The following is a 144,179-nucleotide window of genomic DNA, read 5'->3' as shown; positions in this document are numbered from 1 at the left end:
GGAGTGTAGCTAGGGGGGCAGGCGGGGCATGTGCCCCGAGCGCAACTTAGAAGGGTTGACAGCGCCACCCCCTCCTGCACTATAATTGTACCCACGTCTATAGGACACAGGTACAATTAGAGGCAATGACGGCCAGGTACGTTTCGTGCCCGGCCATTCAGCGCCTTTCTACGAGTGAAGCGGCCTGAAACTTTGCGCCGCTTGCGTCGTTGAAAGGCGCTGATTGACTGGGAAAGTCATTCTGCCCTGCCAATTAGCGCCTTTTATAGACGCTTCGTTCAACCCCAGGAGACCTGCGCAGAAGAGAGCAGGTCTCCATTGCTGCCTGACGGTGCGGGAACGGGATTAAGGTGAGTTTGAATAGTTTGTATTTTATCGTAATAAAACGTGTGAGGCATTATCTACGGGGGGTGGCTTTATCTACAGGGGTGGCTTTATCTACAGGGGCTAGCTTTATCTACAGGTGGGGCTTTATCTAAAGGGGGGTCTTTATCTTCAGGAGGGCTCTATCTACAGGGCGGGCTATATACTGGGGTGGGCTATATGTGGAGAACTATATACAGGGGTGGGCTATATATACATGGGGGCTATATACAGGGGTGGGCTATCTGTGGCGCAACAATGAGCTTGGTTCTGGTGTTGTGTATAGAACTATATTGCTTGTAAAATGTACAAATGTTTTTATGCTCAAGTTACATAAAAAGAAATGTGGAAAATAAATGATACGTCATTGATTGGAAGAGAAAACAAACATGGCGAGGGGGAAGGAAATGGCAGGAAAGAGGTTGGGGGGGGGCGCCAAACTGAATCTTTGCCCCGGGTGCTGGAGAACCTAGCTACGTCTCTGCTCAAAGCTAAATTTTAGTTAGCCCCAGCACCATCTTCTCATGGTCACTCATTAGGACTGCCATTTCGATGTTGGCCGAGTACAGTTAAATTGTGAGGGCCCCATGGACTTACTCACTCTTCTCCTATTTTCCATCTTGTACCCCACCGTAAACGTTTGATGGGCATGTGGAATAGGGTAGGGGCCTGGTTTATGTAATATATGGGCCCATGTGTGTATGTGCAATGATAACAACAAAGATTACAATACAATTAAAAGTGGACGTATACTTAACCCCTTAATGACCAAGCTTGTTTGGACCTTAATGACCAAGCCAGATTTGTCAATACTGGTATGTCTGACTTTATCAGAGAATAACTCTGTAACAGTTTTGCATATACAAGTAATTCTGACATTGTTTTGTTTCGTCACACGTTGTACTTTATTTTAGTGGTAAAAGTAGACCCATACGATTTGCGTAAATTAATTAAAAAATACAAAAATGTATGACATTTTTTCAAAATTAACATTTTTCCCTACTTTGAACTGCAATATGTCACATATGTACTTACATACTAAACCATTTTTTTTATTAAATGTATATTTCCATCTCTTATTTTGGCAACACTTTTGAAAAAAATAAAATACATTTTGAGCAATTTAGAAGACTTACAAATGTAATAATAATTTTATACATTTTGAAGTACATTTTGTTTTCCTGCACCAAGCCAGGTTTTCAGGGCCTCATAGGTGTCAGAATGATGGAAGCCCCCACAAATGACCCCATTTTGAAAACTACACCTCTTACGGTATTTATCTAGTGGTGTAGTGAGTATTGTGACCCCACACGTTTTTTGTAAGAATTCATGCAATGCAGGTAAAAAAAAAAAGATTCCACCTTTTCCACAAATGTGTCATTGTAAAGACAGACTTCTTTGTAAAGTGAACATGAGAATTAAAAAACACACCCCAAAATCTATCACCCTGTTTCTCCAGTTTTCAAAAATACCCCCCTATTTGGCAATAATGCGCTGCCTGGACACACGGCAGGGCCCAAAAGGAAGAGAGCCCCTGGAGACTTTGAGGACACATATATTGCTTGAAAATGTTTTAGGTCCAACGGCACATTTGGAGAGGCACTGAGCTGCCAGAACGATAGAAACTCCCCATAAATTACCCCATTTAGAAAACTAGACCCCTTAAGGTATTTATCTAAGGGTGTAGTGAGTATTTTGACCCCACAGTATTTTGCAAAATGTAATGCAAATCAGGTGGAAAAAAATAAAATTCCATTTTTTCCACAAATGTGTCATTGTAAAGACAGACTTCTTTGTAAAGCGAACATGAGAATGAAGAAACACACCCCAAAATCTATCGTCCTGTTTCTCCTGTGTTAAAAAATACCCCCATTGTGGCCTCGATCTGCTTACTAGACGTGTGGCTGGGCCAAAAAGAGAGGGAGCACCCATTGGCTTTCAGGGTAGAATTGAATAAATTCTAGGCACCATATCATGTATTTAGAGGCATTGAGCTGCCTGAACAAAAAAAAACACCCATACATTATGCCATTTTAAAAACTAGACTCCTAAAAGGTATTCATCTAGTGGTGTAGTGAGCATGCTGACCCCAAAAATTTTTAAAAGAGGAAATAATGGGTATTGTTTCAGACACTATGGATATATAATGTTTTCTTCACATTTTTCTTACGTTTCCACATGAAATAGGGGAGACATGCGGTAAAAGGTTATTTTGTAAGAAATATGCCACATTAATAAATTTGTGCGGCATACAAAAGAGAGGTTTGTGCGGGGGAATTGGAGATAAATAGGAGACGCTCAATAACCTCCTCCTGGAAATGAAGGAAGGTGAGCGTTCCTTGTTTTTTTTTATACAGTACAAACCTATTATAGGTAGCAATCTGAGTTATGTAGATTGCTACCTTTTTGTACGATGTCCTGGTCTTACGCTTCACCAAATAAGGTTGAAGCGCCTGGTCCGGAAGATCTACACCCCCCATGAATTTATTGTAGTCACACAGACAGGCTAACGCTTTTCCACGGTGGCCCCCTCACTCTAACTGCCACCGTGGTGTCTGGATGCAGAGTGGACAACATATAGACGTCCTTCTTGTCATTCCACTTTACTGCAAGGAACTGCTCGCTTGCCAGTGTGAATGACGCCCCCCTTTCCACACGTCTGGACACCAATTGCTTTGGGAATCCCACCCTGTTTTTACGGACTGTCCCGAAGGCCCCTGTATTTGCAGCATGGAGGGATTTAAAAAAGGGACACTGCTATAAAAAATATCTGTGTACACATGAGACACTTGGTGCAGGAATGGCACCATTAGGTCCCACACAATTTTGCCGGATGTGCCAATTGTGTCTGGGCAGCTTGGGGGATTCATTTGGCGGTCTTTCCCTTCATAGATCAATAAATCACAGGTGTACCCTGTGGTGCTCTCGCACACCTTATATAGTTTAACACCATATTTGGCACATTTGGAGGGGATGAATTGCCGGAATGAAAGACGGCCTTTGTAGCTCATCAGGGATTTATCCACCGATAAATTTTGACCTGGGGTGTAGGATTTGAGGAAAGATTCTTGTAAAAGGGAAATTAAAGGTCTTAATTTATTAAGGCGATTGTAGCCTGGGTCATTTCTTTTGGGGACTTGGGAGTTATCTGTAAAATGCATGAAGCGCATTATGGATTCATATCGGTGTCGGGACATAACTACTGCAAATACAGGGCCCTGCACCACTAGGCCCTGCACCTGGGGATTCGACAGCGACGACTGATTCCACCACCATAGGGCTATGGGGTCCAGAGGTAGAAGTAGAACTTGAGTCGTCTCTGTCTGAAAAAAGTTCTACCTCTGAAGCAGAGTTAGTGTCACTACCTGAACTGCCGGAGCATAACAAGGTGTACGCTTCATCTGCAGTAAACCTTCTCCCAGCCATTATTTAGGTAGAACTGTAACCATTAGGCTACTAACTTTTATTTAAGGTTTTTTGTTTTTTTTATCTTTTTTGTATTTTTTTGTTGTTTTTTTTTTTCAAACTTAGAAAAAACAAAAGGATACCCTGCCTATCACTAGGTAGATAAATAGATTCCTAAAACCAGCGCAAAAAAAATTACCTAAAACTGGCTGACAACAATAACCTGACGCTGCCAGAATACTTACTGATCACTTGTGCTCACACAGGGGATGACGGGGCACAAATGGCGTGATCAGGGGACACAAGTGGGGTGATCAGGGGGCGCGGACTTGAAAAGTTTGTTTTTTTCACTTTACTTCACTTCTACATTTCAGGATTTGGTTATAGTGTCTCTCTCTCTCTCCTCACAGATCAACCACAGTAAGGGGAGAGGAAGACACAGCCCATGTCCTGGCTGTATTTTCTAAACAGACTGACATAGAACACTGTGATAGGCAGAGGCGTAGCTAGGGGGGGCAGGCGGGGCATGTGCCCCGGGCGCAAGGGAGGGGGGGGGCGAAGAGCAGCTGATCGCTGCTGATAGGCGCCCCGTATGTTTACACAGTAGCGTTCTGACTGGGTTCTGTGACGGCCAGGGAGTGGACCAGTCCAGTCACCTGACCTGTCACCTGACCTCACGTCAGTGACATGAGGTCAGATGACTCAGGTCAGGGGACAGGTCCACTCCCGTGCTGCAGCCTCCCAGCGACTGCCTCTACTCTGCTCTCCTGTTACACACAGCCGACGAGCAGAAGAGGAAGCACCGCCCACAGCCCGTCCTGACCTGTCAGCAAGGAGACATGGTGAGTGTCTGTGTGTGTAGTGTGTATACAGTGTGTCTCTGTATTAGTATGTGTGTATGTTACAGCGTGTGTGTGTGTGTGTGTGTGTGTGTGTGTGTGTGTGTGTGTGTGTGTGTGTGTCTGTGTCTCTGCATGTGTTTGTCTCTTATATCTAATACATTATCTGTACTCAGAGAATTATCACTGTGTTATCTGTGGTGTTACATAGGACTGCAGGTAACACTACTACATTATCTGTACTCAGAGTGATCACTGTGTTATCTATGGTGTTACATAGGACTGCAGGCAACATCTACTACATTATCTGTACTCAGAGAGTTATCACTGTGTTATCTGTGGTGTTACATAGGACTGCAGGTAACATCTACTACATTATCTGTACTCAGAGAGTTATCACTGTGTTATCTGTGGTGTTACATAGGACTGCAGGTAACATCTACTACATCATCTGTAATCAGCGTTATCACTGTGTTATCTGTGGTGTTACATAAGACTGCAGGTAACGCCACTACATTATCTGTACTCAGAGAGTTATCACTGTGTGTTATATGTGGTGTTACATAGGACTGCAGGTATCACTACTACATTACCTGTACTCAGAGAGTTATCACTGTGTTATCTGTGGTGTTACATAGGACTGCAGGTAACATCTACTACATTATCTGTACTCAGAGAGTTATCACTGTGTTATCTGTGGTGTTACATAGGACTGCAGGAAACATCTACTAAATTATCTGTACTCAGAGAGTTATCACTGTTATCTGTGGTATTACATAGGACTGCAGGTAACATCTACTACATTATCTGTGCTGTGTATATATGTGCCTGTGTGGGTATATATGGGTCTGTTTGTGAATGTGTCTTTGTGCTTGTATATTTGTGCCTTTTATGTATTTGTATATGTCCCTGTCTGTGTATTTATCTGCCGGTGTGGGTGTGTATATATGTGTCTGTACATCTATATATTTACCTGTATATATGTATTCCAGATATGTGCATGTATATTTGCCTGTATGTCTAAATATCTATCTTTATGTATGTACAGTACATATGTTCCAGCGTGTCCATATATGTGGTTAATTTTTGGTTTGTTTTGGGGGCGGCAATAGAGAGTCCCGCGCAGGGCGCCATCCAAGCTAAGACCGGCCCTGGCTGTCACCAACCCTAGTCAGAAGGAACTCCGCCGCTGCCTGCGCCGCATGACCTCCTCGGCTCCTCCGGTAAGTCCCACCAGGCAAAGCGGAGAGTGGTAGCGGTATGCTACCGCTCACCGGTCTGTTCACAGTGTGGCGCTAAGTACAAGGGGGGAGTGTGGTGCTATTTAAAACGGGGGAATGTGGCACTATTTACAAGGGGGGGGAGTGTGGCGCTATTTAAAAGGGGGGAATGTGGCACTATTTACAAGGGGGGAGTGTGGCGCTATTTAAAAGGGGGGAATGTGGCACTATTTACAAGAGGGGGGAAATGTGGCGCTATTTACAAAGGGGCAATGGGCTGTGTGTGGCACTATCTACAAGGGGGGCTGTGTGTGGCCTCTTTAATTTATTTTCTTTTAATTTATTTTTATGTTAATAACATTATAGAACTATATCGCTTGTAAAATGTAGAAATGCTTTTATACTCGAGTTACATTAAAAAAATTGTGAAAAACAATTATACCTCATAGATTGGTAGAGAAAGCAAACATGGCGAGGGGGAAGGAGATGTCGGGAAATAAGTTGGGGGGGGGGGCGCCAATCTGAATCTTTGCCCCGGGTGCAGGAGAACCTAGCTACGCCTCTGGTGATAGGTATATCACAATGACTATGTCAGCAGGGACCACTCAGATTGGTCTCTGGCTGTTACTATTTGCCATATGCTGCCACAGGCAGCATTGGCAATATGCAAACGGCGCATGCGTGTGGCATTTTGATTATCAGGGACGATCAGGGGTCTAATAGGGTGTGCTGGCCCTTATTTTTACTATTTCTCTCATCTCTGACAGAATATATTCTGTCAGAGAAGAAAGAGCACTAACCGGCTCTGTTTTTACGGGGATCGCCGTTATTCGGTGAATAACGGTGTTCACATGACCGGGGAGCGGACAAAACGGTCCTCGGTCTGTGTTCCGAGGCCTCAGCTACCTCCGTAGCTGAGTACATGGAGTTTAAGCTCCACCCGGGGGCGCTATCTTATGCCAAAGTGCTGCCATGAAAAGGCGGCACTCTGGCATAAGTACCCTTAATGGCCGCCATGAAAACACGTATAGGTGGTCATTAAGGGGTTTATAGATGAAGAATAAGTCCTCAGAATTATTTATTCTGATGGACCCAAAGAACCCCAGTGCAACACTGGAAGGACCCATCCCACTATCCCAACCAAAGCTATCCTCTGACGTGTCTCTATGAAGATGAAATTCACTTTTGTCCACTTCAGGTGCTTTTACATTTTGCAAATAACCAACACAGACAGACACAAAACTATTTGTTAGAATTTCATACTATAATGCAGAAGAGAGGCTCACTACAGTCAAGTCAAGGGGCCTCATTTATCAAAACTGTGTAACAGAAAAGCTGACCTTTGTTGCCCTAAGCAACCAATAAAGCGTGCGCTGTACCACTGCAGCACTACAGCCGGCTCCTGTACATGGCTTCATTAGTGACGTCACGTACGCGTTCATAGATCATGTGTGGAATGAATGTGATCTACATCATAACAGGAAGACAAGAGACAAAGTCACGTGACGGGCAACAGAATCACTGGATCAGTCGGAAATTTGTAAAGGGAATCCCGAAAAACGCATTAATGTGAATTAAAGGGGTTGTCTCCTTTAGATAATCCCTTTTTGTTAGAAGGGTCCCATAACAATAAACGGATCACAGGATATCCTGCTGCTGGGACCCTTTGCAATCAGCTGTATTCTGTGGTGGAATGAATCTGACAGCAAGTTTTTTATTTCCATGCAGCACCACCATGGGGGAAATCAAGTATTAAACAGTTCCGTTATCAAAAGGGTGTTTATGTAATGCATAAATGTGCTGGCTCCTCCAGACAAAGAGATGCTTTGTGTAGCCACTTCACTGTCATGAATGTAGGAGCTTCCTTAACTAAGTCAGAAATCAGTAATAAGATATTTGGTGAAGTGGAAATGCAGAGTCCAGAATCCAAATCCTCACCAGACACACAACTGGTGTCATAAATATTAGGCTGGGTTCACACGAGCGTGTTCGGTCTGTAAAGGACGGAACGTATTTCGGCCGCAAGTCCCGGATCGAACACACTGCAGGGAGCCGGGCTCCTAGCTTCATAGTTATGTACGACGCTAGGAGTCCCTGCCTAGCTGCGTGGCAACTGTCCCGTACTGTAATCATGTTTTCATTACGGGCCAGTAGTTCCATGGAGTGGCAGGGACTCCTAGCGTCGTACATAACTATGATGCTAGGAGCCCGGCTACCTGCAGTGTGTTCGATCCGGGACTTGCGGCCGAAATACGTTCCATCCTTTACGGACCGAACATACTCGTGTGAATCTAGCCCCAGCAAAAAATTGAGGATCTGTTTATTCCCCAAACATAGCATTTCAGGACTTGTCACTTCCTTCCCCACTTTAGTACAGGCGTTACCTCTAGCTCAAGTGAAGCAACTGGGCTCATTACTGAGCCATGAAAGCTCTGCAGTTAGAGCAGAAAGGGTCAGAGCCTGGGAATCCACACAAGGATAGTGTAAAAAGCCTGATCCAAGGAACATTGTACTCATGGTTTATTATAGGTGAGGAAACCTGCTGTTTAGTTAGTGCCCAGACGGGCCAGGTGTTTGTCTATATGCTGCAAGTCCTGTATGCCGGGTAAGCACTTTATTTTCGGTCTGCAATGAAGCCAAGTGCGGACTCTAAACTTAACCTTTACCTACATCTTTATTGCCAACCCCAACAATCCATACGCACAGATTTTGACAATATATATATTCATGTTTTTCTCTTTTGGCTTTTTATCTAGTAATATCTTCCATAATAGGGTTTTTGAAGTTAAAGGGTAAATGAGACAGATGTATTTCTATACTTTCTACAGTCAAATGTCAAACCATTTAAAGTATTGGTTGTGAACATATATTTGAAGAATATCAATATTGATGTTTTTACCGCAATATCTGACTTTGCTGATTGCTTTCTTTGTTTGTACAGTGGATGTCAGATAGAAAAGTCGTAAAACCTTCCATATTGATACCCCAGTGCCTAATTCTACACATTCTCATCACAGTAATTCCCCTTGCAACCATCCCTGCTGTCAGCCATTAGTTGAGCACATCTGCCAAAGTCTAATGACCATTGTAGTGTACATGTACCTGTCTACTATGTGCTACAGACATCACCCTCAGGACCCCAGTCCTGTCCCCTCCAGGGCCTGCTAAATCCTAAATTATTGACTATTTGCAGTTTGCTCTGCAGTGTATGGAGGGGAAGTCATTACAAGCGGGGTTATCATAAGGTGAGATGCTTCTACTTATATTATTTTTGTACAAGAATAATAACCAGGCCAGAGATTATGTTATCGCTGCAGCTTCTGGTTATAGCAACAAAAATCCTGAATATATTTTATGTTGTGTGTTAAGGTCCATATAGTATGAATACTATTAAATAGTGTTTGTGTATTTAAGTATGTGGCATTTATCTAGTGGACCACTTTCTCACTTAAAAGAATATTACGTGCAAAAAGATTTTATTATTATTATTAATAATAATAATAATAATAATGACATTTTCTAATCTTCAGCTTTTTTTGTTCATCTCTTTTCCACTTGGGAAAGCACTCTTGAGATATATATATATATATATATATATATATATATATATATATATATATATACTGCATCATAGGCTTTTATTAGTCTCAGTGTAGCCTATGTGATGCGGCTTCACACTGCATTCCCTGCCTGCTGTTAGTGATGGATCAATGACATAGAACTGCTGTCCACACACTAGAGTCTCAGTGTAGCCTGTGTGATGCAGCTTCACACTGCTTTCCCTTCTTCCTGCTGGTGATAGATTTCTACCAGCTCTTAGAAGTAGGAGACAGGGGAGAGCAACGTGAAGCTGCATCTCATAGAAATACACTGGAATTTCTGCACACACCACTCACAGATAGTATAGACAGTCAAAGTGAGTCAGGGAAGTTTTATAACTCTACAGCTAATCATTGTATGGATATCTGTAATATAACTAAACTCCTCGTGCATGGGGGGGACATACAGAAAAACAAAGAGGGTAGTAGTCTCAGTGCTGCCAGGAGGGATTTGATAGGTAATGATGCAATCCCATAGTTGACAGGAAGTCAGACACACAGGAGAAAATTACCTCCTATCTACACATGAGACCATGGTCTATTTTGGTGGTCAGACTGAGATCACATGACACAACTGCCCATAATAAAAGGATTCAAAATGTATAGATGCAACTGAGCTGGTAAAAAAACAAATGACACTGCTAGAATAATGCTGGTAAGTTAGCATGACATGTGCAAAAAAAATTAAAAATTGCCGGAGTACATCTTTAAGACTGGCGTATGCCAGCCTTAATCTCAAGTGCATTGGAGTAAAATGTGACTAATTTATTTAGCGGCACACACACATGGATGAATCTCTGGCCGTCCATGCACCAAAAAGTAAAATCCTTGCTAGCTATGAGCTGGGGTAGATTTGTGCAATAATTTACACCAGTTTCTGGTGTAAATTACAGCTAATTTGTTGGGCCACAGTTAGCCCCACTTCTTTTGCAAAGCCACGCCCCTAAAAAATGCTGGATACAGTGTAAGAATGGAAAACAAGATTTGAGGCCTTTTTTATGCATTAAAGTGTTGTAAACCTGATAATAAGTACCGCCAGGAGATTTGTGGCAACTGAACGTTCGCAGGCCAGTGCTAATGGCACAGCAGCCACAGCAGGAAAAACAACACTTCTCAATATGAGAGGCATAGTCATTTACATATGGCAGTTCAGGCAAACGGTTGATGGCTGGCTCACACTTTGTCGAGGACAGGGGTGGTAAGGGCATTTCAGGCCTACTAGGGAGGCCTGCACCCACCACTGCCCACATAACTCTGCGCACACATGATAGCTCCTGCCCAACGTCAGTGCCTGTCACTTGCACAGCTGCTCCACAACACTCTCTACAGGACTTCTCACAGCAACTTTTGCTCTAGCAGGTTTCTCCTCTTCCACCTGAACATTGAACCGTATAGGAATACTGCTGTTTTGTAGAATAGGCACTGCCTCCAGAATCACGACATGACGTAGCCTCGCTGTGTCATCCTGGCTCTGTTATGATGCAGCAGAAATTTAGCAAAGACGGCATCTGGGCCATACATGCCGGTGCCAAACAATTTAGAATACAAGCGAGCCAACCAACATTCGCCAAACCTGCCAATCAAAAGTAACGTTTCAACCTACCTTTATTTATTTCAGACAGTTCCCATCATGTTCCCTTCGACTTTCTTCTCTAAATTTATATCAGCGATTATTCATTTTGTCTGGGTTAGGTCCCGTCCACGAGTGGGTATACGAAATCTTATTCGTCCTAAATCATTCGCCCACTCATACAATCTCACTCCTTTATGGCCTCTTATTAAATGACCCAAGTAGAGACGTTTCTGGCTACATTCAGGCATGGGAAAGTATTTAGGCACTACATTATCAGGACTGGCATAAAGCTTTTCTCTTTTCACATAAACTCTCAGTTCAGCAGAGGAAAAAAACGACAAAATACTTACAAGATGGTATAGATTCCCAACCTGACTGCATACCATGTACCCATCTGTTTCAGAGTTGTGTTGGTGCTGTGTAACTGGGTAGGGGCACAATGTCTCATATATTGGTGGGGATGAAGTAAGTTAAAGCCCTTTTGGGACAAAGTATTTGGGACATGCTTATTGATTGATTAGTGGCAAAACACTTGGTGGCACTTCCCAGATTCCTCTGCTTTCAATCCTACCTCCATAGGCTTCTGGAAAAAAAATATCCTATGGTTTTGCATATCGGGGGCACGCTCAGGTATTTCCCGCCTCTGGTGATCCATTGTAGTGCCTTCCATGGCCTAATGGCAAACAGAAATGACATACTTACATTGTATGTAGGAATTGTCAGCACGCTCTAAGAATGACTTAGAAGAGGAGTGTGCCCCTAAGGGGCACCCGGAATTGTTGGACTGCGACAATGCTGCTGTACAGATTTTAAGTTTGGTTTGTGTTGTGAGTGTATTGTAGCTGCTAGTACCACAGTGTTTATATAAGTTGTGCATCAGGTTTACCAGTCCTGCCAATCAGACTTCAATTTAACCGGTGAAGAGATAATCTGCATGTCTGTGGAGATGATTGGATTGTTTCAGTCTGAAACAAATTTGTTCCATCAGTCCAAAAATTATTCTTGGTAACGTGTCTTGATGCGATAATAATAGTATTTAAGGCTGTTCTAACCTTTTTTGTTTATCGTAAATAGGGTTCATGTATCTGAGCACTGGACATGTTCTAAATATGTAATTGACACGCACAAATTTTGTCCCTGAAAGTTGTACTATAGCTGAAGGATGTTTTTTTTTGTAATTTACTGAGCTCGTTACCACCACAGCCAGTTTTGGCCTTTCTGGCAGAGACTCTATTTTAAAATCTGACGTGTCACTTTATGTGGGAATAACTTCTTAACCCCTTAAGGACGCAGCCTAGTTTGGGCCTTAAGGCTCAGAGCCCATTTTTCAAATCTGACATATTTCACTTTATGTGGTAATAACGTCGGAATGCTTAAACCTATCCAAGCGATTCTGAGATTGTTTTCTCGTGACACTTTGGGCTTCATGTTCGTGGTAAAATTTGGTCGATATATTCAGTCTTTATTTGTGAAAAATTGCAAAATTTAGAGAAAATTTACAAAAAATAGCATTTTTCAGAATTTAAATGCATCTGCTTGAAAAACAGACGGTTATACCACCCAAAATAGTTACTAGTTCACATTTCCCATATGTCTACTTTAGATTGGCATCGTTTTTTGAACATTATTTTATTTTTCTTGGACGTTACAAGGTTTAGAACATAAACAGCAATTTCTCATATTCTTAAGAAAATTTCAAAAGCCTTTTTTTGAAGGTGCCAGTTCAGTTCTGAAGTGGATTTGAGGGGCCTATGTATTAGAAACCCCCATAAAACACCCCATTTTAAAAACTAGACCCCTCAAAGTATTCAAAACAGCATATAGAAAGTTTTTTAACCCTTCAGGCATTTCACAGGAATTAAAGCAAAGTGGAAATGAAATTTGCAAATTTCATTTTTTCTGCTGAATTTCAATTTTATTCAATTTTTTTTTAGTAACAGAGAAGGTTTTACCAGAGAAACACTACTAAATATGTATTGTCCAGATTCTGCAGTTTTTAGAAATGTCCCACATGTGGCCCTACTGCGCTCGTGGACTAAAACACAAGCCCTAGAAGCAAAGAAGCACCTAGTGCATTTTGAGGCCTCTTTTTTTATTAGAATATATTTTAGGCAGCATGCCAGGTTTGAAGAGGCGTTGAGGTATCAAAACAATGGAAACCCACCAGAAGTGACCCCATTTTGGAAATTACACCCCTCAAGGAATTCATTTATGGTTTTTGTTATCATTTTGACCGCACAGTTTTTTCACAGCACCTATTTGAATTGGGCTGTGAAATGAAAAAAATGATATTTTTTCCAATAAAATGTCATTTTTGATCAAATTTTCTTATTTTCACAGGGAACAACATACCCCATTTTGTTGCCCAATTTGTCCTTAGTGCGGCAATACCCCATTTGTGGTGATAAACTGCCGTTTGGGCCCATGGGAGGGCTCAGAAGGAAAGGAGCGCTATGTGTTTGTTGGAGTCCAGATTTTGCTGGATTGGTTTTCAGGTGCCATGTCGCATTTGCAGAGCCCCAGAGGTATCAAAGCAATGGAAACCCACCCGAAGTGACCCCATTTTGGAAACTACACCCCTCAAGGAATTCATTTATGGTTTTTGTTATCATTTTGACCGCACAGGTTTTTCACAGCACCTATTTGAATTGGGCTGTGAAATGAAAAAAATTATATTTTTTCCAATAAGATGTCATTTTTTATCAAAATGTCTTATTTTCACAGGGAACAACATACCCCATTTTGTTGCCCAATTTGTCCTTAGTGCGGCAATACCCCATTTGTGGTGATAAACTGCCGTTTGGGCCCATGGGAGGGCTCAGACGGAAAGGAGCGCTATGTGTTTGTTGGAGTCCAGATTTTGCTGGATTGGTTTTCGGGTGCCATGTTGCATTTGCAGAGCCCCAGAGGTATCAAAGCAATGGAAACCCACCAGAAGTGACCCCATTTTGGAAACTACACCCCTCAAGGAATTCATTTATGGTTTTTGTTATCATTTTGACCGCACAGTTTTTTCACAGCACCTATTTGAATTGGGCTGTGAAATGAAAAAAATGATATTTTTTCCAATAAGATGTCATTTTTGATCAAAATTTCTTATTTTCACAAGGAACAACATACCCCATTTTGTTGCCCAATTTGTCCTTAGTGCGGCAATACCCCATTTGTGGTGATAAACTGCCCTTTTAGGCCCATGGGAGGGCTCAGAAGGAAAGGACCACCATTTGGCCTACTGGAGCTTTTCTGGTGCTAAGTCATGTGTGCAGAAGCCCCTGAGGTACCAGTACAGTTGAAACCCCCGAGAAGTGACCCCATTTTAAAAACTACACCCCTTAAGACATTCATCTAGAGGTGTAGTGAGCATTTTGACCCCACAGGTACTGTGTAAAAGATAATGCGCAGCAGATGGTGCAGTGTGAGATTTGCAATTTTATATATGTATATGCCATTTCAGTGTCCAATATAGTGTGCCCAGCATGCGCCACCGGAGATATACACCCCTTAAATTGTAATGTGGGTTCTCCTGGGTACGACAATACCCTACATGTGGCTGTTATCAGCTGCCTGGGCATACGGCAGGGCTCAGAAGGGAAAGATGAGGGGGGTAAGCTGTGCGGAGTGCATCAGGGTAAATTAAAAATCAAGGGATGTATGATACATTTTAAAACAATCTTTTATACAGAGCCCTGGTTTTTCGGGACACGTGTCACATTGGTATATTGTGTTCTTCCTTATCCCCCTCTTATAGCAGACTCTGCACCTCTTTTGACTCTTTCCCTTTCCACCGGTTTGGGGACCTTCTCCTGGAAAGTGTTGCCCTGGTACGATGCGTGTGGCCTCGCTTCCAGAAGTACTGGGTGCCCCCCCTTCCTGGTCCCTAAAGATTAGATCTTGAAATTCCAGGAAAGTTCCCCTCTGGCCTGCACATCGACGTAGCACATACGCATTGTACAAAGCCATCTGTATGATGTGCCCGGCCAGCTTCTTATACCACACCGCATGGCGCTGTAGGGCTTCAGGACTTGATTTGACAAGTCCATCCCTCCCATGTACCTATTGTAGTCCAGGATGCAGTCTGGTTTGGGGGTGGCCTTTCCTTCATATATCCTAAACCTGTAGGTATACCCTGATGCACTCTCGCACAGCTTATACATCTTCACGCCATACCTTGCCCTCTTACCTGGCAGGTACTGGCGGAATTGAACCCTCCCTTTAAAATGTACCAGGGACTCATCAATAGAAAAACACTTCTCGGGGGTGTATGCTTGGGAAAACCGGGCACTGGAACGGTCTAATAGGGGTCTCCGTTTATACAAACGGTCAAAACTGGGGTCATCTCGGAGTGGGCACGGCTCATTATCAGTATAATGTAAGAAGCGAAGTATTGCCTCATTTATTTATTTTTTTAGGTTCCAGTTCATTTCTGAAGTTGCTTTGAGGGGCCCATATATTAGAAACCCCTATCAAACACCCCATTTTAGAAACTAGACCCCTCAAAGTATTCACAACAGCATTTAGAAAGTTTATGAACCCTTTAGGTGTTTCACAGAAATTTAGAGCAAAGTAGAGGTGAAATTTACTCTTTTTATACCATTTTTTTTATAACACAAAAGGATTTATCAGAGAAACGCAACTCAATACTTATTGCCCAGATTCTGCAGTTTAGAGAAATATCCCACATGTGGCCCTCGGGCGGTAATGGACTGAAGCACCGGCCTCCGAAGCAAAGGAGCACCTAGCGGATTTTGAGCCCTCTTTTTTATTAGGCACCATGTCCGGTTTGAAGAGGTCTTGTGGTGCCAAAACATTGGAAACCCCCCAAAAGTGACCCCAATTTGGAAACTAGACCCCTTGAGGAATCCATTGTAGTTTTCTTGGGGTGCATGCGGCTTTTTGATCAGTTTTTATTCCATTTTTAGGTGGCGTGGTGACTAATAAACAGCAATTCTACTATTGTTTTTGTATACTTTTTTTTTTACAGCGTTCACCGTGCGCTATAAATGACATATTCACTTTATTCTGCGGGGCGATACGATCACGGCGATACCAGATGTTTATAGTTTTTTTTTATGTCTTATGGCGTTTGCACAATAAAATACGTTTTGTAAACAACCATTCACTTTTTGTGTTAGCATATTCTAAGAGCCAGAACGTTTTTATTTTTCAATCAATAAAGGCGTGCGAGGACTTATTTTTTGCGTAACGAACTGTATTTTCCATCAGTACCATTTTTAGGTACATGCGACTTTTTGATCTCTTTTTATTCCATTTTTTGGGAGGTGAAGTGACCAAACAATTGTGATTGTGGTACGGTTTATTAATATTTTTTTTTACGGCGTTCACCGTGCGGGATAAATAACAAAATAATTTTGTAGCTCAGGCCGTTACGGACGCGGCGATACCAATTATGTATAGTTTATTTGTTTGTTTATATATTTTTATTAATAATAAAGGACTGATAAGGGAAAAAGTGGGACTTTTACTTTTATTACTTTTAAAACTTTTATTTTCTTATTTTTACACATCTTTTGTTAACTTTTTTTTTACTTTATTACTTTGTCCCACTAGGGGACATGAGGGCAGGAGGCTCTGATCGCTATTCTAATACACTGCACTACATGCGTAGTGCAGTGTATTAGAACTGTCAGCTACTCACTGACAGCAAGCATAGTGGGTCCTGACGTTGTCAGGACCCACTAGGCTTCCGTCTATGGCATAGCCGGACGCCATTGTTTGGTGTCCGGTTGCCATAGTCACCATCGCCGGCCGCTATCGCGTAGCAGGCCGGCGATGGCAGCTTAACCCCTAAAGGGGTTAATCAGCGGGGACACAGCGATCGGTCCCCGCTGTAGGAGCTGTGACAGCTGCTGAACAAGACAGCAGTGTCACAGCTCCTGTATGTGTCGGGAGGACGGCCGAAACGGCCGTTACTCCCGAGACGTACTATTACGGCATGGAGCGCGAACGATACAGCTGCCATGACGTAATAGTACGTCAAGGAGCGGGAAGGGGTTAATGATTTTACTTATACAAGCAATTCTGAGATTATTTTGTTTTGACACATTGTACTTTATGTCAGTGGTAAATTATGGTGGATGCATTCCGTGTTTATTTGTGAAAAACACCAAAATGTATTAAAAATTTAGAAAAAGTAGCATTTTTCTAAATTTTAATTCCTTTATGTCGGCATAATTTTTTAAACGTTCTTTATTTTTTTAGGACGTTAGAAGGCTTACAAGTTTAGCAGTAAATTTTTCATATTTTCAGGATAATTTCCAAAACAGAATTTTTTAGGGACCAATTCAGTTCTGAAGTGGCTTTCAGGGGCCTATATATTATAAATCCCTATCAATCACCCCATTTTAAAAACTGCACCCTCAAAGTATTCAAAGCAGCATTTTATAAGTTAGGTAACCTTTGTGGTATTTCACTTCACTTAGGCATTTCACTTTTTTTTCCAGATATTTCGTTTTAATCCATTGTTTTTTCTGTAACACAGAAGGTGCCATATGTGGCCCTAGTGTGCTACTGCACTCAAACACAGATCTCAGAAATGAAGCAGAACCTTGTGAATTTTGGGGCCTCCTTTTTGTTAGGTTGTTTCCAGGCACCATTCTAGTTTTTCAGAGGCCTTGAGGTTTCAAAACATAAGAAAAACCCTAAAAAATACTGAATTTTAGAAACTACACCCCTCAAAAAATGAATCTAGGGGTTAAGTAAGCATTTAGACCTTACAGGTGTTTTATAGATTTTATTAGAATTGGACCGTGAAAATAAAATTTACATTCTTTCAAGAAGATAAAGTTTTATCTCAACATTTTTAATTTTCACAAGGAACAAAGAACAAGAAAAAGCACCACAAAATGTGTTACGCCATTTCTCCCCAGTGCAGTAAAATCCCATAAATGGTCGTAAACTGTTGTTTGGGCACATGGCAAGGCTCCGAAGGGAAGGAGTGCAATTTGGATTTTGGAGTGGAGATTTTGCCAAATTGGTTTTTGGGCGCCATGTCAAATTTGCAGAGCATTCAAACCCTTCAAGACATTTATCTAGGGCTATAGTAAGCATTTTAACCCCACAGGTGTATTCCAGAAATTAATGTGCAGCGGATGGTGCAGAGTGAAAATTGCAATTTTTCCACAGATTGTGGTACAGTTTTTAGAATGGAATTTCCTCAGCGGAAAGCAGCGCTGTAGGGAAAAAAAGCAATTCATACTTACCCCCTTCCTCTTCTCTGAGTGTAGTCCGGCCTCCCTGGATGACAAAATCAAAATGTAGAAACGCATTATAAAAACTCACTATCAGGTGCGGATTTTACCTGCACAATTGCGCTGACTTGTGGTTTTGATGCAGATTTTCTGCACCAATTTTCTCAACTTGTGCATGTAGCCTTGGAGTGCAGATTTTGCTTGGTATTAGTTTTGTTTGGGGTTTTACTGGTATTTCAATGTATAATGTGGGGGATTATGTATGTAATCTAGGCATAATATGATGGTATAATAAAAGGGTAAAGAAATAATTAAATGAATGAATAATAATTTTGATCACTTTTTATTCCATATTTTGGGAGGCGAAATAATCAAAATACAGCAATTCAGTCAATATTTTTTATTTATATTTAATATGACATTCACCGTGCTGAATAAATGACATGTTTATTCTGTGGGTCACTACAACACGTCAACACGTTTTTTGGACGTGGAAACCAAAAAACGTCCGGAAAAAATTGCTCGCAGGAAAAAGAAGCGACATGCCCTATCTTCGGGCGTTTACGTCTCTGACCTCCCATTGATATCAATGGGAGGCAGAGAAAGCATATTTCGCAGCATTTTTGTCTGTGGCGCCCAATGGGCGAATTTTATTCCGCTGCATGTCAATTGTATTTGCATAAACGCTGCTTAATTGTTACGGGTTTTCCCCATTAAATTCAATGAGGCGGTAAATCCCGCAATAAATAGCAGTTATTGCATTTTTTTGTGGCGGATTCGCCTCGCTTCAACAGCAACAAACACAACTAAGAAAAAAAATCTAATACTTTCCTCCAGCGCGGGCTCCTGGGATGACGCTTCATCCCATGTGACTGCTGGAGCCAATCACAGCCTGTAGCGGTGGTCACATGAGATGAAACGTCAGCGCAGGAGGTCGCGCTGGAGGGAGGAACACAGACTCCTGGGTAAGTATGAGATTTTCCCCCGCGTGAACACGATACCACACTTACAGCGATACCAAATTTAGCTTTTTTCTTATGTTTTACAACTTGTTCACAATCAAAATGCATTTTTAGAAAAAGCATTTTTTGGTTTTGCAATATTCTAAGAGTCATATCTTTTTTATTTTTAAGTCAACTAAGCTGTGTGAGGGCTTGTTTTTTTTGTGGGACAGACTGTAGTTTCTACTGGTATAATTTTTGGGTAGCTGTTGATCACTTTTCATTCCATGTTTGGGGAGACAATCTGACTAAATATCAGCAGTTCTATCATCTTTTTTTTTTCTTACAGTGGTCACCGCATAAGATATATAACATAATATTTTTATAGTTCAGGTCGTTACAGATGAGGCAATACAAATTTTGCATACTTTATTTCAGTTTATCATTTTCCAATGATAAAGGACTTGATAAGGGAAAAGGACAATTTTTTATTTTATTATTTTAAACTTTTTTGTTTATTTTTTTTTTTCCGTTAGTCCCACTAGGGAACTTGAGCGGGAACAGTGCCACTCTTTGAATGGGCTGTATCTAGTATTGCAACACAGCCCCATTCTCTTAAATATAGCCAAGCTATATTACTACACACAGCCCATGGAAAAGAGTGGCGCTGATTCTGTAAAATAAGAAAGTAGTCCCTTTTTCATATCTATAAGGCAGTGAATATGGACAGTATATGTATTGATCCCCATGTCTACATTCTGTCCATAGTGTATGATAAAGATGGCAGTAAATTACTAAAGGCTCCCTGCAGGCATGATCCATCAGAAAGTCCATTGTTCCATAATGCATACTACTTATTAGCATATTTAGTGCAAATGTTATAATTTATTCTTTGAGCTGCGGGAATTTTCATGGTATGCAAGGTGTTATTGGAGAAAGGTCTCGGTATTGAATAGATAATGGAACATTTGTCTAATCCAAGAGAAATTGTTATGTCTATAGCTGAGATATAAAAGCCTGTTACATAACAACATGTATTAATACACCAATCTGTTGCGATTGTAGATAGGCTTTTATAAAAGAAGAATACTGTAGACAGCATTGAGCTGGTTATATTATGGACGGACAAGTAACGCAGATTCTTACATAAATATTCACATCACATTTGACTAGAAGTAAACATATTACGATTTTGATTGATGCAAATGCTATTGCACTTTTCTCCTTTATTAGCAGAATGACTCAATCTTTTACCCAGGAGAGACAGAATCGTTATGTCAGCATATTTTATTTTAGAGGTCTAAAAAATATGTCCAAGGTTTTTATGTACCATAAGGAAATAAAAAGAAGACATTGTGATTACCATAAAAGACATATTCATTAATGTATGAATATGCAATTTTATTAGGAAACAGATGTTGCCTAATCGTGTTACCCTTAGTCTGCAACTATTCAAATACACAGCTACAAAAACAAGTATATTTAAGCATGTTTGGATAAAAAAATAAAGTAGTTGATCAGTGTCAGTCCTAAAACTTTTTCAGTCCTAAAACTCGGATACTGGTTCTTCCATTTGGCACCCAGTGCAAACCAGGAAAACCATGATCTATGTCTGGGTACAGATGGTACCGTGTATATACACATGAGATTCATTCAAGGACCAAACCCATCGGTTATGAAGCAGGGCTTACAGAAAATAGGCTCTGTTCACACTTGCTTTGATGTTTTCTGTCAGGTTTCTGTTGCTTGTTGAAGAGCAGAATAGTTATTATGCTACAATATTCTATCCAGTGTGGGAGAAAACCACAACTCCGAAAGGGGATTTGGTGCATATACTGTATATTTGTATGTATGCCAGAACAGGGTCTGTTTATTTTGTGCCCTGTGCCGTTAACTCCTTTCCTCGGTAGCTATTTTTCCATTTTTCAGTTCCGCTTCCCCCCCCCCCTACCATCCAAAAGCCATCTTTTTTTTATTTTTGCGTATGAGGGCTTATTTTTTGTGAGACGAGTTGTAGTTTTCACGGCACCATTTATTGTACCATACAACGTGCTGGGAAACTGGAAAAAAATTATTTGTGGGGCGGAATGGGAAAAAAAAGTGATTCCTCCATTGTTTTTTGTGTTTCATTTTTACAGCGTTTACCGTGCATGTTAACTTTTTTTTGCGGGTCGATACAATTGTGACAATACAAATTATTTAGTCTACTTTTACAATGAAAAAAGTTATTGTTATGAATAAAAGTTTTTTGCGTCGCCACATTCTGAGAGCCATAAAAAAAAATGTCATCGATTGAACGGTGTGAGGGCTTATTGTTAATGGGGGGATGTCGCCCGTGTATCGGGTGGACGATAAATTTTTGTCAAATACGGGGCTCGAGCAAGGTGGCTGAGCTGTTTTTGTTATGATAATATTGTTATTTTATTATAGTTATTAATAATGTGATTATTACACATATTATATACCCATTTATATGCCAAAGATGTTGTGGTTGGTTCTTAATTTGTATGTTTTACTTATTTGTTGAGAATACGTGCGGCCTACGATCCCATGAGACTATTAATAAGTGACAACATTAATACTGGTACATTTATAATGTACCATAGTGGGCACATTAAAAGCATTCCCAGTTAAAATTGGGGACACTATCTATCTATCTATCTATCTATCTATCTATCTATCTATCTATCTATCTATCTATCTATCTATCTATCATCTATCTATCTATCTATCTATCTATCTATCTATCTATCTATCTATCTATCTATCTATCTGTCTATCTCTAATAAAAAAACACGCCCTTAAAAAATGTACAAGCTCCAATGTAAGGTCCTGACCCATCATGCAATTCAGCAAATCTCTAAATATAATCATCTCCTCTCCGGTGCAGATCATCTCAACATTCCAGGTTTACAATATATTACAGATAGTGCATTCCATTAAACCGTCTTTTTATGAAGATATAACATATACTTATAATGTGACTTCAATACCACATAGTAATCATCTATGAAAATCTACGTATCAGAGCTCCAAGGCTGAGAACCATCAAGTCAGGCTCCTTACATAAAGCAACCCGTTGTTAAGCTGCTGCTTTATGTATGTGTGCATCTCATGTTCCAGACTCAATATCAATCATCTTATTTGATTGCTTGTATCCTATTCCTATAAGTGTGCTCCATACATGAAATTCTCAGGTGTCCTCACACTCATGTTGTTTCCATAGTGCTGCAGATTGAGAATTTACAATGTAGAGCTCTACTAAATGTATTCAGTCTTCCAATATATGCAGAGTTTGTGGAGAATGTAGACCAGATTGATTGTGAATAGGCACCTGATGTATTTGTGCTATCTTAGGCAATACACAATGGTACATGAACAGCAGACTAGTACCGTATTGTTTCATATGAAGTCTGCAGATCTTGATTAAAAAAAAAAAAAGGGATTTCAATTGTACAAGGACAAGTTATCAAAAGCCAACAGAACCTTTTTTCTGAATAAAATGGCGCAGCTGTTTCTCTGTTCTGAACGCCATTTACATGTTTATTTTATTCTTAGGAATTTATACAATGCAAATATCTCTTTCAGTGACAAACACTCTTGTCTTGTTGGTAAATCATGACTGGGTATGGTGTGAGATGATCGTCAGTAAATGAAAATCTCAAGTAAGGATCCAATGCGTTGCATATTTTTTTTAGGATTCTGTAGGTGCCAACTAAACATGATATCACTATGGGTAACATTGCCTATAACAATCGAAATCTGAATGCTAAAAAAACCTTAAAAGAGTTGTTTCATGAAGAGAACCCCTGTCTATAAAAAAAAACATGCTCGAGACCCCTCTCTATGAGCCAGAATGGTGTGCCGCTCTGTATAAGTGGTTTCCACTCTGGTGAATCTGGCTTTTCTATGCATTACCTGGATGGTCTTTCATGTGACCACTGCAGGAGAAATGTATAGCGAGACGCAATGATAACTGTTCGCAGGGCGGATACGCTGCATAACAGTACACAGCGTATCCACAATTTGGTGCAGATTTTCAGTCGGAATGTCCACTGCGGAAAAATGTGGTTGAAAAAAAAGTTTATACTTACCCTGTTCTCCGTAGTCCGGCCTCCTGGGATGACACTGCAGCCCATGTGACCACTATAACCTGTGACTGGCTGCAGAAGTCACATGGGATGAAACATCATCCCAGTAGGATGGAGAACAGAAGAACCCATTGCTATGACAACGCCCCAGTGTTAAGTATATACCTTTCTATTCATTTTAACACCTTACCCACATCCGCCTATTATATGGCGCAGGCAAGGTGGGGGAGTATACAAAGGATAGTTGAGAACAAAGAGCAAATAGGCGCTACATAGGGTGAGTACGTCAGGTAAGGCCCAATGCATACAAACTTATTTTTTCCCGTCCGTAAATACGGGTCCTTTGTCACCCATATTCCACCCATATTTACGGACCCGTTTACTTGCACTGCACTAATCGGCAGCCCCTTCTCTCTATCAGTGCTGGATAGAGAGAAGGGGCAACCCTTTCGGCCAGAGTTTCCGCAGCGGAAAAAAGTGATTTTAAGTAAAAGAAGTTCATATGTACCCTGGCCATTGTCTTGGTGACGAGTCTCTCTTTTGACATCCAGTCCGACCTCCCTGGATGACGCAGCAGTCCATTTGACCGCTGCAGCCTGTGATTGGCTGCCACGGTCACATGGGCTGAAACGTCATTCCAGGAGGCCGTACTGGAGGAAGAAGCAGGGAGTTCTGGGTAAGTATTAACTTTTTGCGGGTTTTTGTGAGCGCCGCGCATGGTACTCACTGTCCTTGGTGCTGAAAGAGTTACTGACGATCAGTGCAGCCACTTCGCTCTATCCCGAACTGATTGTTTAACTCTTTCAGCACCCTGGACAGTGACTATCCCCTGACATCGCCGAGCAATGCTCCCGTAATTACGAGTGCACACACGTAGCCACCCGTAATTACGGGAGCCCCATAGACTTCTATGGGCCTGCCCGTGCCATAATTACGGCCTGAAATAGGACATGATGTATATTTTTCAACGGCCAGGGCATCTTCCCGTAAGCAAACGGGAAGGTACCCGTGACCAATAGAAGTCTATGGGCCCGTAATAAACGGCCCGTAATTACTGGCGTTTTTACGTTCGTGGGCATGGGGCCTAAGGAATGGCTTTCTCTGTTGAGTGTAGTAAATGGAGGCTCAACTTTTATGATTGTGCATGAATAGTCACAACACTATTGCGGAGCCAGATGGTTAGGAAAGATGCTACCGATGCCGTAATCCCTAGAGCGTCAGGTGCCAACCTCGCCGAGGAGTAGATGCAGGTAGATAGAAACAATGGGAACAAGGTAGGATCCACTGTAAAAAATCAACACCATCCAGGCGCAATTCTTCCACGGGTCAGTCAAGTTTTTGGTAAAAGCTAATTAATTGTATATAAACAATAAAATGTACAAATAAAAGAAAAAAAAAAAGTCTCTTAACCCCTTAGTGACCACTAATACGCCTTTTCACGTGAGTCACTAATGGGCTTTAGGCTAGGCTGACGCCTTTTCACGTCAGCCTAGTCTAAGTCCTGCACGGGTCTCCCGTGCAGGCAGGAGCCGGGGCTCTGCTGTCTGATGACAGCTGAGCTCCTGCTCCAACGCCCGCGATCGAAGTTTACTTCGATCGCGGCCGTTTAACCCGTTAAATGCCGCCGTCAATAGCGACCGCGGCATTTAACTTTGTTTACAGAGGGAGTGCGCTCCCTCTGTCACCCATCGGCGGCCCGCGAATGAAATCGCGGGTCTCCGATGGGGTGTCATGGCAGCCGGGGGCCTGATAAAAGCCCCCAGGTCTGCCCTGGACATATTCCTGTTAGGACGCGCCGGAGGCACGTCCTAACAGATTGCCTGTCAGATTTACACTGACAGGCAATAATGCTCTGGTATACGAAGTATACCAGAGCATTATAGCAGCGATCGGAATATCGCACAGTAAAGTCCCCTAGTGGGACTAATAAAATCAGTCATCAAAGTGAAATAAAGATTATTGATAAAAAGTACAGTAAAAAAATAAATAAAACCATTTTTTTCCATAAAAAGTGGTTTTATTTAGTAAAAGTGTAAAAAAAAAAAAAAAGTACACATATGTGGTATCGCCGCGACCGTAATGACTCCATTAATAAAGTTAATATGTAATTTAAACCGCAAAGTGAACACCGTAAAAAAAAAACACAAAAAAACATGGCGAAATTGCAATTTTTTTCCATTGCCCCCCAAAAAAGTCATAATAAAAATGAATCAATAAGTCCCATGTACCCCAAAACAGTACCAATCAAAACTATGTCTCGTCCCGCAGAAAACAAGCCCAAAAAATCACTACATTGATGGAAAAATAAAAAAATTACGGCTCTTGGAAAGCGACGATGCAAAAGCAAATAATTTTAGTTCAAAAGTGTTTTTATTGTGCAAAAGTCGTAAAACATAAAAAAACCTCTACACATGTGGTATCGCCGTAATCGTACCGACCCATAGAATAAAGGTAACATGTTAATTACGTCGCACAGTGAACGGCGTCAATTTAAAAACGCATAGAACAATGGCGGAATTTCAGTTTTTTTTTATAATCCCCCCCCAAAAAGGTTAATAAAAGTTAATATAAAAATTATATGTACCCAAAAATGGTGCCATTAAAAAGCACAACTAATCCCGCAAAAAACAAGTCCTCATACAGCTATGTAGACGAAAAAATAAGAACGTTATAGCTCTTTGAATGCGACTATAGAAAAACGAATAAAATAGCTTGGTCATTAGGGCCTAAAATAGGCTGGTCACTAAGGGGTTAAAATACATTGCATTTCGGGGAAACAGAACCCCTTTATCAAGTATGCATGAGACAATGCAATGTTTGGTGTAACTCACCTGTGTGTTTAAATAAGCACTTGAAATTCACGCCAGGGCCTCCCTGGGTGCGTGGTTTAGTTGTGTAACTTTAAATTTGGGTGAGGAATGGGAGAGATAAGGGAGGGTGGGGGGAGAGAGATATGTGAGCACAATAGCGGCTCTTGTGTATAAGCCTCAGATCAGTGGCGGACACAGACTGCAAAAGGCCCCTGTGCAGATAATGTGCCAGGGCCCCCCCCCCCCCCCACCCCGCAAACTTCTCATGGCCGACGGTCCGCTTTCAGCTGCATCGCTGGGTCTCCTAAGTGACCCAACAATGCAGCACTAGCAGCCGGGGCGTCACTAAGGCTGGGTTCACACACACACTATTTACGGACGTAATTTGGGCGTTTTAGCATTGAATTACATCCGAAAATGCGGCTCAAAAGCGTCGGAAAACATCTGCCCATTCATTTGAATGGGTCTTACGATGTTCTGTGCCGATGGTCATTTTTTTTTACGCGCCGCTGTCGAAAGGCGGCGCGTAAAAAACTGCCTGTCACTTCTTCAGATGTAAATGGAGCCGTTTTCCATGGACTCCATGGAAAACCAGCTTCAATTACTTCCGTAGTGGACGCAGCAAAAGACGCCTGCACATGCCATTACGGCTGAAATTACGGTGCTGTTTTCTCCTGAAAACAGCACAGTAATTTCAGCCGTAACAGACGCTGCCGTGTGAACATACCCTCAGGGCTTAAAATGTCCGGGAAATAGCCCCAATACATATGTGTCCGCCCCAAAAAAAAGTGTGTGTATAGGAGACAGCATAGCATATCTATAGCACTACGACCCTATAAACTATGGATAGGATTAGATACAGTGGCTGAGCAGACAGTATCACACATGATAGGATTAGATACAGTGGCTCAGAAGGCAGTATCACACATGATAGGATTAGATACACAGCTCAGCAGACAGTATCACACATGATAGGATTAGATACAGTGGCCCAGCAGACAGTATCACACATGATAGGATTAGATACAGTGGCTCAGCAGACAGTACCACACATGATAGGATTAGATACAGTGGCTCAGCAGACAGTACCACACATGATAGGATTAGATACAGTGGCTCAGCAGACAGTATCACACATGATAGGATTAGATACAGTGGCTCAGCAGACAGTACCACACATTATAGGATTAGATACAGTGGCTCAGCAGACAGTATCACACATGATAGGATTAGATACAGTGGCTCAGCAGACAGTATCACACATGATCGGATTAGATATAGGGCCCAGCACAGTATCATACATGATTGGATTAGATACACAGCTCAGCAGACTGTATCACACATGATAGGATTAGATACAGGGCCCAGCTCGCTGACATTGCGGCTCCAGCGCTGGACCCAGGAAAGGTAAGAATAATAATTTTGCTTCTTTATGTGTTACTGATTATTTTTGTGTGTTTGTGTTTTTTTTACAGGTTCGGTTGTTGGACTTCGGATACGAGGACTTCAATGACGGCGTTTTTTTTATTCTCAATAAAATGGTTAATGAGGGTTGTGTTTTTATTTCAATAAAAAAAATTTCTATGTGCTTGTATCTTTTTAAACTTTATTATCACCGCCTTAGTAATGGCCGCTGGCTGATTGACAACCTCCATTACTAAGGCGAGGCTTAATGTTAGCCGGTGCAGAGTCTACACTAACCCCCATTATTACCCCGGTACCCACCGCCACCAGGGGTACTGGGAAGAGCCGGGTACAAACCAGTACCCGACCAGCTGTAGTGACGGGCAGGCACCGGGGTGGCCGCAGGCTGGTAGTATTAGGCTGGGGAAGGCCAAAAACAGTGGCCCTTCCCACCCTTGTAATGCTGCCTGCTGCTGCTGTGTTGTATCTGGCTGGTTATGAAAATTGGGGGGGACCCGACATCGTTCTTTCCAATTATTTTTTAAATGACGTGGCGTCCCCCCCATTTTCATAACCAGCCAGATACAATAAAGCAGCAGCAGCCTAGCATCACCAGGGTAGGAAGGGCCACTGTATCTGGCCTTTCCCCTCCTGATAATACCAGCCTGCGGCCACCCCAGTGGCCGACCATCACTACAGATGGTCAGGTACTGGATCGTACCCGGCTCTTCCCAGCACCCCTGGTGGCGGTGGGTACCGGGGTAATAAAGGGGGTTAGTGTTAGCCTCTGCACCGGCTAACACTAAGCCCTGCCTTAGCAATGGATGCTGTCAATCAGCCGGCGGCCATTACTAAGGCGGTAGTAATATAGTTTAAAAAAAACCACAAAGACATAGAAAAAATATTTTATTGAAATAAAAAAAAAAAACACAACCCTCATTAACCATTTTATTAATAAAAAAAAAAGCTGTCATCGAAGTAGTCCTGGAATCCGCCGTAGTCCAACGACCGAACCTGTAAGAAAACACACAAAAAATGATTAGTAACACATGTGTTAGGGTATGTGCACACACACTAATTACGTCCGGAATTGACGGACGTATTTCGGCCGCAAGTACCGGACCGAACACACTGCAGGGAGCCGGGCTCCTAGCATCATAGTTATGTACGACGCTAGGAGTCCCTGCCTCGCTGCCGGACAACTGTCCGGTACTGAAAACATGATTACAGTACAGGACAGTTGTCCCACAGCGAGGCAGGGACTCCTAGCGTCGTACATAAGTACGACGCTAGGAGCCCGGCTCCCTGCAGTGTGTTCGGTCCGGTACTTGCGGCCGAAATACATCCGTCACTTACGGACGTAATTAGTGTCTGTGCACATACCCTAAGGCTTAGATACAGGGCCCATGTGTGATACTGTCTGTGGGACCCTGTATCTAAGCCTACCACAAGGTAGGCTTAGATACAGGGTCCAGCAGACAGTAATCTTATACAGTATAAGATTACTGTGTGCTGGGGCCCTGTATCTAAACCTACAGTGTGGTAGGCTTAGATACAGGGCCCAGCAGACAGGATCACGCATGGGCCATGTATCTAAGCCTACCATGTGATTGGCTTAGATACAGGGCCCAGCAGACAGCATCACACAATCTGTGATCCTGTCTCATGGGCCCCCTAAGCCTGCTACATCGTAGGCTTAGGGGTTGTGCAGTCCCTAAACATTGATGGCCTATCCTCAGGATAGGCCATCAATAGCTGATGTGTCGCCCGGGACCCGCAAATCAGCTGTTTTGAAGGGGCCGCAGCACTCGTACGAGAGCTGCTTCCCCTTCATTTCACTACTCGCCCACACTGTGAATCGCCGAAACCGATTCACAGTGTGACCGGAATGAAGTGACAGGAATGAAGGGGAGCAGCTCTCGTACGAGTGCTGCGGCCCCTTCAAAACAGCTGATTGGCGGGTCCCAGGAGTCGGACCCCGCCAGTCAGGGCTATCTTACCTTCCTCTTCGGCCGCGGCGGGAGTTCTGTAGTCTCGATGCTGTGCGCGGCGGCATAGCGCTGTGACGTCATGCGCTGCGCACAGCGCCTGACGTCAGGACCTCCGCTGCGATCCGGAACCAGGAAGGTAAGTAAAGTATGTTACTATAGTAACAGGGGCCCGCGGCCCGAGTTACTATAGTAACTTTTTATTGATGTGGTGCGGGGGGCCGTGGGCCCCCCTGGCTTCGGGGCCCGGTCGCAATTGCGACCGCTGCGACCCCTATAGCTACGCCAGTGGTCCACGGGCCTCTGTCTCAGTCCTCAGCATCGCGCAGCTGAGAACTGAGTCGGCCAGCAGAGGAACGGGCCCCCTTCCCACGCGGGGCCCTTGTGCAGCTGCACCGGCTGCACATGCGGTATGTCCGCCCCTGCCTCAGATGTAATCTCGGCGATATTGTGGGTGGGAAGGAGAGGGTTCAGGGTTCCCGTTCTGATTGATAGTGGGAACATAATAGGGGAACGGGTTGGGAGGTCAGCTACTTGGTGCTGAACCTCTGGCTGGTAAATCAGCGCTGATGCCTAGTTGTTAGGCAAAAGACTGACGCTTAGCGGCCACGTCACAGGGTTGCTAGGTAATCGGCTAACACCCGATTGAAGGAGGCCAGGGCGCATGCGCTAGGTGGCCACATCTAAAGCAGGATTACCTGGTGTGTGAGCGAGAAGAAGAGGAAATTGTGGGGAGAGGGAAATAAGTTAGGGAGTGGGGGGATAGCAAAGGTGGGATGTCAGGATGGGGAAATAGAGGGAGTAAGGAGCTAGGAATAGTAGGAATGGCTGTCAGGGTAAACACATTGGGAGGGGGTATTTCAAATATAACAAAGTCGGGTAGAAGGTCTGAAATTAGAATTAAAGAAATTGAAATGTACATACAGTTAGGTCCAGAATTATTTGGACGGTGACACAGTCTTCATGATTTGGGCTCTGCATGCCACCACATATTACCAGTGTAGCATTCCATTATATACAGAAATAAGAAATATAAAGAAATAGATGAAGACACAGTAGCTATAATTACATATACAATAGAGCTTGGAGAATCTGCAGATGTCATCACATTTTAGCACATTAATACCTCATTAAAATAGTTGCTGTTAATATAGGTAATAATGAAATGTTACTACATTGTTATTATTGATACACCATAGGCTGATATTGCAATGTATCAAACGTAAATACATCAAAAATTGCATGTTGGGAATCTATGGGACCCATACTGGTACTAGCCATTTAATGCTTACAGGGGTTGTGTAATCTAGACAGCAACTTGCCTAAAGAAAGAGACCGCTGGCGATTAGCTGATGGCCGCACGTCTGGCGGCTGAAACGTTTCTCAACCAGCTGTTATCGCTGGGGAAGCAGCAGGCAGCCAAACATTTCTCATGTGGGAAAAATCTGCTATTACATGGTGCCAATTCAATGAATGGGTGGCCATGTAATACATAATCACGCTGAGTCCTCTGCTCAGAGTCCTCCGGCTAATAAAGGGGGATCCCAAGCAGGGGATGCCCCACTATGATATTCTTATGCCCTAAGAGGACATGTAGACAGGTCTTGTCCTAATGGTACAACCCCTTTAGTGATAATCCGGGTAATGTAAGATATTTTCAGCACTATATCCTCCTCTAAAGAATCCTGTTTGACTAACAATCACCTCACATAGTGGTGGTGTTGTTGCTTTTATCATAGCACAATGGGAGGGGGGGGGGGAACTTATTAACTTTTCTACACCAGTTTTATGGCATAGAAAAGTTGCAAAGGGCTCAAAAGTCGCAAGATTTTCAACTTTTGGGCCACTTCCTTTGCTCTCACCACTTTTGTAAAAGTGGGTGGAGCTTTACTGTAGTTTATGCCAGAAACTGGCATAAATTATAGGGGAAATCTATGCCAGCTCTTGGCTACCAAGGATTTCCCTCAGTGACACAAACAACCGAAAATGCGACCAATTTATTAAGAGACGTTCACCTCTTAATAAATTAGTTGCATCTTACTCCACCTTGTTTCCTATTAAGACTGGCGTCTTTCACGCCAGTCTAAATAAATTTCCCCCAATATGTGTGTATTTATTTTGCATTGAGACTCGGTGGATTATTTAAAGCTTGGATGATTTTATTCATCTGAAACCTGGCGCTTTCCAGCCATGTCTATGATCACACTATTTCAAATAAATGATCATTTTTATTACATTTCTACAGTCAACTTTGCTAATTTTATATATTTTCTAGAAATATACATATTTGATGCAGATTTTATATGTAAGCATGCTTTACTCACATTTGAATATTTCGTTTTCCTTCTCTTTATGAAAGGTGATTTCACTTGTTACTTTATGTCTCCCAAAAGCCTTCCTCTATAGGAACATCTATATACCGATAGAACATTATATATTTCTTGTTCCTGTATGCTTTGCCCTTGTCTTGTATGAAGCACCATAGAGATCTTCATGCTGCCAGACTTTGGGGGGTCTTATAACAGGTCATGGAGAGGCAGACTAACAGTTGTGCAGCACAATGCGGGATATTTATCAAAACTGGTGCAAAGGAAAAGTGGAGGAGTTGCCCATAGCAACCAATTGGCTCTAAAAAAAAAAATGAGAGCGGGAATCTGATTGCTTTAGGCATCCAAATCCACATTCCTCTGCACCAGTTTTAATAAATCCACCCCAGAGATTCTCAATATTATTAAACCAAGTACCTCCAGCAGGGGACAGAGGGAAAACTAAGGCTTCGTTCACATCTGCTTTGGGGCTCCGTTCATGGGTTCCGTCTGAGATTTCCGTCAGGGGAACCCGTGAACGGAATCCAAACTGAAACAAACGGAGACCATAGGTTTCCGTTTGCATCACCATTGATTTCAATGGTGAATGATCCGGTGCAAATGGTTTCTGTTTGTCACCATTGTTTAAGCGTTCCGTCGTTTTGACGGAATGAATTGCGCAGTATTTTTAGGAGATCTAAAAGGAGAAATGTTAATTGCTTTATGTAAAGGGGTTTATCGTTTTCACAACCCAGTTTCACCCTGCGAACACTAATGCCACCTAAGCCGCTAAATATAAATAAATATGCATTACTACTAAATCTACTTACAATAGCGAGGTTCCGCTCTGCCCCTGTGTCTCCCCGCTCTGCCCCTGTGTCTCCCCGCTCTGCCCCTGTGTCTCCCCGCTCTGCCCGTGTCTCCCCGCTCTGCCCGTCTCCCCGCTCTGCCCGTCTCTCCGCTCTGCCCGTCTCTCCGCTCTGCCCCTGTGTCTCTCCACTCTGCCCGTGTCTCTACGCTCTGCCCCTGTGTCTCCCCGCTCTGGCCCTGTGTCTCCCCGGTCCCCCCGCTTTCCCCCTATGTCTCCCCGCTCTCCCCGTGTCTCCCCGCTCCCCCCTCCATCTCCCTGCTCTCCCCCTGTGTTTCCCGCTCTCCCCCTGTGACTCCCCGCTGTCCCCCTCTGTCTCCTGGCTCCCCCCTGTTTCCCCGCTCTCCCCGTTTCTCCGCTCTGCCCGTGTATCCCCGCTCACCCCTCTGTCTCCCCGCTCCACCCTGTCCCCTGCTCTCCCCTGTCTCCCGCTCTCCCCGTGTTTCTCCGCTCTGCCCATGTGTCCCTCCCTGTATTCAGCGCCGCAGCATACAACGGCGCTGGACACGAGTGTGTCATATATCAAGGCCCCGCTTGCCAGCTGTGGCACGGGTGCCGGAGCTTGCCGACCCTTGCACTAGTGTCTATTCAGAGGATTTGAAACTCTGTATGAGAAAAAACAAAGCTCTGACCCTTATAGGGATTTATTATCAAATTAATTAGGCAGAGAATATTTAACCTAACAATGACATGGTGTTAAGAGGTCCGCATTCACTTTAAGGGTATGTCCACACAGGGTGAATACACTATGTAAAAGCACACAGCGTTTCTGCACGGTGGCCGCAGGGAATTCCGGCAAAAAAAACGCACCAAATTGTGGTGCAGTTTTCCGGCCGGAATGTCTGCTGGGTAAAACTGTCCAGAAAAAAAAAATGGATACTTATCATGGCGACACGGCCCTCCAACATCCTGACGTCATGGCGCTCTGTAGACTTCTGGGTAAGTATAAGATTTTTTCTGAGTTGCGTTTTTTGCGGTGAAATCGCTGCGTTTCTGCCGCAAAAAAACACGACATCTGACATTTCTTGCGGGATTTACCCAATGGGGAAATCCTGCGACAAATAACTGCAACAAAATTTGTTCTATCTCCACTTTGCTGCTACTTTATTACGCTGCGGATTTTCCGCAACAAAATCCGTTGCGGAAAATCTGCAGTATTTACGCTACATGTGAACTGACCCTAAAGGTGCATCCGAAGCGGCTGTTGGTTTTGCACAATAGAGGGTGCTGTTAAAAAAAAGAGCTGTACAATCCTTTAATTTATTTCATAATTACATATACAAATACAGGAATATGTACAACTGTAATCAATCTGTCCTTAGGTATTCTATGATATATTTTCTATATTGGTATTCTATGTGTTGTCTGTAGTTTTACATAGGACTGCAGGTAAACAGGTCAAAATCTTATCACAATTCATTAGCAATCTAAGGTGATAAAACCTTGTGGAGTTAAAGCAACGAAGCTGCCACATCTGTATGTTTCTATATTGTGGGGATTATTATTTTTTTACTTCCCCTTTAAAATTCAGGCTAATTTTTTTTTCTGCATGGGGAAATGTCACACACTTCAGTAAGCAGATCAAATGCATCTACTGCACGTCAGGCTGCTTTTGCTATAATCAGATGCATAATTTGCTATGTAAATGAGTTTATTATCTTCATACATCTTATAACAAATTCCTCCGTTTTAAAATATGTTGCACAAATAAATATTAAATAAAAACAACTTTATATTTATATAAATGGCAAAAAAAATGAAGAATAATTTGAAATCAATTAAATTTGTAGTTTAAAAAAAGAAAACTGTGTCATTTAAATTCACATCATCTATTATAGATTGGAATTATTCTGTTTTCAGACAAAAAGTGCATCGGTTAATAATGCCAAATACTCAGAAATGGAATTAGCAAATATATTATACTATAAACGGGAATCATATGGAAAGAAAACAATTTATTATGAATTATACAGACATATAAAATTTTTATTTAATATAATGGACATCAAATTATATTACAGTGAGCAATGTCTTTCATGTACAACCAAAGCCTTATCTTTTGCTGCCCTCTAGTGGTCTTCAAATTAAATTTAACATGCATATCTGTATGAAAGGGGTATTCTGGTTTCAGCAATTAAATGTTAATATTTGTATAATGAAAAGTTATAACATTTTCCAGTATATTTTCTATATCAGTTCTTCACGATTTTCGACATATCTGTTCTTGCAAGTCATTCAATAGGAAGCTTTATTGTTTAAAGGGGATAGAAATCTTTCCTTTTCATGTGATGGACCCACATGCACGGCTCATAACAAGACACAGCTCTGTAATAACTGTACTGTAACGAGCCATGCCCCTGCGTGATTATCATATCACTAGGACAGACTTATCCACTGGAAGTAAACAATGCAGGTTCCCTTTAAATGACAGCAAGCAGATATATTGAAAACTGTGAGGAATTGATACAGAAAGCATATATGAAAATTATATCATTTTCATTGCACAAATAATAACATTTATTTGCCTAATCCAGGATACCCCTTTAACATAAAGTAAAGTCCACTACCTGGTCAAAAGTTTGCGGACACCCAAATATCACATTCATAAGGGCTTGTTGGAAATCCAATTACAAAACTGTGGCATTCTTGCTATTAAAGGCCTCAATATTTTGGGAAGGTTCTCCACTACATTTTGAAACATGACCATGGGATTTCTTGTTAAATGGGTTGTCTGATTTTTTTCCTAGAAACAGTGCCACTCAGCTGCATCTGGTATTGCGACTCACTAGAATGAAGTGCTGCACAGTGGCAGAGCTACAGGTGGAGCAGAGTTTGATTTTGCACATATGACCAGGTGCCCGAGGAAGGTCAAAAGGCCCTCTGACACATAAGTGGACAGCAAGGGCATGTGATGGCTAAGGTATCCCCAGAGCCCAGGAGCTGCTATGCCTCTAGTGTTGCATGGCGTAGGGTTCATGGCTATCCGCAGGCCTGTCAAGTTGTACCACACCAAACTCAAACTTATTATACCCCTTTTATACATAGTGTCATTGTCAGGGTACATTCGCACACAACATATGTTTGCGGCAGAAAAATATGAGGTGGATTTCAAGACAAAACATTCTCTTAATCCAGGCGTTTTTTGGAGCAGATTTTGAGGAGTATTTTCAGCTTGTAAAACTCTCATGTAAGACATGTCAGTTCTATTTTACGGGACATATATTTACGAGCCGTTTTTTAATTCAACAGCAAAAAATTATGCCTCATATCCATTTTACAGTGTATTTCCCATTGAAACCAATGAGAAACTGTTTGCAGGCGTATTACAAGTATATTTCGGATGGTAACTGGAGTGTTTTAAGCTCCGAAATACGCCTAAAAACAGTCGTGTAAACATCACCTCAGACTGAAACAGAAAAGGACCTTCCCCAAACTGTTGTCACATTAGCGAGCACACAAATCTATTGAATGTCATTGTATCAGATTGTATCACTGTATAGTAAGATTTCCCTTCGCTAGATTCATCCATCCGACTGTATTATATCTTTGTGATGCTTTTGTCCAGGACTAAAGGGGTTTCCCAAGATTTAGGAATATTTTTGTAAAATTAAGATGCTTACCAAATAAAACGTATTAAAGTTCGGTGGTTGAATTGTTCTAAAACACATATAAAAAGAAATAAAATAAAACATTAATTATATATCGCCTTTCCCATTCTACCCTCCAGAAAACCTATGGCTGTATGTAAAAATTGCTGCCATGCGTCATGTCTCACCTACTGTGACACATCTAATAGATCTAGCACCATGTATAGCGCCATTGTGGTCTCTGCAGTTCGTGACGCCATAGAGGATGGCACCTTCTTTCAAAACTGAATGAGCCTGAGTAGCTGAAAGGATCCTTCACATGGCTCACGTGCCCGCATCTCTATAACGTCCAGGTATTCTGTCACGCTGCGTAGTTGGTCCAGTTCCACACACTTCATCTTTATTTTAGCAGTTCATCTTATATATGTCCTAAAAAACAAAATCCTTTCTGGTGACAGATGCTTTTTAACTCACCATAGTACTGACAGACGTAGTTCAGAAATCCTTTTAGTGGCCTGTCATGGCATAATAATATACAGGTGGATCCATGCAGCAGTCAGGAACAATAAACCACAAGTATCATATAAAGAAATAGAGAATCGGTGGGCTCAGTTGCCAAGCACCTACAGATCCCACAAGCTGCCTATAAAGAATCATTTCCTAAATTTCAAAATGTAAAAGCTTGAGCATCCACGTGGCCTGAACATTGCTCATTACCATAAAATGCATAATACAATTGCCTAATAGAAGGGGGTCCCAAGCGGGGGACTCTCCTCTATGACCTGTATATGCCCTAACAGGGTATATGGAAAGGGGTCGTCAGCCTACCTTTAACCCATTTCTTGACATTTGTCGTATACTCACGTCATAGCCGGGTAGGGGAAGTATGGAGCAGGCTCACGGGCAGAGCCCGCTCCATACAATGCAGGTGTCGGCTGTATGTTACAGCTGACACTTCACTGTAATGAGCGGGATTGCACTCTTGCACGATCCTACTAGTTTAACCCCTTAGATGCCATGGTCAATAGCGACTGTAGCATCTAAAGCGTTAGGGTATGTTCACACGCTCAACAAAAAACGTCTCAAAATACGGAGCTGTTTTCAAGGGAAAACAGCTCCTGATTTTCAGACGTTTTTTGAGCAACTCGCGTTTTTCGCAGCATTTTCGCTGCGTTTTTTACAGCTGTTTTTGGAGCTGTTTTCAATAGAGTCTATGAGAAAACGGCTCCAAAAACATCCCAAGAAGTGTCCTGCACTTCTTTTGATGAGCCGTCATTTTACGCGCCGTATTTTGACAGCGAAGCGTAAAATGACAGCTCGTCTGCACAGAACATCGTAAGACCCATTGCAAGCAATGGGCAGATGTTTGCCGACGTATTGGAGCCGTCTTTTCAGGCGTAATTCAAGGCGTAAAACGCCTCCATTGCGTCTGAAAACAGCTTGTGTGCACATACCCTAAGAAAGAGGAGACTCCCTCTGACAGCCCATTGGCCCCCTCACGACGCAATCGCAGGGTGCCGATGGTTGGCATGGAAGCCTAGGGGCCTAGTGAAGGCTCCAGGTCTGCCATCTTTGTACCCCTATTAAGCCCCGCCTCTGGAGCCTGTCAGAAACTTGATATACTGAAATATATTAGTATTGCAGTATATAGTGCAATCGATCCAACGATCGCTGGTTTATGTCCCCTAGGGGTATTTGTAAAAAAAAAGTATTAAAAGTTCAAAACAATCCCTTTGCCCATTTTCTCCTAAAGCATTATAAAAAAATATATATATATAACATATATGTCATAAAAAATGTCTGAACTAAAACACTATAACATTATTTAACCCGAACGGTGAATGGCGTAAAAAAAATAAATTAAACTGCCAGAATCAATGTTTTTGGGTCACCTCATCTTCCTCATCTCCCACAAAAAATGCAAAAAACAGTGATCAAAAACTTGCATGTATCTAAAAATGATAACATTAAAAACTACAGCTTGTCCCGCAGAAAATATGCCTTCATTCCGCTCAATCGCTGGAAAAATAAAAAAGTTATGGCTCTCAGAATTTGGCGACACAAAATACATTTAATTTTTTAGTTTGTATTTTCCTTGTAAAAGTAGTAAACTATATTAAAAAAAACGATATAAATTTGGTATCGCCATAATCGTACTGACCGGCCGAATGAAGATAACATGTCATTTTAATTGCACTGTGAACATTGTAAAAACTAAGCGCAAAAAACAATGGAGGCATCACTGTTTGTTTGTTTTTTTCATTTTCCACCCACAAATAATTTTTTCCTGTTTCCTAGTCCATTATATGATCCCGCAAAAATCAAACCCTCATACTGCCGTATTGATGGAAAAAATCTAAAAGTTATGGCTTTTGAAAGGTGGGGCGGAAAAAACGAAAATAAAAATCTGAAAATGGCCGCGGTCGGGAGGGGGTTAATTGGTATTTATTATGGAATTGCTGTTAGGCAATTCACTAACATATATGTAGGTGTTCATGTCTCTTCTTTACTAAAGAAAAATGCAAAAAGAACCAGTACTGCTGCCGGAGATCTAGAAAATACTGCGCAAAACAGACGGGCGGAATTAAATGAAGACAACGGAAAATGAGAATCCGCTGCTATAAAAGCCTTTTACATTCTATTCTACATAGTACAAAAGACTCAATGTTGCTAATAACACAAGCCATCACTGTAAAGAAGTGGTAGTAGCGCGCCGAATACAGCGGCAAAAAAGAAGCAATTTGTCCGTTGAGACTGACTACATTTATATCCATTTATTTAATCCCTAAATTCCTATGCATTTCCCCATAGCTTTAAAGCATTCACCCTAATGTATCATAAGTGAGGTTTTCGAAACCCATTTTCAGAGTATGTAAAAATACACCGTAGATTGGTTGCCACCGGCTTCATTAAAAACTGATCACCCGACCAGTTCAAAGGCAATTCAACCCACTTGAAAGACAAGCACATAAAGTCTCTTTTATGTGTAAAGCTATAAAGTATAGGAAAATCACACCATTTCTAAGCCTTATTTTAATAATGGAGGGCTATTCAGCAGACGTTTAAACCACTTAACCGCATTCAGTGAAAGGAATGGTGGCAAGCATGTTATTTAGCTATTTCACGTGATGATGGATTGGAAAATGTCAATATACGTTTATTTATCTGGACGCATTGGGATTCATTGTAATCTTGGCACGGCAATACAATAATGAATAGCTGACATTAATAAATAAACCTTCTCTGGATGTATGTTGGGGCCTTATTACTTATATTGTGTGGGCAAACCATTATATTATAATGAGACCTATTACTTTATAACTTATTATGGCGTCAGTTAATGATGGGCGCACAAAGCACGCACGGGGCTCCACTTTGTCACAACAAGTATGTTACAATTTGTTCTAGTACATTAGATGCATTAGTGTTTACTTCATGTAAGGTGAGAATCACAGTGATGTCACTTGTCAGGGGATTGATACAGGTTTAGGCCGGATTCTCACGTAGTGTCAACGCTGTGGAATTTCCGCAACGGAATTCTGTGCGGAAATTCTGCAGCATTTACAGTAGCAGCAAAGTGGATGACATTTTGAAAACCTCATGCCCATGCTGCGGAAAAACGAAAACGTTCATGAATTGACCGGCAGTGCGGAATTTAAATCTGCTGCATGTCCGTTTATGCTGCGTTTTCGTTGCATTTCTGTTGCGGATCGCCAAGTGTTGCGACTTTTGCGGCGGAATCGCAGCAATTCCGCAGCAAAAATCGCAACTTAGAAAAAAGAATTCATACTTACCCAGAACTTCTTGCTTCTTCCTCCAATCCAGCCTCCTGGGATGACGTTTCAGCCCGAGTGATCGCTGCAGCCAATCACAGGCTGCAGCGGTCACATGGGCTGTAGCATCATCCAGTGAGGCCGGACCGGACATCAAAGGAGGGCTGGGTCACCATGATAGCCTAGGTAAGTATGGGCGTTTTTTTTTTTCAATTTCTATGCTGCTTATTGCAATGGAAATTCCAGCCGAAAAACGACACCAATGTGGTGTGGTTTTTTTGGACAGAATGTGCTGCGGGTTCCAGGTCGGATACGCTGCGTTTTTACGCAGTGTATCCGAGCCGTGGGAAACCGGCCTTAGTGTGTGTGGGCTGACATGGGTAACTGGAGAAGAAAAATAATGTGAATGGGAATGTATAATTACCCAGTTACACTGGAGTTTTGAGGTCTATTTTGACGCACTGCTCTACTGTCTACGGGGCCCTATCAGGGCATTACAGGTGGTATGGCCATCAGGGGCCCTTCCTGGAGGAGCTTCCACCTAGCAAGAATAAAAGTTTTGTCTGCTGGCCAACATTCTCAGAAGATTATATCGGTGGGGGTCCAAACGCTGACAGCTCCAATAGCTAGAACAAAGGGGCAAAAGTGTTCGGCTAAGCGATGTGCCCTTTCAGTTGCTGTTGCCATTCTTTCGGACATCATGGGAAAGCCACAGCAGTTGTAGGTGGACCCAGAGACTGCCTAGCGGTCATCGAGGAAAAAGCTGACAGCGGAAGGGGCACATCACTCAGCTGAGACACATAGAAGGATCCGACTATGGGGCCTCGAAATTTATTATAGCAGCCCGGTGGTGGAAAATAGTCTGCAGAAATCCCAAATCATCACCAGAGGACAGATAGGGTTTATTTTTATGCTGCACAGAAAGAAATGTTTTGGTTTGTTTCCCGTGAATTTTTGGCCAGATAAGGATAACTAGTAATTATTAGAAGCTTACTAAAGGTGGCCATACATGAGGTTAATGTCTTCTGAACCTGCCGATTTCTGCAGGATTGGCCGACCATCTAAAGTGTTTGGGGGCCTCTTTACTTTCCCACCATGGCAAATGTTGGAGGGGGGGGACAAGCAGAGAAAAACTGGATAAGGTGCCCGAGGTACACCATTCCCCATTGAGAATACATGCACAGTCGGCCGAGTGGGTATGGGGGATCGGGAGGAACAGCTGTCGGCCAAACACTCGTTCAGGGTTAAGGCCTTCTTGGTAGTTGGAATCATCCTTGATTAGAAAGTTCCAGGATCTGCACCAGCATAGAGAAGCCATCTCAAAGAAGATCACATCACCGAGCACCAGTTAACTGCCTTGTTGTAGGGCGTCTAGAAAAATCTGTGTAAACAATAGAAAGAAAATTGAAGTCTTGGAGAAATGCCGACGTGATAAATCAGTAAACATGTAGATGACTCCTCACCTCAGGAGCCATGTATCTAAGAGTCCCGGCATATTCCGAGATCTTCTTATCCCCAAATATGTTCATCACAGAAAGACCAAAATCTGTGGTTTTCACATGACCAGCGCTGTCCAATAAGATCTTTTCTGGCTTTATGTCACTGCTAAAAGAAAGAGGATGAGCTAACTCTATTACAGAAGGCAGCCCAAATAATTTTGGGCCCCTTTAAAAGCTTATTCATATATTTGCCCTATGGGTCGCAAGTGGCAGGTGGAGGAAAGCACACGTGTAGTGCTTGCCACATTTTATCCTGGTTGACATAGGCTAATGAAGGGGTTAACGCTAGGACAGGTTTTCGAAAATAGTTAAGGGGTTAATTCCAGCATCCCTGGCAAGTTGTTAGGCTATGTTCACACGGGGTATTTTGCCGAGTTTTTTGACGCGGAAACCGCGTCGCAAAACTCGGCAGAAACGGCCCGAGAACGCCTCCTATTGATTTCAATGGGAGGCGTCGCCGTCTTTTTCCCGCAAGCAGTAAAACTGCCTCGCTGGAAAAAGAAGCGACATGCCCTATCTTCGGGCGCTTCCGCCTCCGACCTCCCATTGACTTCAATGGGAGGCAGGAGAAAGCGTATTTCTCGCTGTTTTATGCCCGCGGCGCCCAATGGCCGCGGGCAAAAAACGGCGCGATAATTGCCGCGAAAATCGGCGTGCAGGGAGAGGAATATCTGCCTCAAAGTTCCAAACGGAATTTTGAGGCAGATATTCCTCCCCCAAAATACTCCGTGTGAACATAGCCTTAAATTGGTTTCTATTTAAACATTTTTTTACTTTTTGAGATCCAGCTTCCTGTTTACATAGAAGCTGTATCTTGCCATCATAGCCGAATCCGTCAGGTCTGCAGGATGGGTTTGGCGGTTTTTTTCTCCCATATATCTACATATGTTGTTTTTTCTCTACAAAAAAATTCAAAGTCAGTGTGTTGCATTTCTATATGGCGTTTTTTGTGACATTTTTTCCAGAATAAATCACATAATGCAAAGAGGAATATTTGCATCAGATGAAATTTGAATCACATTATTTGCAATGGAAAAACACCACCTAAAAAACCTGATAGTAAAACACACTATTCAAAAAAAACAAAACAAAAAAAACGCATGTATCCTTTTACCTAAAAACTTGCGTTTTTTAGCCCAAAAGGACAATCATGTTTGAGTACCCGCTAAGAGCGATTCCCTCTTGCCGCAACTATATATTATACTAGGTCGGCCATTGGCTTTATTAGACACCATGTAATACTGCATTTCAGTGCTGGGTAAATGTGGAGCATTTCTAGAGACGGCAGCGGATCACAGGAGCTCAACATCCGCATCCCCCACAATCAGCACACGGTCACAAGAGGTCGCTGTCGGTGGACAGCCCATAGCATTCAGGGACCACCCGCTAAAGATCCCCGATATCAGCGCGGCAAGGAGCTGCAGCTGCGTATATCAGTTACAGCGCTCAGCAAACCCCGCCTCCTCCACCAGAGCGCAGACCCCGCCTCCTCCACCTGAGAACAAACTCCAGGACCTCCCCGCCCTGATCACATGACCATGAACAGCGGGACGCGTCATGCAGGAACCATGCCAACGGCACCCCCTGGTGACTGAGACGATCAGGGAGGAGCTGGAGCTGCGATCTGGGAGGACGCGCCGTCGTCATTCTCATCATGAGCCAGACACCAGAGACCAGGGCTAGGTGAGGAGTGGAGCCGGGGGCGCGTAGATTGCTGCTTGCCGGGTGAAGGGTCTTATTAGGAAGGGGAAGAAGCAATGATTCACGTCCCGGTCCTCTCCCCGTAACACTATTCACGTCCCGTCTACAGACCGTCAGCAACAATGTTCCTCCAGCCAAGGTGTGTATGATGAGAGGGGTGATCCATATGTATGTCATCCGGTGCAGGGGTATTCCCATCACGTCACTGATGATATATCCACTGGACAACACACCATAAATGTATGCTGGGACCTGCACCCACCTGGAGCACAGGGGTCCCCCGACCTCAAGTCCAGGCGTCCTGCGGATATGCCAGATCCCTATGAGGGCTTGTTTTACGAGACGAGTTGTATGTTTTAATGGCGGTTCTGCCATTCCTTTTTGGGTTTTGATTTTATGGTGTTCACCGTGCGGTAAAAAACGACATGTTCTCTTTATTCCACGGGTCAATACGATTGCGGCAATGGCAAATTTATATAGGTCTTGTTTTTTCACCACTTTTACTAACTAAAAACAAAAATAATTTTGAGTCGCCACATTCTGAGACCCATAACCGCTTTATTTTTCTGTCAGAGCGGTGTGAAGGCTCAGGGGTTTTTGGCTCTATTTTGGGGTACATACGACTTCTTGATCAATATTTTTTTTTTTGAGGGGGAGGAGAGGTGACCCAAAAAATTCTGGCTTTTTTTTTATTTTTTATGGTCAACTTGTGGCAATTATAGCATCGCTATGGATACCAATTATCGTCATTTTTTTAATTGTTTACATTATTTTATGTAAAAAAATGGGAAAAGGGTTTGTTTAACATTGAATAGTTTTGTTTTTTTCCCAATATATATATATATATATATATATATATTCTTTAAAACTGTTCAAATAGTTTTTTTGTTTTGTTTGTCCCACTTGGAGACTTGAACATGTGGTTTGTTTGATCGCTTGTACAATACATTGCATTGTTTCTGTATTGCAGTGTATTGTCCTTTTATCGCTATGCTTTCCTCTGGCAAGGCTTAATAGGAGTACTAAGATGGCAGACCTTGGAGCCTGCGTTAGGCACCTGGCTGCCATGATGACACATTGGCACTGTACAATCGTGTTGGGGGGGGGGGGGTGTGGTATCAGAGGCGCCTCCCATCTGTCTATCCGCTAAGATGCCACGATTGTTATTGACCGTGGCATCTAAGTGGTTAAGCAGCTGGGTTTTGTTATCTCCCATACTAGCCATCAGAGCAGGGCGTCAGTTTTTTAATATACTGCCGACACCTTCTGCTCATGGAGCTGGCTCCGCTCCTGAGCTTCCCTCATACAGCCTCCTCCGACATCCGCCATACATATGCAGTGTATGTCCCCAAAGGGTTAAAGTCTAGTGCCACATTTGCGAATACGCCAAGAAGTGATGTGAACGCAGCCTTACTTTACTATATGTGGGGCTAATGCACAACGTTTCCCACAATAAGGCTAGGGCTACACAGCAACGTTGACCTCGCGTAATTAAAGTTAATGTGTCTGCGTTGTGTCCCGTGGGTTACCATGACCGCGACTCGACAGTCGCAAGAAATCCAAGCATGCTGAATTTTTTGCAACTGACTGGCCGCGGTCGTGGCAACCCGCAAGTTTCAACGCGGCCACATTGACTTTAATTGCATGCGATGGAAGCCGCGGCACACAGCGATCTTCGCAGACAAAGTCGCCGTGTAGCCCTAGCCTGAGTGACGTTCCATGGGAAAAATCCTTCATATCGTGGAAAATAATCCGTTATTATATCCCTTTCAAGTGTGGGAGTGGAGCTTTCCGATTGGGGGGAAATCTTTACATCTATGGCTGGCTATAGGGCTACTGGTTCTGTATGCAAATCTGGTTTTGCAGCTCAACTTGCAGGTCAATGGACGATGGGTATCTTAACACATTCCCGCGCCGTACAATTACAGCAGGGATGGGATTTTGGCTTCCGAATATGTGTGGACAACTTTTCATCAACATAGATGTTCTGAATGTGAGCGGCATGGGCAGACCTCCACATCAGCAGCGATATTGATGCCTGGTGCGGCATCTCTGAGGGAATCTATACTCCGCCTTAGACAACTAAGTGATTTGTCCAGCCGTAAAGGAAACACTATTCAATATCGTTCCAATATTTTGTTCCATTTTACAACCCAACGTTTCCTGATCTTTAACTCTGGTTTCTTCTTCTAGAGACAATCAGACCAGACAGATTCAAGAAGCGGTCAGTCATGTGGAAAAGCACTTTGGAGAATTGTGCCAAATCTATGCCGGGTATGTCCGTAAAACCGCCAGGCAACGGGACAAAGCTGATCTCCTGGTAAGAGAAGTCCATGCGTATGCTGACACCGAAACGCCAAATCTAAAACATGGACTGAAGGGCTTTGCTGATGAACTTGCCAAACTTCAAGATTATCGTCAAGCAGAGGTATGGCGGTATCGATGGGAATTGTGACTATTTATTATACAGGATATCCTACTATATTATAGGACAATTCTAAGCCAGGGTAGATAATCCCTTCAGCAGGCGCTGCCCAAAGGCGACAGCTCGGTGGCTACTTGTATAGCATGTTTAGACGCAGCTCCTGTCATTTTTATTGAGGGTGTGATACAATGTGACTAGGACAACTTCAAATAACAGGTCAGTCGCTGGCATAAGGGGGTGAAGATAACAGATGCTACCTGGCAACATCCGTTCTATCATGCAGCTTTTATTGTAAATGTGGCCTAGGGACTAGTAAGGTAGGGCATGACGTGGCACAGTGCCTATTTAACATGCCAGCAGCACTTCAAGTCCTGAGGCAGAGGGAGGAAACGGCCAATCGTGATCCACTGCTGGATTGTGGGTTTTATTTTGTTATTGGGGTGGGGGGCTGGTATAAGACCATGGGGATGATTTATTAAGACTGCCGTTTCATATGCCAGTCTTGACAGAAAGAAAGGTTGGAGTAAACTGTGACACGTTTAAGCCTCTTAATGAATGTGTCGCATCTTTCGGCCGGGCCGCATCGGCACAATTGTGGTTCAAGGACTGCGGCCGTGCGCCATACATTCCCCCCACATTGGCCATAAAATAAAACACATACTCACCCGTCTGCTCCTCTTCTCCTCCTTTCTGGGTCCCCTCAACATTCCAAAACAGCTCATACAAAGTCCTGACGCTGAGCAACATCAAGACCTCATCCGCAACACCGCACTTTAACGTCATCGGTTCTGTCTTGCATACAACGGCCTGGCCCTGCCCGGCGTCCGTACGTTGTATGAGCCGTGTCATGCTGAATTAGCCAGAGATTAGATTAGGTGAGTATAAATTCTTTTTTTAAAGGAACAGTGTCACGAAAAAAAAATTTTTTACATCAGTTTGATTTTAGTGTTTTATTAAAAACTTTTATATTTGTTTGTTTGTTTTACTTTTTTTATTTTTTCACTTTTTCTTCCCCATGGGGGCTGCCATTTTTTTTTCCATTTCTGTATGTGTCGATTAACGACACATACAGACATGGAATACGGCAGCTACAGTCCCATAGTGAATTCGAACGGGACCCGTTCCATCCACTATGCTGTATGCCGTCTGTGTGGGAACGGTGCATGCGCCGCTCCCACACAGTCCAAGTTGAACTGTGCGCCGTCCGGCGCCATTTTCCTGTAGCCGTCCGGCGCCATTTTCCTGTAGACCGGAAGTCGCGGCCGGACAGTAAGATTACTACTTCCGGTCGCGGCTTCCGGACTTGTGCACTTGGAGCGGCGGTAGCAGACGGACCGGAGGGAGCGGCGGCGACTGGAGCAGGTAAGTTATTTCTGTGTATGTACGTGTTTTACTGTGTGTTTACTACTGTATGTAAACCTACTACACTGTGTGTTAGCTCAAAAAATGGCGACACACAGTGTAGGAGGTTTGACCATTCAATCCCCTCCTTTCTCCCGGCACTAGCCAGGATAAAGGAGGGGGGGATTCTGAGAGCTCACTAGAGCGAGTGAGTTTTTTCCAATTTTGCAGCATAAAGCAATGTGGTTGCTTTACCACATGCAATGCTGCAATTTTGGGAATTACTCCATCTAGTGACCAGCACTGGGAAATATTATAAATTAGAATCTGATTTATAATATTTCCTGACTCGTGAAAAAAATTAGAACAATGTTTTATCACCTACACACTAATTGTTTAACTAAAAAAAAAATACATTTTTTTTCTAGCGTCACATTCCCTTTAATGATTTATAATTTTTTCATATTTTATTTTTTTAACTGGTGTAAGTCATATTAAATTTTTGGGGATACTCTGGCCCTGCCCCCTTTTTTTGAAGCCATGCCCCTATTCCGCAAAAGTAGTGAGGGCAGTGCCAAGAGTGTTTTGGGCTATTTTGCAAAGTAACCTAACTCAGATGAAATGTCCATGTTTTTGTCCATAGGTGGCAGTATCAGATACTCAGCTGGTGCGGAAAATATATTCATATATCATCATAGTTTGTCAGGCTAACAGGTTTTATTTTTTTATTTTCTGTACGTACTAAAGATCTACAAAATGATTACTAGTTGTTCTAGCACCATATGTGGAAATATTGCTGGAAAATAAATGTCCAAATGTATTTCTGCCCTGAAGATATGACCGTGAATTACTTTTGTTTATTATCAGGTGGAAAGACTTGAAGCCAAAGTAGTTGAACCTCTGAAAAGCTATGGAGCTATAATCAAGCTCAAAAGGGTAAGTGTGTACGTTGTTTCATTACTATATACATGTGCTGTGTCCACACTGGTTGTGTGCCCTATTCGAGCATGTGGGCATCGTTGTGGAGAGGACCTCCTTCTATTAGCCAGAATGCTGCAAAGAGGGGCTCTTGGTGCTGCTTTGGAGGACTTGGTGCTACTATGTGTTACATGGTCACCCAAAGATTTAAATGACTAAATATGAACCATTAACACGCCAGCAGCTACCCTGTATATAAACTGAAAACACCCCTCCCCTGCCCCTTCACTTGGTGCCAGTGTTACCAGATGAACTTGGTGGCGTGACACAAATCTGGGGCAGCATCTGATGCAGTATTTGGCCCGCCTAAGCGCAGAAGAGAGGCACTCCGGTGAGCTTGTGTCATGCCTTCTGTGATGGGAGAAGTGAACGTTTTGTTTTTATTCTAGGAGGATCTTAAAGTGACCTTAAATGCTAGGAACAGAGAAGCAAAGCAGATGGCTCAGCTAGAGAAAACGCGCCAGAGAAACCCATCCGATCGGCAAATTATTGTATCCTTATTCCCATTTATTTAAGACTATAGACCGCTTGTTTACTCTGAACTGAAATGGCCTAAAGCTTAGGTTGCGTCTTGCTGATGTTTTGTTCCATTCTGCCATTGTGATAGTTTATCATCTGTTATTAAGGATCAACTGAACAAACCTAATACCTAATCCCCAGAAAGTGGAGGGCTATAGGGCCCAATGCTGGCCTAGAATAGCTCGTCACACAGTCAGTCGCATGCAACGTTACTTGATACTTACAAATAATTTTCCATCCATTATGGAAACCCATGCAACTTTTTTTTTTAGGGAATTTTATGTTTCCGTGATTGTAAAGGCTATGGAAAACTTTGAAGACTGTTTTAGTAAAAAAAAAAATAATAATTGGGGTGTTTTGTGCAACTTTGTTATTTTGTTTTTATTAAAAAATGTTTTACTTTTTGAGATACAGCTGCTTTATATTCTGGATACATAGAAGCTGCATCATGTTCTAAAGCCTGAATCCGTCAGGTCAGCAGTACTGACGGCTTCAGTGACAGCGGGCAGGATCCACCTGTTATCGATCACATGTTATGAACTTGGATGGGATCAATAACAGGTGGATCTGACATGCAGGACCCGCTGTCACCGAAGCAGTTAGTCCCGCTGACCTGACAGATTCGGGTTTCAGCGCAAGATACAGCTTCTATGTATCCAGGATATAAAGCAGCTGTATCTCAACAAGTAAAAGACATTTTTAATAAAAACTAATTACAAAGTTGCATTAAACATTTCAATACATATTTTTTTCTACTAAAGGTCTTCAAAAGTTTACATATCCTATAAATTATTGTATAGTCATGGTCTCAAAGGGAAAATCCAGTCACAATGACCTTCTGATATGTCATAGATACATGCGAGAAGATTGATGAAGTCTTTGAGCATGGACCACCACTGATTCCAGGTTCTCTATAGAGCGTTCAAAGCTCATTTTTAGCAAATAAGTGCTCCTTTACTTGTCTGCCAATATGGTTGTTAAGGATGTGCTGCTTGACAACTGCAATATTTTCAATAGGTGTCAGGCAGCAGATCCCTAGCAACCAGTTTGTCTCCGATTACTCTGTGGTTCCCTGGCAGAATTACGATTGTACTGAGGGCAGTGATGGGTCAAGAAGTGGTGGCAACACCTATGGTACAGATTTCTTTATCTCTAGGGGGAGTTCGCACTGTGTTTTTTGGTTGTTTTTTTTTGTCAGGCAGAAAAAAAATCTGCCTCAAAATTCCTTCAGGAATTTTGATGCAGATTTTGAATTGCACGCTTTTTGTTTTGTTTTAGTGTTATTTTGCAGGTTTTTTTTTTCCTTTTTTATTTAGCCGTTAAATGTAATGCTAAAACCACTGCCAAAATTTCTCCCGAAATGAGCGCTGCAGGTTTTTTCTGCCTTGCACTGATTTCAATGGGAGGTCAGAGGTGGAAACTGCTCAACGAATGGGCATGCCAAAAGCTGCCTGGGAAAAAAAAACGCCTCGGCCTCCTATTGAAATCAATGTTGGGCGTTTCTTGGCACTGATTGCGATGCGGTTTCCTCGTTAAATTTGGCGCCAAAAAATGCTGTATGAACTACCCCAAACTGCTGCATTTACCATATTTTTGTAAAAATATATTTAGATGGTGAACCAGTTTAACTAAAGTAGCGGGCAATGACACTGTGCAGAGGATAGTCATCAGCAATGTATTGTAAGTAGAACGTCTAATAGAAATATCAGTGTCTGTGAAGTGCTGCTGTGCAAAAAAATTTAAAAATGCTTCCGCTCATTGATAGTCACTTTACAGCAGTGTCGCAAAAGTTCAGGAATGACAGACACTGTATGATCAGATTCTAATCTGCTCATGTGACTATGGCAACCCCATTGAAGCCTTTAAAGAATATACAAGTGATCAAATCAAATAACACTGCCACATACGCGTTTTCTAAATCTAGTATTATTTGACTTGGTCACTTGTGCGGCCGGAGTGTTCCAATTTTCAGATGCAGAATTGTGAAAATTCACCGGCAGAATCCAGGCTGCTGAAGGGTCCGTAGGAATAGCCTGTCTGCTGAAAGAAAAGCCATAGTGAATATACACCGCTATTGTACCGCGCACTCACACAGACTTATAGAATTGTATTGTGAGAAAAAATTTGCTTGTAGTTTTCATTTGCTTTTTCCTTAACTAATATTAAGTCACAGGTATAAACTGCATCATTTTCATGACATCACTGGAACGGGATGGACGGCTCTTCTCCTTTTTGCATATAAACAATGAATAGTTAGCTTTCTAATTGACTGAAGTACTTTATTAGTGTCTGTTACGGTAAAAGTCCAATAATGCAGCATGTGAGGGACCACTAAGGTGCCGGATTATCAGAAATTCACAACAATTGGAAATGAAATATACAGCAGGTGGCTAGATAGACGTGTGGCCCTAGTCTCGGATGCCCGGCCTCCACCGCACCTTTGCCCTGTCTTCAATTTGCTGTATGATTAGGCACAGCTATTCCAGCGTGGGACTTTTTTGTCGTGTGCTGGATTATTCGATTTCAACTGTACTTACTAATATTGCGGCCTGTTCTTTAGCAGTTTGCCTCTTCTCAGTTTCTTCTTTACATACATCATGTCCTGGAAATCGTCTGTAAGTGTAGAGGTTGGATCTGCACGTGTTGTATGTGGATTTTGATTTGCCTAGTCAGTGCAGCTTACCGGAGATAAGAATGTACACTTTATTTAAACCTCTCTACGTATTTATTGTCTCATGGTATCCTGACATGTTTGCTACCTTAAAGGGGTTGTCCACTACCGGACAACCATCCGTATATGATCGATGCGGGTCCGACACCCGGACCCCGCACCATTAAGCCGCTCTGGCTGCCTTTGGGCACCGGACGTCCATGCCGGAAGCAGATGGCTCCGGTCTTGGAATAGCTGCTGTACTGCAGCCCTGCCCCTATTCAAGCAAATAGGATCAGAGCTGCAGCATGGCCGCTATGCAATGTACAAATTCGACTGCTTCTGGCTCTATACATTGCATAATGTGCCATAACATCCGTGGCCCGCAGGCCATCGCAACAGCTGATCGGTTCAGGTGTCTGACCCGTACCGATGATATACTGATGACCTATCCGGTGGTCATCAGTTGTCCAGTAGTGGACAACACTTTTAAAGCGTACCTCCAGTGATTCACTCAAAAACCTCAGTGTGTTTTCTAGAATAAAAAAAAAAAAAAGTGACTTTTTGTTACTTATTAGCCTCATTCACTTGCAGACTACTCACTCCATTAATTTTAATATGAGACAGAGCCCTTTACTTCCTCCCTGCTGAGATAGAGATAAAGCTAAAATAACTTGACTGTACCCTAAGGCCTTATTCACACGAACGTGTCCATTTTGCGCGTGTAAAAATGCATCGTTTTTCTTGCGTTGCAGTTCCGTGTAGTCACCGTTTTTTACGTATGTCGTCCGTATGTCACTAGTTTTTTACGTCCACAAAATAAACTGTTTTTCTTTTTTTCCTCATTTCTTTAGCAACGGTTGCGTGAATCACATACCACACCCGTGTGCTGTCCATTTATTTTCACGCACCCATAGACTTCAATGGGTGCGTGATGTGCAAAAAACGCACAAGAATAGGGCATGCAGTGTTTCACGCAGCAGACACACGCTGCGTGAAAAACACTATCTAAATGGCCCCATTGAATTGCATAGGTCTGTGTGACGTCTGTTTTAACGCGCGTAACACGGATGTGAAATACGCTCGTGTTAATAAGGCTACGTTCAGATGAGCGTGCCCGTTTTGCGCGCGTAAAAAACTGTTTTTCCTACGTTTCATGTCCCTGTGCCATCAGTGTGCGTTGGGTGTGGCATGCGTTTTTTAACTCCGTGCAAGCACTTTTCTTTTTATTTTTTTATTTCTCTGCATATCTTTGTAACTGATGCGTGAAACGTGGATAGAACACGGATGTCGTCCACTTATAGACCTTAATGGGGACGACTAGGTGCTCAAAAACGCACCAATATAGGACATACAGTGAGTTTAATGCAACGGACACTCGCGGCGTGTAAACTCACCCATGTGGGAATAGCCCCTTTGAAATTAATGGGTCCGTGTAGTGTGAGTTATATCAACCACAGCACACGGACGGGAATCGAGCCCTAAGGCTGGGTTCACACGACCACATTAACGTCCGTAATGGACGGACGTATTTCGGCCAGAAGTCCCGGACCGAACTCAGTGCAGGGAGCCGGGCTCCTAGCATCATAGTTATACGACGCTAGGAGTCCCTGCCTCTCCGTGGAACTACTGTCCCGTACTGAAAACATGATTACAGTACGGGACAGTTGTCCTGCAGAGAGGCAGGGACTCCTAGCGTCGTACATAACTATGATGCTAGGAGCACGGCTCCCTGCACTGAGTTCGGTCCGGGACTTCCGGCCGAAATACGTCTGTCCATTACGGACATTAATGTGGTCGTGTGAACCCAGCCTAACTGGGAATTACAAACTTGCTATCTAATAAAGTCCTGTGATTACAGAAGCATCGGCACTCCTGGTAAACATGAAGGGAAATCTGGTCATTTGGTGTTTGCCTATTGTATCTTGAGCAGAACAAAATACAAAGAAAGATTGTCACCATGTGGGGAAAAAAAGTAGGATAATTTATGTAAACTCTAAAGCCAGCCATGCCCTAGAAACCAAGCTCAAGTTGAAGTTGCCACCTGATATTGATCCACTGATGTCTTACCGCTCCTTTTCATATATATATATATTCAGCAGATTGTAGGTAGCCAGGTGAATATTGGCGTGCGTTACATATCTATGGATGTTTGTAACCCACTTGAATTGTCTATTTTTTAAGGCAGAAACAGAACTACAGCGAGCTACAATGGATGCAGCTAGAATAAGTCGCCAGCTGGAGGAAACCATTGACAATTTTGAAAAACAGAAGATTAAAGATATAAAAGTAAGTCAAGTGTTTAATCGGCAAGGTCTTGTTTATCATTTCCAACGCAAATTTTTTTTCAGTTCAGTAATGTCTGTAATAAGAGTGACATTACTAAAACACTAAACAGAAGGAAATGACATGGCAGTACAAACTGTATGTCTATGGCTCCATCCACTATGCGTTTGGGAGAGTCACTCTACTATACGACTAAGGCCCCATGCACACGAAAGTGCTTTTGCGGCCGCAATTCCCCCGAAAATCCACGGGAGAATTGCGGCCCCATTCATTTCTATGGGCCCATGCACACGACTGTGGTTTTCACGGTCCGTGCATGGCCCAGGAGCCTGGACCGCAGAAAGAACGGACATGTCTTATTACGGCCGCGATCTCATTAACATTTATGTTAATGAGATCGCCCCATCAAATGAAACCTATATGAAAAATGTCAATTTGCATTGATACTGTGTTTGGACAAAGACTGGCGCTACATGGCTGAATGTTGTGCCAAGTGCCGATGATGGTTTTTAGCCTCGTCAGTGTTATCGCCCTGACATTTTGGGTGTCCATAGTGCACCACGGTGTCTGCAGCTGCCACTGGGGTAGATCATGAGCTAGGGATTTTCTGCAAGAGAATTCACTCCGGATGGATTTCTAGCAGTCTGTTCTGAATCTAGTGGTTTATTTAGTATATTGTTTCAGGCTGTTCTGCTTACATGCAAACTGTAAGGAAAATTATATAGTAGACATGAAATGAACCCCCAGGGTTAACATATTTATTGTTTGTTTTCCCTGTTTAGAAAATATTCAGTGACTTTGTATCAATTGAGATGTTGTTCCATGGGAAGGCTCTAGAAGTATTGACCGCTGCCTTTCAGCATATCGAGGATATTGATGAGGAGGAAGATCTAGAGGTAAGGAGCAGAGATCAGGCATGCCACAGTGTTGGTTTTCCCGTTACACACTGTGTGAACAAGGCCTATTTGACGCGTTTTACACACTGAAAAAACGCGTCAAACACATGCTTTCAGCTTCCCATTGACCTAAATGGGAAAGTGCATTGTAGTGCATACCACGCTGTTTTTTTACGCACACGTGTGGGAAAAAAAACACGCCGTGTTAAAAAATAAAATAAAATGCGGCAAACACGCCTAATTTCCATACTCAATGGGAGTTCTAATTGTGTGCCAAAAAACGCATCAACAAACGCCCCAAAACCGCCTGTATTTTAAAATGCGCTTTGCAAAAAACGCTTCCGTTTTTGACACGTTAACACGTTGTTTTTATTTTAAGGGCAGGCTGAACAAGGCCTTAAGGTGTAAGAGTCTTTGTGAATAATACAGGTGTCTATAAGTCTAGGTACACATCTGCGCTAAGAATTCAGTTTTTCGGTTTAGTCATTGGGAAAAAAGGTGCTGGACGGACCCCGTTGACTAATAATGGGTTCTATCTCGGCGTCCATCATCTTACCAGAAAAAAAGTAGCTGAGCATGCTGTGGTATTGTTTTTGGTAATTTGACGGAATCTATGGCTTAGGCTCCTAATGGGACCTACGACGCAGATGTGACCCTAGTCTTGGATATAAAAAATGGTATATCCAAACGAGACGACCGTGCCAAACCTACGTTGAGCCACTTCACAGCAGCTTTTACTTTCAATCAGGTGGAATTTCATCTTATTTTAAACTTTAAGCTGTTCCTGAGGTGGCATACGTGTTATTACGTAATGGTATGTCTAATAAAGACGGCGTTCAGCCGATCACCCAGGAAAGTTCCATCTGGGCAAACAATGCTTCTAGTACATAAACTACTATCATAATCTATGATAAACATAAAGAAACAGGGTGCTACACAAGTTCGTACTATGAATGGTTACTGTCATAAGGCAACACATGCAAAAAGCATACCAAAAAGAAAAGACATGGCACATCCAATCTTTACAACGATCTCTTGCTGGTAAGCAAAAAAAAAAATCGTACACATTTTGATCAAGCTTCCTACTTTTTTGACCTGCAAAAAACTAAAAAGAGATCATCCTGATATCCAGATCCAAGAAAGTGTATGCTGCAGCCGGTTGCCCCACGTGTATTGCTGCTGACAACTGCAGCTTCCTCAGGGTTTAGGAAAGCGGAAAGCTGCACTTGTAAGCAAAGAGGGGACCAAAGTTACCATGGATTCTTATTCGCCTTGTATACAGAGTATTATATGCTGTATAAAAGCAAAAAGTTGGTTGCTACAGAGCACCATTCTACCTGGTGTAAGCCATTTGTCTTGAGCATACTCCTCTCTCCTTCAGGTAGAAGGCTACCCAGGGAGCAGCCCTACATGTAAGGGTATGTTCACACGCAGTGAGCAAATACATCTGAAAATACGGAGCTGTTTTTAGAGAAAACAGCCTCTGAATTTTAGGCGTTTTTGAAGCTGAAAATGAAATTTGGAGCTTCTTTTCAGGTGTTTTTTGAGGCGTTTTTCATAGTGTTCAATGGAAAATCAGCTCCAAAAAACGCCTCAAGAAGTGACATGCTACTTCTTTTTACGGAGCGTCTTTTTACACTCCGTTTTTTTAAACAGAGGTGTAAAAAGACGCCCCGTATGAACTAAATGCTGTTTTTCCCATTGGGGCAGATGTTTGTAGGCGTTTTTTCAGGTGTAATTCGAGGCGTGAAATGCCCGAATTACGGCTGAAAACACTGTGTGAACATACCCTAATAGCCACTTCACACGAGATAGAATGTCCCACCTCTTCAATCCACGATGGAATAGAAATACCAGGGTGGAGCAACACGACCAGAATGATCAGGCATAATGCATAACAATATTCGGAGTACACCGGTAGACCCCGGCTACCAGAGATAGTGGTGGAAGGAACCAGTGTCCATATTCATTAGTCGGTCATGATGGCTCACTGGAGCGGATTTGGCGCAGATCGCACAAGTTCTATGCTGTGTTTAGTATCTAGTCTAGGCTGTGACTGTATTTATGTTCCATCTGTAGGTCTTTAGAAGTTCTCTTCATCCACCGGATTTCCAATCTCGTTTAGATATCGTGCGTGCCAATTCAAAGAGGATGTCTGCTTCTTTATCGGTAAGATTTACTGTGCTTCCAAAAGAATTCACTTTGGCTACATTCCCATGAACGTGACCGGTTTAAGCACGCAAAAAAATGTGCGGAAATCTGTCCGTGTGTATTGCGTTTTTGCATCAGTGTGGTTTTTTTATTTATTTTTTTACGCACTTGCAAGTATTTCCTCTTCCTCATCATTTCTTCAGCAGCTGGTGCGTGAAAAACACGGACAACACACAGATGTCGTCCGTGTGCTGTCCGTATTTTTCACGCACCCATTTACTCCAAAGGGCGACGTGGTCCGCAGAAATGGACAAATATAACAGGCAGTGATTTTCACGCAACAGACGCACGCTGCGTGAGAAAACACGGACGTGTGAATAGCCCCATTGAATTGCATAGGTCCATTGATGTTTATTTATTTTTTTAACGGACAGTTCATGGACGTATAATACGTTCGTCTGAATAAGGCCTTTAGGGCATGTTCACATTCATTTTTTTCTGTGTTTTTTTTTTTTTTTTGTTTTTTTGTTTTTTTTTGGGGGCTTTTGTTAGTAAAAATGAGCGGAAAATATATTTAGCATTTAAATAAAAGAAAGTGATGCTCTGTATCAGAAAAAGCATACCCACCGCTATAAAGATATATTCACAAAAAAGGTATCGGCACAGAATTATAAACCTATTTAGGGTATGTTCCCACACAGGATAAGCTGCAGATTTTCTGCAACAGAAAATGTGCAGCAGAATCTCTAGGACAACGGTGGTGAAGTTGTGACAGGAATCCGCACAAAATAGTGCGGTTTTTTTTCTGCTCATAAATGTGCTGCGTTTTTTCCGCAGCAGTCTTATCTGCGTATTTAGTGATTAAACATTGGTTATAGCAAAGTATACGTTCACCTGCGTATTTCCAGCAGTTTTTACTGCCTTTCCGCTGCGTAAACGCTGTGAAAACTGCAACCACGTAAATCTGTTGCAGAATTACTGCTCCCCATTGAAGTCTATGGGCCAAACACGCAGCATAAATTAACATGCTGCGGAATTGAAAAACGCACCGCAGAATACTTTCCGCACAACTTGAGGTTTTTTTTTTCCGCAGTGTGGGCATGGGATTTTCTAAAGCTCATTCACTATGCTGCAGAATTTCCGCACATAATTCCGTTGTGGAAATTCCGCAGCATTTACGCTACATGGGAACCCAGCCTTAAAGTGTAACTAAACTTTTAAAAAAAAACGTTGACATGTCCATGTTCGAGCACTGAGACCCCCACCGATCACTGAACAAAGCTGCTCAGGTGAGCACTGTGCCACTTCATTTCAGATCGGCTTTCCTTGGAAAGCCAATCGAGCGGCGTACGAACTCATAGACTTTCTATTGAGCCCGTACGCCACCCCGAGGAAAGCCGATCAGAAACTAAGCGGCACAAGATTGATGGGGATCTCTGTACACGGACCCTAACCAATAAAAACGTGTGACAAGTCACTATGACGTGTCCAAATTTTTTTATTTTTTTTAGTTTAGTTACCCTTTAAATTAAAAACGCAAAATGGTTCTCCATGGTGGATATTCCCTTTTTAAGGACTGCTTAGATGTAGCAATTTTAGTAATATGTGCAATAGACATTTATAGCACATCCGCAAGATAATAATTTAGGGCCATTTTATACCTTGACCTTGTTTAAAACACATGTCTCTTGAAAGTGGCGCTCTTATTGGAGACCCAATGATATGCTTGAACCAAATGGGGCCGTATTCAAGAATCCGAGTTAGGCTATGTTCACACGGGGTATTTTGCCAAGTTTTTTGACGCGGAAACCGCGTCGCAAAACTCGGCAAAAACGGCCCGAGAACGCCTCCCATTGATTTCAATGGGAGGCGTCGGCGTCTTTTTCCCGCGAGCAGTAAAACTGCCTCGCGGGAAAAAGAAGCGACATGCCCTATCTTCGGGCGCTTCCGCCTCTGACCTCCCATTGACTTCAATGGGAGGCAGGAGAAAGCGTATTTCTCGCTGTTTTATGCCCGCGGCGCTCAATGGCCGCTGGCGAAAAACGGCGCGATAATTGCCGCGAAAATCGGCGTGCAGGGAGAGGAATATCTGCCTCAAAGTTCCAAACGGAATTTTGAGGCAGATATTCCTCCCCCAAAATACTCCGTATGAACATAGCCTTAGGAGCCGGCAACAACAAGGGTGTATAGGGTGTCTGTCTGTAGCTTCCTGCATTGACTCCTGCTAATAGAGACTGATGCAGGTGAAGCGCAAAGCAGCCTAGACATTATGTGACCGCTGTTGGGTGCTCACTCCGCAGCCGAATGTATAAGAGGACTTAAAACATGGCTACCAGGGCTGATTTTTCTAGCTGCCACAATGTCCTGGCAACTGCGTTCATTTGGCTACCCCAAGTATTTTCAAATGAAGACGTGTCTTTATTTGCTTAAAGGTTATGTACACCTTTGAAAACTATTTTTTTTTTTTTCTTAATAAAACAGTGTGTTTGGTGCAACTTTGTAATTTATAAAAAAATTATTTGTACTTTTTGAGATACAGCTGCTTTGTATACAGAGCAGCTGTATCTAGCTCGGAGACCTAAATCAGTCAGGTCAGCTGTTACAAAGCAGCTGTATCTCAATAAGTACAAATAATTTTTAATAAAGTAATTACAAAGTTGCACCAAACCCACTGATACACTGTTTTATTAACAAAAAAAATAAGTTTTCAAAGGTGTACATGGCATAATGTTTTTTTTAGTACTGAGCCTGATTATTCTTATATTCTTAGCAAACTGCTGGGAGCCGGCACAAAAAGAATGCGGAGGAGGAGGAAGAAGAAGAAGATCTTGATGATGAGGATGATGAATCAACTGAGGGATACAATTAACTTATGACTTCAAGCAGTGATTTCTCAGAAAACGCAAGCCTTTCCCTATAGATAGAAGTGCAACATATCAAGATGTATGGTCATGTGCCCTTTTGGATATTTTCTTGATTTCAGTCAGCCAGCGCTGATATAGTTTCTGGATGTTTTATTTATGGAATCTGGATTGGATTCTCAGGGGATATACGTTAAATACAGTCTCAAAGTTAAGTGATCGCCTCTCTACATCGCACCGTTAAGGTTACAAAAGAGAAGAGTAGGCAAAATATATGTATATAATATTGCCTCAGTTGGCCCATGGTCCATCAGATCAGAGGTATATAGGAATGGAGTTTTCAGTGTCATGCTGTGATTTTAAGGGTGTTTTCCAGTTTCGGCAAATAAACGTTATTCGTAGTATATTAAAAAGTTATAAAAACTTCCAATATACTTTCTGTATCAATTCATCACCGTTTTCAAGATCTCTGCTTGCTGTCATTCAAAAGGAACTTTTTATGGTTTACTCTCGGGATATGGTCATGAGATGGACACACAGGTGCATAGCTTGTTACAGTGCAGTTATCCGAGCTCTGTCCTTTATGAGCCATGCACCTGTGTAATCATCGCATGACCAGGACAAATTGTTATCCCCTTTTGAATGACAGCAAGCAGGGATCTTAAAACTGAAGAATTAATACAGAAAGTATATTGGAAACTTGTATAACTTTATTATACCTCGAATGACACGTATTTGCCGAAACCAGACAACCTCTTGTCATGTATAAATCTTATAAAAAAAAATAAAGCTGGATCTATGTTATAATATAGTTTGTGATTCAAACCCTCAACTGTTTTTCAAGATCCATGTTTGCTATCATTGAATGGAAGTGGTTAGGGTTATGCAAATTCCTAATATACTTGATCTTCAAGATGTTTCCTGCCAGCTGATGAAAACATTCTTATTTCAGTGGCTGGAAATCTTTACAGACTTAGGCGAAGTTCACACTACCGTTAATATACGTTTACCTCTATTCCATCAGAGGAAGAGCGGATCGAAAGATTAAACGAAAAGCAACGGTTCCTTTAGAATTACCATTGATTTCAATGGTGATTGTTTTGTTTCAGTTGCTTTCCGTTTGCCAGGTTTCCGTTTTTCGTTTTGTTTTTTGACGGAAGCAAAAGCGCAGTCTGCAGAACTTTTTGTTTCTGTGAAAAAAACGGAACCGATGCTTTTCGTTTAATCTTTCCATCCGCTCTTCCTCTGAAGGAATAGAGATAAACGTATACTAAAGATCGTGTGAAAGAAGCCTTAGGCCTGCTGTCAGCTGAGCGGTGTATACAACTGGATCCAGTCTAGAGAGAAGCCCACACTGATACATTGGAGCAAACCATTATGACGGGAGAAAGATTTGTGCTGCTCATGTGTTCCACTCCCAGCGTTTCCGTCTCAGATATGACAAGTTTATTTTAAAAAAACGCCGCAAAATCCACAGCATAAAAAACGCACCTGTTTCCGCATCAAAATGGAAAATACGCACCTAAAAGTGGATTTAAAAAAAAACCTACAATATAGGCCCCATGCACAACGACAGCAAAAAATCTCCGTTTTTGCAGACCGCAATTGCGGTCCGCAAAAACGGAGCCATTCACTTTCATTGAACACTGACACCTTTCCGTAGCACTACGGAAGGGTGTCAGTGCCGTGGAAATGTTCCGGGAATTATGGAACATGTCCGTTCTTTCGCATTTTGCGGGCCGTGCTCCCATACTTTGTATGGGAGCACGGCCCGAAAATGCGGCTGTCAGTCAGCGGCCGGCCGTGCCCGCAATCGCGAGCCGTGATTGCGGGCACGGTCGTGTGCATGGGGCCATATAGTGTGATTTTACTTGTGGAATTACATGAATTTAGCTGTGGTTTTGATGCAGATTTTCTGCACACATCTACGCAACGTGTGCATGTAGCCTTAAGGCCGGGTTCCCACGGGTCGGATCACGCAGCATATCAGACCTGAAACCCGCAGTACATTCCCTCCGAAAAATCCCACCACATTGTGATGCGGTTTTTCGGACGGAATTTCTGCTGCGTAAAGCAGAGCTTGGGGGAAAAAAAAAGTAGATACTTACCCCCTCCCTCTTCTCTGCGCGTAGTCCGGCCTCCTACGTTGAAGTTGCAGGTCTTGTGACGCTGCAGCCTGTGATTGGCTGCAGTGGTCACATGGGATGCAACGTCATCCCAGGAAGCCGGACTGCAGGAAGGAGGAGAGCGTTCTGGGTAAGTATGATAAATTCTGTACCTCAAGCCAATTAACGTTTACGCTATGGGGGGTTTTCCGCAGCACAGGCATGAAATTTTCTAAATCTCATCCACTTTGCCGCTACTGCATATGCTGCGGAATTTCCGCACACAATTCTGTTGCGGAAATTCCGCAGCGTTTACACTACGTGGGAACCCAGCCTAAGGTTAACAGCCTACTACTACTGACCGCAAACGGATCTTGAGAATGTTGAGGAATTGAAACAAAGTACCGGGTTATTCAAATCCTTTCCATACAAGGGGGATATGGTGTCTCGTGCATAACAACTGGCCTTTTTGCCCATAGCAGCCAATCACGGTGAAGCCTTTATTTTTCCTGAGCAATTTAAGAAATGAAAGTTGTGCTGTGATTGGTCTCTTTCTGCAACCAGGACAATTCTTATGTCGTCTTTGCTAAATGAGGCCCGAGATTCACTGTGTATGGAGACCTTTGAATTTATCTGTATATTAGTTGCATAACTATAATTAAAGGAGTTACCCTGTCCATATGCCCTAATAGGATACGCGGACATTATAGGAGGGGTTCCCTATATTACCCATTACTGGTACGACACTGCGTCTCCTGTTATGTTGGACTCTACACAATGTATTCCATGGTCAGCTATTGATTTGAATGGGAACCAGGTAATAATACTTTGTGCCGGAGCAGCTTGCTTTAGAGAAGAGGTGGTCACCTCAAAATCCTAACTTCTATAAAATTGGAAAAGGACTTTATTAAATCCTTTATTTACATAAGACTGTGAGGTCAGAGCTGCAAGCCACAGTGTTAACGTCTTCCCTTAATCCTTACACATGTCCACTAAATAATAAAGGGATCACCATCAAACCGATGTATGAATTATCTGCTAAATGTTACGTTGTGCCTTAAATATAATACCTCAACCGTTTAGTAGATGCTACAGTTGTGTTTGCTGGAACAGACTATGCTATTGAGAATTTTCACTATGAATTTGTAATAATTTGTTGCCAAAATGATATATTACCAAGACGAGATTCACAATGGATTAGATGGAGGTTTTACTTATGTAAATGTATGTTACAAAGCGGCTTTTTAATATACATTGTTTTTATATATTGATGCGGTCAGTGGCTACAAAATGATGGTGAGCCGCTGCATTGAATTCTGGCTCATCCGCGCCGCCGCTCCGACCGCTTCCTGCTCCCCTGCACACGTTTGTAGCTGCTTTCAGAGGCGGAATTTGAACACAATGTATATTACAAAGTACTTGATGTGCTGACACTTTGACATATATTTACATTTGTACAGAACCCTTTTAAGGAAAGCAGAGAACAGATGTTGAGGGGAATATAAAAAAAAATATTTCATTGATCCTTCTCGTTTTCTGGTTTCTAAAAGAAAATAACAAGACATGACTGGACTGTGGCAAATGAAACCCGGCTGTAAGGCCAGTATTGGCGCTGGTCACTATGCATTACAGAGTGCAGATGATGGCGGAGTACTCTGGCTCTGATCAGCACTGCAGACTGGATCATAGTAACAAGTGGGATCCGTTGACTTTACTGAATACTAAGCTTAGATGTTGGGCTTCTCTACAGTCTTTTAACTCTTAGTCACACGTATTTGGTCATGACGCTTAAAGAACCACTCCAATAAAAATCGTTATTGCTTTGCCCATTTGTAATGGGCATCTGGTACATGCCTATGCTATTTATTTGCCCACCGAGCATTTCTTTTTCAAAACACAGACTCCGTTCGGCTCTGCTGTGTGGTGACGTGATCTCTAATCTGGCTGGTCCATTCACACAGCGTCTTAGGTGTGGACCAGAAGCCAGTTCCTCTATGTAAGTCTATTAGACTCACATTCTAAGAGAAACTGATTTCCGGTCCACACCCAAGACGCTGTGTGAATTGGCCAGCGAGATTAGAGATCACGGGGCAGCCAAACGGAGCCTGTGTTTTGAAAACGAAACGCTCGGTCGAGCAAATAAGTAGAATATACATGAACCAGATGCCCATTACAAACTGGCAAACCAATAAAAATTTACATGGGAGTGTAAATTGATCAGTATTTTATAATATTTACTATAGGTATTTACTGTGCTGTTTTATACTATGAGAACCTGACTAGGAATGCAGTGCTGATTTGTATTGCTCGGTCCTACTTCTGAGGTTTGTTATTGTAAATGTTATTATCGGCATATCATACAGAGCATGTCTGCCTCTTGTTTGTTATTAATGTGTGTGTCCATGAGATTTGTTTTTTGTGAATGTTTATTATACATTTGAAATTAAAATATTTCAATCATTTGATGCCATCCTTCAAAGTTCATGTTTCTAAATTTTTTAACTTGGTTATAAAGTCTTATGTTCCTGTTCATTATATGGTGGCGACGTCTGTCATTTGTCCTTGACAGCACTCTCAATCTAATCTTATTTCAGGCGCATATACATGCCAGAATGGCCGCTGCTCTATTCACACCTCCATTGGTTCCTTTCCCTGAGGCTTCAGTAGCATTTTATGTCAATAGCATAGCATGCTGTAGTATTGTATCCAGCAAAAAAAACCTGATACCTGACGGCAACATGACCGATCCATTATAAGAGAGAATAGAGAAGAAACGGATTAGTCATATCCATCATGGCTCCTGTAAAAACTTAAATCATGACGCAAGTGTGAACTCGAGCCAAAGGAAAAACTTGAACTTATCCAGCAGGGGAGCATTTCCCTCTACCATTTACCCATTAAGGGCCAGGCTATTTTTCATTGCCATTTCATTATCATGCGATGGAGGACGGTAACGTCTACATTATTGTAAACAAAGGATTTTATATATGATAAAATATGGCCACAATAGCGGTGATCCAAGGTAAATGAGTAACAACGTTCCCCATCGCCATTGGAGGCTGTATTTTGAAAGGCAGTAGACCTAAACCAGAAATAGGCTCACCTAAAATGGCGACGCTCTATCGGAGTAGTTCTGAAATGTTTTACTCTAGGAATAGGTTCACCTATTTAATGTTGGAGGTTACAACCAACAACATCCCTGAAGAAGGAAACTGCCTTGTTTTTTGAAACTCATCGGATGGTTTCTCCTGTCAAGGACATTGTACCTAGACATGTCCCACCTTAGTTAATACTCTCTGGATGGGACTTCAACACAAGGATCACCCTCTCTAAAAATAGACTAATGTTTAACCCCTTCCCGAAATCTGCCGTGTATATATACGGCGTAGATCGGGTGGGAAAGTATGGAACGGGCTGAGCCCACACCATAGAACGAGCGTGCCGACTGTTACAGCCGACATTTCCGTGTAACAAGAGGGATCTAGGTTAACCCCTTATATGCCAGTCAATAGCGAACGCGGCATCTAACCTGTTAGAAATAGGTGGTGGTGGACGATATCGGGCCATCCATTTTTTGACACGGGAATCTTGGCTGACCTTGGAAGCTCTCGCTTCCACTCTGGACCCTTGTCCTTTTGGGATTCTGGTAGGCAAACCAACTCCATCATTTCCTTGTCTCCTTCCCACCCTGAATGTGCCCTTGTCCCTTCCTCCCGTTTTTTCTTTTTTGTTCCTTTGCTTGATATGTTACGTGTTTGAAAAAGCAAATAAAGAAAGAATTTACAAAAAAAGAAATAAGTGGTGGCTCCTTGTGACGCTGCATTGCCCGCCCCCCCCCCCCACCACTATACAATCGCGGGCTGCCTATACTTGTCATGGCAGCCTAGGGGCCTGTTGAAGGCCCTCAAGTTTACCATCTTTGCACAATTAAGCCCTATTATGAGGTGGAATTGTTTGCCATGCTCTATAAGCAGCGCCCAATATACATGTTGTTTGTGCATGCTCCCTGATAGCTAGTACTCACACACATTTTACAGTGCTGTTTGGCTATACCTCTTTTTGCTTTGTATATCTGTGGCACAGATGGCTCTTTAAATTTTCAAAAGCCTTAACTTTTTTATTTTTCTGTCAAGATAGCCATATGAGGGCTTGTGTTTTGTGGGTCAAGTTGTTTTTTTAATTGCACCGTTGTTGTTTTTTTATAAATTCTTTTATTTTCAATTTACCACAAAAACAGAACACGAAAATGTAGACATCTGCAGCACACACATCGGCTCACAGGCCTATATAAGGTTCCACAATAAGTGCAAGAAGAACAATAAGGTATATCTGATACGGTAATTGAGACGGACGACCTATGCATCCTGAACCCGCAGCCATGCACAAAGGTCTGTGGTTAGACATACCAGAAAGGAAGAAAAAAAGCAAAAGAGGAGATGTGACAGAGAGAAAAGGGAGGGAAGAGGGCTAGCACTGTCCCCTAAGCTTCAGAATTATATTCATGAGGCCACAATGTTCCTGAACTCAGCAGACGATTGGAATCTGACTCCGTCATACCAAGTCTTAAGGAACTTGGCATGGGTCCCTCTCATGGATGCCGTGAGATCCTCCATTCTCATAATCTCCTGGATCTTACCGAACTACATACCAATCGACGGAGGGCAAGTTTGTCTCCACAGCGCTGGGATACACGCTCTAGCTGTATTCACCAGATGGCGAACCACAGAGTGACGGTACATAGATAATGGCGCCTCACACAGATGGAGCAGGAAGAAGGCCGGCGTACGCGGAAGGTGAAAATCCGTGAATTTGAAGGAGATACGCCACACCTCTGACCAAAAATCTGTCCGCAGCGGACACTCCCAGAAGATATGTAAAATCGTGCCCACCTGGTTAATGGCACGGTTTACTGGACTGAAAAACATTTAAAAAATTTGGTGGGGTGTATTGGAAAAAAACAGCAATTGCGTCACTGGTTTTTGAGTTTTGATTTTACGGTGGTCACTTTGCACGAAAAATATTAACTTTATTCTGCTAGTACGTGTATATACCAAATTTATAGTTTTACTACTTTTACTAAATAAAATTTGTTTTGTCGCCATATTTTTAGACCCATAACTATTTTTTTTTCCCCATTGATGGAGCTGTGTGATGGGCTTGTTTATTGGTGGACAAGCTGTAGTTTTTATTGGTACCATTTTGGAGTATTTATGACTTTTTAAACACTATTTACAAAAAAAAAATCGGGAGGCGAGGTGCCCAAAAACACCGCAATTCTGATGGTATTTCTTCTCTTTTCAAATATCTTTTTATTGAATTTTCTCATGGTAAAGAACAGCAAATAGGAAAACAAAGTGTGCATATATAAAGCACCGTACATAATACATACAGAACTCGAAAAATCTAAATTTAGGTACAATAGAAATAACAGTCTCCGAAATAAAGTCTAGGAAAAGGTCGGTAGAGACCTTTACATAGGGAAGCATAAGAATCACATATGAATCATCACGGTAGCTACATTGCAGAGTTCCAGAGAAAGCGTCGTTGAGCTTTGAGGGCACTGGGTCTAGAATACATTGTCATAACTGTAGTAATAAATTTTCTTGGGAATCCGAATTTGCATAGTACATCAGACATGAAACGCCACCCTGTTGAACGCCTTTTCGGCATCTGTGCCTAATAAAATGAAAGGGGACTTAGAATGCCTGGCCAACGATATGGTGTTGAGAACCTTATAGGTATTATCTTTGCCCTCCGGACCGGGTACAAAGCCGGTTTGATCCGCGTGTATTAAATGATAGAGTGGATTGCAGCCTGAGGGCCAGAATCTTGGCATATAATTTTAAATCTAGATTTAATAAAGATATGGGGCGGTAGTTGGCTCAGATAGCTGGAACCTTGCCAGATTTATGAATTAAGGAGATGTGAGCCATGAGTGTTTGAGGCAGGAAGGGAGTTCCCTCTAAGGCAAGATTAAAGGAGGAAAGCATGTGTGGAGCATGGACATCACAGATGTTAGTAATAATAAAACAGAGGATGTCCATCTGGACCTTGCGCCTTCCGTCTGGGTGAGGCTTTTTAGTGCAGATTATAGTTCCGCTAGAGTAATAGGGCTACAGAGTAGTAAGGCATGGACATCGATGATAATGGGGAGAGCAAGTCCTTCCAAGAAGGATTTTGTGGCGGCATTTTTCTGAGCAATAGTATCAGCATCATCCCGTGTGTTAATATTATATAGGTCCGTATAGTACCTTCGAAACCAACAGCAATGCGGTCAGTTTCGCAGGACTACTCCTCATCTCCATCTATAATCATCTGAATTTTAGTTTTATATTTCCTCTATCTCCATTCATTAATCATGAATTTAGTCGGTTTATCCCCATGAGCAAAAAATTACTCTGAGGTGGATAAATATAATTTGGCTGAGTGAGGCTATGTTCACACGCTTACTAAAAAACGTCTTTCAAGACATTTTTTAAGCAAACTCGTGTTTTTCGCTGCCTTTTTTACGGCCGTTTTTGGAGCTGTTTTTCTATAGAATCAATGAAAAACGTCTCAAGAAGTGACATGCACATCCGAAACTAATCCGTGTGAACATACCCTAAGAGTTCAATAAATCTTTGAGTTCTTCTCTTAGGGCAGACAATTGAGTGAGATAAGTATCATTTAGTGATTTTTTTTATGTAGGGATTCGAGGAGGTAAATCCTGTCGAGTAAGTCTTTAGATTTCCTCAATTTCAACTTCTAAGGCCTAATTCACACGAGCGTGTTAAACGTCCATGGGACGGCCGTTGAAACAGCGGTCGTCTCACGGACCTATGTAATTTAATATGGCCGTTCGCACAGCCGTTGTTTCAACGGACCGTGTGAAGGGTCCGTGGGAAAATAGGTTCACGTACGAGGTGCGCAACGCTCGTGTAAATAAGGGCTTATGATGTGCAGCCAGTGCTCTGAGTTCACCTTGCATCACTGCTTTATGTGATTCCCATAAGGTATGTGATGAAATGTCATCAGAGAAGTTGAGATCAAAGAACTCTTGCAATCAATTCCCAATCCTGTCGTTAATGTCTGGGAGGTCTAATAGAGATTCATTAAATCTCCAGTTATAAGTTTTAGAAATCTGAGAAAGGGTATTAATAGTAAGGAATACCGGAGAGTGGTCGGAGTGTACCATAGTACCTATGGTGGAGTCCAAACCGTGTCCTAAACTGTGGGGGGAGAGAAATATATAATCCAATCGTTGGTACTATTTGTGGGGTGGAGTAGTATAGTCTTTGGTTTTGGGATTAAGAATACGCTAAGCGTCTATTGAGGCTTTGTGGAGGAGTTTTTTGATACGGGCTAATGTTCTGTAAGACTGTGCGGATTTACCAGAGGACAAATCTATTGCCGGGGTTTAGAGTGACATTGAAATCACCCGCTATTATCACTGTGCCTTATTTGAAATCCTCAAACATATTAAGGGTCTGTTGTAACCAGGTGTATTGGGAAATATTTGGGGTGTAAAAATTACAGAACGTGTATAGTTGATTATCAACGAGCCCCTTTACAAATAAATATCTGCCCTCTGGATCAATCTTCTGATCCAGTAAAGCTAAATCAAAATCTCTGTGGAACCCAATACTGACTCCCATTTTGGCAGCTGACTGGGAGGTGCTATGTAACCAAAGCGGAAATACAGTGTGGGGAAAATTGGGAGTGTGATGATATTTAAAGTGAGTCTCTTGTAGAAAACATATTTGCGTCTGTTTCTTACAGAAGTTGTACAAGATCTGCCCTCTTTTGGATGGCGAGTTCCAACCCCTCACATTGAAAGTGACTTCATAATGGTGCCATATGTAGTCTAAGATCAACTTGTGATTGCAAAGTGATGTCAAATGAGCTAGGTCAAGCAAAATATGACATGGTACAGACATCACTGTAAGGTAAGTATAGGTAATGAGGTGAAAATACAACCAGGCATTCGTAAAGAGTATCCCTGGGGGCATGCCTCCGGTGTCCCCGGTACATATGAAACCATATAACCAGACGGGAAGCAGGGTTCCCGGAAAACCTCTGAGGTTTATCGTTTGAAATCCGAGTAGTCAACGGAGGGAGAAACACATTCATTTAATTAAATCAGCAGAAAATAAGGAGTCATCAAACAGCAAACCTGTCTAGGCCTGACCAGAAGACAAAAAGTCAAGTACAAACTTGTGGAAAATTCAAACAAACCTTATACAAATATGTCAGAAACAAATATAGCAGAACAACAAAATCGAAAATGAAAAGGATACTTGTGGGAAAACAGTAGCCACAGCAGTATCATCAGATTCGAGCCACCTCGGTCCAGAGGTAGAGATTCAGGGTCTCCAGGCAATAGTTCCCTCCAATGCGCCTCTGTAAGTTCTGTGAAATAATCAGCGTCGGAGAGGACAACATAAAAGTCACAGCTCAGTAGTAATTCTAATGGTATTTCTATGGCACGTGGCAATACCTATTATGTATATATTTATTATTGTTTACATATTTTATCGCTGTTTTCTATTAAGGCTATAGGAGGACTAGCATGCTGGATCTGGGAGCCCTCACTAGGCCCCCAAATGCCATGACAGCCCATTGCAGGGGGCCAATGGTATGAAAGGGCCCCCCTCTGTCTAACGGCTTAGTGAGTGTGGCATCTAAGTGGTTAAACGGGCGGGATTGGAGTTATCTTCGATACTGGCCGTTAGAGCTGGGTGTCAGCTGTGATATACAGCTGACATTCGCGTATGGAGCGGGCTCCATACTTTTCCCCTCCCGCCATGATGTACATTTATATCATGGGGGGTTAATGGAGCTATATCTAGTACCGTAAAATTGATGGCCGCTTTCACAGCACCGTACTGCACAACGCCGTAACATTCGTAGTAGCTGTTTTATGGAATTACAGCTTAATTTATTCACTTGACTGAGAGAAGGATGTAATGCTAGATTCACACGAGCGTGGGGAAACTTGAACGTGATAAACATGACTTTTTTTCATGTCCGAGGTGCCACTGTGCAGGTTCTGTTTTCACGGAACCCCTTAGACTTGAGTCTATAGAGGGATCTCTGAAAATTGAACAAAATAGGTAATGTTCTTTTTTTCTAGGGAAAAACGGCAGTGTGAACGGCCCCATTGAATTACATAGCTCCGTGACAGCCTTTGTTTTAACGTCCGTAAGACGGACGTAAAATACACTCGTGTGAATTAGGCCTAATACTGTGCACAGCTGCTACTAATGTGACGGTGTTGCTGTTAGGAAGCGTCTGTGTCTTTAAGATCGCCATGATTATTGATCTAGATTCTGGGCGGTTCTGTTTACTTCCTGAGCCTATCCCACTTCTATCTTCTTCCCGTCAGGTGTAGGGTGGGCTATTTATACTTGGCCTCCTCCCTCTTTCTTTGCTTGTGAATTTTTCTCCTTTGTTAGGGTTTGTGATCAAACTCTCGCTAAGGGCTTATTTATTTTCACGCGTGTCGCATGGACCTATGTTAGTCTATGGGGCTGTGCAGACAGTCCGTGATTTTTGCGCAGAGTGAGTCCGTTGCGTAAAACTCACGACATGTCCTATATTTCTGTGTTGTTCGCGCATCACGCACCGATTGAAGTCAATGGGTGCGTGAAAATCACGCGCACCACACGGAAGCACTTCCGTGGGACGAGCGTTATTCGCGCAACAGCTGTCAAACTATGAATGTAAACAGAAAAGCACCACGTGCTTTTCGGTTTACAAACATCCAAACGGAGTGTCATAATGATGGCGGCTGCGCGAAAATCACGCAGCCGCGCATCGTACAGGGCTGACACACGGAGCTGTTAAGTGCCTTTTGCGCACACAAAACGCCGCATTTTTTCAGTGCGCAAAACGCACACGTGTACATTTACTCGTGTAAATCCGCCCTTACTCTGTGCCCTAGACTTCTTAGAAACTGACCTCGGCTTGTCTCTCGTTAACTCCTTGTTTACCGATTTTGATTATCTGTTCCTGGCTGGTTCTGACCTCTGCTGTACCTGATTTCCACTGGCTCTGTTTTGGACTCTGTTTACCCTCTGGCTGTCTGGTTGCCTGTTCAGGTATAGCCTGCATTGCACCTCTTATCCAACACTGAACTCTATTAGAACAACCTGGGTTCTATGCAGCAAAAACCATCCCGCCTTGAGGTGGGATCTGGCGAATACCTCAGAGTAGCCTTAGATTCTGTCGATCAGGGTGGTGACGGATTTGGGTTTGCGGTTTTATTTGCACGCTTACTCCCGACAGTCTCCAGCAGCCTTTGGGAATTGAGAAACCAGTGATTTCATAACAGTTGCCATGTGTAAGCAATGAAGATGAAGCAATGGTCGCGGGAGTGCCGGTGACCATTCATAGTTCTGATCGAGGGGCGCATGCGCGCAGCTGAATATGGCGGACGCATTCTAGCCAGGCTCAGCACCTCGTGAAGGCAACCCAGCATATATATCGCTAACAGCAGACATCGGGACCCATAAGAGATAGGAGAAGTACCTTAGATGCTCGGGCATCCATCTATGGCCAGAGGGAGCGGCAGACGGGGTAAGCAAGCCCAGGCTCAGAGGTCCATGGCAGACATGCTGATGGCGGCGCCGAGCAGGGCATGCAGCAGGAGACACAGATACAGCCCGGCACATCGGCACTGTCGCAGGATTATCCTGTGCTCCTGAGGGAGCACGGCAGTGAATCACCATCGCAGGCACCGGAGGATTCGCAGGCAGAGGGCCCGATCGAGGACCTGGGAATACCGCAGCCAGCGCCCGTTCACGTGGCACAGCACTCGCTCATGCCGCCGGTCATTACTTCCGGACTGTCAGAGGACGCCATTTTTTCTTGCATATCAAGAGCCATGCAAGCTCAGATGGGGGAAATCAGCTCCAAGATTGCCGCTGTACATCAAGATCTGCATAAAGTGGGGGCTCATATGCAGGCTATAGAAACCAAAATGACCTCCATCACGACAAGAGTTAATCAGAATACCATATTTATGGAAGACCTGCAGGGGCAATTGGATGAGGCGAACACCAGAATTGAGGACCTGGAAAACAGATCCCGACACTATAACTTCAGGATCAGAGGGGTCCCGGAATCACAAACGGATGTACCGGCGGTGGTTCGTATGCTACTTACTACCTTGATACCCGATATATCGGAATCTCATATGGAAATTGACCGTGCCCACAGAGCATTGACGGCCATGAGGCGGGATGGACTTCCTAGAGATATAATAGTGAAACTTCACTATTATTCGGTTAAGGAGAAAGTGATGGAAAGAGCCCGGAAGCTTCCGGTGATCACCATTTGTAACACCGCGATACAGATATTTGCGGACCTGCCTCCCCAAACCATTCAAAAAAGGCGGATACTTCGCCCTATTCTGCAGACCCTCAAACACCATGCTATTCCATATCGGTGGGCATTCCCATATCGTCTCCTTTTCATGCGCAATAACAAGCAATATGGCTTCTCTACGCTACAGGAAGGGGAAGATCTTCTGAGGGACTTAAATATTCTACCGTCCCAGGATAAGTCCAGCTCTTCCCGACTCCCTATACAGGAACCTCCGTTGTCACCACTTTGGCGCACGCAGGGAGGCCGTCCAGAGGCGCCTCGGGAACAGAGGGTGTACTCTCGTCGTCAACAACCGAATCCTCCATGACTGGTGGAGGGCCGAAAATAGATGCATTCATTTTTCTTCCTTATTCTTCATATCGGACTATGATGTCTTCAAACAACACTGATGTTGAGTTTAAGCCTGATACTTCATAGTTGCAACCCGTTGCAGTTCTTAGGGGACTGGGAGTCTCCGATAACTTTTATTAACTACTATGCCCCAACTCCAATCAACCGGCGTTCTTCCAAGGCATGTGGCGCAAGCTTCAAGCATCGATAGAGGGCCCGATAATTATGGGGGGGATTCTAATATCGCCTTGGACGTGTCCATGGATAAATCCCATGCATCCAGCGTGCGATTTATTCCTCCTACGTCAACTAGCATACAAGTAGCAAGTTTTTTTCATTCGGTGGATGTCATAGATGTCTGGCGGGATTTTAATCCCACAGCAAAGGATTATACTTATTTCTCCTCAGCCCATAATATTCACACCCGCATTGATCATGTTCTGCTTTCTACTAGTTTGCTCCCTAAGGTCACGGACGCTAGGATTTTGGCTACCCCCTGGTCTGATCATGACCCGATTGTGGTTAGGCTGTCAGATTTATGTGGGAGACCTCCCATCTCATCTTGGAGATTGAATGAGTCACTACTATCGGATCAGGAGATAGTCAAAGAAATCCAAAGGGAATTGGACACATACTTCCTACTTAATAAGGCACCGGACACCTCGATCATGTCCAACTGGGCGGCTCACAAAGCAGTGATTAGGGGAAAGTTCATTCAGATAGCCTCGCGTAATAAGAAACGGTCGAAAGAGGTACTTGCGTTAAAGGAAAGGAAGTTTGCGGACCTGTCCGAGCAATTTAAAAAGACCCATCGGCAGCTATCAGAGCGAAACTGGCGGAAGCTAGAACAGAATTGAATTTATGTCTGACGAGCTGGGCGGAAAAAAGTCTGCGATGGTCACAACATGAGTTTTTTTCACAGGGGGACAAACCGGGGACATTACTTTCCAGACGCCTTACGCCCCGATTTAACACCTCAACACCGCCAAAATTGCGCTTGGTGGATGGATCTCTATCACCGAATCCTACAAAGGTTTTAAAGGCCTTTCATGATTTTTATTCAGCATTGTACTCGGCACCACCTCAGTTTGATAAAAATAAGGCTAAGGTCTTGCTGGAAACAGCTATCCCTACTAAACTTTCCCAAGGGGATAGAGAGGTATTGGATGCTGAATTTAGTTTGGAAGAGGTATTGGATGTTATTAAAAATCTGAAGGCTCACAAAGCCCCGGGACCAGATGGGTTTTCTTCAGGTTATTATAAACACTTTAGGGAGGTCTTGGCACCGCACATGGTTGAACTGTTCAATGCCTATCGGGAAGGTAATAGTTTGCCTCCTTTCTCAAATTTAGCTTACATACATCTCATTCCCAAACCTCATAAGGATCATACAGATCAGGCCAATTACTGCCCGATATCCCTACTCGATGTGGATCTTAAGATTATGACAAAAATCCTGGCGGTTAGATTGAATTCGTTCCTCCCTACATATATACATAAGGAAAAAGCGGGGTTTAGACCCTTCCGCCAGGCGGAGGACCAGACGAGAAGGGCTGTGGATAATATCTCAGCAGTCCGCTCGGAGTGGGATGGTACTTCTGGACGTCAAAGTATGCTATTAAGCCTTGACCTTCAGAAAGCCTTTGACTCGTTATCCTGGGAATATTTGTTTTATGTCCTTGGAAGGATGGGCTTTGGTTCCAGCTTTTTGTCTATTCTTAAGATCTTATATTGTCTTCCTACAGCAAAAATAAATTCTAGGGCATTTATGTCGGGAGCCTTTCCAATATGCAGAGGAACGCGTCAGGGGTTCCCGCTATCGCCCTCCCTGTTTGCGCTGGCTATTGAGCCATTGGCCAATCTCATACGAAATTCTCCCGACATTAGGGGAGTGAAGGTGGGGCGAGTAGAACATAAATGTGCATTGTTTGCGGATAACATTCTGCTTTTTCTGTCGACACCTCTTACATCCTTGCCGAATCTCTTTCATATCCTTGATCAGTTTGGCAAGCTGTCTGGACTTAAGGTCAATCATGCCAAGTCGGTGGCAATGAATCTTACACTACCGGATAGGGTAGTAAAGCTCCTAAAACTTAACTTTGATTTTCATTGGGATGCTCGTAGATTGACGTATTTAGGCATCAAACTGACACCCACTATAGAGTCCCTCTACAAGGACAACTTCCCTCCACTTTTTAAACAAATAGCTGCAGATCTCACTAGATGGTCTCCTCTTAATCTCTCATGGTTTGGTCGCATTGCCTCCATCAAAATGACGATTTTGCCCAGATTGCTGTATTATTTTCGCACGCTCCCTATCGTGGTCCCTCAGAAGTCCCTTAGAAAAATCCAAGGGCTCATTATGTCGTTTATTTGGGGTTCTAAAAGCCCGAGAATACAGAGACAAACTTTATTCACTCCTAAAATTGCGGGGGGTCTGGGGGTTCCCAATATCCAACATTACTACCATGCAGCACGTCTGGCACAGTTTACAGATATTTATGTGAGACCATACTGCCCTCAATGGACACAAATTGAAACGACCGCATGTGCTCGTTTCCCGCTGGAAACGCTATTGTGGATGGAGTCCTCGGACAGGCCTCCGGTTCTCTCCCCTGTGCTTTCTCAGATGTTACAGCTGTGGGACACGCTTAGAAAGAAATTCCATATTAAATCACCCCATAACCCGCTAATGACTATCACGGGTAACTCTGCCTTTCCTCCCGGTCTGCGTAGTATGGAATTTCGTTGGAGGATCAAGGACTTTTTTATAGGGGGGGACATTAGAAGTTTGGGTTACTTTAAGGACTCACACTCGATGCCCCCATCGGAGCATTTTAGATATATGCAGATACACCATTTCTTGTTGGACTGGAAATCCAAGCAGGGGGACAACAGTACATTGACTACTTTTGAAAGGCTGTGCTGGATCTCTGGCCTACGACGTAAAATATGCACAATATATTCCGATCTGGTCACTCCGGAGGGTGAACTACCTTACATGTCCCGGTGGGAACACGATTTAGGTATGGTGGTGGAATTGGAGCAGTGGAGGGAGATGGCGTGTATGACCTCGAAATTATCTATTAACACATCCTTGGTTGAAGCGGGTTATAAGGTATTAATGAGATGGTATATGGTCCCCACTCGTATAGCTCGATTTAATCCATCTGTGGATTCGCACTGCTTTAGGCAGTGTGGTGTGGAGGGCACGCTAATGCATATTCTATGGGAATGTCCAGTAGTTGCCGCTTTTTGGAACCAGGTATACCAGCTTATTAACACAGTGATCCAAGTCAAACCCCCCAATGATGTAATTACGGCACTGCTGTGTGGTCCTATCCCGGAGGTTCGGGCCCCCACATGTAAATTTGTCCGATATGTGTTCCTGGCAGCTAAAATAACTATTGCTAGGGCTTGGCGATCATCTACGTTGTCTATGGATATGTTGATCGCTAAGATCTCATGGATAATGGTCGATGACCGCCTAACACATCTTCTGGCTGGTACATTAGACAAATTTGATGCCATTTGGGACCCATGGAGGAAACGCACACTTTCGTGAATACATAGAGGTGGTTACGATACCCTTCTACCCCACACCTTTCCTCCCCCCCCTCCCCATCCTTCTTTTGGTTATTGTGTGTGTTTTTTCTTTTCTTTTCTCTCTCCCATAGAGGCCACATCACTGTACTCTATAAAGCAATGTGATGTCAAGGGTAGTTACCTATGTTAGCAATGAATACATTTATATGATCTATATTTTGCAAGAGTTTTGACATCATGACAGACATGTAATGTGAGTTTCACTGCAGGCCATGTTGGTCTAATACTCTGTTCGATTGTATTATTGATATGCAAAAGCTGAGAGTCTGTGTTATTACTATTTTACAAAACTGTTTAATAAAAAACTATTGAAAACATAGTTCTGATCGACAAGGGTGTCAAGAGTAGGTGCCCACCAATCAGATATTGATGGCCTATCCGGAGGATGAGCCATCAATTTTACGCAACTGCATAACCCTTTAATGACCAAGCATTCTTTTTTATTTTTCTCATCTTCATATTTCAAGAGTTATAACTCTTTTATTTTTCCGTCGACATAGCCGTATGAGTTCTTGTTTTTTGCAGGACGAGTTGTGTTTTTCAATGGCACCATTTTTTGGTGCATATATTATGTTGATTAACTTTTATTAACTTTTTTTGGAGAAGGGAATTGAAAAAAAACGCTATTCCTGCATTGTTTTTCACGTTTTAAATTTATGCCGTTCATTATGCGGCATAAATACCATGTTACCTTTATTCTATGAGTCGGTACGATTACGACAATACAACATATGTTTACCTTTTTTATGTTTTACTACGTTTGCACAATAAAAAACCTTTTAAACAAAAATAATAAATTTTTGCATAACCGCATTCCAAGAGCCATAAGGGCAGATTCAGACGAACGTTGCGTTTTTGTGCGCGCAAACAACGTGGCGTTTTGCGCGCGCAAAAACCACTTGACAGCTGCGTGTGTCATCCGTGTATGATGCGCGGCTGCGTGATTTTCGCGCAGCCGCCATCATAGAGATGAGGCTAGTCGACGCCCGTCACTGTCCAAGGTGCTGAAAGAGCTAACTGATCGGCAGTAACTCTTTCAGCACCCTCGACAGTGAATGCCGAACACAATATCGAGAAACCTGTTAAAAAAAAAGAAAAAGTTCGTACTTACCGAGAACTTCCCTCCCGGCCGTTGCCTTGGTGACGTGTCCTTGGTGACGCGCCTCCCTTGACATCGGGCCCCACCTCCCTGGATGACGCGGCAGTCCATGTGACCGCTGCAGCCTGTGCTTGGCCTGTGATTGGCTGGAGCTGTCACTTGGACTGAATTGTCATCCCGGGAGGTCAGACTGGAGGAAGAAGCCGAGAGTTATCGGTAAGTCAGAACTTCGTTTTTTTTTACAGGTTCATGTATATTGGGATCGGAAGTCACTGAAACAGTTTAACTCTTTCAGCACCCTGGACAGTGACTATCTCCTGACGTCGCGTACCGGAAAATTTTTTGCCGGGTTCGGCCAAAACAAGTTCGGCCGAACCCGGTGAAGTTCGGTTCAGTTGTCCAGGTTCGCTCATCTCAAAGACACTCCGTTTGGATGTTTGGAAACAGAAAAGCACGTGGTGCTTTTCTGTTTACATTCATCCTTTTGACAGCTGGTGCGCTGTTTCAGTCGGTTCGCACGGAAGTGCTTCCGTGCGACCTGCGTGGTTTTCACGCACCCATTGACTTCAATGGGTGCGTGATGCGCGAAATACGCGGAGATATTGAGCATGTCGCGCTTTTTGCGCAGCTGACAAACGCGCAAAAAGCACGGACTGTCTGTACTGCCCCATAGACTTGTATTGGTCTGTCAGTGGCGCATGAAAACCACGCGGCCCGCACGGACCCAATACACGTTCGTGTGAATCCCCCCTAACTGTATTATTTTTCCGTTGATATCGCCATATGAGGGCTTTTTTTTGCGAGACAAGGTGTAGTTTTCATCATTTCTATTTTGGGGTGCATGGGACTTATTGATTAACTTTTATTATATTTTTTTGGTGGGGGAATGCAGAAAAAAAGTGATTTTGACGTTTTTAGCGGGTTTTTTTGTACGGCGTTCACTATACAGTTGAATTAACCCCTTCCCGCCGCAGCCCTTTTTCAGATTTTCATTTTTTCCTCCCCACCTTCCAAAAGCCATAACGTCTTTATTTTTCAGTCGATATAGTATTATGAGGGCTTGATTTTTGCGGGACGAGTTGTAGTTTTTCGTAACACCATTTATTTTGCCATATAATGTACTAGGAAACGGGAAAAAAAATATTTGTGGGGTAGAAAATGAAAAAAACTGTGATTCCTCCATGGTTTTTTGCACGCCGTTTTTACGGAATTCACTGTGCAATTAAAACAACATGTGGGTCAGTACGATTACTGCGATACCAAATATATATATTTTTTTCTATATTTTACTACTTTTACAAGTAAAAATCAGTGTAAAAAAGAAAATTTATTTTGTGTCGCCAAATTCCGAGAGCCATAACTTTTTTATTTTTCTATAGATGAAAGAAATGAAAATGCGGCACTCACCCGTTTGCAAATCTTCTTAACTTTATTGTGTCACCTTGGCGAGGGTAAAAGCATTACAGGGAGGTCAGAAGAAGCGCGATCTCCGGCGCGAAACAGGCTGTAACCTACAACTAGCTGTCCTCCCTGTAATGCTTTTACCCTCGCCAAGGTGACACAATGAAAGTTAAGAAGATTTGCAAACGGGTGAGTGCCGCATTTTCATTTCTTTCATCTATATTATACTATGCCTGATGAAGACGCCAGTTCGGCGTCGAAACGCGTTGCTATCGCAATAAAATATTCATCATTATTAAAAGAGACTACTCGTTTCTACACCAACTTGGACCACGCAGCAGCGCCGTTATAGATCCCCTTTTCTCTACATCTACCTATTATACATCAGCGGTTACCTTTGGAAACCGGTCCGGATCTGGCAGCAGCACCCGTGGATTTATTTTGCGCAATACCTATGGCTTTATGGTGAGCATGGTTTCTTTATCCCTTCATCGTCCTACCTTACTGAACTGCACTATGTGGCGCCGTGGTCTTTTCTCTCTCTCTCGCATACTACAAGACCGTCTGTTTTTATGCTGAGCACCGCCCGAAGTTTGCTTAAATGAGGAAACCCTGACTCCACTTGCATCTATCTGCCTGTTCCATGCTGTGAAGATTGAGAGTGGTGCCAACTTCCTTCTACTGTGCTTTTTTATTTTTCTGTCGATCAAGTGGTATGAGGGATTATTTTTTGCGGGATAAGCTGCAGTTTTGGCTGCAACGGCGACATGTATGAAACGTCATCGCTGGAGGCCGTACAGGAGGAAAGTAAGTATGAAATTATTATTTTTTTGTTTTTATTATATTAAAATTGTATTTTCCAAGCGCCGAGCATGGTACTGTCCAGGGTGCTGAAAGAGTTACCGCCGATCAGTGCAGCCCATTAACTCTTTCAGCACCCTGGACAGTACCATGCTCGGCGCACGGAAACGGAAACACAGAGTACACACGGCCGCTAAAACGGCCACACAGATCCGTCACAAACGGCCATGAAAAATGTCTCGGAAGTGTGCACGAGGCCTAACATACACGAACATAATACACACATCACATACACAAACATAAATTACCTGCTCCTGCCGCCGCTGCCGCCTCCGCTCCTATTCATTGCGTCTTCGCTTCCTTGAACATATCGTCGGAAGCCTCGGCCGAAAGTCGTCATCTTACTGTCCGGCAGCGGCTTCCGGTCCACATGAAAATGGCACCGGATTTTGCTCTGCTAACGAGCTTCGTTTTGGTCTGTGTGGGAGAGGCGCATGCGCCGTTCCCACACAGACTGCGTACGCTGCAGAGAATGGAACGGCTCCCGTTCGCATTCTCTATGGGGATGTATGTGCCGAATTCCATCTCTGTATGTGTCGTTAGTCGACAAATACCGAGATGAAAAAAAAATGGCAGCCCCCATAGAGAAGTAAAAGTAAGTAAAAAGTAGAACACAAATAAATAAAATTTATGTCATATCATACTAAAAGCAGTATGATTAAAAAAAATAAAATAATTTATGACACCTTCCCTTTAACTCATCTTTACTTTTTTTTATTAGTCCCCCTAGGGGACTTCAACCAGCGATCGTTAGATCGCTTGCACGATATACTGCAATACTAATGTATTGCGGTATATATCATGACTCTGACGCATCTATTAGGGGCACAAAGATGGCGGACCTGGGGTCCTTCATTAGGCCCCCAGACAGCCATAGCAACCATCGCCCCCCCCCCCCCCCCCCCGTGATTGCGTTGCAGGGGGCGCAATGAGCTGTTAGAGAGGGTCGCCCCCCTCTTTCTAACAATTGAAATGCTGCGGTCGCTATTGACCACAGCATTTAACGCGTTAAACTAACAGGATTGTGCTCGAGTGACATCTGTGTAGACACCACACGGCAAAATTAATTCAGACACGAGACCTCTAAAAAATTTCAAACCCCGAACCTGAAAAATTCAGACACCTTTCCAGCAGACCCCTGCCTGCCGCCACTGTTTAGCATTCAGGCATTTATGGTCTATCTAGTGGATATGGGATTTGATAACAAAACATTTATTGGTGGGGATTATCTGCTGAGGCTCTGTGGGGGAGATGTCCAATTTTCTATGGGTGCCTCTTTATAACTACATGGGATTAGGTCTCTATGGTAAGCGAAGAGTGACAGTAGGTGGCTATGTGGTGGGGGGCAGGGAGGAGGTGCGAGGTAACATGGCCTCTATAAGGGGAAGAAGGCTGTAGCAAGACACTACGTGGCATGAGCAGGGGGCACACAGATTAATGGGCTCTGTGGGTGAGAGGGCATTGAGGAGACACCTTGGCAGGGGCTTTGTGCGGGGGACAGGTGGCACACAGCAGGTGACAGGGGCTTTATTAATAACTTGCTTGGGCTGTGTGCGGAGGGAGGCCGGGTCATAATACAAGAATTATATGGATCATATCTCAGGTTTAAAGGCTATGTAAACCTTTGAATGTGTTTTTTTGTTGTTTTTTTAATAAAGTTTACCAGTGTGTTTGGTGATACTTTGTAAATACTTTTTATTAAAAATTATTTTTACTTTTTGAGATACAGCTGTTTTATATCCTGTAGACAGAATAGTTGTATCTTTTGCTAAGACCTGAATCCGTCAGTCCCGCGGACCTGACAGGTTCAGTGTCAGCGGGTCTTGTGTGTCTCTGTTCAAAACTTAGATTTGATTGATAACAGGTGGATGTCAGAGACACGCAGGACCCACCGAAACTGAACAAGTCAGGTCCGCGGGACTGACGGATTCAGGTCTTAGCAAAAGATACATTTGTTCTGTCTACAGGGTACTGCTCTATCTCAAAAAGTAAAAGCAATTTTTAATAAAATGTATTTACAAAGTTGAATAACACACATTAAAAAAAAAAAAACCTTTTCAGAGGTGTACATAGCCTTTAAAGGGGTTTTCCCACTTTCCGAATAGGTCATCAGTATATGATCGGTACGTGTCCGACAACCGGACCCAGCACTGATCCGGCACTCAGGCTGCCTCCAGGCTCCAGACGATGTTGTCGGAACCAGATGGCTCCAGTCAAAGAATAGTGGCCGAGCTGCAGTATTGCAGCTCTGCTACTATTCAAGTGAATAGGAGCAGAGCTGCCGAACGGCCGCTATGCAGTGGTTGGAGCCATCTGGTTCCGGCTTCAACTACTGCATACCATTCCAAACATCCAGTGCACCAAGGTAGACGGACACACACCGATCATATACTGATGACCTATCCGGTGGATAGGTCACCGATTTTCAGAAAGTGGACAACCCCTTTAAGATCTCTCCTCCTCCCCCAGGTTATCCTCTCTCATTCCTCTAGCCCTCCCCATGTATAATTTCTCCCCTCCCTTCAGATATCCTCTCTTTTCCCCCAGTTATCACCCCTTAGTATAATGCCTCCTTCAGTGTCATCCACCCCCTATTATTTTCTCTTTCCCACTACACAATCTTTTCCCTCCCCACCCAATAACATTTCCCTGCCCCCATTGTGATCTAACCCCACCACCCACCCCATAGAAAGCAAATGTCTTACCCAGGTCTGTATGACATCCTCTGGACACTGAAGCACCACATTGTATCACTAGCAGTGACGGCTCTTATCTCCTGTGCTGTGTAACAGGACAATAAACCTGTCTTCTCCCTCTGCTTGCAGTGCTGAGAGGGTATAGTAAAGACATGGGTAAGACATTGCTTTTTTTTGGGGGGGGGGGAGGGATATGATGTGAGGAGACAGCCTGACACAGACCACAGACATTACATACTCACTATGTCAGAAGTCTTCTGCTGCTACTTGACGACTCCACTGGACTCAAAACTCCCGCTGTCTTCGTGACGTCTCCCCTCCTTGTCTCCTCCACACATGCTGTCACGCCGCTGTGGAGGAGATGGGGGCAGGCACTATGTGAACAGCGAGCCCTTAGGGTTTTACATTGGTGTAAAGAATGGGCCCCGGATCCGTGATGGGACCTATTCCTTTCACCAAAGTGAAATCATAAGGGCCCCACTGCTGTGAGCAAATTAATTCAACCAGTGGAGAGCGGGCCCCCCTTTTTTCAAATTTATGGCCGGGCCCCTGACGGCAGTACCGCCAGTACTGCCCCGATGCTTACAGCTGGTCAGTAATTGCAACACAACCCCATTCAAATGAATAGTTGTGTTGCTATGTGAATACAACGCTAGGTCCAGGGTTGCCAACCAAATCTATTCTTTTCTCCGGACAATATATCAAAAAATCACAGACAGCTAACATTTTTTACGTACAAATTAGAAAACCATAATGAATCATAACGATTAAAAGTGGTATATAGCTTAGAATACTGATATAAACATATAAGCAGCGTGTACTGTGACCTCTAAACTGATAATTACAATCCCATTTTTTTTTTTTTACAGAAAAAAAGTTCCCTATTTTGACTGACTGTCCAGGAATTTCCGGATGGTTGGAAACCCTGATCAGGACTAGTGCTGTGCAGAAAAAAACATAATGGGGTGCTGCACTTTATTTCTAGATATCATAGGGATCCCACCAATAAGACATTGATGACATATACACAGTCGAGTCACATTATTATGACCACCGGATAATATCCAGAGTAATCGCCGTGTGCAGCACTGACATCAGCTAGATGGGCTGGGAGTGACTCAATAAGGTGCTGGTTGGTTGTCTCCGGTATCTGGACCCATGCTGACTGCAGTGCTTCTAACATTTGCTGGAGGGTGCGTTTGGGAGGATCCATAGAGCGAATAAGACGATCAAGTCTGGCAAATTGGGCGCCAGGTAAGTACTTGGAAGTCTTGGTCGTGCTCTTCCATCCACTGTCGGACATTTCTAGCCATGTGGCATTGTCTTGCCGGTGAGATTCCATCTGCCCCAGGGAAAACAAACCGCATGTTGGGTGGACGTGATCTGCAACGATGGATTCATACCCAAATCGGTTCTCGTCTGACACGGCAATGTCCATACATTCGGTGAAGCAGAAAATGTGACTCATCGAAGATGGCAATCCTTTGCCAATCATCGGTGGTCCAATTCTGCCGTGCAAATTTAAGCCTTTTTTCCTATGCACCTTTGTTAGCATAGGAGCAGTGACTATCCGTCTGCTTCGAAGCCCCATACGCAGTAGGGTTCGCTGAACTGTTGTTTTAGACACACGTCTGGTAGCCCCCTGGTTGATTTTCACGGTGAGCTGCTCCACTGTAGCGTGTCGTTTGGCCCTCGCACACCCTCATAGCCGACATTCACCTCTCCCATCAATGGCACGTGGTGCTCCGCAGTTTCCACGTTGGTTATTCCCAATGGTGCCATTTGTCCACTCACGATACACTTTCACTACAGCAGCACGTGAACAGTTCACAAACTGCGCTGTGTGAGAAACACTGCCACCCTTGGCCTAAAAGCCAATCATCATCCCTTTTTGCAGCTCTGATAAATCGCCCCTTTTACCCATGGCAACAACGAGTGATATGTGTTCAGACAGCCTATCGCGCACCTTATATACCCACCATGCCAGCCCACGACACATCACTTCCTCCATGGACTACGCGCTGCTGACATTAAAAGTAGGAGGTGGTTATAATAACGTGACTCGACTGTGTATAATCGATATGCCAACAATGAGACTCATAAAAGTATATTGGAGGGGTGTCTGACCTCTGACAGTACATCGGTGTACTCCAGCACTCTCCTTAAATCAAAAGTCAAGGGCAATATGTAACGATCAGGGTTGGTTTAGGCCCCCTCTCCATAGTCCATATAAGGGAATGTCCACAGGTAACGGAATTGCTGCAGAAAATTTCTGCAGCATTTGCGCTAAAAGTAGAGCATATTGCTGTGATAAAAACAATATGGGTGAGTTCACACGTAGCGTAAATACTGTGGATTTTCCGCAACGGATTTAATTGTGGAAAATCCGCAGCATGATGCAGTAGCAGTAGAGTGGATGAGATTTGAACAAATCTCATCCACACGCTGCGCAAATGAAAAGCGGAAAAAACCGCTTAGAAATTGCAGTGCATTTTTTTTCAATCCGCAGCATGTCAATTGTATTTGCGTAATCGCTGCTTATTTGTTGCAGGTTTTCCCCATTTAATTCAATGGGGAGGTAAAACCCGCAACAAATAGCAAATGTTGCATTTTTTGTAGCAAAAAACCAGCGATTCCACTGCAAAAAAAGCAACTCAGAAAAAAAAATCTTATACTTACCCAGAATTCTGCATTCTGCATAACACAGCAGCAACAAAGTGGATGAGATAGAACAAATCTCATTCACACGTAAATAGTGAGCAGAAAAAACGCACAGAAATTGACCTGCGGTGCAGAGTTTTATTCCGCAGCATGTCGATAGTATTCGCATAAACGCTGCTTATTTGTTGCGGGTCTTCCCCATTGAATTCAGTGGGAGGTAAAACCCGCAACAAATGGCAGTTGTTGTGTTTATTGCAGCAGAATCGCAACGCTTCTGCCGTAAAAAAATGCAACTCTGAAAAAGAAAATTCTTAGGCCTCATGCACACGACTGTGCTTTTGCGGCCGCAATTCCCCCGAAAATCGACAGGAGAATTGCGGCCCCATTCATTCCTACGGGGCCATGCACACGACGTGGTTCTCAGGAGCCCGCACCGCAGAAAGAACGGACATGTCTTATTAGGGCTGTGTTCTGCGGTCCGGGCTCATTGAAAATAATGGCCGTGGCCATGTGCACGGCCCGCGATTTGTGGGCGGCTCGCGGCTGTCACTGCGTGGCCGGCCGGCCGACCCGAAAATCACGGCCGTGCACATGGCTACGGTCGTGTGCATGAGGCCTTATACTTAACCAGAAGTCTGTGTTTCTTCCTTCAGCCCGGCCTCCTGGGATGACGTTTCATCCCACGTGACTGCTGCAGCCAATCACTGGCTGTTGCGGTCACATGGGATGAAACGTCATTCCAGGAAGCCGGGCTGCAGAGCGGCAGAGGGACACATCGCAATAGTTACGTTAAGTATGAACCTTTTTTTTGTTTTATGTGCAGTTTTCCGCAGCGGACATTTTGGCTGAAAAAGTACCACAATTTGGTGTGGTTTTTCGTCCGGAACTCCCTGCAGCGCACAGCGCGGATACACTGTGTGCTTTTACGCAGCATATCCGCCCTGTGTGAACATTATTACGGAATTCATTCAAGTCTATGGGCCATTTCCGCACAGAATCCGCAGCATAAACTGATATGCTGTGGATATGAAAGCTGCACCGCAGAAATCTTTCTGCATGACTTTTCTCCCTTTTTGTCCACACTGCGCTTTCTTTATACAACGTGTAGGTGAGATTACTTGAAGTGCCATTTACTTTGCTGATACTGTATTGCGCTGCAGATTTGGAGTGGGAAAATCCACGCTGCATATCTGCACGAAATCCGCATCATGTGCATGTGGCCTTTTTAGTGCTGTTGCCTTTAGGCCGGATTCACACAAGCGTGTGCGTTTTGCGCGCGCAAAAAAAAAACGCTGCGGTTTGCGCCCGCCAAAGGTCCATGTGTCATCAGCATATGGTGCGCGGCTGCGTGATTTTCGCGCAGCCGGTATCATGATGACATTCTGTTTTTATGTTTACAAACAGAAAAGCACGTGGTGCTTTTCTGTTTTCACTCATAGTTTTTACTACTGTAGTGCGAATCACGCGCGGCACCCGGAAGTGCTTCCGTGTGCCGAGTGTGATTTGCACGCACCCATTGACTTCAATGGGTGCGTGCCGCGCAAAACACGGGTAAATATAGAACATGTCATGAGTTTCACGCAGCGCACATACGCTGCGTGAAATTCACTGACAGTCCGAACGACCCCATTCATTAACATAGGTCCGTGCGAGGCGCGTGAAAATCACGCGCGTAGCACGGACGTATTATACGTTTGTGTGAATAAGCCCTTACTTTGTTATATAGTGTCCTTCGTGAAAAACAGGGGCCCCTGATCCGTATTCTAGGGCAAAAAGTAGGAAGAGTATACGCTGCCATTCTTCATAGAGAGGAATACATCAGAAACAGATGTGAGTGCGCTCTGCTGGTAACAACACCACCACAAACCAGACCCAACCTCACATAGATTTATGAGCCGTCTAATTAATGGGTTGGGGTCAGTGGGGTAGATATACGAAAGCTAGTGAAAAGGTCAAGTGTAATAGTTGTCCATAGCAACCAATCACATTCAAGCTCTCATTTTTCAAAGGCTCTTTGGAAAATGTAAGCAGCGCCCTGATTGGTTGCCATGGACAACTACTTAACTTTTCCTTTGAACCAGCTGTCACATATCTCCCCAGTGTCCCCTTAGGTTATGGTAGATCTTGTTTTAGTCCCTGCCGGTTACTAATGTAATAGGAGCGTTTTCAATAACAGTATATAACGGAATTGTTACTTGCATGCAGGATATATATAAAAGAACTTCACGCGAGTGAAATTGTATCACTACCGAGACCCAGATTAATAGAGACCTCCGTCATTTACTGGCCCTGGTCATCCCTACAGAAATAGGCCGCAAAGCGAGCCAATCCCCGCGCCTGCGCAGACATCAACGGCAAGTGGTTTGTGTTACGCATGCGCGGTTTCTTCCACGCCATTGCTGGGCGCTCGTAGATCCCACTTAGTCGAGCTCTGCTTGTTGTCCCGTTCTGGTAATGTGCGGGAGCGGTGTGTGTGTGTGTCTTGGCGGTGTGTTACAGCAGGCGGGCCGGGTATATCCTTATGGCTTGCTAATAACAAAGCGCATTACATTAGGATGGAGTTCGGGGAATTCGGTGTGGGGGAGGGGCATTCGTGAGGAGACGCAGGTAAAGTTCAGTCTAGTGGTCGGGCCTGTATTGTACAGGAGGGACTGGACTGGACTGGTATTCGCTGAGTATTATGTATCTCATGTCCTTTAAATTCATTTTATTAAGACTATTCACATCTGTCCGTTTTTCTGCTCAGTCATAGGAGCAGAGCGACAATACATCAATTGGTGTCCATTGGTTTGCTAAACAAAACAGAGATGCATGCTGCGCTATTTTGTTCAGCAAGAACTATGGAATCTGCGACAGGCTCCTGACATAGCATCCGGCACAGGTGTGAACGCAGCCTAAACAGTACACCCGTTGTTGCTGACGTTCTTGTCTCCTGCCCGTCTGATGGCGACAGATCCTGCTGTACTGTCGCTATCATACGTCCAAAGCCTCCTGCAAAACTCACCGTACCGCCTGATCTACCGCTGTTAGGCCGACCCCATGCACACGGCCGTAGTTTTCATCCATAATTGCGGATGAAATTGCAGACACATTCGGTTCTATTTGCCACAGAGGCCTTTCCGTATATTTACAGATGTGTGTCCGTGCCGTATCCGCTGCAAAATATAGAACATGTCCTGTTGTCCACAATTGCAGCACAAACTCACCCATAGAAGTCTATTGGCGCTTCCGCAATTGTGGACGGCTACGGGTTTATATCCGTAGCTGTCGGATCCGTAAAAATCCTTACGGTCGTGTGCATTTGGGCTTAAAGAGGGCCTGTCACTCGGTCCTACAAATCTCACCTAATAGTTGCTGTGTCTCTTGAGTCCAGCGGTGTTTGTCCTGTACTTGTGAGTTTCCCCGTTGCTGAGCTATGGACCCCTCTATATTTAGCAACCAATATGGGAACGACCCGCTGGCTAGCGAAGTGGGTTTGGTCGCCAGTTATTTGTTAATTGGCGGAGCTACCCCTCACCTATCAGCGAGAGGCTGTCAGAGGCTCCGTGTGTATCGATTTGACAAACCGATCAGTGGGGAGAACAATAGTGAAGCAGGGCGCCCTGTATGAAAGCTGCCGTGCCATGGAAGATCTAATCGGCAGGTTTACCTGCTATTAATGAGCGGCATCACGGTGACTGTCAAACTGGTGCTCTCATTTATACATTGAGCCTGCTCGCATGCTGCCAAGTATTCTGTCTATGGGTATGTTCACACGGGTATCAAAAAACGTCTGAAAATACGGAGCTGTTTTCAAGTGAAAACCGCTCCTGATTTTCAGAAGTTTTTTGATCAAACTAGCATTTTTTACGCCCGTTTCTGGATCTGTTTCTCTATTGATTCAATGAAAAATGGTTCAAGAAGTGACATGCACTTCTTTTTACAGGGAGTCTTTTTTTCTTTTTTTTTTTTTTTTACAAGCCGTTTCTTTTAAAAATGGAGTAAAAAAAATGGCCCGTCGGAACAGGACGCCGTATTCCCCATTGAAATCATTGGGCAGATGTTTGTAGGCGTTCTGCTTTCGATATTTCAGCCGTGCTGTTTCCGTAACCCCAATAGTAGTGAATGGCAGTTACAGAAGAAGCTTAGCATGCGAGCTATGCTGTCTCCGTAACTACTATTAAGTTCTATGAGACTTATGGAAACCGCGTAGCTCAGCGGGTTACACAATTTAAGTAACTCGCGACCATATAAAATTTTTCATGGTCGGAATTTACGGCATTCAGCCGCAACACACAGCGGCTGAATGGGGTTTAGGGGGCCCCGTTCTGGAGATAGGCGCGGGTCTCAGAAGTGGGACCCGCATCTATCTGACATTTGACAGATCCTATCGATATAATCCAAAAAATAAAGTATTTGAAGCAGCACAAATCCCGATATCGGGAGCGGTGTCACGCTGTAAAATCAGACAAACCCAGTCTGATGTAATCCTCCGAAAAAGCATGGTTGACCAGCAGCACACGTCTCCCGAATTTCAATCAATCTGTTCTTTTATTGGTCAAACATCCAGTAATAAATGGCAACGTTTCGACCCGTGACAAGTGGAGGCCCTTGAGAAAGACCCTCCACTTGTCACGGGTCGAAACGTTGCCATATTTTACTGGATGTTTGACCAATGAAAGAATATATTGATTGAAATTTGGGAAACGTGTGCTGCTGGTCAACCATGCTTTTTCTGAGATCCTGTGGATATGTCGTAAATGTCTCTCGTGGGAAAACCCCCGTTTAAGTGTCACAGCCAGTCCTCAGCCAGCGTGGTCTCGGTGGAGACTGTCTTTAGGAAACAGCCTCACACTGATAGGTCAGCGTCAGATGCTCAGTGGTAGCTCCGCCCATTAAGAATTGCTGATAGCCAAACCCACTTGAATAGCCAGAGGGTCATTTCCATATTGATTGTTAAATAAAGAGGGGTCCATAGCTCAGCAACGGGGGGGATGCACAAGTACAAGACAAACACTGCTAGACTCTTAGACACAGCGGATATTAGGTGAGTTTAGTAACTCACTTTGTAGGACCTAGTGACAGGTCATCTTTAATCTTCTGGTGGGAGTTTAGATCAGTAGCAATAACATTGGAGTCACTCTTAAAGTATATGGGGGTTATGGGAACAGCCAAACCATTTCTGTAACACTGATCGATAACAGTAGGTGGGGATCCCTCACGTGGGCCCCCTACCTATCAGAACTTTATAACGTATTCTACAGAGGTGATAAATGCCAGTGGTCGGAATACCCCTTTAATAGGTAACTCGTTTTTTAAAAAAAACGTGTAATGTCATAGTGACATGTCAGACATTTAATTGGTCACTGAGACCCCCACCGATCGCAAAATTAAAGCGGTGGAAACGCTCGGGTGAGTACTGTGCTGCTTTATTTCTGATCATCTTTTCTCTTAAAACCGAGCTGTGTACGGGCTCAATAGAAAATGTATTAGTCCGTACACTACCTTTTCTGCTGTTTGAGGAAAGCCGATCAGAAATGAAGCGGCACAGAGCTCATCCGGCCGTTTCTGACGCTTTGTTTTTGTGATCGATGGGGGTTTCAGTACTCGGACTCCCACCGATCAAAACTTCTCACATGTCACTGACATTTTAAAAGTTTAGTTACCCTTTAAGGTGGTAACGCTCTATCTCCCAGTGAATAGTTATGAACAGCCGGCAGCACAGATTTTACACAGTCCGTGCTACTGCTAGAAGTAAAATCGCTAGTTAACCCCTTCAGCACACAGCCCGTCAAGCCTTGTGGACGCAGCCGATGTTTTTCAAATCTGACATGTCACTTTATGCGGTAATAACTTGGGAATGCTTTTACCTATCCAAGCGATTCTGAGATTGTTTTCTCGTGACATATTGTACTTTATGTTAGTGGAAGAATTGTCGATAAATTCAGTATTTATTTGTGAAAAACACCAAAATTGAGAGAAAATTAGCAAAAATTAGCATTTTTCGAAATTTAAATGTATCTGCTTGTAAAACAGATAGTAATACCACACCAAATACTAATTAACTTCCCCCATATGTCTACTTTAGATTGGCATCATTTTTTGAACATCCTTTTATCTTTCCAGGACGTTACAAGGCTTAGAACTTTAGCAGCAATTTCTCACAATTTCAAGAAAATTTCCCAAAACAATTTTTTTGTTCAGTTCTGAAGTGGCTTGAAGGGTCTTATAAATTAGAAACCCCCATAAGTCACACAATTTTAAAAACTGCACCTCTCAAAGTATTTAAAACAGCATTTAGAAAGTTTCTTAACCCTTTAGGTGTTTCACAGGAGTTACAGCAAAGTGGAGGTGAAATGTATAAATTAATTTTTTTTTTCTGTAACACTTAAGGTTTTACTAGAGAAATGTGACTCCATATTTATTGCCCAGATTCTGCAGTTTTTAGAAATATCCCACATGTGGCCCTAGTGTGCTTATGGACAAGCATCGGCCTCAAGCAAAGGAGCACCTAGAGGATTTTGGGGACTCCTTTTTATTAGAATATATTTTAGACACCATGTCAGGCTTGAAGAGGTCTTCTGGTGCCAAAACAGTGGAAAGTCCCAAAAAGTCACCATTTGGCAAACTACACCCCTCAAGGAATTTATCTAGGGGTATAGTGAGCATTTTTACCCAACCGGTTCTTTGCTGAACTTAGTGGAATTAGACCGTGAAAATGAAAATCTATTGGCGTTCAAGTTTGCTGGATTGCTTTTCGGGTGCCATGTTGCATTTGCAAGGCCCCTGTGGGACAAAAACAGTGGAAACCCCCAAAAGTGACCCCATTTGGGAAAATACAGCCCTAAAAGAATTTATGTAGGGGTATAGTGAGCATTTTGTTCCCACAGTTGTTTTTGGTGAATTTAGTCGAATTAGGCTGTGAAAACTTCTATTGTTTATTTTTTTTTTACGGAGTGTACCGTGCACTATAAATGACATATTTCATTTTTTCCTCGGGGCGATGCGATTACGGCGATACCATATGTATATAGTTGTTGTTGTTTATTTTTTTTAATGTTTTACGGTGTTTGCACTGTTTTAAAAAAATTATTTTGTTTCTGTCACCATATTCTAAGAGTTGTAACTTTATCTTTCCATCAAGAAAGCCGTGTGAGGGCTTGTTTTTGCGGAACAAACTCCTTTTTTTTATTGGTACCATTTTTGGGTACATTCGACTTTTTGATTCTTATTTATTACATTTTTGAGGGGCTGAAATGACTAAAAATAGCGATTCTGGTATTGTTTTTTAATAAAAAAAAAAATTACAGCATTCACCATACGGGATAAATATAGTTATATTTTTAGAGTTCAGGCCGTTATGGACGCGGCGATATCAATTATGCATAGTTTGTTTAATTTTTTTTCTAATAAATGACTTTATAAGGGGGAAAGGGTGGTTTTTAATTTTATTACTTGGAACTTTGACATTTTTATACAAGTTTTTTTTAACTTTCTTTTTTTTTTTAGTCCCACTAGGGACTTGAAGATCCAACTGTTGGATCATTGATTTATTGTTCATATGTATTGCAGGGTATTATACCTGTCCGTTGCACACTGACAGGCAGCGTATTAGGTCCTGCGTCTGGCAGGATCGAATCGCCTTCCGTAAATGGCAGACCAGGAGGCCTTTGTTAGGCCTTTGGTTGCCATAGCAACCATCATCACTCCGCAATCGCATAGCGGGGTGCAGATGTTGTAACTCAGATGCCGCCGCATTTAAGGGGATAATCGGCGGGAATCACGGCTGTGATCCCATCCGATGTCTTCCCTCAGTACTAAGGCTGCTAATAGTGGCCAGTACTGAGATGTCGGGCTGCAAGGAATGCCTGTGCGATCCGTTTAGGAGCACATGTATATTAACGGGCTGCAGGCACAAGGACCAGCGCTGCAGCCTGTTAATCTACTTGGGCTGGTCGGGAAGGGGTTAAAGGTATTTAGAAAAACGATTATTGTGCTCACTCCTGCACTACAAGGGTATGTGCACACGATAACGACCATTACGTCTGAAATTACAGACTGCTTTCAGGAGAAAACGGCTCCTGCATTTCAGACGTAATTGCTCGTACTCGCGTTTTGCGAGGCGTCAATTACGGACGTAATTTGGAGCTGTTCTTCATTGGATTCAATGAAAAACTGCTCTAATTACGTCCCAAGAAGTGTCCTGCACTTCTTTGACGAGGCAGTCATTTTACGTGTCGTCTTTACACAGCGACTCGTAAAATGACAGGTCGTCGGCAGAGTACGTCGGCAAACCCATTGAAAGCAATGGGCAGATGTTTGCCGACGTATTGAAGCCGTCTTTTCAGGTGTAATTCGAGGCGTAAAACGCATCGTTTACGCCTGAAAATAGGTTGTGTGAACCCAGAAAGTGGAGGATCGCTTTAAGGCCTTATTCACCCGAGCGTGTCTGATCATGCATATAAGGGTATGTTGACACGCACTTTTTTCAGACGTAATTCGGGAATTTTACGCCTCGAATTACGCCTGAAAAAACGTCTCCATTACGCCTACAAACATCTGCCCATTGCTTTCAATGGGTTTTACGGTGTTCTGTTCACACGATGTGTTATTTTACGCATCGCTATCAAAATACGGTGCTTAAAAAGACGCCCGCGAAAAAGAAGTGCATGTCACTTCTTGGGACATTTTTGGAGCCGTTTTTCATTGACTCCATTGAAAAACAGCTCCAATAATGTCCGTAAAATACGCTGCGAAAAACGCGAGTGGCTACAAAAACGTCTGAAAATCAGGAGCTGTGTTCGCCTGAAAACAGCTCCATATTTTCTGACGTATTTTGCTAAGCCGTGTGAACATACCCTAACTGTCCTAGTTGCGTCCGTTTGGTTTCCGTGTATCATCTGTTTTTCGCTGAACGTGCCAGTACACTTTAAGGGTATGTTCACACGCAGTGTTTTCAGGCGTATTTCGGGGCGTTTACTCCTCGAAAAACGCCTGAAAAAACGGAAGCTGAACGCCTACAAACATCTGCCCTTTGAAATCAATGGGAAAAGCAGCATTTAGTTCAGTTTTTTGCTAAGCGTGTGAACATACCCTAAAGGTGAATAAGCTTATAGGAAAGATTGAAGAGACGCATCAAAAACCATTGTGTGAATCTTTTCTTTTTAGAATTTCTTAACAACGAATGTATACATCATGCTGGTATCCGCTCTGGGATATATATATTTTTCACTGGGATCTCGTGTTACTGTTCAGACCCACAAGATCGCAGCCGGAGCTCCTTTGTAAGGCCTCCGGCCCACGAGACGGAAATGCTGTGGAATTTCCATGCAGAAATTCTGCAGCGTATTCCATATGCAGATTCTGATTTTTCAGCATAGCATGTCCATTTAATTCTGGATTGTAATTCTTCAGCATTTCCGTCCTTTGGTCAGGGGGCCTAATACACAGCCGGGCTCCTTCTGCAATTCCGGGATCGGAGGTAACTCCGATCCCAGCAGTTTGACCATTAAAATGCCATGGTCAGTAGCAAATGTGGCATCATAACGTGCTTGTCAGAGTGAGGGGGTTCAACAAAGGCCCTCAGGTCTTCCATCGGTAGAAGTCTGCTAGAGGCATGGCCTAATAGGTTGCCTATCCGTATAACACAGACAGACAATACTGCATTATAATACAAAGTATTCCAAAGCAATAAACAGCAATCACAGTTTTACTGTTTCAAGTCCCCTAGTGGGTGAAAAAAAAAAAAGTTCTATTAAAACATGTTCAAGTCCCTTAAAAAAATAAATATACATTTAAAGTTTTTAACACTATACAAAACCGGTAGAATAAACACTACCGACTGTAGAATAAAGTTAACATGTTACTTTTACAGCACATTAGACAGTGGAGGGGGGGGGCGCAAAAAATAATGGTGGAATTGCTGGGGGTTTATTTGTTTTCTTTTTGCAAAAAAAAGTTATGGCTCTTCGATTTCATGGATGAAAAAAACGAAACATCTTGGTCATTAAAACCCAAACAGGCCTGGTTATTAAGGGGTTAAAAGTGGTGGTATTGTTTAGAAAATCCAAATTTAAATATACTACTGGGAAATTTGGAACAAATCGATGGGGGTCAGAGCCGTCATCCAATAGCCTGCGCAGAGAGGGACTACAAAGAGCATCTGTCATTGGAGGACCCGACACATCTATGCATGGTGTGGAAAGGGCATTTATTTCAATGGGAACTGTGTAGTGCTTAATTTCCCCTGTGTGGCACCGTAGAGAAATAGACCACCTGCTGCCGGGTTCCCTCACATTGTTACTGGCGGTCTCAGCAACATCTCTGGAACTTTGCAAATAGTCTCCATGGATTATTATCAAACCAGGTGTCTGGTCTGGTCTGATTCTGCAGTGGTGGATTTTATTCTCTTGTCTCTGCCCCCTCTTCTTGGCAACAGAGGGGGCAGATAGAAGAGATTAAGACATGACCAAAGGAGCATAGGTCTGCATGGGATCTATTACATCCCGTCGTGTCATGTTCTGGCCATCAATGTAAACAAGTGCAGAGTATAAGGAGGGGACCACTATTTTCTTACCTTTTCCAGACCCACCACCCGACCTATGAAGTGATTGCTGTTAGCTACTGGGTCAACCAGTAAAAAAAAAAGGGATTTTTGTAATTAAATTTGACAACATATCTTCCTATTGGGAAGAATGGAAGTAAAGGTGAGGTCAGTGTTTGGTAAAGCTGTGAAGATTTTGAGTTATCGTTTTTGTTTTTATGGCAGAAACAGAAGAGGAATTCCGCATCCATGGACAGTCCCATAAAATCCAACACGACACCAACGGGCGCTTTTGTGGTTTCAGGCTGACATGCCCCTTAGTTATAGCATGATACTATGGTATGACTAAGGGCCATATGGGCCTAAAACGCGTTAGTCAGCTGCTCTGTCATGTTGGATCCTATAGGCTTGAATGTACCGTAGTTTACATGAAAAATGCTGCAGACTTTTCGCAGCTTATCCGAAGCAGAATCTGCACGTGTTGCGTGTGGATTTTGCTGCGGATTTCACTACATTGAAAAGGGTGAAATCCACAGTGAACATCCAGAACAGAATGAGCACGCTAAGGATGTGAAAATCTACAGCATGGTCTGATTTCCGTCAAGAAAATGTTCAGCAGCTTGTAGATGAGATTTGTTCAAATCTAATCCATATAGCTGGGGCTGTAATTCGCTGCAGACTTTCCGCACGGAAAATAAGCAGCTGTCGCATGTAATTGTGTCTTGTAGTGTGACAGCTTCAATTTCATGTCACAAGTCTGTGTGAATCTCTGATGTGTTTGAGAATTTATGTATTCGAATATTATAGGAGCATTGCACAAAAAGTAAAATTTTGCTGAATAACCGCTGTTTAACTGAAAAATATGTACGTTTTCTATGTCAACAGGGAATACATTGAGTAAGAATAAAGAATGCCACAGATGGTGCGATTACAAGGTCTTCCGCCTATTGCAGACTCCATTCACATTCGAAATTTCTTTAATGGATTGAAGATTCCGCATGGAGGGGTTAATATTATTGGTGGGGAATATGGAGAGGCTTTTGTTAAGTTTATGAACAAACATAATGTTTGTTCAGCCCTGAAGAGGTCAGGAAAACTTCTGATGGATTCTCCTATACACATTACTATTGAGAAAAAGACAGCGTTGCATCGGAATAGGCGCAGAACTAGGTTTATGTATAACCCAGGCTATTTACGTATATCATTTACACCCTTAGACGCAAAATTTTGTCATGTAAAACGTTTTTTTAAAGAATTCTGTGTCAAAAGTGTGATTTTCTTAATTAAAAATAAAGTTAGGAGCGGTCAGGCTCTTGTTAAATTTGGTACAATTGTCCACGTCCAAAAGATTCTGTCAATGTTTCAATTGCCTAAAAATTCTAGTAAAGGGCATAAAAAGCAAAATGCATTTTCTGTATTATCCGTGAAGATGTGTAGCAAAAAGGAATGGATCTCGTGCGGCGGCATAATTGATTCTTATCCTAAGGAGAGCAATCAAGCAAGTTCAAAATGGAAGTGGTTACCAGAACTGCCCATTGATGACCACCACTCATTGTACATTCGGGAATTTTATGCTCATCTAGTGAACGTAAGTCTCCGTACTGAAAAATCACACATAAGGAAGTTGTTACACAACCTTGTTAGTGACTCTCAGATAACGTTTGTGTACGATAAAAACGGCAGCAGACAGCGGGAATGTTTTGTGATGTTCATAACAGAAAATGATTACGTGCGGGCTCTTGAGTTGGACAAAGCCTTTCTTAATGGTCGCTCTTTGCGAGTGCTGCCGATCTCCAAAGCGCACATGATGGACTTAATTGAAAGCAATAGAGAAGTCGTATTAGAAAATCCAGTTTCGGAGGATGAAGTGATGGAACCGTATGTAAAATACTTATATTTAAGAAACTTTGCAGCTTGTGTAAGTAAGCTTGATGTTCTCAACTTTTTTACCGGATTTTCGTTGACTGAAAAGGACATATGTCTATTGTATGACGATAATGGGGACAGTCTCGGTGAAGCTCTTGTCAAATTCTCAACAAAAGAGGAAGCGTCCAAGGCTGAGAAACTAAACCACAAACTGTACCAGGAGACGAAGATCCTGCTGAGATGCATCTCCGAGGAGCAGCTGAAAGTTTTTGGTGTTTCTTTTTTGGATCATTCTACAGCTAATTGAGAGTTCTCTTCAAGCAGGGGCTTGCGTGAAGCCGGTGAATGCATCATGACTCGCAAGATGTTACACGGGATGCCGTTTAGTGACTTCTAATAAGTGGACTTGGCAGGACTTGGACTATGGACATTCAAGTGTGAAAAAAGACTTTGTATGGGACTTATAGCAACTGCTATGCTGATGGATTCTAGTTACCTTTAAAAAAAAAGAAATTGAATATTTGTTAAATAACTAGAATCAGATGCCAAATAGCATCGCATGTAAAGTATTAGACATCCAAAGTTGTATATAAGAAGTATTTTGTACGTCCTAAGTATTGAAATACAGCTGGTAGTTTACTGGCCACAGGAGCAGGTATTTTGATGACTGGAATTCTTGGCATTTCCATAAGGTATTGATTAGAATCAAGCAAAACTGCAGTGAATTCCAATCAATATATGTTATTAAATAGAGCAGGATTACAAGAAAATAATTTACAGTTAACACATTTGTATGTCATTCCCAAAAATTAAAGGTTAGTTTTTGAAATTGTAAAGTTCATCAATGGTGATCATATGAATTTATGTTCATTCAATTTTTTTGTTCTATTTGGTTGTTTTTTTCCAACAGGCACTGGAAACATCCAATGGGCTAAAAGTTTAGTGAGAATGAAGGCTAAAGCTGGCAATACCCATGGGATAGCTGCTGTCCTAATCCCTCTCCCAACTTTTGGGCTCAGCCAAGCCTTTGTTTATTTTAATGGGGAAAGGGGAATCCTCTCCGACGGGAACAGAAGATGGGTATTTTGAAATCCAAAATTCTTGGTCCTTCTTTCCCTCAACATGCCTTCAGCGGACAGTCGGGAGGCCCCCATGCACGTTACATCATAGGCAATCTCATAATAACTTGTGGATTCGGACAAATTCTTATCTAATGTGTATGGCCAGCTTAAGCCTGATAAAGCTAAGATCAAGAGGCATAAAGGATTATAGTTATCTCGCAAGGGTTTGTTTCTGATTGTGCCCTTGAAGTGGATGTGCCACTTTTACCCATAAAGTGGCGCATAAAAATGGAGACCATTTTTAAGACGTGTATCTGTTTTTTTACTACATTTTGTCCCCTTTCAGAATTGATAGAACACGGAGCAGCACAAATGTCCTTCGGAGAAGGACTACAGAGAAATGGCTAGTGCTAATGCTCGCTGGTGCAGCCAAAAGTTGCTGTTACCCAGGAGAAGGATCAGTCGCTGACCAATCATTTCCCTCTCCATGCCTTCAAAGACAATACTATGCCGAAGTGAACCATACTCATATTTAATTACATTTTGTAATTCAATAAACTATTATATTAAAACTGCAGAATTGTTTGTGTATTTCTGTTTTGTGCAAGCATTTTGATTTTGCTAATTATGATTGAAATTAATGAATAATCTAATTTTACTTAAAAGGGTTGTCCCGAGATCAACATTTAACACCTATTCACTGGAGAGAAGATAAATGTCTGTTCGGTGAGGGCCCCACCAATCACTAGAATGGCGGTATTCTAGCGTGTGAGGAGAAAGTTGAATGGAGCAGTGGTCTGGTGTGCATGATGCCGCTCCATTCAATGGTTTTGGGGCTGGCGGAAACAGCCGAGCGCTGTACTTGGCTGTTTCCGTCAGTCCCATAGACTTTGAATGGAGCTGCACCATGCTTGCTAGATTTCCGCTCCATACAAAGTTCTCATTTCAGTCATGCAGTGAGGAGGGTCGGATTGCTCGAGACCCCCATTCTAGTGATCGGTGAGGCCCTTAGCGATGAGGTGTTCATCTCCTCTTCTGTGGATAGGTGATAAGTGTTTGATTTTGGGACAACCTCTTTTAAGACAGGTTTCCTCTGTATTAGACACTGTGTAAGACACTGTATTCCTCTGATGCCATGTTAGGGATAAGGCACAAATTGTACTAGTTTTCTAGCCTAGTGGAGCAGTATGGCGATATTAGTAGTTTTATTCCAAAGTAATATTCTTTTTTGCCACCACAATAGCTCAGCTTCATCTAAGTTTTAATTGGAACAATAAAGGAAGAGGGGTGGGGATAGGAAACGTAACAATGGATGACATCATTACAGGGTACAATAAACATCTAAGTTACTGATGGTGATTGAGGGTACACTTTGGAGAGTCCAGAGGACATCTGATGAGCACTTCCTAGCTGGCTTCCATGAAGTAAAGTTAATGGATATCTTTGCGGCCCACATTGTCATCTTATTCCAATTTTTGCAGCCAAGATGTTTGGCAAATTAAAGAGGACTTGTCACCTCTGTCCCCATGAAATAACAATTCTGTAACATCTTTTCTTGCTACATTGTGCCGTCGTTCTGGGTTCAGTTGGGGATTGTCCCTACACAGACTGACCATGATTAATCGGTGCTGACAGTGATACTGAGATGACACCTATTTGACAAGGGGAAAGGCAACAGCCAGTTGTCAATTTATTTATACATTTCTAGGAGGAATAACCGGAAAAGCACAACACAGAGTTAAATATTTTCCAGAATTGTGATTTCATTGGGAATACAAGTATGTATAAAATAGACATGTCAGGAGAGGTGATGGGTCCTCTTTAAACTTGGAGGAATACAGGTGCATAGAAGGCCATAATTGGTATTTTAGGGACAGTGCAAGTGTTTTTTTCAGTAGGTTCTTGGCCTGACATCTTTTAACTCCTCTGAGAGAAGACTAGTAATGTCTCGTTTGGCTGATGGTCCATGGATGAAGGTGGTACTCCGGAGGAAGAGCCGTGCTTTGCAGTAGTTCACTTGTCAGGGGGGGGGGGGGTCCTGCACAGGGAGACCCACTGCAATAAGGATAGGGATAAACCAGATGACCCCTTCAGCACCTCTATTTTTGTTTTATTGAGTTGCATCTCCTATATCCTGGAGCAGTGTTTCAAAATCCAGTCCTCAAGGAACCCCAACAGGTCCTGTACTGAGGATTTCCTTAATATTGATCAGATGAATGCAGATGTGGGAAATCCTCAAGCCGTTTTCTGCTGGTGTTCCTTGAGGACAAGTTTGGAAACACTGCCCTGGAGGAAGCAGGGTCAGAGGGGAGATAGTATGAGACGGTCATGTTCCTCATACACTGTGCTGATGCTCTAGATCAGGGGTCAGCAATGTTCAGCCACACCAGATGTTGTGAAACTAAAACTCCCAGCATGCCCTGACAGCCAAAGGTTTGATTATTCCAGCCAAAGGCATGCTGGGAATTATAGTTTCACAACAGCTGGAGTGCTGAAGGTTGCTGACCCCTGATTGGGGTTCATGATTATCATGCCAGCAAGGGGTCTGAATACCGGAACAAAAAGGATTGAGTTGGGGGTACAAATGACAACCCTGTCACTTTAATTATAATTGTTGGGAGTACAAATGACAACCCTGTCACTTTAAATATAATTGTTGGGTGTTTGGGCTATTTCAGTATGTAACTAGGGACCTTACAATGCTCCCATAAAAAAGGCTGATACAATGCGACATTAAAAATACCAGAAACAAACATTATAGAAAAAAATGCCTAAATATTTTATTCCACTGATAATTTACCTCTACATTATAACAGTTTCTAAAAAAAAAAAAGACAAAAAAAAAAAACACGAACGCCAGCCAACAAATGAAAGTCGTTTCCCCTTTAAACGTGTAGGCGACAGAATTAGACGTCACGGCACTTCCGTCCTGGAACGGGAAATGACATCACTACGGTAACGTTCTGTCGGTAAGGCTGCCTGGAAGGACAAAAAATAATCTTTGTCGTTAGCATAGTAAGTGCGTGAAGCGGCCGTCTAATAGACGAGGACATTATTGTGGTTTGCCTGGAGCTGGTGGGAGATCTCCAGACTGCTGATCGGGCCAGTAACTACCCATGCGCGGTCGTAACTTCCTCCCCGATCTGGGCCGCATGTAGACGGCGAGATCCGGCGTGTTCTCGGCGCTTCCGCCTGTATGGTAATCTAGCGGGCCGCTGTGTGGTTACGACGCGGGCGGGTGTGACTCCCTGTAATTGTATGTATACAGCCTGGTGGTCCTCAGACGGTGAGCGTAAAGGGGATGCCCCGTATTAGCCATGTATGATACATCCGCATATATGACTAGGATGGGGATACCACTTTAATAGGGAAGTTGGACCCTGGTTGTGTTCGGACGCCCCCTCCCCTTCTATGAGGCGCAGTGTAGGGCCGCTAACCACCAGCAGCACTCGCTATGGCAGACTCCGGACGTCCATTTATTACATGGCTGCCATGTTATACTACACCCCCTGTAGTGGAGATGTCTGTGGCTTCAGCTGATTTTTACCAGGGGTCTCAGGAGCTTCTCGTTGTGGGGGTTTCTGATCTAATAACCCCTTTAAGCTGGACATACACATGAGAGAATAGTTGTCAGGACCCGCTTACATCACCAATCTTGCGGGTATAGGGTGCAGATGACTTCCTGCAACAGCAGATGTCGGCGGGGGGTGGGAGCGGACATGTTGGTTTTCTGATCCTTTGTTCCCGAAGGGGATATGTCGCTGCCAGAGGGGTCTGCCAGCAACTAAGGCCTTGTTCACTTTTCGTTTTTGGCGCGCTCTACGCGCCCAAAATCGCACGATTTGCCAATTGACATCAATATGGAAGCGCATTGTTAGTGCATACGATGCATTTTTTTCACCGGCACGTTTAAAAAAAAAAAAAAAAGCGTAGTGTAAATAAAGAAGCGTCAGGTAAATAGTTTGGCGTGTCAAACGCGCCTAAATCCCATAGTAAATGGGAGTCCTGATTAATCGGCGACAAGCGCGCACAAAATGCGTCAGAAGTGACTACGCCTCAAAACTCCTGTATTTTAAAAAGTTCTTCACAAAAACCCTAGCGTTTTTTCAGACGTTTACACGTAAAATTTTTTCAGCGCCGTGTGATCAAGGCCTTATTCCTATTGAAATAAACACGTACAGTTAATCAAGCGTGCGTGTCATGGTGTCCGCTCGCTTTGAAGCGACCCTTCAGTCCAAAAATGTGGTTATACATCGTAAATATATAGTCCACTCACCTGCTCCTGAGGGATCTGGTGTCCGTTCCTGCGTTACAAGTTGGACCTATTTCAGTTTGGGGATCCTCTTCTCATCCCGCGCTCCTGTAATGAAGATGTGATTGGGGTTGCTACTGGTTTCTTTCTTTATCTTGTATTTCCTTGGGATGTCACTATAGGAAAATGGGGTTGCAATTCTGCATTAACAATTAGAAAATTATGAATGAAAATATTAGATGTCTATTGTGGCCGGTGGTGTGTATATACTTATATGACCATCCTTAAAAGGGTGTTTTACACTATTGACATGGAGGCGCAAATCACACGATCAGTATTACGTGCGGGAAAATCCGCAGAGTAATATAGTACTAGCAAAGTACATGAGATTTCAGGAAATCATGTACACGCTATGGTTTTTTTAGGCACGTAAATTGACCTGCAGATTTTAAAATCCACAGCATGTCAATTTATCTTGCGTTTCCTCTTGTGAATTGTATCTGGCAAGTTCTGAGGAAAATCGCACAAAAACCCACAGCATGAAAACGTGCTGATTTACGCATCAAAATGTAAAAACTGCACCGAAAACCACATACAAAATGCACAATCTGGTGGGGTTTTTACATGCGAATTTCTTGCATTTTGGTGCGTATTTTCTGCAGCAATTCTGTTACGTGTGGACAAGCACTAAAGGTGGCATTTGCATCATGTCTTCAGCACATCTCCCTGTTTACACAGATGTGCTGCAGAACTAGCGACCGTTTTTACTAAATGCATAGAAGATGCGATCAGCCGATGATAGTGTTTGCTTAACCCGGCTGATCTGCGCCCTTTGTACAGGGCAATAAACGGGAACAAGCATTCCTATTAACGCTCGTTCACCCGAACATTGGTCAGGGTAAAAGGGCCTGTATACTGAATTTCCTGAGCCCTTATTAAAGGTTGGGGCTGTTGTTTTTTTTTTAATAGTTTGGGGGCTGTTTGTTATACTGATGACCTATCCACAGGATCGGTCATCAGTATGTGATCGGTTGGGTATAGATCAGCAGCACAGGACAATTTTTCAGAAGGGTGCACGTCTCCTGGGTCACAGTCCAAAGTGGCCCCTCAGTCAGGGTAGAAAAGAAATGGAGACAGCACTACCAAATTTTCAAAAGTGAAGATCCTTTATTCCACGGTGCACGGTGGTAGTGCTGTCTCCATTTCTTTTCTACCCAGTATGTGATCGGTGGTGGACCCCGCACCTATCAGCTTTTCTGGCTGCCTCCAAGCACCGGGAGCTATGCAGGATCTGTGCCAGAAGCAGAAGGCTAGACCGCTGTATAAGCAGCCGTACTGTAGGATAGATCCTCATTATACAAAAACAGCCCCCAACCTAATTCCTCTTATCTCTGAAGTTTCCATGTAATACTTTAGTACTGTAGTAACATGAATATTTTTATGTCTATTTGCTAGTATGTGCTATATCAACAAGGATTTATTTTTTTTGTCCCTACAGATAACAATGTTCCGCACAGTGAGATTAGAGGGTCTTTCAGTTGAGGCTAACCCAAAAGACATCCGATTACACTTTGCAGGTTTGGAAATCTCCCATGAAGGAATTACGATCATTGGTGGTGAACGTGGGGTTGGTTTTCTTAGATTCACTACATGGGAAGATGCACGACGCGCTATTCAGTTATCTGGCTTCCCCATAAAGGATTCCGATGTCAATGTATCTCCCAGCTCTACAGAAGAAAAGGAGCAGGCCTTGAAAACTGTAACTTCTTCCTCGAATAGAAATGGAGTCCACGATTCCTCATCCCGCAGGTCACAGTTTTTGCGCATTAAGGCTACTTCTGAAGTTCTGACTCCAACATCTGTCAGGAAATTCTTCACAGGGCTCCAAATTACGGATATAGTGTACCTTAAAGATGACCGTGCACTGGTTAAATTTTCGAATAGTACCGATGCTGATGAAGGTTTTAGGAGATACAAAAATAGTAAGGATGTAACTGTGATCCGGTCTGATGAAAGAGAGTGGATCAAATGTGGTGGCAAAGCTCACCCTAAAGAACAAATCTATTCTTCATCAAGGCACGAAAGAAGACCCCATTCAAGATCTCCAAAACGGGACTCTCATTCATCCTCTAGAAATTCTAGATCGCCACAAAGGCATTCTCGGTCTACTTTTAGTCGTTCTAAGTCACCACTATCGCATTCTCGATCTTCTCGTGTGAAATCTCGGTCTCCGCAAAGGCGTTCAAAGTCTCCTCAAAATCTGCCAAATGAGCATGACCCAATATTTGATGGAGACTTTTACGTGCACGTGACAAACCTGAACTACGCCAGTAGCAGACACGATTTATGTAGGTGGTTTTTTAGCCGTGTGAGTGAAGAGCACATTAAGTTTCTGTACGATGAGAAGGGCCGCAGAACAAGAGAATGTTTTGTCGCGTTAAAAAACGAAAAGGATTTGAAGAAAGTTCTTAGACTTAACCAAATTAAGTTTAACGGGCGCCTTCTGACCATCAGTTCCATTACTAAATCGAGCTTGGGAACTTTGCTCGCAACCAAGAGAGCGTTATTCCCACATCTTCATTCAAAGGGAAAGTTCCTTTATTTAAGAAATTTTCCATCAGATGTTACGAAAAGTGACATTCAGAAGTTCTTTGCCGGATTTTCCCTCAACGAAGAAAACATTTCCCTGCTATGTAACAAAGATGGAGATGCCCTGGGGGAAGTGATGATCAACTTCTTGTCTGAAAAAGACTTGGAGAAGGCTGAAAAACTTCACCGTAAGAAGTTCAAGGACAAGGAAATTCCATCAAAACGAATTCCTAAAGACAAGTTTCAAAGTTTCCTAAAGGCAAATTCCCTGAGCCTGATGCCCGAAAATCCATATGATTGTGTAACCCAGGAAGATGATATGCTTGAAGAAGATAGTGACCAGGAAAAGAATACATCGGATGAAGATGGCCAGGACGACAACCTGATACCAGATCAGGATTTAGGTCTCCACCAAACAGACAATGCTCATGAATTTGTCTCTCAGGCAGATGATGCGCCTGAAGATTCTGCTGTCCAAGTAGATGAAGCACCAAATACCGAGTGCACCTCAAGTGAAAATAGTATACATTTTGACACTGATGATAATGCCACCCTGGAAGATGCTACTTCGAATGATGATGGCTTAGGACACTGAGGGTGAATATTTGTGTATTTAATAAAAATAACGCAGTATGATTCTAAGATCTACCCTGCTGCAGATGAAGTGGAAATTGTATATTAGAGAGAGTTTTTGTTTCTATTCAAACCTACTCCGTGAATGGCATCTGTCTCCTGGCACGTTGTAAATGACACTTTACCGGTACCTAGGTGAGATTTCAGAATGTGTCCTAAAAGAACGGAAATTGTTAAACAGCAGTGATAAAAATACTCATTCCATAGACAACCACACAGCTGCCAATTATCGTGTAGCTTAAAGGCTATGGATACCTTTTATAGACTTTTTGATTATTATTGTATGTATTTTATTAAGTAAAATATATTTACAATTGGTTTTAATAAAACATTTTGCACTATCTGTCTTCTGCCGCTTGTATGTCTTACAATACAAGCTGCTGGATGCCATTCAGTGCTCAGTCCGATAGATTAGCTGAATGTCGGCTCCCCTCAGCCTCTGCTCTCCTGAATGCTATTCTAAGCTGTCATATTTACAACCAAAGAAAATAAGCATCATATAAGATGTCCGCTTAGAATAGTGCTGAGGCGAGCAGAGAGGGAGGCTGAGAGGAGCCGACATTCAGCCAATCTGTCGGAATGAGCATTGAACGGCATCCAGCAGCTTGTATTGTAAGACATACAAGCTGCAGTAGACAAACAGTGCAAATATTTTAATGAAAACCAATTGTAAATGTTTTATTTAATAAAAAATAACAATAAAAAAAAGTCTGCAAAGGTGTCCATAGCCGTTAAAGTTGGTTTCTGACCCCTTTTAAAATGGGAGCCAAACACACCATAATATAAAAACAATTTTATTATACACTGCAACTTTTTAGGCATAATGGGAGTTGTAGTTTTGATACGGCTAGAGAGACACCAGTTGAGGGACAATGCCCTTTTCTTTGTATATTCTTTCTGTTTCTACTGTTATATGAAATTGATCCTTACATTTTTATAAGCTTACTCTGTCCAGGGCCAGGTTAAGCAGGCTTCTAGTGCACGATTTGGTCATTCTCCTCCGTGGCCTCGTTGGACTTCTGCTGCGTTGCGGATGCTCCCAAAAAGGTTTGTATAATAATCTGTCATGAATTCCGATGGAGCAGATTTTGTATTTACTGAAAGTGTGAGTAGAGGCTGACCAGGCATATATGGAGGTAGTAGCTCTGTATACAGAATGAATCACAAATTGTGATAGTTGTGAACAGTATATACTAGTAGTTGGTCATTTACCTTGAATTATCACCGCTTGTTAGATGTAGTTGTTTAATAATACAAAGATATTTTTGAATCTCTTTGGCGATGAGCCCTTCCCGCTTGTATATATGCACTCATCTTCACTAAACCTTACCAACCAAAAGTTAGTAAGTTGGTCGCCCCCCTCCCCCGACTTCACGCTTTTTTTTTCCAGTGTTGCTTAAATCCACCCCTTAGAGACCCCTAGCAGGATTCGTCAACTAAATGTTTTTTTCTATGTTTTTGCACAACTCATGTTGGCATACTATTATATATTCTGCACTATGGGAATGTTATTATCTTCATATAATGCACACTGTGAATCCTCCTTAAACGGTAGCCACTTTATCTTTTATTTTCCAAATGGGCTGGAAACCGCACATAAAAAGAAACTTCCTTCTGACCAGACCCGTCCATCAGTGGCCTACATTGAGTAATTGCACGGCAAGGGACACTAGCTGACCAGTTTTACTCAATGGAGGCCACTGATGGACAGGTCTGGTCACATACCCCTCCATCAGCGGCCAAGTTAAGACCAGAGCGCCATACACAATCAGTGAAGAAGATTGGAATAAACAAGGGGCGGCACTGTAACTCTTCTAGCAACATTATATGATTAAGTGTCTTTATGGGCCGTTTCCAGAAACTTTGGAAAAGTTAAGGTAAAGTGGTCAACCCCTTTATAGGGACTGTTGCTAGATTTTGGGGCAATAAACCACCAGCATGTCATTATACGGCTGGGGTTAAGCATCCTAAACATGCCCCCCTCAAAACTTTCAATTTTAGCATTTTGTCTAAAATAAAAATAATACAGCATGAGCTTTATGTAAATTACCAGAGAAGAGGAGTCCTGAGCACTGCGCAGGATGACGCTGGACTCCTCAAGATTCTTCCCTGGTAATTTACATACAGCGCACGTTGCGTTATAACTTTTTTAGACAAAATGCTAAAATGAACAGTTTTGAGGGGGGGGGGGGGTATATTTAGCATGCTTAACCCCAGCCGTATAATGACATGCTAGTGGTTTAGTGCCCTAAAATTAAGTGACCGTTTCCCTTTATTTTCATCTGTGTATCTTTTAAAGAGGGCCAATCACTTCTCCTGACAGGTTTATTTTAGTAAACACTGGTATTCAACATAAAATAACAATTCTGGAGCATATTTTCTGTCGTTCCTCAATTATTCCTTTATGAATAAATTGACAACTGGGTGTTACCATTCCCCTTGTCAAAGGGGTGTGTCTCACTAGGTCAGCACTGATTGGTCATTGTCAGTCTTTGTAGAAACACCCAGGTGCCGATTTTATTCATACATTTCTAGGAGGAATAACAAAGGAATGGCACAACGAAAAATTGATAGAAAAGATGCTCCAGAATTATTTAATGGGGAATACAATCATTTACTTAACAGACATGTCAGGAGACGGGACAGTCCCTCTTTAATCTACATGGCTGCTTATAAATATTCATTAGGGTATTTGCCCTTTAGCTTCCTCTCTATCTGACATTTGGTTGACCTGTTGTGTCCTTTCATTAATTTTAGTACCACTGTGATTGTGATTGGTCAAAGCAATGACCTGAAGTTCCGGCCTTTGTCCCCATTTAGAGATGCACACCGCTTAGGCCTCATGCACAAGATCATATTACAGGTCCGTATTGGGCAGAGCCATAATTTTTCACCCATAGTACCTCCAATTTCATAAAAAGGCTTAGTTAGGTTGTTCGAGAATTGACTTAAAAACAAATTGTGGCGTGCTCCATTGCATGCCTCATTATTAAGTTATTCTCTTCTAGAAACATGGGTCCTAGGAGAGATCACACCTCAAATACAGCACGCACCAAATACTGCATTGATAGCTAGTATTGAGAACAATTTGTCTATTCTTTATTTCCTTAAGACTGGATGCTCGATGGGGTCTGCTAGTGCCCCAAAAAAAAACATTTTATTTTTAGCTAAAAAAAAAAGTCTATTGGCACCGTAAAGGGGTTGTCTAAGATTAGAAAAATATGGCTACCAGAAATGTCACCTCACTTGTCCATAGGTTTTCTCTGGTATTGCAGCTCCGTTCTATTGAAGTTAGCGGAGCTGAGCTGCAATACCACACACAACATGTGAACTGATGTGGCACTGGTTTTTGTTTTTGGATTTAAAAAAAAAAAAAGGCTGCCATGGGTTTTTTTTAGTTCTGTTTATTCTTTGTTATCCTGGATAACCCCTTTAAAGCAGGAAGTAAGTCATCAAAAAAAAAAAAATCTTGAGGCTGAATGGCTGTACTACTAATTTGGCCAATCACAAATCACTAAATTAGATTGCTAATCACTAAATTAGATTGCTAATGCTTTCACTGTCTGAATCAAACATCGTCTGTGATGTGTCAATATTAAAATCTAATTAAATTTCCCATGTTACTGTTCCTTTAAACATATATTTTTTTTCCTTTTGAAATGAAAACCTGATGTTGAATATCTGTAACAATGCACAGCTAATGAACTGTCAAATAAATGTTTTGTTTTACAACTTGAATGAGGTCATATAAGTTATTGGCTTTGTGTTCAGACACGTGTGCCATAATCTAGCTTTACATCATCTGAAAGCTCTACGATAACGCAGTTTGCAGAAATCTAATTTGCAAACTGCATTTAAATGGAAAGAAAATTTAAAAAAAAAGCAAAATTCAAGGACATAACCAGCACACACTGGGATAGAAAAATTATATCAAATTTATTAATTGAATAATTAAATACAAATTTCTTGGTGAATATCAAACATAAATCACTCCAAATGACAATACAATATAATTCCACCCCCCCAGCTTCACCTGGCCAGGTTATATACAAAAATTGTCTGTGACCTCGTGGAAATCCATCAGGAAAGCCAAGTGGCATTTGGGTATGTTTCCCCCGAGTACTTTCAAGTTGCTCCTCTGCAAGAAAGGTCCTTTGGCAAGTTCCTTATGGACCAAGAAGTTCAGACCACGTAGTGCAGCATACAATGTTAATAACGGCCCCTCTAAAGAACCATGTGCCATCCGGGTTCGTGTGGTGCAGCCTGGAGTATTCCCCAGCCAGTTCAATTTGGGGTGATCCTGGGCTACAACCGTCTCTGGCCAGGATCCTTGTGAACTGAGAGGTTCAGACCGCGTGGGGCAGCCTGGAGTATTCCCCAGCCAGCATGACGTGGGGGCATGCAGATCACGCACGGCGTGATGACGTCACTCACGACCGAGTCAAAGAGAAAAGTATGTAAAATGATTGGCTAACGCTTTTCTTCCCGTTCGGGGCTTCCTCAAAGCCGACATAATCATGATGATATCCATTCCTTATATATTGTTAATATTAAAGCAAGATCACGCTTGCTGTCATTAAGTCCCACACAAACGTTACTAAAGTGTCGGGATTGTGAATAGACATCTAGTCCTGGCTGGAGGTGATGTGTATTCACTCTCAAGACACTTCAGTAACGTTAATGTGTGAGTAGGTGATAGCACATCGTGAACAACGCAGTGTCACTATGTGCTGAGTACATGAATGGAGAGAAGTGTATGACGCTGATTGGTCAGCGTCATACACTTCTCTCCACAACGCCCACTTGGTCAAAAGCTAAAAAACGCCCAGTTAGGCATTAAGAAAGTCATTAGCATAAATCTAAAATAGGTCATAACTCTGTCAAAATTGATCATTTTTCTAAACGCTGCTGTAATCTACATTACAGCGCCGATCACATTATGTAGTAGATAGAGAACTTATAATGTGGTGACAGTCTCTTTAATTACTTAGATTCTCACTTAATACTATAGCGTATCTTTATATCATAAAAGAACGATATAAGGCTAATCATTATAACCTAGTACATTGCAATAGTACAGGAAAATAACATCCCATAATGGGACTGAATTCCAACCAAAATTGGTGCCTTCTTAAAAAAAACAAAAAAAGGGGGAAGAAGAATTAGAAAGGGCAAACCATAAAAAAAAAGAGAACCCAGATGACCAACTTCGTTAACCCTATCCATAGTTTCCTCTATTGGGCAAATGACATACGAGCCACTGGCGGCAGGGAGCCAGTCAGTTACAATGCCCAAAAGGCAGTCTCGGACCGGGTTCCCAGCGGCAGGCAATTAAATACATCTAAATAGATACGTTAAATTAGTTATCAAATTCGTCAAGCGGGCCAAATAAATTGAACCTAATTTTGATCAAGACTGGACAGGGGTTTAAGTGTGCAAATAATTTATATTACCAGGTTATAGTTATTAACTTCAGGTAAAGAATCAGCCAGTTTCCAGCTGTAGAATCACACCTAAAATGGCTGCCGGACATTGCTTAAAGAGGCTCTGTCACCAGATTTTGCAACACCTATCTGCTATTGCAGCAGATAGGCGCTGCAATGTAGATTACAGTAACGTTTTTATTTTTAAAAAACGAGCATTTTTGGCCAAGTTATGACCATTTTTGTAGTTATGCAAATGAGGCTTGCAAAAGTCCAAGTGGGCGTGTATTATGTGCGTGTATTATGTGCGTACATCGGGGCGTTTTTAATACTTTTACTAGCTGGGCGTTGTGATGAGAAGCATCATCCACTTCTCTTCAGAACGCCCAGCTTCTGCCAGATCACGCTGTGACGTCACTCACAGGTCCTGCATCGTGTCAGACGAGCGAGGACACATCGGCACCAGAGGCTTCAGTTGATTCTGCAGCAGCATCGGCGTTTGTAGGTAAATCGATGTAGCTACTTACCTGCAAACGCTGATGCTGCTGCAGAATCAACTGTAGCCTCTGGTGCCGATGTGTCCTCGCTCGTCTGACACGATGCAGGACCTGTGAGTGACGTCACAGCGTGATCTGGCAGAAACTGGGCGTTCTGAAGAGAAGTGGATGATGCTTCTCATCAGAACGCCCAGCTAGTAAAAGTATTAAAAACGCCCCGATGTACGCACATAATACACGCACATAATACACGCCCACTTGGACTTTTACTTTTAAACACACCCACTTGGACTTTTGCAAGCCTCATTTGCATAACTACAAAAATGGTCATAACTTGGCCAAAAATGCTCGTTTTTTAAAAATAAAAACGTTACTGTAATCTACATTGCAGCGCCTATCTGCTGCAATAGCAGATAGGGGTTGCAAAATCTGGTGACAGAGCCTCTTTAACAATTTTGAAGACACATTTTCCTGGCTTGTAGGAGGGGGGGTGAGATTCCCTCCCACATTTACAGCAGCTGTGAGTCAGGTTGCTTTGCCTTATTCACCTTGCTGTAATTCTGGGAAGTGCTCCCCCTGGTGGCCAACATAGGAAAACATGTCAAATTATTATTTAATTTTTAATACTTTTCACTATATGGAAGAAAAAAAAAATACAGCAAAAAACGTAAAAAAAATATAATAGAAATCAGTAATGACACTTAAAAAAAAAAAAAAAAAGTTTAATTCGCGACACATTCCCTTTAAGAGCAATAGTTTGAGAATTGGCAATAGGGGACCGGTGTAATGTTACATTGAAATCACCTGCTGTGATCAGTAAACCCTCCGTAAACTAAGCTAACTTAGTAAGATATCTCCTACATACATGCTCCTGCTCTTGACTAGGTAGGTACAAATTTGCTGTGGTAAACAGCCTGTCCGATATATGGAGCTTCATAAATAAGAAACGCCAATGTAGATCACAATACATTGAGATTACGGAGGCCGGAAGTGATTTATGAAAAGTAGATACTTACTCCTCGAGATTTGGCTTCTAAATTGGTACTATGGTACGGAGTGTAATATTTATGGTTCATGGCAGGAACATGATTAGATTTGAAATTAGTCTCATGTAGAAGAATGTGTACACGTTGTCTGTGCGTATGGTACAGAACCTGAGAACGTTTCTCTGGAGTGTTAAAGCCACGAACATTCAAAGAACAGACTTGCAGGGACGCCATGTGGCAAAGCAAATACAAAGGTAGAAAGAAAGGGAAGGGAAGTGGGGGAAGGGTGGGTAGAGAAAGAAAAAGAGAGAAACCGTACTAGAGAACAATGGAGTCACCACAGATAGTGTTCCAACCCCTAAACTACTAAGTTCAGGGAAAAGGAGCAAGTAGGAAATTGTGTTTGGATGAACACACCCTAGTTACAGGGTTGACTTGACAATGGAGGAAAATGATCCCTGAATACCAAACAAATGCCCACAAGCAATATATATACAGTAGTGTTCAAAAAAATTGCAGTCCAACATCATTAACCTGACAAATCAATGTTTTTGGTAGAAGTGATATTTCTACATGGAAAATAATTTACGTGTAAGGCTGGGTTCACACGAGCACATTAACGTCCGTAATGGACGGACGTATTTCGGGCGGAAGTCCCGGACCGAACTCCGTGCAGGGAGCCGGGCTCCTAGCATCATAGTTATGTACGATGCTAGGAGTCCCTGCCTCTCCATGGAACTACTGTCCCGTACTGAAAACATGATTACAGTACGGGACAGTTGTCCTGCAGAGAGGCAGGGACTCCTAGCATCGTACATAACTATGATGCTAGGAGCCCGGCTCCCTGCACTGAGTTCGGTCCGGGACTTCCGCCCGAAATACGTCCGTCAATTACGGACGTTAATGTGCTCGTGTGAACCCAGCCTTAGAGTAGTAGAGAAAAACACAGCCAACAATTAGGACATGCATGCCGCTCATTCTAAATAATAGCCGTGAGGAGTTAAATTGGTGAAGTCATAGTGCATTTCCGTCTGAAACACTGGGGAAAATGGGTCGTTCCAGACAGTGTTCTGATGAAAAACATACTTTGATTAAAAAGTTGATTGGAGAGGGAAAAACAAATTTAGAAGTGCAGCAAATTATAGGCTGCTCAGCTAAAATGATCTCAAATGCTTTGAAGTGGCAACCAAAACCTGAAAGAAGTGGAAGGAAGCTACTGTTCGAATGGATCGAAGAATAGCCAAAATGGCAAAGGCTCAGCCAATGATCTCCTCCAGAAAGATCATAGAATATCTGAAGTTACCAGTGAGCATTGCTACAATCAGAAGACGATTAAGTGAAGCCGAGTTACCAGAAAGAACTCCCCGCAAAGTCCCGTTGTTGAAAAAAAGACATATCCTGAATAGGTTAAAATTTGCTAAGGAACACATTAACTGGCCCAAAGAGAAATGGCGCAACATTTTGTGGACTGATGAAACCAAATTTGTTCTTTTTGGGTCTAGTGGCCTCAAACAGTATGTCAGACGACCCCCGAGCACGGAGTTCAAGCCACTGTACACTGTGAAGACAGTAAAGAATGGTGCTGCAAAAATCATGATATGGGGATGTTTCTCATACTATGGTGTTGGGCTTATTCATCACATACAAAGGATCATGGATCAGTTTGAATATATCAAAATACTTGAGGAGATCATGTTGCCCTATGTCGATGAAGAAATTCGAAATGGGTGTTTCAACACGACAATGATTCAAAACACACCAGTAAGCGAACAACATCTTGGTTACCGACAAACAGGCAAACCCCAAAAATGTAGAAGAACTGTGGAATGTAGTTTAATCTTCCTGGACTGGTATACTGTACCTGTTCAGAGGGGCCAGAAGTTGGTCGACACCATACAACACAGATGTCAAGCAGTTCTCAGAAACAATGGTTATACCACTAAATATGCGTTCAGTAGAGTGAAATCTGAAAAAAAAATTCAGTTTATACATTACATTTTTAAGTTTGTAAAGAAAAATGCTGGCACTGCTATTTTTTTTTGAACAGCCCAATATTCCTTTTTCTTTACTTTCTGTAAAGAATTAACACAAACTGGATACATTTTATTGTTGTTTTGATTTGGAATTGAAGGTGTGGTGCAGTGCATTTGCATTTAGGCAAATAAAAGTTATTATAATGATTTTGCGCTTTATTTGCTTTTGTAAACACACTGCTTTTTTTTTGAACACTACTGTATATAACAAACAGAATTAAAGAACAGGAGCAACAAAAAGAGAAGAATAAAGGTGGGCCTGCAGGAACATAAGATTGGCCTTTATGCCGATGATGTGATCTTGGCAGTGACAAATCCGGCTGTCACTCTACCATGTGTTCTGGATCTCTGAGGGTATGTTCACACGGCCTATTTACGGACGTAATTCGGGCGTTTTTGCCCCGAATTACGTCCGAAAATAGCGCCTCAATAGCGCTGACAAACATCTGCCCATTGAAAGCAATGGGCAGACGTTTGTTCACACGAGGCGTAATTTACGCGCCGCTGTCAAATAGACACCCGCGTCAAAGAAGTGACCTGTCACTTCTTTGGCCGTAATTGGAGCCGTTATTCATTGACTCCAATGAATAGCAGCGCTAATTACGGCCGGAATTGACACGGCGTTCAAGCGCCTGCACATGCCGGTACGGCTGAAATTACGGGGATGTTTTCAGGCTGAAACCATCCCCGTAATTTCAGCCGTAACGGACGCCCTCGTGTGAACATACCCTTAAATGCCTTCGGGCGGGCCTCTTATTATAAGTTTAACAGGTCAAAGTCTTTACTACTTAATATTGGACTAGACAACAGTACTAAGTTCCTTATAGCAGCCTCTTTCCCTTTTCAATGGAGTGACTCTAGTATTCCGTACTTGGGCATATCCCTGGCTAGCCCTAGCTCCGCTACGTTTGCACGAAACTACACCCCTTTACTGTCTTCAATTCTTAAGATATTGTCTGGCTTTCGTAAATCTTTTATTTCCTGGGCTGGTCACATAGCAGTACATAAAATGATGATCCTTCCATGCATCTTATATATATTTAGAACCTTACCAATCCTTGGCCCGGTGTCTTTTCTCAATAAGTTACAATCTATATTGAATAAATACATATGGAACGGGGCGCGGGCTCGAATTAATTTTTCAACCTTATCTAAACCAATCGACCTGGGGGGTATGGGAGCCCCTGATGTTAAAAAATATTACTATGTAGTGGTACTGGACCAACTTCAATTTTGGTCGTCTTCAAATTCGCAGAAGCGATGGGCCTCTATAGAGACAGCATTGTTAGGGACTCCTTTAAACTCCCTTTTGCATCACCAAATGGTTTCCCATGCATGTCCGACACCTCAGGTAGCTGGCATAAAAGCGGCAGCCCATGCATGGTCCTATTTCAACTCGGTAAGGACAACAGACTCTCTGGGGGCCGTGTCGATTTCGGTCCTCCCATTACGATATTTATATACATTTATTCCACAGATAGATCTAGCTGAGTGGGAAACATTGGGTGTTGGGAAAATTGGAGACCTATATAAAGATGGGAAGCTGGCTACATTTGAAATGCTACAGAATAAATTCAGTCTCCCAGCGACAGATTTCTATAAGTTTCTTTAGATCAGGCACGCTTTGCGATGTAGACATTACCGCTCTTACTTTTCCTAAGGTTGCTTTTGTTTTTTTCTTATTATCATCTAGGAGTGTTGGGGGAATATCCACATTTTACAACTCCTTTTTTCATTAGATAAATCTTCACATATGCTTACCTGGGAAAGAGATTTTGAAGTCCAATTCTCCTTGCCCGATTGGAAGCATGCTCTTTCTTGGGTAAGGAGGGTCTCACACGGTATTAACCACTGTGAGATGGCACAGAAACTATTCCTCAAATGGATAAATCTTACCTGGAGCCCTGTTGGAGGCAATGCGGATTTAAGGGGACTTATCTTCATATGTGGTGGGCATGCCCGGTAATTAAGCCACTATGGGATTTCAGTTTTAATTTGATATATACGGTCACGTCCCATCGGATTCTCCCGGAGCCATCTTTGGCTTTGTGCTTTCTGGGAATGGAATATATCCCAAGAAATCTGGTCGTAGTGGTTGGCCATATTATCCTTGCTACGAGATTAATCATCGCTCGGCATTGGAAACTACCTATTACCCCTTAAAACGGGAAGTGATTAATGAAATGAACCATTCCTGTAAGATGGAACAGTTGTACTCTGCCAGACACCCTGGAGGTCGGTCTCATACAGCCCTTTGGTCGCTATGGTCCCTATATCAGGCTAGTACTCCTATGTAGTTTCTTTTGTCACTCTATGACTTAGGGCCTGTTCACATCACCGTCCGCTTTCCGTTCCGAGGTTCCGTTGGAGGTTTCCGTTTGACTTTCCGTTGCGGGGTTCACCCAATGGAAACCTCCGATGGAACCCCGGAACGGAAAGCGAACGGTGATGTGAACAGGCCCTAAGTGATAATAAAACCAACCGTCCAATCAGGTTGTATATCAAGACTTTAAGGCCTCGTGCACACTTACGTCACCGTTTTCACGGCCGCTTTTGACGGGTCCGTGAACCCATTTTAGCGGCCGTGTGGTTTCCGTGTGCACTCCGTGTTTCCGTGCGCCGAGCATAGTACTGTCCAGGGTGCTGAAAGAGTTAATGGGCTGCACTGATCGGCGGTAACTCTTTCAGCACCCTGGACAGTACCATGCTTGGCGCGCGGAAAATAAAATGTTGATGTAATAACATATTTTTTTTTTAAAATAAGTTCATACTTACATTCCTCCTGTCCGGCCTCCAGTGATGACGTTCAATCCATGTCGCCGCTGCAGCCAATCACAGGCAGCCGCGGCCTCTCAGCCAATTACAGGCTGCCGCGGCCTCTGCAGCCAATCACAGGCTGCCGCGTCACAAAAGAAGGTCGGACTGGAGGAAGAAGAGGGACTCGTCGCCAAGACAACGACGGGGTACGTATGAAATGCTTTTTATTTTATTTTTAATCAGCAGCCTTTTCTCTATCAGTTATTGATAGAGACAAGTGGCTGCCGATTAGTGTAATATTTTTCTAATGTTTTCTGCCCGCCCGGCGGTTGCTAGGCAACGGCTCCGTCACACACGGACGGCACACGGATGCCTTCCGTGTGCTTTCAGTTTTTTTTCATTGACTTGCATGGGCCTCACGGTCACGGAATCCCGGACCAAAGTAGGACATGCTCTACTTTGGATCGGAAAGGAGCAACGGACCGTCAAGAAAACTGAAGTGTGCATGGCCCCATTGAAATGAATGGGTTCAGGGTGCTATCAGTGACAAAAACGGATAGCACCCTGAAGGAAAAAACTGAAGTGTGCATGAGGCCTAGCTGTCTTTTAAATGCACCAATTGTTTTCTGCTCAGTAAACGGAAACTGTTACTTGATTAGTATCTGCATATATGAACTCAGGTATTTACCCTTTTTTTTTTCTCTTTTGTGTTATTTGTGCATTGTTTATATAGAAGCAAGTGAACGCAAAATTTATTACTGTATGTCTTTGTAAAACTAATAAAAATGCTAATTAAAAAAAAAAAAAGAGAGAAGAAAACTGAGCATGACTCAGATAGAGCATATGTGAAAGAAATTAGCAGATCTCCTAATGTAAGAGCAAGAGCAAGAAAGCCTTCCCCAAGGAGAATAAGGCCTCCTGGTAAACATAGCAATATGCAAGGGAAGCGACGAGAAATAAAAATACATAACAACATATTGTCAAAAATGAAAGAAAGCATCAAAGACCGACAAGACATATCATACACAGAGAGGGCCCATGTCATAGGAAAGGCTAAAAGGCTCCAGATTAGAAAAAGAATGGGGAGGACCTGAGTACAGGGGAACTTCCAACAAATTCCAAAAGGAAGATAGTATAGGACTATGTGGGCACATCACTAGGCAAATTCTAAGGCACATTGAAGTGGGCCACTGAAGTACATCGCCCTAGTCAAACATATGTAATTGTAGCGTCCATGGTCGCAGACCGTCGGGATTACTCACCCTCTGGCGGCCGCAGCCATGGGTCTGTGAGCGCTGGCTCGCATCTCATTCCCAGGAGACACCAGCACTCACTTCAACTCCGGTCTGCTGTGTCCCGTAGGGTGCGCGCGCACGCTCGTGCCTGGCCTTAAAAGGCCAGTGCGCACACATGGGAATCATCATCAATTAGCCCATGATTCCCCTGGACTATAAGAAGGGCGCTGCTCCTTTGCTCATTGCCTGAGCTTTGTTAGTATTACCATGTCAGTCTTGCAAATAGTCCCTTAGTGTTATCCTGTTCCTGTTGTTTCCCGTGCCCTGCTACCTGTATCCTGTGCTGTGTCCTTGTCCTGAGCCTGTTAGTGTTGGAGTCGTGTCCTACTGCACCTGCTGTCATCTGCCTCATCCAGTGTTATCCGCCATATCTGGTGCAACCTACTGCACCTGCTGTCATCTGCACAGGCAAACCGTGCCCATAGAACTTTAAAAGCTCACAGAAAGCTAATCAAATAAGAAAACTCAATGGTCGGCTTCTGTTTGACATCCAGTGTGCCAGGACGGCAAACAAATAGGGGTGCCCGGGGATAGCTAAAGACACAGAAAATTCTAATCACAATAGAGGCCTTACTACAGGGAAGCAACTCCCTAGAACATGAAACAGAGCTGGGAGAGAATATGAGCGAAACTCACATGCAACCAAATGTCATAAATCCAAGAGATGTGGCATAGTAATTAGAGACTTCATAAGTCCCAGCAAGGGGCAACAAAGTCAAACCTGCATAGTAGGTTATTAGGAGGATCTGGAATCCGTAACTACAGGGTGGGGAGCCTCAGAGTAAGTAGCCGGATTAGACTGTAAAGTCCAACTTATAGAAGGTGCAATAAGTCAGGGTTCCATAGGAGTACGATCTCGGCATAACCGGAGGGTTGGTATTTTGAGCTCCTTGGCGAGCTGTCCTCTGCGGCAGCGGTGGATAGAAGGGCCACTCTGAAATAGAAATAGGTGGCAGATCCAGGGCAGCAGTGAAATCTGTAATATCAGCTGGAGAGTTAACAGAGTACTAGGTGTAGGCACGACGGATTTGCAGCTGAAATATCCCAGAAATATGGGATATTTTTAGCTAGCATCTGTATTGTCGCACCAACAAAGTCCAAAGTGTCTCTGTTGCGTGCCTTACTCATAATATCTACTTTGAATTGTAAAATATGCACCCGAAATACCAAGTCATGTGGTCTAGTTGGATCAGTACTGCGTTGGCCTAGTGTGCGGTGTGCCCTGTCAATGTCTGCTGACTTATCCAATAAAATATTAAATATACCCTGCAGGGTGGAAACAAGGTCCTGGGGGCCAGTGGCCTCTGGGATGCCTCCTCCTATTTTTATATTCAGCATCATCAGCCATATCGAACAACAGTTGTATCTGTTGTACCAGGATAAGTTGTTGGGAATCCTGTTGCTATTGAAGGCCCTGTGTTTTAGTATTCAATTCAGTGTACGCACATTAGAGTGAAATTGAGAAATGTCCTCCTTCAGGGATCTAATCTCAGTCTTGCTTACCGCCTCAAGGTGGGAGATATAGCCCTCTGCAAGCTCTTGACCCTTCTCTGTAGCCTGAGAGAGAGCAGAGGACGACTGACCCCAGAGAAGAAGAGGAGGAGGAAATTCCAGTGTCAACATAGGAGAGCTCCCTGGTTTGATTGAGGATGTTGCCCTTCTCAGGTCTGCCATATTGGATTGTCGGGCCTGCGAGCCGGGTGTAGAAGAGTCTGTAAATTAGTGTTGTATACTACGCCTCATCCTTCTAGTGTAACATCTAGCGGGTGTCTGAGGCATGATCTCCTGCACATTAGAGCAATGTGTTAAACAAATAGACGTTGTTGATCAAGCTGAGAGCTAGTCAGGCAGCAAAAGCTCATACATCATGCGTCTCACAGTGCCATAGCCAGGTCACGCATCCCAGCAACATCTTTTTTTAACTACATGGAAAACATGGACCGAGTAGACAACTATTAGACCTTAACCCATTACACTCACAACTGCTGCCCCTTATCGACAATCCCTCCTTCCAACACGGGGAACCCCATAATACATTCACTATGTGGCGCGCAGGAGGACTTACTCGCATTCACCACTTGGCAAGACCCCTTGACCAAAAAGACATACACATTTAATGAACTACTACTGCAACACAATAGAGCGGGACCTCATCCATTTTCTTACTTGTATATCTATAGTTACTCCCAATCTAGCATGGACTACAGGATAAAAGCTATAGCTCATGTCACAATAGAAGAAATCTCATCTGCCTTGCAAATTGCAGAAAAATATCTTCCTTATGCCATGTGTTGGGAGATGGCCTGAAAAATAACTCATACAGGCGTACACCTCTCCACATAGAGGCTGCCTTTTAGGCAACATTTCCAACCACTCATGCACCAAATATCAAGTGCTTCATGCTGACCTCTTCCATTATTTATGGTCCTGTAACATCATCCAAAAGTTCTGGGGACAGATTAGAGTCTTTGTCACTACCCATTTACTACATATTTGCCTAGACACACCATCCTGGGGTGTCTTCGGTCTTCTCCCTCAGGATATCCCAATCTGACTTAAAGGGGTTGTCCAGGAAAAAAAATAATTCTAAAATGTGTCCCCCAGCCTTGGTTTGCCTTCCCTAATACCCCCTATTAAACTTCTAACCAGTTTCTGTTTGATCTCCATCGTCACTGCTGCTCTTTCAGTTTGTTTACATCCCTTGCTGTTTGTTTACATCCCTTGCTGGCTGTTTCCTGTCTTGTAACCCACCATACCCATGATCCTCTGCTGCATCTGAGAAGACAGTTGCATCCCCCCCTTCCTCCAAAACATCTCAGCTATTTGCATACTGCCACGTCCCTCTATGTTCACAGGGTCCTTCCCTGTTCTAATTACAAATTCCAGGCAGCTCCCTCCCTGCACACTGTCTTACACACTAAGGGCTTATTCAGACGAACGTATAATACGTCCGTGCAACGCGCGTGATTTTCACGCGCGCCGCACGGACCTATGTTAGTCAATGGGGCCGTTCAGACTGTCGGTGATTTTCACTGCGTAAAACTCACGACATGTCCTATATTTGCCCGTTTTTCGTGCATCATACACCCATTGAAGTCAATGGGTGCGTGAAAACCGCGCACGGCACACGGACGCACTTCCGGCTGCCGCGCGTGATGCACGCTACAGTAGGCAAAACTATGAATGAAAACAGAAAAGCACCACGTGCTTTTCTGTTTACAAACATAAAAACAGAGTGTCATAATGATGGCGGCTGCGCGAAAATCACGCTGCCACGTATCATATACTGCTGACACACGCAGCTTTTATGGAGCTTTTGCGTACGCAAAACGCGTTTTTTGCGCGCGCAAAACGCACACACTCGTGTGAATCCGGCCTAATAATCATCATTATCCTTTATGCCTCCATCTAGTACAGGAACTTATCTTCCTCCCCCGCCCCTTTCACAGCCTGATAAATGTAAGTCTGCCCACTCCACCTATGTCAGACATCTTGGTACACACAATCCAGTCAGCACATTTTCCTCACCTGCTGCTGGATCTGTTCCAGGAGATCCTGTATTAGACCCTGTTCACACTGAGTTTTTTTGCTGGCAGAAAATTCTGTCTCAAAATTCTGTCTTGAATTTTGGGCCAGATTTTGACCTGCCTGCACGTCGTTTGCCACGTTTTCTGCCCGCGGCCATTGAGGGAAAAAGAAGCGACATGCCCTATCTTCGGGCGTTTACTCCTCTGATCTCCCACTAACATCAATGGGAGGCAGAGAAAGTATTTTTCGCAGCATTTTTGCCTGCGGCGCTCAATGGCAAAATCAAAATCAAAATCTGCCTCAAAATTCCGCTTGAAAAAAACTCAGTGTGAACAGGGCCTTACAGTGAAGAAAACACCAAACACTACTCCAAACAATGGTAAAACTTTTCTTTTTTTAAATAATTTACACACAGCCCCCCTGTAGGTAGTACTATACAGCCCCCTTGTACATAGTCACCCCACATAGATGCCTCCCCTACTTTCCTGTTGGGGACGGCTCCAGGAGAAGTCCCTCACTTCACTGTCCATATGGACAATGAAGTGAGGGACTTCTTCTTGATCGGTATCCCCGGCCACAGCTGGGGATTCCGCTTCAGAAGTCCCTGACGTCACTGTATCCATATATGGACAGTGAAGGCAGGGACTTCTCCTGGAGCGTTGTCGAAGCTGTGGCCGGGGATCGGGGATTCCGCTCCTACAGGGAGCAAAAAAACACCCTCCTCCTCAAATGTACTTCGCACTGTGAGGAGGATAAGGAGACAGCGAGCGACAAAAGACACGGCCGTCACACTACACACCGACACCAAATAGTTCAAATTGAAGACACATGCTCTAAGCAGATGGAGAAACACATGGTACAGTTACGTTATGTGTGACGTAACCATACACTCTGAAAACTGGAAACAGGAAGTTAGCTAGCCAAGCTAATGGACGGATCTGCAGAGGAAGTGCCAATTTTGGATTACCGAGCGGTCCCGTGACTGAAGATGGGATACGCCGCTACATTCATCTGATCAAACGTATATTGCAAAGTTACTTTTTTTCTATTGTTTAGTTTAACTAAATGTGATTTTTTTTTAGTGACCGGCCCATAGTCTTTTTACGTCGGTCGCTAACGGGCCTTATTCCGATGCCATAGACTTTTTACGTTGCGTCATCGGAATAAGTAAACAGAGCAGGAAGCTGTCAAATCTCCCTGCTCTCAGCTGCCAGAGGTAGCTGAGGGCTGGGAGCGTCCCTGCTCTGCTGGGTGAGATCGATATAAGTATCGATCTCACCCGTTTAACCCCTCAGATGCGGTGCACAATAGCGAGCACCGCATCTGAGTGGTTTTGGAGAGAGGGAGGGAGCTCCCTCTCATCCCACCGACACCCGGCGATACGATCGCCGAGTGTCTGTGTCTCCCATGGCAGCCGGGGGCCTAATAAAGACCCCCAGGTCTGCCTGGAGCGAATGCCTGCTAGATCATGCCTGAGGCATGACCTAGCAGATGCCTGTCCGTTTTAAACGGACAGGCAGTAATACACTGCAATACAAAAGTATTGCAGTGTATTATAATAGCGATTGCAGAATCGCATATTATAGTCCCCAAGTGGGACTAGTCAAAAAGTAAAAAAAAAGTTTAATAAAGTTAATTTTAAAAAAAATGTGAAAAAAAATGAAAAACCCAGCTTTTCCCCTTACAAAATGCTTTGCTATAAAAAAAACTAAATAAAGTTAAAAAGTTACACATATTTGGTATCGCCGCGTCCGTAACGACCCCGACTATAAATCTATTACATTATTTAACCCGCACAGTGAACGGCGTAAAAAATGTAATAAAAAACTATGGAAAAATTGTTGTTTTCTGTGAATCCTGACTTTAATAAAATGTGATAAAAAGTGATCAAAAAGTCGCATCTACTCCAAAATGGTACCAATAAAAACTACAAGTCTTCCCGCAAAAAAAAAAGCCCTCATACAACCATATCGGCGAAAAAATAAAAACGTTACGGCTCTTCAAATATGGAGACACAAAAACAAATAATTTTGAAAAAAAAAGCGTTTTTACTGTGTAAAAGTAGTAAAACATACAAAAACGATACAAATTTGGTATCGTTGCAATCGTAACAACCCGCTGAATAAAGTTATTGTGTTATTTATATCACACGGTAAACGGCGTAGATTTAAGACGCGAAAAAGAGTGGCGAAATTTCAGGTTTTTGTCTATTTCCCCCCAAATAAAAATTAATAAAAGTTAATCAATAAATAATATGTCCCCCAAAATGGTGCTATTAAAAAATACAACTTGTCCCGCAAAAAACAAGACCTTATACAGCTATGTCGACGCAAAAATAAAAAGGTTATAGCTCTTGGAATGCGACGATGGAAAAACTTAAAAAATGGCTCGGTCATTAAGGTTTAAAATAGGCTGGTCATTAAGGGGTTAAAGGGGAGAAAAAAATAATTGTTTTTCATATTGGCAGCAGCTTGTAAAACAATTCTGTATAACTAGATCTCCTCCCACATCTTGCCTGTTTCTTGAAAAATTATCTTTCTTACCTAGAATGGATAGAATCCTCTTTATGTAAAGAACAAAAAGGAAAACTATTTTTCAACTGGAAATTTATATGTCTCCTTCCTGCTCACATTAAGACGAAATTGCAGCATTGCTTTGGTTCAATTACTTGATTTCTTGAACAACAACTTATCGACAGACTGGCTGCAACCTTGATTTGGAGAACCAACTGTCACGGCTGGGTGTGTGGACCCACTGGGCCGTACCGCGTAGCGGGAAGGCAGCTGGCCAAACAGATACAATACAAAGTCTATAGTCCAGAAAAGTATACCTGAGGTAATGTAGACAGTAGCAGTGATTTTGGCATAGGATGAGGCTCCGGCGGTAGCAGACAGACACCCGGCGGGTGTGACACATTACACCGCATTCCAAATTATTACGCAAATGTTATTTTTCGCTGATTTTCTTAAATAGTCGATGCAAATGACAGTCAGTATAATCTTCAAGCCATCAACCGTTGGAGTATAATGCTAATTTTATTGAACAAATCTCCTAATGATAACAGATTTTTTTTTAGAAGTAAAAAACTCAAAATGCGCTGTTTCAAATTATTATGCACAACAGAGATCAAAACATTTTAAAGGTTGTAAAGAGAACTAAAATGGTAATTTGTTACATTTGCAGCATCAGGAGGTCATATTTACAGAAATCAAAAGATCTTTCATGACTCCACCATCTCCTTACTGAGTCGCAGCCTTGTTGGGACATGCGGCCATTCACCAACTTTCCACTACTCCATCCATTTGGACCATCCAGGGTTGCACGGCACTCATCAGTAAACAACACGGTTTGAAAATGAGTCTTCATGTATTTCTGAGCCGACTGCAACCGTTTCTGGGTGTGAGCATTGTTTAGGGGTGGCCGAATTATAGCTTTATGCACACTTGCAAACCTATGGAGGATCCTACACCTTGAGGTTCGCGGGACTCCAGAGGCACCAGCGGCTTCAAATACCTGTTTGCTGCTTTGCAATGGCATTTTAGCAGCTGCTCTCCTAATCCTATTAATTTGTCTGGCAAAAACCTTCTTCATTATGCCTTTATCTGATCGAACCCGTCTGTGCTCTGAATCAGCCACAAATCTTTTCACCGTATGATGATCACGCTTACGTTTTCTTGAAATATCAAATGTTTTCATACCTTGTCCAAGGTATTGCACTATTTCACGCTTTCGGCAGCAGAGAGATCCTTTTTCTTTCCCATATTGCTTGAAACCTGTGGCCTGCTTAATAATGTGGAACGTCCTTCTTAAGTAGTATTCCTTTGATTGGGCACACCTGGCAAACTAATTATCACAGGTGTCTGAGATTGATTACAATGATCCAAAGAGCCCTAAGACACACTACCATCCATGAGTTTAATTGAAAAACGAATAATTAAATGTTTATGACACTTAAATCCAATGTGCATAATAATTTGGAAAACGGTGTAGATGCAGCAGAAGACACAACTCGACTTCAACTCTAGACGGCACAGAGGCACGGTAGCACGGGATACAGGGTACAGGCAGCAGGAACGGGTAACACTGGGAACTGGAAAACACTAGGAGACCATTTGCAAGACAAACTTTAGGTAACACAATGCTCAGGCAATGCTCAAGAGGGCAGAGCCCTTTTTATAGTCCAGCAGCATTCTGGGCTAATTGCAGATTCTCTGCAACTGGACGCGCACTGGCCCTTTTTGGCCGTGCACGTGCGGGCGTGCGCGCCTTGCGGGAGACAGACTCTGAACAAGGAAGTGAGTGCCGGCGTCTCTCAGGAGGAAGATGCCGCCGACAACTCACATGTCCATCGCTGCGGCTGTCAGAGGGTAAGTCAGAACGATGGTCCGCGGCCATAGACATTACAGTATCCCCCTTCTTACGCCCCCTCTTCTTGGGACCAGAGCGGGAGAGAAACTTCTTCACGAGGACAGGGGAATCAATGTTCTCCTCTGGCTCCCAGGACCTTTCCTCTGGACCAAATCCCCTCCAATCCACCAAATAAAACATCCTTCCTCCCACTTTTTTGGTGGCCAGGATCTTCCTCGTTTCGAAAGTCCCTGATAAGCCGCCAGGAGTCACTGCGGAACTAGGAGTCCTGGAGTAACGGTTCAGGACCATGGGCTTCAGCAGGGAGACATGGAAGGAGTTAGGGATCTTGAGGGTAGGAGGCAGCCGAAGCTTGTAAGAGACAGGATTCATTTGCAGCAGAATCTCGAAGGGTCCGAGGAACCTGGGGCAAATTTGCAAGACGGCACCCTCAGCCAGATATTCCTGGAAGATAGCCAGACCTTTGTACCTGGAAGAAACTGGGGAGGGTCTCATCTTCTAGTGTCTGCCTTTCTCTTCATGCGGTCCACCACCAGCAGAATAGAAGATCGGGTCTGTTGCCATATCTGCAGAAAGTCCCTGAAGGTAGAGTCAGCTGCAGGCACCTGGGACATAGTAGAGACAGGAAAAGGTATTCGAGGATGTTGGCCGTAGACAATGAAGAATGGACTGCAGGTGGTGGACTCAGTAGTATGGTTATTATAGGAGAACTCAGCCCACGGGAACAGCTGCACCCAGTCATCATGCCGTCTGGAGACAAAGTGCCGCAGATAGTTCTCCATAATCTGGTTAACCCTTTCGACTTGACCATTGGACTGGGGATGGTAGGCCGCGGAGAAGTCCAACTTTACACCGAGGAGACTGGAATTGGTCCCCTCGATCCGAGATAATATGCAGAGGCAAGCCGTGCAGACGGAAGATGTGTTGAACGAAGAGATCGGTCACTCGAGCAGCAGAAGGCAGACAAGTCAGGGGAACAAAATTAGCCATTTTAGAAAATCGATCCACCACCACCCAGACCACACTGCATCCAGCAGAGAGAGGCAGATCTGTGACAAAGTCCATTGCAATATGTCACCAGGGGGCATCAGGCACAGGCAGTGGTTGGAGCAGACCAGCTGGTCTGGAGTGGGCAACTTTATTTGCTGCGCATACCATACAGGAGGAGACAAAGTCCATGACGTCTTTGGGCAGCGTGGGCCACCAGAACTGATGGGCAATTAGGTCTCGGGTCTTACGGGCACTCACTTGACCCACAAGCATGGAACTGTAACCCCAGTGAAGGATTCTTCCTCTGTCTGCCAGACGTACAAAAGTCCTTCCCGGGGGAATGTTTCTAACTTGCAGAGAGTTGACAGAGAAGATGCAGGAAGGGTCAATAATATTCTGTGGGTACTCCACAGTGTCCTCTGTCTCAAACGACCTAGACAAGACATTGGCCCTCACATTCTTGTCGGCAGGTCGGTAGTGGAGCTCAAACTGGAACCGAGCAAAGAACAGCGACCACCTGGCTCGACGAGGATTCAGTCGTTGAGCCGTCTGAAGATAGGTCAGGTTCTTGTGGTCCGTGAAGACCAGGATAGGATGAGCTGCGCCTTCTAGTAGGTTTCTCCACTCCTGCAGGGCCAGCTTGATGGCCAGTAACTCCCGATCCCCAATCGAGTAGTTGCGCTCTGCGGGAGAAAAAAGCTTAGAGTAGTAGCCACATACCACAGTCTTGCCTTTCAAACCTCTCTGGAACAAAAGTGCGCCAGCACCAACAGAGGTGGCGTCCACCTCCAACGAAAACTGTAGGGATACATCAGGATGATGAAGAATAGAGGCTGACGTGAAGGCCTTTTTTAAGGTTTTCAACGCGGCTTCTGCTTCCGGAGTCCACACCTTGGCATTCATGCCTTTCTTGGTGAGGGTAGAGAATGGAGCTGTCAATGAAGAGAAGTTGGTAATGAACAGCCGGTAGAAGTTGGCGAATCCCAGGAAGCGTTGTATAGCCCTTAAGCCTTGAGGGCGTGGCCATTCCAGGACAGCTTTAACCTTCTCAGGGTCCATTTTGAGGCCCTGATCGGAGATGATATAGCCCAGGAAGGGTAGAGACTTTCTTTTAAACACGCAGTTCTCCAGCTTGGCATAAAGATGATTCTCCCTTAATCAAAGCAAACCCTGGTGGACATGTCTCTGATGAGTTACTGGATCTGGGGAAAAAATCAAAATGTCATCGAGATACACCACAACACAGACAGAGGAGATCATGAAAAATGTCATTGACAAATTCTTGAAACGGCGCGGGGGAATTACACAGGCCAAAGGGCATAACCAGTTATTCGTAGTGCCCATCATGTGTATTAAATGCAGTCTTCCACTCGTCACCATGACGAATCCGGATTAGATTGTAGGCCCATCGCAGGTCTAGATTAGAAAAAAATGTGCCCCCCGTATGCGATCAAATAGTTCAGAGATCAGAGGCAATGGGTATCTGTTCTTCACCGTGATCTGGTTGAGACCCCGGTAGTCAATGCAGGGTCGAAGGGATCCGTCTTTTTTCTTGACAAAGAAAAAGCCGGCTCCGCCAGGGATGAGGATTTACGGATGAAGCCCCTCTCAAGATTCTCCTTAATGTAGGCCAACATTGACTGGGTTTCAGGTAAGGAGAGAGGGTATACTCTACCGCTAGGAGGGGACGAATCAGGAACCAAGTCGATAGTACAATCATACACTCGATGGTGTGGCAACGTCTCTGCTTCCTTCTTGGCTAAGACATCTGAGAACAGAGAGTAACAAGGAGGCAACCCTGCCAATGACTGATGTGATGTCTGGAAAGAAAAAAACGTACACAGCGCCACATGGTGCAAGATAAACCTGATGGGTAAGTTAATTTGTAGTGATGGTAAGTTATAGCACTCACCTAAAGAAGTTTGTACTTACTGGCAGGTACAACTTAGGGATGTAGGCAGTAGTAAAATAGGTTGCAGCTTTCAATATCCAGATGCTGGCATCAATTCTATTGTGCCGCGATAAACAGCCATTTAAAAAAGGTATATAATTTTGAAAAAAATATATTAAAAATGGATATAAGAAAGCGCTACACAAAAAGCAGGATCGGCAGTGTAATAATAATGGGTGGATTTATTTTGCAAAGAAGGCCAATGTGTTTCAATGCAGAACCTGCGTCTTCATTAGGTCTTTTTTGGCCTGTTGAAACGCGTTGCCCTTCTTTGCAAAATAAATCCATCCATTATTATTACTCTGCCGATCCTTCCTTTTGTGTAGCGCTTTCTTATATCCATTTTTAATATATTTTTTCAAAAAATATTTACCTTTTTTAAATGGCAATGACTGATGTGGAGGAGGCTGAGGTGGATGGATATGCCCCAGACAGTGGTTGAGACACTTGGGACCCCACTGAAGAATCTCTCCGGAGTTCCAATCCAGTACTGGGGCGTGTAGACAGACCCAAGGCAAACCCAGCAGCATGGGGTTGACGGCCTTGGGCAGGACAAACAGGGAGATGAGCTCAGAGTGAAGGGCTCCCACTTGAAGCCTCAATTGGTCACAGATAAAATTGGGTCAGGCAGCGGCAGTCCATCTACCGAGGCAACGATCAATGGCCTTTCCAGCAGAACAGTGGGCAAGTTAAGAAAATCCACAAGGTCTTGGAAGATGAAATTGGCTGCAGAGCCAGAGTCCAGGTAGGCAGAGAACGGATGGGGCCTCTTGCCAGCGACGATGGTCACAGGAATGAACAGTTTGGAACAGAGTTCTCTATTAAATGCTGTATCGCCCAGGGTTGTCTCTCCAACCAATCCTGGATTTTTTGGCTTCTGGGGATGCACGACATGGCCAGTGAGGCCGAAATATAGGCAGAGTCCAGAGGTGCACCTGCGCTGTTTCTCCTTGTTAAAGGGGGTGGGGTAATAGCGGGATTCACTGGTTAGTGACACCCACTATTACTACTGCCTTTATAATCAGGGTCACTAGGGTTATGCCTAGTTCCCCTACCTTTTCCTTATACTAACGTCGATCTAATTGCTTTAGCGGCTACTCAAGGGAATAAGACCGTATAGTGAATAAAGGTAATATTTATTAACATACAGTAATCACTCTCATATGTATAATACAGTAACTAATCACCGTACAGTATAAACACGGTATCAAGATATTATACCGCCACCCACTTCCATAAACACACACAGAATACAGTTACGTTACAACACAATAAACATAAGTTACTTGTGATTCTCACACGCTCTCTATCTCTATCCAACTCCCTCCTAATATAACTTTCCCTATACACTAAGGGTTAATACGGGATAAGGAGGAACAAGGGGAATGGGTTACTGTGTAACTCAGGGACTCTGGGACAGCAAGGGTTAACTCAGGGACTCTGGGACAGCAAGGGTTAACTCAGGGACTCTGGGACAGCAAGGGTTAACTCAGGAACAGTACTCAGGGAGATCAAGGGGTTAACTCAGGGAAGCAAGGGTTACAGCAGGAGGAGACAGGGAGAGAGCAGCAGAGGCAGCAGCAGGAACCCAGGTCTTTGGAGGAGAGAGAGAGAGATGAGCCGTCGGTGGTTTGTGAAGGCAGCTCACAGCTGATCTTCTTCAGCTTCGGCTCCTGAGCTCGGCTTCTGAGCGTACTGAAGCAGGGCTATTTAACCCTGTCGGTACGCTCGCAGTGGGGAGTGTGGCGCTTTCCCCAGGCTAGCATGGGTCAGCATGGTGATAATTTATCACCAGCCGACTCATGAGAGCCCGCACGAGACAGTCCGTGCGCGGGAGACTTGAAATGGAGACAGGGGATAACTATCCCTTGTCTCCATGGTTTCCTAACAAAGCAGGGACATGCTAATTTGTCCTGCTTTGCTTCCAACCGTATTCATGACCAGGGCTGTTGTAGTTACAGCCCTGGCTCATGATACATTATATGTACTATACATACACATATATATTATATATATGTGTATATATATATATATATACACACACACACTGTATACATACATACTACATATATATATATATATATATATATATATATATATATATATATATATACATATATACATACACACACATACATATATACATATATATGGACACTTCCCTTTACAATCCCCCTGTTGTCGGGGACTCGACAATGCAATTTGGGGAAGTGTTTGTGGGGTTCTATTTACCCCCTCAACCTCCCCGGTTACTGGTAATGGTCTGAGATGGAAGGAAGTATACTATTAGACCTAGATATTCGACATCAGCTATCTCCTCAAGGACACCTTCCCGCCAGTCCTCTGACTCTGGAGTCTAGTGTCCAAAGAATCGAAACCTCAAAGTTCACAGAATGAAGATGAAATTAAATCTCCTAGTCCATAGAACGAAGTTGAGATAAAACTCACAGTCCATAGAACGAAGCCTCGAAGCTCATCAGACGAAGTTGAAATGAGACCTTCATAGTCCATAGAACGAAGAAACCTTCATAGTCCATAGAACGAAGCCTCGAAGCTCATCAGACGAAGTTGAAAATAAACTCACAGTCCATAGAAAGAAGCCTCAAAGCTCATCAAACGAACAAAGCTCATTTGAAAATCTCAAAGTCCATGAACCGCAGATTTCTTGTTCTTTCTTGCTTGGAGTTTCTTCCTCTTAAGTGGCGTCAGCAGGTCTTTCCAGTGGCCGATCCAATTTTCATGCCGACCCGTGTAAGGCTACTTGTGCCCTCATATGGTCAGCCTTGGAATGGCTTAACCCGCCTTTCAACAACCTTTTGTACATGATCCATTACTTTTCCAACTTTTCCCAGCATCTTGATTGAAGACGAAACAATCTTTGTGAGCCGATATCCAGGTCTTCATCATGGCAGGTTATCATCCCCGAGGAGGAGGTGAGGTCTTGGTACCCAGGAATCTACTGTGGGGTGGAGCATCGCCTTCCATTTCCCCTCTGACATTCAATCCATCATCATATTGACCATACCAGTTCTCAGGTTGAGGTGGCAAATACCTACAAGGGTGTGTGAATACCTTACCTGTCCCTAAGGGTACCTACACACTACCCAATCATACAAACAAAGTGAAAAATAACCAAACATACAAAAATATTCCCCCACCAACCATAGGTATATGTACATATAGAGATTCATGCTCAAACAGCATCTCACACTACTCCTCCATAAACACGTGCAAGGTACACATGCAAATGGGGTGACAACAGGCTGTAAATATATGCCCGCCTACACGTACACACACTCGCTGTGGGACGGGCGCGTCCTCACTGAGTATGCCTATGTTGCGGACACATATCAACACCTAGAATGTCTATATTTACACCTTGAAAATTTTGTACGACCCATTGATTAAGATTTACACTTTACAAATATATATATACACATACAATAATAAACAATTCTGGGTCGCAGGACTGTATCACTATGTCCTTAGACCCTGTCTACGAATGTATTCGTGGCTTTCTGCTTGACCTCGTTGTATTTGCTCAACCAGTCCTTTCATTCGTCGGTACACGCAGAACAGTTCAACGTACATAATCGCCACAAGGGTGAGGATTATCACTGGGTGGATGAGCAAGTTGAAGAAGGAAGTGGCCTTGGGACTATATCCGAACAAGCTCTCCCACCAAGACACTTCCGCGTCCGCGTCAAGGTTGTTCACAATTCCTGTGATCTTTTTAGTGTCATGTTCCAACTGAATAGTGGCTTGGTGTTGGGAATCTTTCAGTTTCTCCACGATATCCTCTTCCTCATTGAAGTCTAGCAGGAGATTTCTTAGTTCGATGCCAAACCCAAGAGGAATCGTCTGGAGTCTCACAGGGGTGTCTGGACGGATATCGAGTCTTTTTTCAGGTGTCACCGGAGTTCTTCCCTTTTGATCCGCCACATCAACGCCTAATATGGGATTAAGGGTACAGTATGCTCCGGGGAGGAGTATGCCTCTTTCAGAGCAGTTAGTCGCTTGGCATTCTGCATTAGATACCAGCACCAATATCCTTGACCCATGTCTTGAGGAGGGCATTGGAATAGCCTTCATATCACAGGACCCCTCGGTATCCCAACACGGGTGTAGGTCAGGATATCCAAGGGGAGCTGTGGATGAAGCACTGTTTTTGTGGTTCCTCACAATTCTCAGGTTTGTAGAACTATATCCCTGTCTTACCAAACCCATTATCTTAAAATCAAGATATGGGTGTAATGCCAGGGTTACCTCCCCCTGTCCAAAGTTTCCTAACTCCAGTTAAACACAGAAGAATCAGCAATACTGTTATTCGCTGTATTTAATTGCACTCGCATTAGGCCTCAGATGAATTTGTGTTACCTGTCTGAACCCCCCAGGTCTAGGTGCACAGAATAACATAAAACACTACACCGTGAACTTATGTTACCTGTCCGCACCGCCCAACCTGAGTTCACAGTATAATAACAACTTCAACGTTATCCTAATAGAGAGCAATTAAAACATTGGGCGCAAATACACCCCTATCCAATGGTTGATTCTCCAGTTGTTTTCCTGGAGTGGTTTTCTAATTATGCATTATAAATACAGGCAACACCCATATAGTATAAATACATATTACTGATAACCAGGAATATACCACAATAGAATATGTGAAAGAACCACAAAATAAAAACACAAATGAAAACAAACGGACAACTGAGGACAAACACAACAGACCATAAACAACCATTACAGACGTAACACCAGACTGAACATGCAATTTATGGCCAACTTCCTAAACACCTCCCTGGTTGTGGTTGGTCATTTAGACCCTTGAGCACGTGGCGGAGCACATAAGGCTGTAAGGAGACTCTTGTGCAGCCATTTTGTCTAAATCCACGTTTTGTTCTGACGTGGCCATTTTCTATTGCCATTTCACTGGGCTTTCCATGGTTGCTTATGCCGTGGCAGTTCCTTGCAATATGTCCCATCTGACCACATTTAAAGCATTTAACAGGACCACATTTCTTAGTACTCAAAGACTCGCAGTACTTCGCAATGTGGCCTGATCTGGCACATGCAAAACATTTAACAGTACATGCTCTGCTGGACTTAGGGCAGTCGGCAGTGCATGATCTCTTAAAGTTCTGCATGGCTAGGGATGCACTTCTAAATATCGTACGCTTACATCTGCGTAACACTTTCGTAACAATGTTACCTTCAGGTTTCTGGATGGGATCATGATTTGTGACATCTGATCCATCACTCTTACTACTCCCCCCTTTTTGCCCTGTAGAGGGCAAACTTACAGCGGAATCAGGCCTTGAAAAAGACAAGGCCGGTAACATTTTTGAGAAATCTTTTATGATGTTTTGCATACTGGCAACCAATTGTGACCTAGCAGCAAGCTCATCATTCAACTTGGCAATGATCGCATCCGTAGATGCTGCCTTAACCTTAAACGCATTGATCACAGCATAAGACCCAGTCAGCCGTGCATCAATATCATCACCACGATTTCTCAAATCTATCACCTGCGATTCCAGCATGCAAATTTGCTGATCTCTACATTGGGCATTCTCTGCCAGTTGTGTCTGCAAATCACAAACCTGCTTCACATTGTTGACACAACAATGGCAGTGAAGATTTGGGGAATCGCTCTTCATTTCTGAGTGATCAAGTTTCCACGTCTCCTCATACACACAGATAAGTTTAGCGAGCATGTGGAGACGTTTGGAGGTTTTGTTAAGAACACTCCTCTTGCTAATACACAACTTATCATGTGTATAAGCCTCGTCCAGCAGAGTGGACCACAGCATTCCTGCTGACTTGTATGTCGTGGGTGTTACTGGATTAAATTTACTGTGTTTGGCGAGGTGTTTAAGTGTGGAGAAGTCCATACTCACTGTTGCAGAAGTCATCTCCGTCTGCGTTGTCCTCCTTGTCACCCGCTGTTTTGAAAAAGGTCCTTTTCTTCCGGAACGCCTTTTCCCGATCAGCTGGACTTCACCGGAAGAACACCGACGTTGATACTTCTGCAAACTCTTTTGTATAAGTTGCTCGCCCGACGATTCGTCGCCGTAGAGCAGCACGCCGCAAAGCAAAATAAAAGACGTTAATACCTCAGAAAATAAACAAAAAAAAATAGGTTCGCTGATCAATTATATCCTGTATCAAGCCTTAAATAAAATTGTGTTACTCATCTGAACTTCAAAAAGGTCTAGGCGCACAGTATAACCCAACACTACACCGTGTATGTACGTTACCTGTCCACGCCTCGCCGCCTATCTGCAGTTCACGTTTTAACACAACTTTATTGTACAAAAGACAGAAATAAATTGAAAGCAGTATGGGCTGGCTCGCCAATGTTAAAGGGGGTGGGGTAATAGCGGGATTCACTGGTTAGTGACACCCACTATTATTACCGCCTTTATAATCAGGGTCACTAGGGTTATGCCTAGTTCCCCTACCTTTTCCTTATACTAACGTCGATCTAATTGCTTTAGCGGCTACTCAAGGGAATAAGACCGTATAGTGAATAAAGGTAATATTTATTAACATACAGTAATCACTCTCATATGTATAATACAGTAACTAATCACCGTACAGTATAAACACGGTATCAAGATATTATACCGCCACCCACTTCCATAAACATACACAGAATACAGTTACGTTACAACACAATAAACATAAGTTACTTGTGATTCTCACACGCTCTCTATCTCTATCCAACTCCCTCCTAATATAACTTTCCCTATACACTAAGGGTTAATACGGGATAAGGAGGAACAAGGGGAATGGGTTACTGTGTAACTCAGGGACTCTGGGACAGCAAGGGTTAACTCAGGGACTCTGGGACAGCAAGGGTTAACTCAGGGACTCTGGGACAGCAAGGGTTAACTCAGGAACAGTACTCAGGGAGATCAAGGGGTTAACTCAGGGAAGCAAGGGTTACAGCAGGAGGAGACAGGGAGAGAGCAGCAGAGGCAGCAGCAGGAACCCAGGTCTTTGGAGGAGAGAGAGAGAGAGAGATGAGCCGTCGGTGGTTTGTGAAGGCAGCTCACAGCTGATCTTCTTCAGCTTCGGCTCCTGAGCTCGGCTTCTGAGCGTACTGAAGCAGGGCTATTTAACCCTGTCGGTACGCTCGCAGTGGGGAGTGTGGCGCTTTCCCCAGGCTAGCATGGGTCAGCATGGTGATAATTTATCACCAGCCGACTCATGAGAGCCCGCACGAGACAGTCCGTGCGCGGGAGACTTGAAATGGAGACAGGGGATAACTATCCCTTGTCTCCATGGTTTCCTAACAAAGCAGGGACATGCTAATTTGTCCTGCTTTGCTTCCAACCGTATTCATGACCAGGGCTGTTGTAGTTACAGCCCTGGCTCATGATACATTATATGTACTATACATACACATATATATTATATATATGTGTATATATATATATATATATATACACACACACACTGTATACATACATACTACATATATATATATATATATATATATATATATATACATATATACATACACACACATACATATATACATATATATGGACACTTCCCTTTACAATCCCCCTGTTGTCGGGGACTCGACAATGCAATTTGGGGAAGTGTTTGTGGGGTTCTATTTACCCCCTCAACCTCCCCGGTTACTGGTAATGGTCTGAGATGGAAGGAAGTATACTATTAGACCTAGATATTCGACATCAGCTATCTCCTCAAGGACACCTTCCCGCCAGTCCTCTGACTCTGGAGTCTAGTGTCCAAAGAATCGAAACCTCAAAGTTCACAGAATGAAGATGAAATTAAATCTCCTAGTCCATAGAACGAAGTTGAGATAAAACTCACAGTCCATAGAACGAAGCCTCGAAGCTCATCAGACGAAGTTGAAATGAAACCTTCATAGTCCATAGAACGAAGAAACCTTCATAGTCCATAGAACGAAGCCTCGAAGCTCATCAGACGAAGTTGAAAATAAACTCACAGTCCATAGAAAGAAGCCTCAAAGCTCATCAAACGAACAAAGCTCATTTGAAAATCTCAAAGTCCATGAACCGCAGATTTCTTGTTCTTTCTTGCTTGGAGTTTCTTCCTCTTAAGTGGCGTCAGCAGGTCTTTCCAGTGGCCGATCCAATTTTCATGCCGACCCGTGTAAGGCTACTTGTGCCCTCATATGGTCAGCCTTGGAATGGCTTAACCCGCCTTTCAACAACCTTTTGTACATGATCCATTACTTTTCCAACTTTTCCCAGCATCTTGATTGAAGACGAAACAATCTTTGTGGGCCGATATCCAGGTCTTCATCATGGCAGGTTATCATCCCCGAGGAGGAGGTGAGGTCTTGGTACCCAGGAATCTACTGTGGGGTGGAGCATCGCCTTCCATTTCCCCTCTGACATTCAATCCATCATCATATTGACCATACCAGTTCTCAGGTTGAGGTGGCAAATACCTACAAGGGTGTGTGAATACCTTACCTGTCCCTAAGGGTACCTACACACTACCCAATCATACAAACAAAGTGAAAAATAACCAAACATACAAAAATATTCCCCCACCAACCATAGGTATATGTACATATAGAGATTCATGCTCAAACAGCATCTCACACTACTCCTCCATAAACACGTGCAAGGTACACATGCAAATGGGGTGACAACAGGCTGTAAATATATGCCCGCCTACACGTACACACACTCGCTGTGGGACGGGCGCGTCCTCACTGAGTATGCCTATGTTGCGGACACATATCAACACCTAGAATGTCTATATTTACACCTTGAAAATTTTGTACGACCCATTGATTAAGATTTACACTTTACAAATATATATATACACATACAATAATAAACAATTCTGGGTCGCAGGACTGTATCACTATGTCCTTAGACCCTGTCTACGAATGTATTCGTGGCTTTCTGCTTGACCTCGTTGTATTTGCTCAACCAGTCCTTTCATTCGTCGGTACACGCAGAACAGTTCAACGTACATAATCGCCACAAGGGTGAGGATTATCACTGGGTGGATGAGCAAGTTGAAGAAGGAAGTGGCCTTGGGACTATATCCGAACAAGCTCTCCCACCAAGACACTTCCGCGTCCGCGTCAAGGTTGTTCACAATTCCTGTGATCTTTTTAGTGTCATGTTCCAACTGAATAGTGGCTTGGTGTTGGGAATCTTTCAGTTTCTCCACGATATCCTCTTCCTCATTGAAGTCTAGCAGGAGATTTCTTAGTTCGATGCCAAACCCAAGAGGAATCGTCTGGAGTCTCACAGGGGTGTCTGGACGGATATCGAGTCTTTTTTCAGGTGTCACCGGAGTTCTTCCCTTTTGATCCGCCACATCAACGCCTAATATGGGATTAAGGGTACAGTATGCTCCGGGGAGGAGTATGCCTCTTTCAGAGCAGTTAGTCGCTTGGCATTCTGCATTAGATACCAGCACCAATATCCTTGACCCATGTCTTGAGGAGGGCATTGGAATAGCCTTCATATCACAGGACCCCTCGGTATCCCAACACGGGTGTAGGTCAGGATATCCAAGGGGAGCTGTGGATGAAGCACTGTTTTTGTGGTTCCTCACAATTCTCAGGTTTGTAGAACTATATCCCTGTCTTACCAAACCCATTATCTTAAAATCAAGATATGGGTGTAATGCCAGGGTTACCTCCCCCTGTCCAAAGTTTCCTAACTCCAGTTAAACACAGAAGAATCAGCAATACTGTTATTCGCTGTATTTAATTGCACTCGCATTAGGCCTCAGATGAATTTGTGTTACCTGTCTGAACCCCCCAGGTCTAGGTGCACAGAATAACATAAAACACTACACCGTGAACTTATGTTACCTGTCCGCACCGCCCAACCTGAGTTCACAGTATAATAACAACTTCAACGTTATCCTAATAGAGAGCAATTAAAACATTGGGCGCAAATACACCCCTATCCAATGGTTGATTCTCCAGTTGTTTTCCTGGAGTGGTTTTCTAATTATGCATTATAAATACAGGCAACACCCATATAGTATAAATACATATTACTGATAACCAGGAATATACCACAATAGAATATGTGAAAGAACCACAAAATAAAAACACAAATGAAAACAAACGGACAACTGAGGACAAACACAACAGACCATAAACAACCATTACAGACGTAACACCAGACTGAACATGCAATTTATGGCCAACTTCCTAAACACCTCCCTGGTTGTGGTTGGTCATTTAGACCCTTGAGCACGTGGCGGAGCACATAAGGCTGTAAGGAGACTCTTGTGCAGCCATTTTGTCTAAATCCACGTTTTGTTCTGACGTGGCCATTTTCTATTGCCATTTCACTGGGCTTTCCATGGTTGCTTATGCCGTGGCAGTTCCTTGCAATATGTCCCATCTGACCACATTTAAAGCATTTAACAGGACCACATTTCTTAGTACTCAAAGACTCGCAGTACTTCGCAATGTGGCCTGATCTGGCACATGCAAAACATTTAACAGTACATGCTCTGCTGGACTTAGGGCAGTCGGCAGTGCATGATCTCTTAAAGTTCTGCATGGCTAGGGATGCACTTCTAAATATCGTACGCTTACATCTGCGTAACACTTTCGTAACAATGTTACCTTCAGGTTTCTGGATGGGATCATGATTTGTGACATCTGATCCATCACTCTTACTACTCCCCCCTTTTTGCCCTGTAGAGGGCAAACTTACAGCGGAATCAGGCCTTGAAAAAGACAAGGCCGGTAACATTTTTGAGAAATCTTTTATGATGTTTTGCATACTGGCAACCAATTGTGACCTAGCAGCAAGCTCATCATTCAACTTGGCAATGATCGCATCCGTAGATGCTGCCTTAACCTTAAACGCATTGATCACAGCATAAGACCCAGTCAGCCGTGCATCAATATCATCACCACGATTTCTCAAATCTATCACCTGCGATTCCAGCATGCAAATTTGCTGATCTCTACATTGGGCATTCTCTGCCAGTTGTGTCTGCAAATCACAAACCTGCTTCACATTGTTGACACAACAATGGCAGTGAAGATTTGGGGAATCGCTCTTCATTTCTGAGTGATCAAGTTTCCACGTCTCCTCATACACACAGATAAGTTTAGCGAGCATGTGGAGACGTTTGGAGGTTTTGTTAAGAACACTCCTCTTGCTAATACACAACTTATCATGTGTATAAGCCTCGTCCAGCAGAGTGGACCACAGCATTCCTGCTGACTTGTATGTCGTGGGTGTTACTGGATTAAATTTACTGTGTTTGGCGAGGTGTTTAAGTGTGGAGAAGTCCATACTCACTGTTGCAGAAGTCATCTCCGTCTGCGTTGTCCTCCTTGTCACCCGCTGTTTTGAAAAAGGTCCTTTTCTTCCGGAACGCCTTTTCCCGATCAGCTGGACTTCACCGGAAGAACACCGACGTTGATACTTCTGCAAACTCTTTTGTATAAGTTGCTCGCCCGACGATTCGTCGCCGTAGAGCAGCACGCCGCAAAGCAAAATAAAAGACGTTAATACCTCAGAAAATAAACAAAAAAAAATAGGTTCGCTGATCAATTATATCCTGTATCAAGCCTTAAATAAAATTGTGTTACTCATCTGAACTTCAAAAAGGTCTAGGCGCACAGTATAACCCAACACTACACCGTGTATGTACGTTACCTGTCCACGCCTCGCCGCCTATCTGCAGTTCACGTTTTAACACAACTTTATTGTACAAAAGACAGAAATAAATTGAAAGCAGTATGGGCTGGCTCGCCAATGTTAAAGGGGGTGGGGTAATAGCGGGATTCACTGGTTAGTGACACCCACTATTACTACCGCCTTTATAATCAGGGTCACTAGGGTTATGCCTAGTTCCCCTACCTTTTCCTTATACTAACGTCGATCTAATTGCTTTAGCGGCTACTCAAGGGAATAAGACCGTATAGTGAATAAAGGTAATATTTATTAACATACAGTAATCACTCTCATATGTATAATACAGTAACTAATCACCGTACAGTATAAACACGGTATCAAGATATTATACCGCCACCCACTTCCATAAACATACACAGAATACAGTTACGTTACAACACAATAAACATAAGTTACTTGTGATTCTCACACGCTCTCTATCTCTATCCAACTCCCTCCTAATATAACTTTCCCTATACACTAAGGGTTAATACGGGATAAGGAGGAACAAGGGGAATGGGTTACTGTGTAACTCAGGGACTCTGGGACAGCAAGGGTTAACTCAGGGACTCTGGGACAGCAAGGGTTAACTCAGGGACTCTGGGACAGCAAGGGTTAACTCAGGGACAGTACTCAGGGAGATCAAGGGGTTAACTCAGGGAAGCAAGGGTTACAGCAGGAGGAGACAGGGAGAGAGCAGCAGAGGCAGCAGCAGGAACCCAGGTCTTTGGAGGAGTGAGAGAGAGATGAGCCGTCGGTGGTTTGTGAAGGCAGCTCACAGCTGATCTTCTTCAGCTTCGGCACCTGAGCTCGGCTTCTGAGCGTACCGAAGCAGGGCTATTTAACCGTGTCGGTACGCTCGTAGAGGGGAGTGTGGCGCTTTCCCCAGGCTAGCATGGGTCAGCATGGTGATAATTTATCACCAGCCGACTCATGAGAGCCCGCACGAGACAGTCCGTGCGCGCGGGAGACTTGAAATGGAGACAGGGGATAACTATCCCTTGTCTCCATGGTTTCCTAACAAAGCAGGGACATGCTAATTTGTCCTGCTTTGCTTCCAACCGTATTCATGACCAGGGCTGTTGTAGTTACAGCCCTGGCTCATGATACATTATATGTACTATACATACACATATATATTATATATATGTGTATATATATATATATATATACACACACACTGTATACATACATACTACATATATATATATATATATATATATATATATATACATACACACACATACATATATACATATATATGGACACTTCCCTTTACACTCCTGAACTGACAGTTTAAGCCGATCCACCTGCATTGGGACCTCAGGTGGAGCAGTAGAAGACGGCAAGAGGGGTTGCTGTAAGTTGGACGCCAGTCTAGGAAACCGTCTCTCTTGTCGAACTTCTTGAGATCTTTCTCTGAGCCTTATGTCCACTCGAGTGGCAAGTAGAATCAGGTCGTCCAAGGTAGATGGTAGATCCCGAGCAGCAAGTTCGTCCTTGACCTCGGATGATAGGCCATGCCAGAAGGAAGCGACCAACGCCTCATTGTTCCAGGACAGTTCTCCTGCCAGGATCCGGAACTGGATAGTGTATTCACCCACGGAGGCGTCTTCCTGGCGAAGGTTCAGCTTAGCAGTGGCTGCCGACGAGACTCGTCCAGGCTCCTCAAACACCGTACAGAATAACTGCATGAACCCCTGGTAGTCTCGGGTCCCTGTCATTCCCAGATTTGGTTCGCCCATGACAGGGCCTTGCCGGCAAGTAAGGAAATAATGAAGGTGATCCTGGCTCCATCTGAAGGAAATGCTCTGGCGTGCAGGGAGAAATGGATATGACACTGGTTAAGAAATCCCCTGAACGTACTTGCGTCTCCATGGAAATGAGGTGGAAATGGCAGCGAGATCCGAGGATAAGAACCGGAGCTACCAGGAAGTGTAGCAGGAGGATCAATCGGAGAAGCTTGAACAGGAGCAGAGAAGGAAGCAGCTAGCACCCTTTTCTGCTGTGCCATGGAATCTACTGTCAGAAGTTGATCCTGTCGTGCTCGCAGATCTTACAGGTCCGCCTGTATGGCTTGGGAGGGTGACAGGCCCTTGAATTGACCAGCAGGGTCCATGGCCTGAGCATACGGTCACGGCGCGGGGTGTGGACCCACTGGGCCATACCGCGTAGCGGGAAGGCAGCTGGCCAAACAGGTACAATGCAAGGTCTATAGTCCAGAAAGGGTACCTGAGGCAATGAAGACAGTAGCAGTGATTCAGGCTTAGGATGAGGTTCCGGTAGCAGACAGACACCCGGCGGGTGTGACACAGTAGATACAGCGGAAGACA

The 144,179-nt window shown here is 43.3% G+C and overlaps 4 protein-coding genes and 1 long non-coding RNA gene across 12 annotated transcripts; 3 read left to right on the top strand and 2 right to left on the bottom strand.

Annotated features, from left to right (window-relative positions):
* Nucleotides 1-40,228: 40,228 nt before the first annotated feature.
* On the bottom strand, nucleotides 40,229-43,169 carry LOC142651370 (sperm motility kinase-like). 3 transcript variants are annotated; one of them, XR_012847611.1, is made up of 3 exons: nucleotides 42,589-42,955; nucleotides 41,439-41,580; nucleotides 40,229-41,356 (listed from the first exon to the last, which is right to left on the bottom strand). XR_012847611.1 is itself a non-coding variant. In XM_075825979.1 (3 exons), exons 1-3 carry the CDS (start codon nucleotides 43,128-43,130, stop codon nucleotides 41,324-41,326), a joined length of 336 nt encoding a protein of 111 aa, XP_075682094.1. In that variant the 5' UTR covers nucleotides 43,131-43,169; the 3' UTR covers nucleotides 40,229-41,323. The 3 variants fall into 3 exon arrangements, 1 of the variants encoding a protein (XP_075682094.1); XR_012847612.1 differs by having other exon boundaries at nucleotides 41,439-41,577; XM_075825979.1 differs by lacking the exon at nucleotides 42,589-42,955 and adding an exon at nucleotides 42,970-43,169.
* CIBAR1 (CBY1 interacting BAR domain containing 1) lies at nucleotides 42,967-59,692 on the top strand. The gene is made up of 9 exons (XM_075825980.1): nucleotides 42,967-43,157; nucleotides 45,369-45,603; nucleotides 47,809-47,877; nucleotides 48,309-48,410; nucleotides 50,606-50,611; nucleotides 53,273-53,377; nucleotides 54,157-54,270; nucleotides 56,350-56,439; nucleotides 59,192-59,692. The coding sequence occupies exons 1-9, from the start codon at nucleotides 43,129-43,131 to the stop codon at nucleotides 59,288-59,290; spliced, it is 849 nt and encodes a 282-aa protein (XP_075682095.1). The 5' UTR covers nucleotides 42,967-43,128; the 3' UTR covers nucleotides 59,291-59,692.
* A 7,340-nt stretch (nucleotides 59,693-67,032) lies between these two features.
* On the bottom strand, nucleotides 67,033-87,245 carry LOC142651373 (uncharacterized). The gene is made up of 3 exons (XR_012847613.1): nucleotides 87,123-87,245; nucleotides 69,664-69,775; nucleotides 67,033-69,549 (listed from the first exon to the last, which is right to left on the bottom strand). It is a non-coding gene; the product is annotated as an uncharacterized LOC142651373 (long non-coding RNA).
* Nucleotides 87,246-87,771: 526 nt separating this feature from the next.
* LOC142651369 (RNA-binding protein 12B-like) lies at nucleotides 87,772-99,437 on the top strand. 2 transcript variants are annotated; one of them, XM_075825977.1, is made up of 2 exons: nucleotides 87,772-87,859; nucleotides 96,816-99,437. In XM_075825977.1, exon 2 carries the CDS (start codon nucleotides 96,841-96,843, stop codon nucleotides 98,101-98,103), a length of 1,263 nt encoding a protein of 420 aa, XP_075682092.1. In that variant the 5' UTR covers nucleotides 87,772-87,859; nucleotides 96,816-96,840; the 3' UTR covers nucleotides 98,104-99,437. The 2 variants fall into 2 exon arrangements, with proteins under 2 accessions (XP_075682092.1, XP_075682093.1); XM_075825978.1 differs by having other exon boundaries at nucleotides 87,804-88,015.
* Nucleotides 99,438-101,764: 2,327 nt separating this feature from the next.
* Nucleotides 101,765-106,372, top strand: LOC142651368 (RNA-binding protein 12B-like). 5 transcript variants are annotated; one of them, XM_075825974.1, is made up of 2 exons: nucleotides 101,765-101,826; nucleotides 104,608-106,372. In XM_075825974.1, exon 2 carries the CDS (start codon nucleotides 104,614-104,616, stop codon nucleotides 106,291-106,293), a length of 1,680 nt encoding a protein of 559 aa, XP_075682089.1. In that variant the 5' UTR covers nucleotides 101,765-101,826; nucleotides 104,608-104,613; the 3' UTR covers nucleotides 106,294-106,372. The 5 variants fall into 5 exon arrangements, with proteins under 5 accessions (XP_075682089.1, XP_075682087.1, XP_075682086.1 ...); XM_075825972.1 differs by having other exon boundaries at nucleotides 101,786-101,872; XM_075825971.1 differs by lacking the exon at nucleotides 101,765-101,826 and adding an exon at nucleotides 101,893-102,056.
* The last annotated feature ends 37,807 nt before the right edge of the window (nucleotides 106,373-144,179 follow it).

The sequence above is a fragment of the Rhinoderma darwinii genome, chromosome 5, assembly GCF_050947455.1.
Source record: "Rhinoderma darwinii isolate aRhiDar2 chromosome 5, aRhiDar2.hap1, whole genome shotgun sequence".
NCBI classification, from domain to species: domain Eukaryota; kingdom Metazoa; phylum Chordata; class Amphibia; order Anura; family Rhinodermatidae; genus Rhinoderma; species Rhinoderma darwinii.
Note: the sequence above shows the minus strand (reverse complement) of the source record. Positions and strands in the feature narration are given on the sequence as shown.

What these genes read in the sequence shown, in the direction of transcription:
- CIBAR1 (XM_075825980.1), top strand. Translation starts at nt 43,129, where the DNA reads ATGAGCCAGACACCAGAGACCAGGGCTAG. An exon ending in ACACCAGAGACCAGGGCTAG is followed by an intron (nt 43,158 to 45,368) that starts GTGAGGAGTGGA and finishes TTCTTCTTCTAG; the next exon opens with AGACAATCAGACCAGACAGA. An exon ending in ATGAGGAGGAAGATCTAGAG is followed by an intron (nt 54,271 to 56,349) that starts GTAAGGAGCAGA and finishes TTCCATCTGTAG; the next exon opens with GTCTTTAGAAGTTCTCTTCA.
- LOC142651370 (XM_075825979.1), bottom strand. Translation starts at nt 43,130, where the DNA reads ATGATGAGAATGACGACGGCGCGTCCTCCCAGATCGCAGCTCCAGCTC. An exon ending in GTCCTGGAGTTTGTTCTCAG is followed by an intron (nt 41,581 to 42,969) that starts GTGGAGGAGGCG and finishes TCTTTCTTTTAG; the next exon opens with CAGTGACATAAAGCCAGAAA. An exon ending in TTAGATACATGGCTCCTGAG is followed by an intron (nt 41,357 to 41,438) that starts GTGAGGAGTCAT and finishes TTGTTTACACAG; the next exon opens with ATTTTTCTAGACGCCCTACA.
- LOC142651369 (XM_075825977.1), top strand. Translation starts at nt 96,841, where the DNA reads ATGCCACAGATGGTGCGATTACAAGGTCTTCCGCCTATTGCAGACTCC.